The sequence below is a fragment of the Megalobrama amblycephala genome, linkage group LG21 (genome assembly GCF_018812025.1).
Source record: "Megalobrama amblycephala isolate DHTTF-2021 linkage group LG21, ASM1881202v1, whole genome shotgun sequence".
Classification (NCBI taxonomy): domain Eukaryota; kingdom Metazoa; phylum Chordata; class Actinopteri; order Cypriniformes; family Xenocyprididae; genus Megalobrama; species Megalobrama amblycephala.
This window is the reverse complement of record NC_063064.1, coordinates 26,437,283-26,581,461: the sequence shown is the minus strand read 5'-3', so window position 1 is coordinate 26,581,461 and position 144,179 is coordinate 26,437,283. Positions and strand designations below refer to the sequence as shown.

Here is a 144,179-nt window from a genome sequence, read left to right as displayed (position 1 = left end):
GGTCATGCAGAATAAGGCATTAATATGTGCTTAATAAGTACCAATAAATAGCCAATATTCTAGTAATATGCATGCTAATAAGCAACTACTTAAAAGACCCTAAAATGAAGTGTTATCAACGCAACTGACGCGGGTAATTCATGTTACAATAACAACATGGTGGATTGTGGATGTAGTACGTCCGAATTTCATTCATACTACTCACATTCATACTTTATAAAACATACTTTTTAACGGTCATAAAGTAAATTCAAATGTAGTTCCTACTCAGTATGCGATTTTGAACCTTTTGGATCTTGTTTTCTGCTTGACTGAGTGGCTGGTGTCTTGTAGGAAGAGGAGAATTTAAGATGGACTGATTGTCACAGTTTCTCTCTATCACCCCCCATTTTTGTGCAGATTGTTATTTTCATTACCTCTTTTTTTGAATTCTGGTGAGGTGCATTTATTTACGTATCAGTTTGATTGTATATTATACTGTCTGTATTTTTTAATGAATCAACTCTTTGACTATCGGTTTATACAGTTTATCAAGCTGTGGCTACTGTGGAAGGAATACAATGAAATTGGGGAATATTAAATTAACAATCTCAACAGGTTGACTGGTTTTCCATGGGTCAAATGATTCACTTCACCAGACCCACCTGTCTCACCACGTGCTCAACCCATCCCCTTGACCCCCAAACAAATACCTGCTTTCAGATTCCGCATCTTATCTTTTCTCTCAGCGTCCAACAAGAGAACAGGAGACTGGGAACGAGAGCTACAAAAGAGGAAGAAATAGGAGGAGAGAGAGTGAAGGGGGATGTGAGGGTGGAAAAGAGGGTGTCTTTGTACAAAAGTTGACAGAATATCCATCGTCTTCCATGATAAAAATCAATCAAATCAAGCTCTCGTTACGGGAAGTGGAACCCAACTGAAGAGTAGAGTTACTGGACAGGAAAATATGATACGATAATGAAGGCAATACTTGAGGTTCTTGTATTTGATTACACACAAATATTAACTTTTTATTAAAATTTTGGATAACACTTTAGTTTATGGTCCAGTTCTCTCTATTAACTAGTTGCTTATTATCATGCATATTACTAGGATATTGGTTGTTTATTAGTGCTTATAAATCATGTCTTAATACCTTATTCATATTTTACATATACCTAAACTTAATAACTACCTTACCTTACTAACTATTAATAAGCAGTAATTAGGAGTTTGCTGAGGCAAAAGTCATAGTTAATAGTGAGAACTGGACCCTAATCTAAAGTGCGACCAAATTTTGAATTAGTTTTGTTTTCAGTTTTCATTTTTATTTTAGTATTTTTATGTGCTTTTGTACTTTTACTAGATTTAAAAATAAATATTTCTATATCAATTTCACTTTTATTTCAGTTTTAGTTATTAGTACTTCACCTTAAAAATTAAAGATTTGCAACTAACTAAAATTTAGTTTAAGTTGAAAAAAAAAAACTATGACAGAAATAAATGAAAGCAATATAGAAATATTTTTCATCTAGTAAAAATGACAAAAGCACATAACAAAATTACTAAAACTTAAACTAAAATTACACATTTTCTCTTGACAACTAACTGAAATAAGTTTTTTTTTTTAAGTTTAATTTTTACCACACACACACAAACACAAACATACATTTATGTAAAGTATGTTTCCGTCCTTACTCATTCTCTCATCCTGTCAGAAAAGGAAATTTTATTATTTGTGGGTTTTTTTTTTTTCCATCTGTTATATCTCTTTTATTCACCCCTGCATTCAGCATTAGAGATCTGATGACCTTGACAGTCCATCTGTACAAATCTGTGGTTCGGTTGGCTGAAACTCATCTCCTTTCATCTGTAGGTCCCCAAGTCACCATGATGAGAGTGGAAGAGCTATACATCTGAAGAAAGAGACGCAGACAGAAACAGGAAGATATCGAGGGAAAGTGAGGATAGAGAAAGAGTAAAAGGTTGGTGATGGATCAGTGCCATTCTATGTCAACGCTTTAGGTCTCGACCAAACCCTGCTCCCTGTCAGTCTGCATAAGGAGTTAGCATAAGAGGCATGAAAGGCCAAGAGAGATCAGGAGACAGGAAATAAGCAAGGGAAAGGGGCACAACCCTTTCGAAGACCTCCACCCTTCTACCTCTGACATTATTCGGTTTAAAGATCCCTTAACCTGCCAGAAAAAGGCCCGACTATGGACGCTGACAAAGCAAACGTCCTTTGCAATGATGTCGAGTGATGTGGTTTAGCTTAGAGAGCTGGCGTCTGTCATTGAGAAGTTGTCCTGATGCTTGACGCTGAAAATTCCCAGTGCACCACACTATTGACTGATTTCCCACATTCACAGAGTCAACATTGACAGAATCAAGATTGCTGTGGGATATACAGGCCGCAGAATGAGAAATATACATACATAATCAAGCAAATGAACCTTTAGGCGCAAGCAAACAAACCCTGGAAGTAGTCACTGTACAGGCAGGTTAAACAAACATTGCTTTTCGACATCTGGACCTTCTGAAGTGCTCAATGATTCAGATTTGACTAGTTTTACAACAGTCAAATTGTCATTGATATTGTTCACAAAGCAAAACAACCCAGCATAAATTCGTTTAACTCATAATGGGGAATTTGCTGAAACAGTAAGTTGGGTAATTAGAAGTCTATTGAATTGCATTTGTGGTTGAACCCATTTGGCTTGAGTCAGCTTTATCTGAAGTCATTTGTTGTTGTAGTATCACTAATAGTCTTCAATTACATAAAAAAATAGTGTAGTTAGGTTTGTGTGTGTGTGTGTGTGGAACTGGGCAGTTTAAATATATGTAATTGGTTACAGCGTAGAAAGACGACTTTCAATTGGAGGTATGTAACCTGAATCAGTCTTTTAAAAACTTTTGCCATGCATGTGTGGTTTTTATAGAAACAGAGGACAATATAAGTCCCAGCTAGCTATAAAGTGAAAGTTTGTGTTGGCTGACAGTTGAGTATATGCATTTCCTCACAAAGTGCACATACGATACACACCAGTGCATGCTAACAATGACTTTTATACACTGCACGGCTAATAAACAATTATTTGTTATTAGAGTCTTGTCAGTTCAATTTGATAGTGTGATACGTTATATCCGCGTGACTGTACAACAGTAAATTAACTTGGAGGTTGTCAAAGAATTGCTAATTTAGATTTAAATCATTTTTAGATTTTTCATGATTTCACTTTTTTAACTTTAGTTAGTGTGTAATAATGCTATTTGAGCATAACATCTGCAAAGTTATGAAGTTCAAAGTTCAATGCAAAGGGACTACAACAAGCTTCTTTCTGGGTTGGTGATATCACAAACCCCAAAATTTACATTAACCCTGCCCCCGGGAACACGCAACAAAGGGTGTGAGGCCATGTTGGGCTGCTTTACAGAAGAAGAGGAAGAGTTGTTGTAGTAGAATGTTGCCGTCATTTTACGCTGGGTTGCTTCACAAACGAGGGTCAATTCAATGCTGGATTTGCACAAAAGATTAACATGATGGCACATGCTAGTCGATGAGTTGAATCAACTACATAAATTTATCAACTAACCATTCAGAAACGTCCAGTTGCATTCTAAATGTTGTAACTTCTTCCTGAGTCTCTCCATCAATGTCGACTCCGGTTTGAACAATGTAAGGCTGAACGCCGTTACTGACAATCCTCATTTTGGCTGCGTGAGATCCTCCAGTTTTGTTGTTGTTGAGCAACTGTTAAAGCTCCGCCCTCTTCTGGAAAGGGGGCTGGGAGCAGCAGCTCATTTGCATTTAAAGGGAAACATAAAAACGGCATGTTTTTGCTCATACCCAAATAGGGGCAAATTCCTATAAATTTATCATATAATAAATGATTTGTGGGGTAATTTGAGCTGAGACTTCACAGACACATTCTGGGGACACCAGAGACTTATATTACATCTTGTAAAAGGGGCATTATAGGTCCCCTTAATTAATTGTGTTATATAAAAGAAATTTAATTGCCATCCATTAAATTATTCTATTTTTGTATTGGTCAACAAATGCCGACATGGAGTATGTTGCAGTAAAAGTTTTGATTTTACTTGCATGATAGAGCATCACATGTGCAAACTCCTGTGCAAGGCATCCTTAATGAGATCAATGAGATCAATGTTCTCTGACGCAGTGTAAACTATAGGGTGTTGGCGCCCTAATAATCCATCTAAGCCCAGACACAGCTATATTTCACCATTAAGTTTAATAAACCTGCGACTTACGCTCTCCTAATTAAGACAAAATGTTCCCACCCTTACCTGAGCCATTAATTATGACGAGAAATCCTTCATTATGGCTGGAACGAAAGCACGGTGCCTCGACCACAGACCGTAAAGGTATGGCAGGCAGGGCAGCTACAAGAGGGCACACTTCTTATAGTTTGCAATTGTTATGTGTGTGTGTGTTAGAGAGCCTATAATTTATGATGTACACTGCAGCATGGCGCCCCATCTTTCTCCAAAGCTGGCCTCCTCTCAAGCTTGGCTGTTTTATATGCTGTGGAGGGGGGCACGGGGCCAGGCGCTCTTCACCGTGGGAAAGAGGAGTAGTCGTCAGGCCGTGGTGGGGTTTTTAACGGGGCATTGTTGAGGAGAGCATGAGGTGACGAGCACTGGGGCCCGGGAGGCCCCTTCTCATTTGTAACCGGAGTTGATTTGGTCATTAAAGTGGGCCCAGTTCAAACCTGGCTTGGTTATAGTATCTCTTGACCTTGTTCTCAAATATTATACGGCTAAGTATACTTATAGTGTGTTGACCTGGTGTGACCTTGGTGGTAGGGGCAGTCTATAGGTGTGTCTAACGGCCCTTAAGACATCAGATGAGTTGGGGAAGCCCATGCTTATCATGGCGGTTTAAATATATAAAGATTAGATTAGTACTTTACATTTATTAACATGCTACTTCAAGAATACCATGGTGTTACCATAATACATATCCAGAAAGCTATGGTTTAGAAAAGTATTCTCGCGGGTTTTGATGATTTTACAGGAGTTTGGGCAATTGTCAGCTACTTTAGCCAGTTAGCTAAACCAGCTGACCACCATCTTCGCAAGATTGGTTGACCTGATGTGCGTTTCCCGAAGCCAACAATGGTCGCAAGTTCCGTCATTACCAACACAATTCAATGGAACTTGCGACCATAGTTGGCTAACAATGCTTTTGGAAAACGCACCCCAGATAAAACTAGCAAACCATCTTAGGCTGGTTTAAGCTTGTTTTTTTTTAAGTGCAGCATTAGCATTGATGAAAAAGGGAATCAATTGTACTGCAGCTGAGCCTGGCCAGTCTCTAGGAGAACAGAACTAAAGACATACATTATTTTATTCTTTTAATGTCATCTGGGTTTAAGCTCACACAAAAACGAATAATTAGCATGATAGCTTGAACATGATAAATGTTGCCCCACAAGTTCATTGCTATGGAAACCATCAATAATTACAGCTGTCCAGGGAGAAATGAAACCTTAATTAAGCGGATGATTGAAAACAAGAGCCCATCTCTCCATTCTATTACAAAGCTGTTCTCCTCGAGTTAACCAAATATTATGTTAGCAATCATGTGGGTTCTGTGATTTTTCAATGGTGGGGAGAAAGGATTATGTATCCTATGACTAAAACATTTGGGTGAATGCTACTGAAAAACGCTATTTTCTCCAGTCAGAAGAGGATCATTTGAAACCGCAGTTTTCCTATATAATGGTTTGGTTTGGCCAGTATAGACAGCTTGAAGCAGCACATGATGGGAAAATTAATTGTTCCCATATTTCATCAGTTCTTCCTCAGATATTATAGCTGTCACTCTGTGCTTGTATGAAATGCTTCTTTATAACATGTTATCCTTCAGCATGACGGTTTTACTCTGTTTCATTAGCAGAGTCATTGTTACACTATATAAGTTCTCAAAGCGTTTGGGAGTGGATCTGTTAAGAATTCCATGAAATTCCCTCAACAATGATGGATGCATATTTCCAGACTCTGTACTCACCTTTGTTGCATGTTTTTTCCCTTAGTTGTCACTGTACCTTTTCAAGCCATGTTGACTAAGAGTTTGCATGTGCTAATTTTCCAGTGTGTGGCTACATCAATTATACTTCACTCTTGATGAGAAAGTACATATCTTTTTAAAGGCACAATATGTAAGATTTTTTTATTAAAATATCCAAAAACCACTAGAACAATGTTATATATTTTGTTGACTTGTGTACTTACATTATCCCAAATGTTTCCAAGAATGTTTAAATCCAGAGAAATAAGCAATTTTAACCAGGACACGGATCGTGTCCGTGTGTCGCCTATCAATGACATCATACCCGCGTTATCCTCAATTTCCTGTTTTATTTTGTAGAAGCCATGGAAACACCAAATAAGCTTTAATATATTAGGGGTTTTATTAGACAGGTGAGCAACTGTTTGGATACATTAATCGACAGAAAACTAATCATTGTTATATATCTCAACACAGTAAGTCTTATTGTTTAACGCTTGTGCGGTCTTCGTTTAAGGGACTACACTCGTGGTCTTCTGGGTCTCTGGAGACCCCGGCAACAAAATGCAATTTTGTAACAATATAATATATTTTTTTAAAAACAATGTAATTTTATTCTGTTTATTAATGTTTTTACTCAACATTTGTGCAGTTTTTGGAGGATTTGTGATATCTTTTAAATTTATATAAATAATTTAATTTTTTTTTTTTTTTAAATAGGTTTTTATGCAAAAGCAGCTTTTTATGTAAAATTCACTTTATAAAAAGGCCCGGATTTCTAACTTTCATTCATGTGGATAACATGGATAATTTGACATGGTTTATTGTAAAATTTTTGCCCATCTTTTGGAAAATGCAGTTATAAAAGTAAAAAAACTAACATTTTTACCAGTAGATGGCTGCAGAGCTCCACTATTTGCTATGTGCAATTTGAATGACTGAAAGATGTCTTTTCACAAGTTTTTTTTTCAGTTGGATTCATATCTAAATGTTATGAAATCACAATTGTAACAATAAAAATTACTTTTTGTCAAAGTTTAGTATTTTTTGTACTGAAAAAAATCAGTTTTTTGTCTGTCTGTCTGTCTGTCTATCTCCGTGTCTCTAAATATTACGTCAGAAACATGGAAAAGCTGAGCTCAGAGTGAAAGACACAAATGTGTCATGATTAAGGTAGGGATAACACGCAGACAGCAGTAAGTTATGACTGAACATATTCTGGATTTACATGTCTCCTGGTGTCTATGGAGTGATATATGCATGTTAGCTGTTTCCATGTGGACTTTTGAGAGTTGCTCAAGCACAGGAATACACATACACTCATACCAGAGGTGCAGACAGATGCAGGAACAGTTGCAGTCTCAGGATCATCAGCTGTAAGCATAGCTGTGTGGCCCTTGAAGGAAACACACACATACACACCTGCTTACATGCCAATGACAGTGTCTTATGAAAGACCACCTCCTTCCTGAGCTGCTCTGTGTCTAATGCGTGTGTTTATGGAGTGATTTAGAACAAGGCCAAACTTCACACTATAGTAGCAGGTGTTTTTGGTTATTCAGGCCAGAGTAGACATTTCTCATCCTTCCACAAGGCATAATTACAAACATAACATCTAGTAAGACACTGTTTCCACTGTGATATTGGAACAGACTGCAGCATAGTTTATGCATATTTAGGGTCTGTAGAATTGTTTTCCATGTTTTTGAAATAAGATTCTCATTCTCACCAAGGCTGCATTTATTTGATGAAACATACAGTTGTTAAGTAACATGGTAGTGGAAAGCACAAGGACGAAGGAACATATGAATAATGATATTTAATGACAAAATACAGGCAGGTAACCCACTCAGTTAACATTAATGAGAACGGACAAAGACTGATGGAGAACACGGACTATATACATGTATCCAACAAAGGAACTAATGAGGGAGTAAATGAACACAGGTGGAAACTAATTATGATTAACAGACTGACAGACAGAAACTAAGGAATACAACATGGCAGACATGATCCTATCGGACTTATGATAGCAACCTGAGTCGTAACAAAGCACTGTTCGCCAGAGGAGAACTGGCCTCCTGACTAAGCCTGGTTTCTCCCAAGGTTTTTTTTTCTCCATTTTAACACCTATTTGCCACTTGTTTGCCACCTGATGTCACCTGTTGGAGTTTGGGTTCCTTGCCGCTGTCGCCTTTGGCTTGCTTAGTTGGGGACACTTGACATTTGACTTGACATTTGATATTCAACAGTATTCTTGACATTTATTCAACAGTGCTTTTGATCTGCCTGCATTGACACTAGTCTTTAAGAGCTGCTGTTCAGCCAAAATAATGTACCAGTTATCAATGTAAAGCTGCTTTGACACAATCTACATTGTAAAAAGCGCTATATAAATAAAGGTGACTTGACTTGACATGTGACGACAGTAAAAGCATCAATATTAAAATGCTATTTTAAAATAACTGTTGTCCATTTTAATGTTAAAGATTTATGTAATTTTAAAGGTGCCCTAGAACCAGTTTTAACAAGATGTAATATAAGTCTAAGGTGTCCCCTGAACGTGTCTGTGAAGTTTCAGCTCAAAATACCCCATAGATTTTTTTTTATTAATTTTTTTAACTGCCTATTTTGAGCCATAATTATATATGCACCGATTCAGGCTGCGGCCCCTTTAAATCTCGCGCTCCCCCGCCCCCGAGCTCTCGGCTGCCTTAAACAGCATAAACAAAGTTCACACAGCTAATATAACCCTCAAAATGGATCTTTACAAAGTGTTCGTCATTCATGCTGCATGCATCGATTCCTGTGAGTATAGTATTTATTTGGATGTTTACATTTGATTCTAATGGGCAAAAGCTGACATTACACACTGTTGGAGATATTTATAAAGAATGAAGTTGTGTTTATGAATTATACAGTCTGCAAGTGTTTAATAATGAAAATAGCGACGACTCTCTTGTCTCCGTGAATACAGTAAGAAACGATGGTAACTTTAACCACATTTAACAGTACATTAGCAACATGCTAACGAAACATTTAGAAAGACAATTTAAAAATATCACTAAAAATATCATGATATCATGGATCATGTCAGTTATTATTGCTCCATCTGCCATTTTTCGCCATTGTCCTTGCTTGCTTACCTAGTCTGTTGATTCAGCTGTGCACAGATCCAGACATTTTCCCTTGTGTAATGCCTTAACATGGGCTGGCATATGCAAATATTGGGGGCGTACATATTAATGATCCGACTGTTACGTAACAGTCGGTGTTATGTTGAGATTCGCCTGTTTTTCGGAGGTCTTTTAAACAAATGAGATTTACATAAGAAGGAGGAAACAATGGTGTTTGAGACTCACTGTATGTCATTTCCATGTACTGAACTCTTGTTATTCATCTATACTGAGGTAAATTTAATTTTTCATTCGATGGCACCTTTAATTTATTTCTGTGATGACAAAGCTGAATTTTCAGCATCATTACTCCAGTCTTCAGTGTCACATGATCCTTCAGAAATGATTCTAATATGCTGATTTGCTGCTCAAGAAACATTTCTTATTATTATCATTGTTGATAACAGTTCTCTTATGACAACTCTCGGAGTGTTTGGTATGGTAATGGGTATGACAATGTTGATATGTTTGGACTTGGCGGAATAGATCTGCTGCACTGCTGCTACATTTATTGCTCCTGCTGCAGAGCAAGTACGGACTTGCTACTGCCAATACATACATGACACGCTGCTGTGAGCAAGTAAGACATGCTGCTGCTGTACAATATAGCGTACATGAATGACCCATAGCAGATCTATACAGCTGGCACTGGGGAAGGTGGAGGGTTTCTGAAGCGTGCTGCACTGCTAAGGCAAATGCTACCCATGTATTTGAAGATTGAGCACACATGCTTATTGGCTACCAATACAGCAGGAACAAATCATCTGTGTCTTATAGATAATGACCTAATACGAGCAGGTTGAGTTATGGACCTATTAGCCTTTAGAGTTTCATGACAGAACTCTGTATTTGTGCTGCTTATTATTTTTTTGAATGGAAATCAAATTACATACAGTATATTAAAGTATAAAAATAATTGTTTATGCACATGCACCATGAATCACTTTAATGAATGTAGCATTAATTTTGATTTTAAAGATTGTCATCTATTTTTTTTACAATACGTTTTATACTTCTAACATCATAAAATATCATCACAAAAAAAATAGGTTATTTTATTGATGTTTTATTATTATTACTATTATTGTTATTAAATATTTGACAATATATTGACCACAAAACCAGTCATCAGTAGCACAGGTATATTTGTAGCAATAGCCAACAATACATTGTATGAGTCGAAATGATACATTTTTCTTTTATGCCAATAATCATTAGGATATTAAATAAAGATCATGTTCCATGAAGGTATTTTGTAAATTTCCTACCGTAAATATATCAAAAATGTATTTTTGTGAGTGGATATGTGTTGCTAAGCACTTCATTTGGCCAACTTTAAAGGCGATTTTCTCAATATTTTTTATTTTTTTTTGCACCCTCAGATTCCAGATTTTCAAATAGATGTATCTCGGCCAAATATTGTCCCATCCCCACAAACCATACATCAATGGAAAGCTTATTTATTCTTATTGATGTATAAATCTCAATTTCAAAAAATTGACCCTTATGACTGGTTTTGTTTTCCCACATGGTCACATATAGTCTTAAATTACCACTTTAATTTAGCATTTATGTTTCCACCACATATTCATCATGTATAATTAATTGGCGACAATCAATCCAGTCGTAGTGTTTGATCCGTCTTTGATATTCACTCATGTATCATCAGTAGCGATGAGATCTTGTGTAGTAAATGCTAATGAATGTGTCCATCATTATCACAGAGCTTCAGCAGTGTTTCACATCAGTGCTGTGTGCCATTCAGACAGCTTATCGGAATTTCTTGCTAATTAAGTCCGGCGAAGGGTTTGACCCCTCTCTGAAAGCGCTTGTATCCTCCATTAGTTCGACCTGATAGGCAGCGTGAGTCATTGATCATAGTTGTGTTTGTATAATATATTCACTTTGTTCTAGTCAATAACAGAGCCTGCGGAACAGTTCGGGGAATTCGGTACAGAGGCGCTATTGATCACAGACTACACAGAAGTTAATGAACTTGGCCTAATGACATGAGGGAGATCTGGCAACGCTAGAGCAGAAAACACATGGGTGATTTTGTATCTCTGTGACCTTGTGATACTGGGCTAATGGGCTGAAGGTGGGTCAATATATCCATTTGGAATAACAGAGCTGGCCAAGTGGGGCAAGAGAGGATTAGAAGTGGATTTGAGCAGTGTGTATGTATCTGGCACAATAAATTTACTACGATAATGTACACTACATGGCACTAAGGCATCACAGGTACAAATTATTGATCAAAAATAGTTTGTACTGTGTCATTAGCTTAGAAACATGCTAACATCTGGATCAGGTCTTGTGCACTTGAGGAGCAGACTGTATTTTATGTTGCCTTATATACTTATTTCTTTTTATATACTTTTTACATGCATTATTGCTCATCTTTATTTCTCTATTTACATTTTTACTTCTCTTGCCAGGTTTAATTTCAGTTAGGATGCTGCTTTAAGGTTGATGATCATGTAGATAGCATGATAGCTCACTTGGAGCTGGAGTGGAGTGAGAGGGATTTTAAAGACCTGTATTATCTCACTGATGTCCTTGTTAGCAACGCTTTGCCTTGTCACATAATGGTGTTGATGGGACAGTAGAGGAATATAAAGGCTGCATGCGATCCATGTGTTGTCATTAATGCAGAGACTTGTGCATCAGCAGGCACTGTGGACATGAGGTGAGTGACCCTTTTCAGCCAAAGCGTCATGTTTCTGGGCACACATGCCAGCATTTATTTAGCATCACGCAACAAGTTGTAGTGCAACTCTATCCTGTTACAGACAGAACGCCGCTTGTCACAGACAGAACGACACACACACACACACACAGTCCAGCCGTGATATGAACCCAGTTATCCTGCTGACCTCTCACTCTATTTCTGTGGTTCTCTCTTCTTCTTTCGAATTCTGTTTGTCTTTCCGAGTATCCTCTGATTCCTCTATTAGAGTGGCAAAACACTGCGGCTCGTGATTCTGGGGCGATGATGGGCTGGGGGCAGATGCGTGAACCAGAAAGGAGATCCTATACCACGTTCCCAGCGCGGCATTCTGGGAATGCCTAGAATATAAGCAAGCCGACGAGGATCCACCCTTATCCATGTCCTCATGGGCATCCCACCACTTCAGGAACCTTATCCCAGAGACCCATTCAGAATCACTATTCGTCCCACACACACACACACACACACACACACAAACACATACACACGTTTACCTGATGTAGCTATTTAAACAAGTATGTACCAACCCATTCTCAAAGGAAAACATAACTATTTATAGGTCATGTATCATATGAATTCATACAATGTGAATCATATGAAAACGTACAAATTAGCCACCAATTTGCCAAAATGTAGAATAGATGGGAATTGCCATGATATTATGTTGGCATATGTACCGTAGATTTCTGTTGGTTTTGTATAAAGATAATTCTAAAAACACAAGTATTAATACTTTTAAAACTAATTTGTTACAGTATTGTATGGAAGCTCGTTTCCGCCATAAAATAAAAAATAAAAAATTTGAGTTATCATCTCACAATTCTGACTTCTTTTTCTCGCAATTGCGAGTTTATATCTCACAATTTTGACTTTTCTTTTTGCTAGATATAAAGTCAGAATTGCGAGTAATAAAGTCAGAATTGTGTGATATAAACTCAAAATTGCGAGAAAAAAAGGTCAGAATTGCGACTTTATATCTTTATATAATTCTGACTATATCACGCAATTCTGACTTTATAACTCGCAATGGCAAGTTTAAATCCTACACTTCTGAGAAAAAAGTCAGAGATAAAATGTTGTAATTACGTATTTTATTTTTTTATTTAGTGGTGGAAACAAGCTTCCAAAATATTGCTTTAATCATTATCTGACCAAACTAATAAATGACGTTTATGGCAAACCAAATGACACATTGTCTTTTTTTTTTTTTTTTTTTGATATTTTAAAGGTGCTGTAGAACGTCTTTTTAAAAGATTTAATATAAGTCTAAGGTGTCCCCTGAATGTGTCTGTCAAATTTCAGCTCAAAATACCCCCTAGATTTTTTTAAATTAATTTTAAACTGCCTATTTTGGGGCATCATTAAATATGCGCCGATTTATGCTGCGGCCCCTTTAAATCGCGCGCTCACCCCCCACGGAGCTCGCGCTTGCCTTAAACAGTGCATAAAAAAATATAACCCTCAAAATGGATCTTTACAAAGTGTTTGTCATGCAACATGTCTAATCGCGTAAGTGTGGTATTTATTTGGATGTTTACATTTGATTCTGAATGAGTTTGATAGTGCTCTGTGGCTAAAGCTAACATTACACACTGTTGGAGAGATTTCTAAAGAATGAAGTTGTGTTTATGAATTATACAGACTGCAAGTGTTTAAAAATGAAAATAGCGACGGCTCTCTTGTCTCTGTGAATACAAGTAAGAAACGATGGTAACTTTAACCACATTTAACAGTAAATTAGCAACATGCTAACGAAACATTTAGAAAGACAATTTACAAATATCACTAAAAATATCATGATATCATGGACCATGTCAGTTATTATCGCTCCATCTGCCATTTTTCGCTGTTTTCCTTGCTTGCTTACCTAGTCTGATGATTCAGCTGTGCACATCCAGACGTTCTGCTCTTGTCTAATGCTTGAATATGATCTGGCATATGCAAATATTGGGGGCGTACACCCCGACTGTTACGTAACAGTCGGTGTTATGTTGAGATTTGCCTGTTCAGGTCTTTTAAACAAATGAGATTTATATAAGAAGGAGGAAACAACGGTGTTAGAGACTCACTGTATGTCATTTCCATGTACTGAACTCTTGTTATTTAACTATGTCAAGGTAAATTAAATTTTTAATTCTAGGGCACCTTTAACAGTGTCCACATGAATTTTTTTCTTCATGAACTTCATGAAGTTTTTATGGAAAGCACTTTAGCATTTCATTTTCTCACCATCAACTTAGAAGCACTGTACATAGTTTGTTGTATGCTGTGACACAGGCTATGTTATGAAAAGGTGTTTCCTGACTTTATAATATTTTAATGTAGCAAAAGTAGCCTATATTTCCCATACACAAATGTTACATTTCTGACTAAAATGTGTGGGAAAGTTTTTCTAAGAGTTTTAGGCCAGAATTCTCATTGGATAATGATAAACAATATCCGAATAAATGTTACTTTAACATTCTCTGATTCAGTCCATGTCCATTATGGTATGTAACATCTACTTTCTCATAATCCAATCAATTCCCAATGCATAAATCAGGTCTCGTCTAGCGGTTTTACTTGTTGAATATCCAGTTTCCTCTTAAACTGACACATTATTAAAGTAAAACAGCAATTCACATTTGCTTTTAAGAAACAGAAAAGTGCATTGCTTTGAAAAAAAAAAGTTTAGCATTTTATTCATGAATAATTTTTACCTTTGAAGACATTTAGCTAAGTTCTGTGCAGAGTTTTGTCCACAAAATATTGTTAAACAAACCCACACGCACGCTGAACCAAAACAGACTGATTTCATTATGAAGATGAGACTGATAATGCGCTGCTTTCTTTCTTCTTGACTGGATGTTCGTAGAGATTGAAAAGCTGCAGGGGTGACCTCTGATCTTTCTGAATCTCTGTTACATCCTGGTTCAGCCAAATGGCATTGCATGCATCACCGGACGATTAAAATCAAAATCTGATCTAAGCATTCAATTTTTTCCCCAAAGCTGATCGCTGATCTTTTTCTGGCATGTTGCGTTGTTTCTTCATAATGTAATTTAAACTGGAAACGAAATTCTGGGTCATTGCCGGCTTCATTCATCATGACGCTCCGCTTCGGCGGCTCCGACATTGAGTTGGGGATGAGAACATGGCTACATTTACCAGCATGACAGTTCGAATTGGTATGAAAGGGATTTTACTATTGCAAGAGCATTACCTCATAAAACTGCCAGATATCTCCATTGATGTTTCCATCCTGTGGAGGAGTTAAGAGTTGTGTCTCAGTGAAAGACTGGTTGGGCACTGACAAAAGATTATCCCTATGCCATTTGATAAGTAAATTAACCAGACAAATGCATAATGGGGCTGCTTTCTGGACATCCTTAATAATACTGGGAAACTGCACACATATTCCTTTCCTCTCTCTAGCAACAACAGCTAAGGCTTCCCTCTGGATTCAATCACAGCTAGATTTATCAGGTCAGGGTTATCTTTTCCGCCTGCCATTGGACAAAAGAGCAATGGTGGGACCCCGAGTGCTTTCCCCTAAATAGACCAGCGTCCTATAAGCATTGTTGCTTCAAGCAGAGGGCCAAGTGATTAGATAGGGTGAGGTTTGACAGTGCTCTATTGGTGTTGTATGATTTCTTTGTGTTGCTTCAGTGGGATAGGCTCATACATGCAGCGAATCTAAACACAGATGACCTCATATGTGCAGTAATGATGGGCCGTGAGCGGAGGGCAATCCTGTTTATGTTCAAAAATGGGCCATTTAAGCCTTTGTATTAGTCAGGCATGTGTGGCATCTGTAGGAATTGTTTTGGTGTGTATGGCGCCTCACATATCATGTGCTGTTTTGTTATGGAAGTCTTTCTTTTCATATAATGAATACATGTATCAGGGTTCTGTCACTTCGGTTGGGTTTTATTCTTGGGTTGGAGAGAGAGCTCTGACAGTCCTATTGTCTTGTCTTTGTGTGAGCGTACGGTTTCGAGCGAATGCTCACAACGGAAGACAAACACATGGAGCACGAATGTCCGAACCCCGACACTAACCCAAAACCAAACTAGAAATGGGGTCTGAATACCATGCTCCGCACACAAAGCGACTCACTTTCCAACATACTTTGGTTTCATTTTAAGCAAGCAATACAGTAATTTTTAAACAATAGCAGAGTTAAATAAATCAACCCAGCAGGTCGGGCAAACATTTAACCCAACTGCAGGGTCAAAACAACCCAATTCCTGGGTTTTGTCTATTTTCAACCAAACTTGGGTTGTTTTTAACCCAGCATTTTTTAGAGTGTAGTCATAATTTTGAGTAGTTATTCTTATCATTTAGCTTTAAGAAATGTTTTGCTTAAAATGTGCTTGTGCTCTTTCTTCAAAATAAATGCTGTGACATTCAGAGAATTTTAACTGTGTCTTAAAGGAAGATTTACTAGATTCTGTCATCATTTACTCACCCTCATGTTTGTTCAAGCCCGTATGCATTTCTTTATTTCTATGCAACTGTTTTTGTTCATACAATGAAAATCAGTGCTGTCTGAAACAACATTGGATTCTGTGGACTTTTTTAAAAATACACTACCTGTCAGAACTTTGGAATTTTTAAGATTAAAAAAAAATCTAATTTTATTGTTTTTACTGAATGTTTCATCAAATAAATGCAGTCTGGGTGAGCATAAGGGACTTATTTCAAACTTTTTTTTTTTTTTTTTTTTTTAAATGTAATTATTCCAAACATTTACTGGTAGTGTATCATCTTTTGTGTTCCATAGAAGAAAGTAAGTCATGCAACAAAATTTAACAACATTATGGGGAGTAAATGATGACAGAATTATCATTTTTGAGGGAATTTATCCCTTTGAGTGTCTAAATACATTTCTTGCCACTGTATCTGTTCCAAAAATGTCAGTTTGTCTAAAGTGTATTTTTGTGTGTCTGCTTTCATTCAGATAAAGGTCTAGACCATTCAACACAAAACTTGATGAAATCTGTAGGAGGATCCTGTCTGTCTCTCTCCACTTTCCCACACTGCTGATAAGGTGAAGGTCTTTAGTTAGATGACCATTAATCTACTAGTCCTGTACCTGAATCAGGTGGGATGTAATCCACACTAATCAGGGTCTGACACACTCCAGAGTGTCTGAAGCTAATCCACATGGACTAATGACCATAACATACATCACTTAGCTCTGAAATGTCAAACACAGACAAAACATGTAGACAGTGACAGTCACAGAGATAAAAAAAAAAACATGCTTATTTGGCACATAAATTAATCACCTCTGAAATATACACTCCTAAAAATAAAGGTTTCGCAGTGTGAAGAACATTTTAATAATCTAAAGAACCTTTTGTGCTATGGACAGTTTCAATGAATGTTAAAGGTTCTTCATGGAACCATCGATGCCAATAAAGAATCTTTATTGTATGTTTTTGATTCACTAAAAAGAACCGGCTCATATGTTTGTGAATCAGGGCATTTTGGTCATTAAATGTAAATGTAACTCTTGAGATTTTTTTTTTATCGTTTGCTTATGAAAATCATAAGTCTGATATGAGATTCTAATAGTGATTATCATTTCTGAACTTAAGCACTAAAGACGGGTGGAGCAGAGTTGCATGACATCCATAGACACATCTGACAACAAAATCGTCCCATCTTACTCAAATACCCCTATTCACCTCTCAACCACTACAAAGGCTCTTCCCAGAAGGTTTTTGCATTCTCGTGCGAGAATCAAGAGACACTGGAGTGCCGTGTCTAGGAGAAAGCGAAGGAAAGACAAATGGTAACCTGCACTCCTTTTCCAACACATTGTTTCTTTTCGAATTTTCTTTTGGTTTAGAAGACGGCAAGATAAGGTGCACAAAGGAAAAAGCGGGTAGCGCCCAAAGGGAGAAATTAAGGGTGAGATTAAGATAAATTAGGGGAGAGGGATATCGCTGACTAATGCGATTTATCTCGAGGGAGAAGTGAGACAATCAGAGTTTACCTCAGACATGCTGGTAATTAGAAGAACGACCAATCCGTAAACACGCGTGACCCTGGAGAGAACCGCTCACACACACGCACATCAACACACACGCGAGGCAGGGACCTAAACATAAACATAAGGTTAAGTACTCTCACGGGCCCCTATAGACATGTTGAGGAAAACACACACACACACACACACACACACACACACACACACACACACACACACACACACACACAATGTATAGTCCACAGCTTTGCTAATTGTTTATGTGTGGTTTGTTCCAAACATAAAGTCTAATTGCCCACAGTGGATTCAATATGCCTTTAGACGTTCGATGGGTCTCAGAAGAGTCTGAAGGCCTGAATTCATTCCAAAAGTGATCATGCCTGGACTCAAAGTCTGTAATAAGAGTTTGTAGATCACATTTTTAATCCATTAGCATAGTTTAGGGGGGCAGAATCACTCCAGCTCTGACACAAAGCAGCTTATTGCCATATATCTTTAGGCCACGTTCACACAGTCATTTTTTTAGGTTTGACAACCGCATTTACTTACAGGTGTGAGTCTCGAAATGTCTCGTTCACACAGCAACTTTCAGTAGCGTTTGGAACACTGTGGCTGCGTCCGAAATCGCATACTTCCCTACTATATAGTATGCGAAAAACAGTATGCGAGGCGAGTAGTATGTCCGAATTCATAGTATTCGAAAAACAGTAGGCGAGAAATACCCGGATGACCTACTGCTTCCGCCCGAATTCTGTAGTAGGCATTCGATGGACGCTGCGCTATCCCGTGATGCCACAGGAGAGGATTCTTCATATTCAAAAATGGCGGAAAGCGGCGATATGCAGCTCATTCAAGTCATTAAGTACCTCAGGGAAAAACGTTTACTGTGGTTAAATTGCACTTGTTTAATATAATGTACGTAAACGGCTGACTTATTGAAAGTTTAAACAATGTAATCAGAAGATTAAGAGTTGGCTGTAAAAAGATGTTTACTCATTATTACTGACAGCACATCAAGCTAACGAACAGGTCGAGATAACGTTACATCTGCTTGTTAACACTGTTTTATTTAACGGAGACGTTCGTTGTTAAGCAGTTTAATGAGATTAGAAAACTTAACGGACAGCAACATTCAGGTGGCAGTAGTTTATAGGGCTCACAGTTTGTAGTTTTTTTTTTAGAATGTATATTATCATTGTATTTATTTGTATATATTGTATATAATATTTAGTGTTGTGTATTTCTTTCGCCCTCTCTGTCTACACATTATTTATTTATATATAATGTATTCAAGTTTGTTTATTGATTCATGTCTTTTGTTTCTCGTGTATTTTTATATGCATTCATTTTTAACAAAAAATTATTTAATTTCGTTGCTTCAAATCAGCCTCTGTCGTGATATTAACAGATGTATTTTTATTCTGAGGTAAAATTTCCTAGCTAAATACATTAGGTGATTATACTTTGACATATTTAACAAGCTGTTGAAAAGCGTGATCTGCGAGCAGCTGACCGACGCCTCCTTTGAGCTGTTGATTGAATCGACGTTAAAACAACGATGAAAGCGGTAAGCATTAATAAAAAACATTGCTGATGAAAGCGGAGTAGAGCAGGCCCTTTAAATTTTCGTGCTGTTGTGACGACGCATGACACGTGACAACATTAACATGGCGGATGTAGTACGTCCGAATTCCATTCATACTACCCTTATTCATACTATATAGAACGTACTGTTTTAACGGTCGGGAAGTACGTTCAAATTCAAATGTAGTACCTACTCATTTAGTATGCGATTTCGGACGCAGCCTGTCTGTATGAACGTGCTGCGAGTGTCCATCCCGTATTCTCTTACTAGTAACCATGACGACAGTGATCAGCGTAATATTAAAGATGGCGACGTCCATAAAACTGAAAAGCATAATCACTTTTCACATACGAACCGCGAGTTCAAAACTTCATTAACGAACATCAGCATGTAAACACGCGCTAGCCGGAGTCTTTAACCGACGCACACGCATGTCACGTCCTTTGCCACAACGTGGCCTTATGTGACTCTCTGTGAAATATACATAACCAGGGCTTGACATTAACACCCGCCAACCTGCCAAATGCGTGTGGATTTCAGCAGTGCCGTGTGACGCAGTCACTCCAACTGGTCACCGTGATTTTGCCAAGTAAGACATGTTCCTGGGTCAACATATTTTGTTGATCCTGGAACAACATTCCAGTGTGAAAATTTAGTCTTAACCCTATTCCTACCCCTAAACCTAATCCTACCCATAACATATCCTTAAAATCAGAGGTGAAAGATTGGTGAATAACAATGATGTAGAAGCTCAAATCTGATTGGTTGATTGGTATGTTGTTCCAGGATCAACATAGATGTCTTACTTGCAAGCTGGTCTCATGATGAAAATGTACCCATGGGCACGTTTTCCCGAGTCGTGAAATACATACCAGTGAGTACATATCGCTGCAGTTTTGCTGCGAAATGTCCACTGAGCGGCGCTAAAAGTGTGTTCGTTTTATGACGTTGCTTTTTAGACGAATCGCCGCGGTTCTCGATTTGCACTCCGTTTCGTTTTAAAATAACGTCCCACCGACGCTACGCCTAAACCTACCCGATGGTGTTAACAAAAGCAAACGGAACGTAAGAAGCGTCCGTGATCGTGTACTGTTTTTCAGCTCGTTTAGATCTCTTTTTCTTTTTTCTTTTTTTTTTTTCTTTTTTTTTTTTTGCACCAGTCAGTCACCTTTCATGGGATTCGTAGCCAGGCAGGGGGGGTGAAGGAATCGACGACTCGTCGTAAGTCCAACTCCGCGTCGGCTGAGCTACCGAGCAAGCTTGGTTGCGGCCAAAAAAAGCGAAACACGTAGAGGCGGAAAGTCCAAAGAATGTTCGTTTACAAATTGGGCAAGAAGCGTTTTGAAGTTGTGACATGATATTGCGTGAGGAGACGTCAAAACGAGGCTTTACGAATCCATAATCCAACCCCGGTCGTCGTCGAAACCGTGTGTGAAAACGTGCCACAGCGCTCATAGACGTTTTACCGGCCTCTAGCATTCAGTTCTGTCGGAAACTGCAGCCAGACGTACGCACCGGTACGTAATTTTGTGTCTCGCGAAAATGTGCCCACGGGTACGTCTCTCCCATGAGAGGTTGCTTACTTGGCAAGATCACGGTGACCCACTCCTACTAGCCATTTTGGTGGGTTGAATTTTATATATAATATATAAATTTTTCAATTGTAGTTTTTTGATACATATTGATACTGAGATATCTAAAACGCTTTCAATGCTCATTTTCCATAGAATGTAGATACGCTTACTTTCTCATCTCTCCGACAGCGAATTGACACACAAACCCACCTCCCCTCACTCACTTGTTTCATTTGCTCCAGATGAATATCGTTGGTGGTACAGGGCTAGAATTTCGCCGTGGGATTGCGCGTATTGCACATAATTTTACTCATTCCCACAGATTTTGTTCTCACATCCAAAGTATGCGCACATAAAGCCACCTCTCAGTACTAAATTGAGTTATTTTTCACGGCTTATTTCGCTTAAACAGTCAAAAACACACAAAGTAATGTCAAAATGCCGGTCTTGGCGGGTATTCACGTAAACAGTTATGTTAAGTGAACATAAACAGGTCTTAAAGTGACAGCAGCCTAATATACCTGCTGTCAAATTATGATAATAATAATAGATAATAATAAAAATATCTATATGGGAGTTTTTCCCCATGGTATCAGTGTCAAAATTGTGGCCAGTGAAAATGCTGAGTGGCTAGTAACTTTGGAAAACCACTAAACACAGTGGATGGTGAGCAAAAAAAGTTAATGTCAAGCCCTGTACATAACTAATGGACCTAATGGCAGGAACATTCTTAAGAAGGTCCAGATGCCCTGCGGATTTTTTTGGTGCTGAATATCTAATAGTAATAGTTTTAAATGATCTGAAAATACGACACGCATTATCAAATTAGCCAAAAATATTTAATAATCAATGGCAATACATAAATGTGTGCGTGTGTGTGTGAGAAGAAATGAAAAAGGCACCAATCCACAGAGACTTTTGACAAACAGCTGTTCCCATTGTTACAAATCTAATCTTAAAGTGAAAACGACCTCTTGCCAGATGTCTTGGCTTGATGGTTGGATGTCTTGGCTTTGGTTTCGGCCACACAAGATGATGCAAGAAACCGCTCAATCTTAAATTCTAGCCCAATAGAAATTAATTTATATCAAGCAGTGACTGACATGCAATGGCACTGCATCAGAGACCCTTCACATGACTGCAACCTGAGACATACTTTAACAACTGTCATTTTTATCACTGAATGAATAATCCCGTCTTTATCTACAACACAACTAAAATAAGATAAGCCTATAGTAAACGACCACATAATCAGAGGGGTCACTTACTGGTCATTAATTAAAGCTTATCGTATTTGTCATGCTGGAGAGAGTCATGATGTCATGAAATGAAGTCGTTTCCTTAAATGGATCGTATTTATTTTCTCGCTATTGTATTTAGGTTCTAATAAAACCCACCCCAGGGCCTTGTTCTACACCAGTAACCCCATAATACACATACATGCATATGAAAACATAAATACACGCACACCAACAGCAGTTGCACAACCACAAGCCATCTGGGACTCTGCACATCGTATGCAGAGCATTCCAAAATATTCGTGAGTAGGTCCACCGCAGAGGACTGTTGTTTTGGTTGGTGATCAAGAGCGTGGAGGGAAACAGACAGGGAATGAACATCCCCCTCTGATCACAGGAACTTGAATCCATGAGGAGTGAGTGACAGCTAACTATCAATATAGTGGTTGTAAAGCCAAGTGGTACCATATTGGATGTAATTGGTTCTCATAATATGTCTGGACACAAAAACATGAGTGATAAGAGTGAAGTTTGACCAGTTAGCTTCTGTCCAAATTAAGTGGTACAGTTTAGTTCATTCTTGCTGACGTTTAGCCTGACTATGGTCAGACTTTCTCTGCTTTTTTACCATAGATTTTCATCTTTAGCAGCTGCACCACATGTGCACAGGTATGTCTCTTCCTGATTGATAACTATCTATATATTATTTTTTCATGCACTTTATCTGAGACCTGCCTTTTTGAAACACTTGCTTTCAAAAATAGAATAATATGTTTTTGTTATTAATGCTATTATATATATATATATATATATATATATATATATATATATATATATATATATATATATATATATAACTTTTCGAGGCTGCATTTTTTGATCAAAAATACAATAAAAATATTTTTTTTAATAGTTAATTTAAAATAACTGTTTTCTATTTTAAATATTTTAAAATGTAATTTATTCCTGTGATCAAAGCTGAATTTTCAGCATCATTACTCTTCAGTGTCACATGATGCTTCAGAAATTATTCTAATATGCTGATTTGCCGCTCAAGAAACATTTCTTACACTCCAAAAAATAATGTGTTGGCTCAACAAAAAAATTAAAAATAAATAAATGCAACAGTTTGCATCAATTTTTTTGAGTTATGACAACTTTGAGTGAATTTACATTCAACCAACAAGCTATATTGAGTTAGAGGAACTTAATAATTTGTAGCATAAACACACATTTTTAAGTTGATTACTCAAAAAAATGAAGTCACTCCAACTACCAGAAGCCCTGGGACCAATTAATCTTATCTATTTTAGTTCAAATAAACTACTATCATAGCATATGCTAACACAACTTATTTAACATGTATATTTAATGAACAAGATATTACTTGTCACTGGTATTATAGCCATTCATTGTAGACATCCATAGAGTCAATGTAGTGTTTACCTTCATGTACAATGGTACAATGTTAACCACAAAAACTTCAACATTACAGAAACTCTTTCAAATGTAAAACATAACAGCAGCACCCTTCACTAAAAACAAATAGATTAACACTTCATTTCAACATTTATTCTCCTTCAGTCCTATGCAACGTGTGCTGGGAACTAGAAATCCACTCCCTAATTTCCGAACTTGTTAAGACAATTACATTAAGTTACTACAACCTAAATTAAATTAAAAAAAAAACAATTAATGCAGAAATATGAGTTTAAATTACACATATTAAGTTGATGTAATGATCAACATTATTATGTCAACAGAACTCTACAAAATGATGTTTGCAACTTAAAAGGTTTAATCAAAACAATAAATTAGAATTTTGCGACCATGCATTTATTCAAGTTGTGGTAATAGGTCATCTTCATGTTTTTTGTTGAAAACCATTTTTGCTGCTTAATATTTTTGAAGAAAAAAAAATCTTAATTATTCCAAACTTTTGACTGGTAGTGTAAGTGTGTGTGTATGCTCATCTCTACGGCGCACAATATCCTCACCGCATTGATTACAGGATCATTCTGTCTTTGGGGTTTAGCCTCATAATGAAACCCAGTACTCTTCTTCCCTGCATTCACATCCAAACCTTTCATGCCACCATTGTTTAATTTTTCTACTCCACACAAACCTCATCCTGACCTGGCTCCTGTTCAAAACGACTCTTAGAAGAGTTTAGCTGAGTCTTTGTTGGCCGCTGTTTCGGACAGGAGCTCCACTAAATCAAACTATGTGCCTTCCTCCTCTCTCCTCGGATAAAGCGTTAGACTTTCCATAAGGGCTGAGTGTTCATTTATATGCCTCAGGCTTAATTCTGTCATTCGTCCTTGTATCCTAATCAGATTCAAGCTTTGTTGTTGAACTATGAGCCTGTTTCCTTCCAGCTGGTTTTCATTCGCTTGGGACGTAGAAGCACTAATGCTCCTCTATTGGACAGATTAAAAGGGTAAGGTTAATTGCAATGCACTGTTTTACCAGCCATATCAAATTACTCCAGTAAAACAATTAGTTAAACTTGAAATGGGGACCGTACCAACGTTGGTCCTCTAATGGAAGGAACAAATACTGATCCGTTTTCTACAAAGCATCGTTTCTTCTTCTCACTCATTCCTCCTGTGGCATTATTTCACTTTGCCAGCCCCTCTTTCACTCCTTATCTCTCTTTGTAAATTGTTGTTCCACCTCTTCTGCCAGTGCACCACTGAGCGTTTGCACATTAATTCTGATATGGGAGTGTTTGTGTTTAGAGATGTTTGGTTTAATGCATAATAAATATCATATCTTTATATGATACTTTGTTTTGGTGGAAGCCAGGCACAGGTGGAGGGAAGACGCTTTCAAAAGCCCCTTTTAAATGTTTCCGAGAGTTTTGGAAGCCTCTCTGTTTTTAAATAGTGAGGGGAGGGAGATATTTTTGGCTGAATGAAAATATATTCGTAGGAGCAGCAGCAATGAACCGAGACGCTGGGATGGCGTTCCTGTCTTCTGAATAACACACACGCCCAGAGACGGTGAAACTTTCAACAAACTGAAACTAACTTGTTCGCACCGTGTTGTTTAGGAACATTTGGGTAATATGTCACACTCCACATGGAATTGAAGAGAATGAATTAATCCTGTCATCGTTTACTCAACTTCATGACTTTATTTCTTCTGTAGATCACGAAACGAGATGTTTTGAATTATGTTCTTTCACATACAATGAATGTATATGGTCACTAGGGGCTTTTGAGTTCCAAAAAGGATAAATATATCATAAAATGTGTCCATATGACACATGCACTGTATTTCAAGTGCTTGAATAGACTGTAATTTAAGGCATTATTGAATTAAACTTCTGTTTAGCTCTCAACCCTATAACTCTCAAATCACATTAGTACTGCACCAGGTTTGACGTCAATAGCATTAATTAACCCCATTAGTTAATTTAAAGTGCCCTTATTATTCTTTTTCGGATATTACCTTTCATGTAATTAGTAATATAGGCTAGCTGCTTGTGAATGTAAAAGGTCTGCAAAGATTTGAAGATCAAAATGCACAATAAATGGAGTCAATGTCTCCCAAAAGTAAGAACTCATTCTGAACTGCCTGAATTGAGTCTTGACAGATGTACATAATGCCAGCCTATGGACTTATTTGCTGCCTGCGAACAATGTCTACTTGATGATCCGCCCTCAAACAGTTGTACACAGCAAAATCCCCAGAGTTAAATCAACTCTGCTCAGAGAACATATGGTCCCTCTCTACATAGAGTTAAAATAACACTGAAGCAGAGTTAAAGTTAATGAGATAATATGCTGTTTGTGGAGATGTTTATTCAGATCTTAAGAGATTTAATGTCTTTTATCTTCAGTTGATTTCATCTAAAGCTGTGGCTGGAAGTCCTTTGTAGTTATTGTGTTTCTCTTCAGTGATTCTGCTTGTTAACAGCAGGTGTTCATCACTAATGCTCAATCATAACTTAATCACTTAATTATCTCATTAACTTTAATTCTGCTTCAGTGTTACTTTAACACTATATAGAGAGGGACCATATGTAATCTGAGCAGAGTTGATTTAACTCTGGGGATTTTGCTGTGTAGCTGTAGCTGTAGTAGTAGTTGTAGCTGAGGCCTGGAAGAGTTTGGTTCGGGTTGTCGATATGTCGAGAAGATGCTGTTTTCTGCACTGCAGAAGCAAATCTGATACGGTAAAACAGATGCCATCATTACTGTTCATATCACAAGTGCTGTGGAAGCCTCCTGAGCTGAAATTCAGATATAGTAATGGCCAATTGGTTTTTGACATGCGCTGTAAACGGTAAACAGACTGGGCCATCTGACCAATCAGAGCGAAGTAGGTTCTCAGAAAGGAGGGATTTAGAGAGAGCGAATCTTTCATCGAGCCGTTTCAGACACTGTGAGAAAAGAGGTGATGCTGTAATGGATATTATGAGAAAATTAAAGGTTTTTTGACCTAGGATGGATGTAAACCATATTGTAGGAGACCTCCAAAACTAAACTAGGAACCTTTAAAATTGCATAATGGAGCACTTTGAATCAATAGTTTTCATTTTTGGGTAAATGAATCCAAAAGTAACACATTTCCAATGCCTTATGTACATTCTTCTGAGATAGGAAACATTTTAGCTTTCTCAGTGCTGTTTCCACAAGGAAAGTTTCCCTAAATAGTGCCTTTCCCCTTTTGTCTCTCTCTTCAATTTATTGCTGCGATAAACCCTTTTCTGGGGCAAACACTAATATTTTTCAATTCTCAGAATGGTGATATAAAGCAATATACTGTTGCAATACTCTAAAGAAAACAATGTCTCTGAGCAGGATTTAGGTTCTTTAAAACCTCAGAGGAATTTCTCGGATTCTTGTACGGTCAAAACTCATTCTTTCTCTTTGATTCATCTTCTCTAATATCCACTCAGAGCTTTGGCAATAACAGTTCTCCTTTCTCACTTATTTTGCCCTTGTTTTATGAACTGAACTACACATCTTAAGAAGCTCAAGCGGGAGCGGAACGTGAGGATTTTGCTATTTTTATTGCTCATACTGTTTGCTAAGGCAAGCATGATCTGATTTAAAGTTTTTCTTGTACTCTGATCTTCAATCAGTTTCCTTATACAAATCCACTCTTTAACCATTATAAGACAAAAGGCCGGAGGTCAACGTAGAAAGGGCAATTTCAGTGATCACTGTCAAAGCTGTCTTCTCTCATTTCTCTTTTCTTTTCAGACACAAACCAGTCAACTCCAACTTAAACTACTATGCGTAATAAGCTCTCTGAGCAGGCTTAGGCATTCATTTTTAACATTTAGTCATCGTAAACATGTAAAATACCTTTAAAATGAAAGGTTCTTTGTTATCTATGGTTCCATGAAGAACCTTTAACATCCATGGAACCTCATGGTTCTTTTTAGTGGAACTGATCTGTTGTCCAGATGAAATCAAATTTAATTGATTTTTTTTTTTTTCTTCATTTTTTTTTTTTTTTTTTATAGTTGAGCTTTTCATATGCAGTGAAGAGGATCAGAGTCACTTTTAGAATAATCAGATGAATTTGAGAATGGGATAAGCATATTTACATATGGATCAGTGCATTGAACTATAACTGTCTTCTGTTCATTGATTCTTCTGTTGATTGTCAGCGAATAAAGCATTGTTATGATCATTTTTTTTATGGAATAAAGGTACATTTTTCCTTTGGCAGTCGTTTTAGGGTGTGACCTCTCAAGTATTCCTAATTTCTTTCCATCTTGTTATTGCAAGTCAGGTTTTATAGCCGCCAGTATGGTGTTCTGCACAATATGTGTGTCTATTTGTGATTTGTGTATGTGTAAATGTGTATGCTGCACATTTCCAAATAACGGAAGTACAAGCCAGTCTCACTGTTTAGGGTAATGTCAGTGTAACTTTAATAAATGAAAATTTATTAGGACTGGGAGTTTGCTGGAGACCCAGGGGTCCTGACACACCACGCACACAGTCAAATAAACACACGGTACTGGAGGAAACTGAGCCAGAACACATCTGTTACCTGTTAAAAACCCTCACCAGAGCCTGTACTCCAATGCATCACTTAGAGATCTCAGCTTGCACAGTCTATAAGGATATGCAATATTTCACAAACCTTTTATTACTGTAGTTTTCAACAGAATGTAGCGATGCCTTTTAAATTCCATTCCAGAGTGTCTTTGTGATTACAGAAACTAAAGGAAAGGAGAACATCAGCTGATTGGATTACAGTGTGTGTCAATCACATGAATAGCCAACAACAGTGACCGCCCTTTTTTTTTTTTCAGTGGCTTTGGTTCTGTAAATATTTTTACGATTCATTTTCTTCAAAGGGATTTTTTTTAAAAATTAAACAAAGAGTTAACTTTAAGACGAGTCACGAAATTTTATTTGAAGCCAAAGAGTATTTGAACACCAGGAAATGGAGATATAGATACACACACTGCACTACCATTCAAACTTTGGGGTCAGGAAGATTTTATTTATTTATTTATTTATTTTGTGAAAGAAATGAATACTTTTATTCAGCAATGGCAAATTAAATTGATTAAAAAAATAAATAAAGACATTATAATACTATAGAATTTTATATAAATTATGTCATTTTGAACTTTCTATAAGAAGAATTCTATAGACCAATTTGGTGTTTGCAAACAGCGATGACGTTTTTTGTGGGCGGAGCCTAGCTGGTTGCAGAAAATGACAGTTGAGCAGTAGCAGTCTATGGAAGCCACGAAATAAAAGAATAAAAAAAGTTAATTTTGAGTTTATATCTCACAATTCTGACTTTTATTTCTCGCAAATCTGAGTTTACATCTCACATTTCTTACAAAGAAAAACAGAATTGTGAGATATACTCGTTATTCTGTCTTTTCTGAATTGCAATTTATCCCGCAATTCTGACTTTTTCCCCCTCAGAATTGTGAAATAAACTCACAATTGCGAGTTATAAAGTCCGAACTGGGAGTAATAAACACGCAAATGCAAGAAAAAAAAAGTCAGAATTGTGAAATAAAAATTATTATGTTTAAAAGTTATCTATGTAAAATATTGTAGGTTTAAATTATTTTAATTATAATTATTTCATGCTGTAACTGCTATGTATGTATGTCCTCTGAACTACATACGTGAATATTATGTAGACTTACTGTTTACATCAAATTCCTGCTTTAATAGTAGACTAATCCTTGCAGGTGTCATCAGTCCAGTCTGTGAAACGTCTCTGTTTATCTTCAAAGGACGTTTTCAAGGATGGTTTTCTTTAAAAATGAAGACTATATTTTTTGCATTCCGATTCCAACATCCAGAGGCACAACAAAACATTTTTCTCTTATTCTGTGGATTTTGCACATTTTCCTTCAATTGCTACCGCTATTTTTCTGCAACCAGTATGCGCGCGCAGCTGCAAGTGACATCATTGTGACGTCTGCTCCAAAGTGGTCTATTAAATAAATCTCATAATTTCCACAAATATTAAGCAGCACAACTGTTTTCAACATTGATAATAATAAGAAATGTTTCTTGAGCTCCAAATCAACATATTAGAATGATTTCTGAAGGATCATGTGACACTGAAAATACACAGAAATAAATTACATCATAAAATGTATTCAAATAGAAATATAACAAATAAATATATACAAATAAATGCAACCTTGAAGATAATAAGAGACTTCTTTCAAAAATATTAAAATCTTACTGACGCCAAGCTTTTGAACTGTAGTGTATATGTTGACTTCTTATATAAGTATATAAAGTTTGAGCTTGTTATTTGATGGCTCAGTGAAATCATATGCAATGTTTAGTGGTATACTGTAAAAAATAAATCTGTAAAATAACAGAAAGCTTTATCCAGTAATTTTATGGACATTTTCGTTAACACAACGCAATGAAGTGCAAAATTCAAAATACAGGTAAAACTGTTTCATGGTCCTTTCTTATCAGGTATTCATAGTGTACTTTTACACCTGGAATTTAGTCATTTCAAATATGATTTGAAATTAAAATTATGCTGATTAATGGCTCAACAGAAGATTAATAACATTGGAGCTGAAAAAATCTAGGACGGGCCTTGGTTTTGTCCATCAGTAATTGATTGGATGGCTGTGGTTTGCTATTGGTGGATGTCATGTGAGTGACAGGTTGCTCCGCCTTTGTGCCAGTAAACACATCATCAGAGAAGAGATGTCACTGCAAGAGTCTGAGGAAGTTATTTTGGTTATAGATTATGAGTGCACATGAATTAAAAAAAATAATGATGTGCATATACTGCAATATTCCATAAAAAAAAAAAAAAGGAATTGTCCATTTTGGTTTCATGGTGATGCAAAAGTTAAAAGCTCTGATCAAATTCTTTGACATCTATAGGATAAAACAAATGAGGCACTTCAACCCTTTTTTGCAGGATTTACATTCTTTGACTGGAAGCCGCCGTGTGGATGTGTGAAGGGTCCGGTACTTTGAAGTGTGAGGGGCCGAACTGTCATTCAGTGGAAGTTGTGTAATTACAGGGAGCTGGTCTGAAAGAGGCCAGAGGGAAGTGTGTATGTGTCTCAGAAATATTTGCCCTCTCTGTTATAAATCGGTTTCAGTGAGACCCGTAGAGGGCATTACGTTGAAAATGAATGCTTTTACACACGTGACCCCTCAGTCATTACTCGCAGACTGTCAACACCCTCTTCTTTTTTTGGGGTCATTGCATGTGTAAATTACTTAACTAAATACATTTAGACATGAGAATAGTGTATTAGAGGCTATATGTTACTACAATATGGTAATAGATCTATGCGTCGGACACTGGTCCTTAATATTTTACAACCAGGTGGGAGGGTGATGGATTGGACTTGTGAGAGTAAAATACAGCCACTGGGTGTGTAGACAGCTCAAGGCCATTGTTAAGTGCTATTCATTAATTAAAAGCACAAGCTGGGGTCAGAGGTCATATCCTCTCTGGTGGTTTGACGCCACGGCCATAGCCAGTCTGACGCTCGGCTAATAAGGTCTGCTTGACTTGTTTGGTCTGAGGGGGTTTGGAGATCAGGGTTTGACAGAGCTTCAAAGACTAAACATATAAACACCATCCCAGCGGTACCCTTTTCACCAAAACAAGTTGAGCTTGAGTAATAGAATGAACCCCAGTTTAGGGCTTTAGATTAAGGTAGCTCAGAAAGATTATGTAAGATGTTAGGGAGGAGGGGATCGCTGTAACATGACACAGCGATGAACAAACTCAGCTGGCAAATGGAAGCATTAAGTGCTGTTTGATAATACAAAAAAAAAAAAAATCCAAATATTTTGTTTATGGCTATTCTTATAGAATATCGCCATGTTTATTACAAAAATATTTATCAACATATTTTTTAACCCATGTGCCCTCGTAATCTTTAATTAAATTAACCTCCCCTCCCTCTTGCAATGACATTCTCTGATGACACAATTATTGGAACCTATAGATCAACCAATAGCAAACCACAATCATCCAATCAATTCCCAATGGACATTCCCAATACATTTTTTTCTTGTTTAAGAAGCCATTTTTCAATATAGGAAGAAAAGACTATGGCGGCTACCGTTTCATGCCAATTTTAATGCAGTTGTATTCATAAGTAATATTTATTGTGCTGCTGGTGTGAAGCAAAATGTGCAAGTTGATAACAATTAAAAATATTGTAATATGCATGTGGTTATTTGCAATTTATTTGATTTATTTAATGCAGCGTTGCTATTGTTTTTTAAAACTATTACTTTTTTGCTAATTAAAAAAACCCTAAAATAAAATAGAAATATTTGATGAAAAACCAAAAAAAAAAAAAAAAAAAAAGGAAAATTGAAAATAAATAAAGAAAGAAAGAAAGAAAGAAAATTAGGAAAGTCGTTTTGGCAGCTAACTGAAATAAAACATTTATTTATTTATATATTTCTTTTGTGGAAGATTGATAGAAGTTGAAGTACTAAAATTACTAAAGCTAAAAGTGAAATAAAAATTAAAAACAAATTAAAATTAAAATGAAACTGAAAATATTAAAATAAAGTCATATATATATTATGAAGACTTCAGATGTGAAGTGCCATCTGAAATTTCCTTCTAAAATGAGCATTTTTATCAAGCTTGTATGTTTATGTTCAGTTATTTCACTTTAATGGCAATGAAAAGGACCTATTAATTGCCATTAAAGTGAAATTGCTGAACCTAAACATACAAGCTTGATACTCATTTTCGAAAAAAATTTCAGATGTCACTTAGAGGCTTTTGCATCTGAAGTATATATATATATATATATATATATATATATATATATATATATATACTAAAATAACAATGATTTAATAAAAATTTACTGTATTTAATATTAATAAAATATTATTTTACTTATTAATTTTATTTTACATTTTTTAAACAAAATAAAAAAATAAATCATGATTCTGTTGACATTAACTCCCGTCATTCTGACATCTAACAGCGTTTGGTATATGTCACTATGGCATGATATGCAAATACAAATGAACTATTCATCACAAAACTATTTCAGTAACATCTCCAGTCAGTAGTCTTGATTGACTGATTAACAGGTGAATGTGATTGTTAAACAGGTGAAAGTGTAAATCTGTTTCCACGGCACTGATGCTTTGTTTCCAGTTGTTAGCTGTGGAGCTGATGCTCTCAATGTAACATCATGTGTGACTGTCCACAGCTGTCCTCAGTATGAAATAAGCCACTCATCGTGCCATGTGTCATGTTTAGGGGCCGGGGCGTGGGAAAGCACAAGGGTGCATGTCCTGAAAGTGCCCCATGCTATAGCTTGCTAGCAGCAATAGAGGTCAATACGCATTTAACACCAAACATGACAAGTGAGAAAATCAAACATTTAAGAAAAGGAACTACCAAACCATTTTGTTGTGTTACTGTGTAAAAATTGGCAAAGGAACATGCTAGGACGACTGAGGGGCTATTTATATGACACTGAATTAAACTAAAAAACGGAAAACGTTTTATGCGTTATGGCCATTCATTTACACAACAACAGTGTTTTGGGGGACTGAAAATGCAAACTTTTGAAATCCGGTTTCAAAGTGCAAGTTTTTGAAAATGATACCATTGTCATCTCCATGTAAACAGCAAAAACCTGAATTTGTGAAAGCGGTGACATCAAGCACAAGCATATTACGTGTTTAGTGTATAGGTGCATAGTGTTTCTTTACAAAGTGACATCGCCAACTACTGGCCTGGCAGAAGAATACAGCATTTTTAATTATTTTGTTGTCTGTACGTGAAAAAAGAAAAGGAAAATCTTTTCCATTTTTAGTACATCAGTATCACATACCCTTAAAGGGTTAGTTCACCCAAAAATGAAAATTATGTCATTAATGACTCACCCTCATGTCGTTCCAAACCTGTAAAACCTCCGTTCATCTTTGGAACACAGTTTAAGATATTTTAGATTTAGTCCAAGAGCTTTCTGTCCCTCCATTGAAAATGTATGTACGGTGCACTGTCCATGTCCAGAAAGGTAATAAAAACATCATCAAAGTAGTCCATGTGACATCAGAGGGTTAGTTAGAATTTTTTGAAGCATTGAAAATACATTTTGGTCCAAAAATAACAAAAACTACGACTTTATTCAGCATTGTCTTCTCTTCCGGAACCCTTTCCATTGAATTGATTCCATTGAATTGAGTCCATTGAATTGATTCCATTGAATCCTTTCATCTGTCGGCGTTGGTAATGCACTTTTACGTCGCCGTGGTTATTTTTGGCGATTAGGACATCCGCGACATGCACACTTACGCACCATTTTAAAAAATATAGCAATACCAAAATACAAACAATGTAGAATAGCTTGAATACAGCGTGCATCTCCCTCAGACTGTAAACGAAGCTCGGGCACACCAGATAACACGTCAGCAGCGTCTTATATCAGCAGCGTCACTGCGGAGTTGTGAACCACACTCCTGAGCAGAAGGGGGCGGTAATGCACCAATAAGCTGGATGCCAACCGCCGTAAAACAGGAATGAAGAAGAAGCAGCGTTACTGTGGAGTGAAAGCGGATATACAACAGACCCGGAAGAGAAGACAATGCTGAATAAAGTCGTAGTTTTTGTTATTTTTGGACCAAAATGTATTTTCGATGCTTCAAAAACTTCTAACTAACCCTCTGATGTCACATGGACTACTTTGATGATGTTTTTATGACCTTTCTGGACATGGACAGTATACCGTACAAACATTTTCAATGGAGGGACAGAAAGCTCTCGGACTAAATCTGAAATATCTTAAACTGTGTTCCGAAGATGAACGAAGGTCTTACGGGTTTGGAACGACATGAGGGTGAGTCATTAATGACAGAATTTTCATTTTTGGGTGAACTAACCCTTTAAACAAGATGTCAGATGCTATTTAGATTTAATTTGTTTTGTCTGGTTGTTTTCTTCTATAGCGGATTCAACTTTGCTTCATAATTAACTAATTTTTGCAACATCGACACAGTTATTAAAGTGAATTGAATCAACATTGACCTGAATTGAGCTGAATAATGACACTGTTGCCTTCAGTAGAGCTGCTTAGCTAAATTGAACTTGTTTCATTATTAATGAATTTTACACAACTGAACTGAATCAACACTGAACTGACCTGAGCTGAATAATGACACTATTGCCTTAGACCTGCTTTACAGTAAAATCTATCTCATATTTAATGAAGTTTGCACCATTGATTGTTATTTTCCTGTTTATTTTACTGTAAAGCTGCTTTGAAATGAGCTGTATTATATAAAGCGCTTTATATAAAGGTGACTTGACTAATATTTGCTACACAAACAAAATTGGCATAGAAACAATTTTCACTCAGAAATTGCTGGTAAAGTTCACAATTAACAGTGACTTCACCTCTTTAAACGTGTCTTTGTATGTTTGTGTTGTTGGAGTCCACATCAGCGGTTGATACACACACACAAGTACACACACACACACACTCAGCAGTAGTGTTAAGACGTGTCAACAGAGCATGTGAGGAGCGTGAGATGACAAGGTTGTGAATAATGATGGTTTACGACAGAAAAATGGCACGCTCTTTAGCTGAAGAGGCCGTAAATTAAGAGCCATTTAGAGCCTTTGAAGTGTGGAAAGTCAACGCTGTGCTCGTTCAGTCCCGAACGCTGAGGTGTCAAGGGCTTTTTACCTAAAGTTGTTTGGACGCCTTAGACGTGAACTTGTTCTCTCTTGTTTAGAGTTGAGACGAGAGATGAAGAACACGTCTGTATTTATCTAATTCTGTGCAATCATTCTTATAGTCACCTTACGTTAAAGTAAAGCCTCTATCCAGACAGTGGGTATGTTTGGAGTGGCATATTGCTCTGCCATTGCAATTATGCAATATGTATAATGTATGCAAATTAGTGCTGGTGTGTGTGTGTGTATTCAACACAGCACAACTGCGTAGAATATTGATAATAATAATAAGAAGAAATGTTTCTTGAGCACCAAATCGGCATATTAGAATGATTTTTGAAGGATCATGTGACACTGACGACTACTGATGCTGAAAATTCAGCTTTGCATCACAGCAGACCTGCCAACATGTACGCATTTTGCGTACCAGGTACGCATTTTGACCTCAAAGTACGCTGGTACGATTTGTCACTCTATACTACGCAAAAACCGGGTGACTCCTCTGTGCACGCCTAGTACTCAAATCCAGCAAAAGAGTTCGACCAATCAGCGCTGGGTTCATTTCCCCAAATAGCAAGCGGGGATGATTGACAAATGCGTACGGCCTATCAATAAAAAGAGACTGCAAATCGACAGCAACACAAAATCCCGCTCAGTCCCTCCTTCCACTCCCGCCGTCTCAGTGACTGTAGCTATTCTCAAGCGAGGACAGTACAGTAGTCACTCACGGCTGACTCCTTAAGGTAAACGGATATAAAATGCTCACGTAATGTTGAATAACAAATCTAAATAAAATTGAAATCGCTGATTATGAAAATGCTGTGATGTGTGACTGACTGACAAGCGCGAGTCTGGAGAAACAGGCGTTTATTTATTTATTCTCAGTGTTGAGAAACGTATAGCCTACATGTGTTGCGTTATTGTGTTAATACTAACTAAAGTACCTTTATGTTACATAGCCTACTTATTTTGTATGAAAACTAGCACATTAGTTACTTATGCATTTAACATGACCGTTGTCTCAATGCTGCGCGAGCTCTCGTAAACACAAACGCGCGCGCGTACACAGAGAGGTAAAATGAAAGTTGCCGTGTTTGGTTTAAAATTTGTTCTTGCTTGTGTTGATTTTTTGTCAGAAAAGATTTTTAATTATCCACCCGTGTTTTTAAGATTCGGTAAATGACGGACGCTTTAGTTAACACAACCCCTCGTTATATGACTAACTTCTTGATATTCTTGAATACTCGATTACTTTGCTCTTATTGGTCCTTTCTATTCATTGTCAACTGTTTTATATAAATATGTTTGTATTGGCTAACCTTTATTCAGCGAATGTTGGTCTTGTTTATAATTCAAAGACAGCACGTTACAAATAGAAACCCTTTTTTCTGTGGGATTTAGTATCATATTTGGATATTGGAATAATAAATTAAGTATTTTAAATGAATCACATGTAAACTCAATGTTTACTATTTTCTAAGGGTTTCTTAATTGTAGACTAGTTTTCCTTACAAAACCTGTATAAACGACTTAACTGTCAGGTTAGTTGTATGTAAATATAGCCTTCTTGAAATTGCAAACAAAAATTTTTAGTCCATATTAAATATATGAATGCGATTCACTTGTGGTTGTCAGTTTGTATAAGAACACATTATGCAATGCAAGATTAATCATTAATTTAAAAAATGCTTTTGAGCAGGTGTAGTAAAATTTTTAATTGTGTCAAATTAACCCCCCCCCCCCCCAAAAAAAAAAAAAAAACCTGTGCCCCGTCCCGTCACACTGGTACTCGAAAAAATTTTCCAAGGTTGGCAGGTCTGTCACAGGAATAAATTACATTTTAAAATATATTGAAATAGAAAACAGGTATTTTAAATTTTATTTTAAATTACTGTTTTGAATGTTTTCACATTTTTAAATAAATGCAAAAACATGAAAAAAGAAAAAAAATCCTACCAACCCCAAACTTTAGCATATACACTATACCTGCACGACTTTATATATTTGTCTATATTTTTGTAATATACATCCAGAGTACACTGTGTGGTAAACTATATCCCACAATGCATTGCTCTCAATATCAACCATGATCTTAATTTAATTATTTAATCAAACAACTCTTATTTATTAACTATTTATTTATGAAGCATTTAACATAGATATATAATTTGACTACATTATAGCATATTATTGTTTGAAATGTTTTACTGCTGCATATTGTTTCACACACTATTTATAAAATATAATTGGCACTATATATACTAGTATGAAGTATGCAGCTGCAAATATTTAATTCTAATAATATAGCCAATGCATTATACTTAAAATGTGTTTAGCTTGATTTATTATGGTCTGGGTTTAATATGGACTCAAGTTATCAATAAGCTCATAATACTACTGTATATGTATATATATAGTATTAGAGTGAGAGAGAACATTTATATATTATGTCACTGTATTAAATATATTGGGTTGTCTGCATTGATTGAGCTTGAATCTGTTGCTCGTACCCCTCAGTTAAGAATGATACCTATGCTAATGTGCATTTAGCAGGTCATTAGCCATCACCTGATGCTCTTCTGGGTTCTAGATGAAGAGAGGGCATTTAAAGTTGTGATCTACAATACAGTTTGGGCTTCGAGTTACCAGCCTGGCCTGAATGCAGACAACCCAAGGTCCTTCGGGACGCTACGCGACCCATTTTGATACGCGATGAATCATGTCTATGCATGACTATGCCATCACATTGCCATTTGAATGCTCAGGCCCTCTTTTAGCTAGTCATTGGCACTGACAATACTGAGTGTCAGCAGATATCTGTGAACTTAAGTTATTTTGTTCATGGTCATTTCAATCTTGATTTGGCAGATGAGTGCTGCGTACAGCTGTCTGCTATGAGTGACTGCTACAAACTAAGCAAGGGGTGTATGTAAATACTGCTGCTTGAAACCCTATCAGGCCACTAATACAGCTCTCAAATGGGACAAATGTGTCTTCCTTGGCCCAAGTCCATTTACACAGACAGACAGTGCTTCTGCTGTCTGACTGGGGCTTGATTCTTGTGTCCAAAGCAGTTTGGGGTTCTTCACTGAATTTTCCTTCAGGTGTTAAATATTGAATGTAGAAGGAGATATTTGGCAACATATTCCATAATAAATTTGGCTGTCAGTAGAGAAGCACCTGAGAGAAATTCACATACCTGCACACACAAACACACTCAAAGCAAACCAACAAGACTTCTCCATTACTAATTCACTACTCGGCAGGATTTCCAGACAGCCAGCGGTCCCCTTCTCTCTTTTTTTCCTGTCCTGTTTTTATCAACTATTCCTTTTGCAGGAATCCTCTAGAGAGAAAGACAGAGAGACGGCAGAGACAGAATGCGAAAGTCGGAGAGGAAGGAGAGTCTTGCTTTTTTCAATTTATGCATTATGTCTTGGCTCTGGAAATCTCCAATCTCCAAATGTATTCTTTCTGATTTTAATGGAAAAGGCCCATTCACACCAAGGATGATAACTATAACGATAATGGTATAGTTCTAAAAACTGTTCTAAATGTAAAAGAATAGCAGAGTCCACACCCCTACTATAACGATAAAGGCACAGAGAAACTATATCATTGGAATCGCTTTCAGAATGTTTTTTGAATGATTAAAACATTGACAGCCAATCAGAATCCATCCTGCTTTAAAGAGGTTGAACATTTAAAGGGTTAGTTCACCCAAAAATGAAAATTCCGTCATTAATTACTCACCCTCGTGTTGTTCCACACCCGTAAGACCTACATTCATCTTTGGAACACAAATGAAGATATTTTTGATCAAGTCTGATGGCTCAATGAGGCCTCCATTGACACCAAGATAATTAACAAAGCTTCTAAAGACATATTTAAAATAGTTCACGTGACTACAGTGACGTACAGTAACGACGACAATACTTTCTGTGTGCCAAAAAAACAAAACAAAATAACGACTTTATTCAACAATATCTAGTGATGGGTGATTTCAAAACACTGCTTCATGAAGCTTCAAAGCTTTACAAATCTTTTGTTTCGAATCAGTGGTTTGGAGCGTGTATCAAACTGCCAAAGTCATGTGATTTCAGTAAACAAGGCTTTGTTACGTCAAAATGTTTCGACAAATTAAGACTTAAGATAGTTACAAATTAACTATCTTAAGTCTTAATATGTGTTCCAAAGATGAACAAAGGTCTTACTGGTGTGGAACGACATGAATGTGAGTAATTAATGACAGAATTTTCATTTTTGGTGAAACTAACCCTTTAAAGCAACAGATTATATAACTGCAGCTTATAATAAACACAATGCATTAACTAATGTTAACAAATGAGATCTTATTATAAAGTGTTACCATTTCAACTGATGTCAAACAGGTGTTAAGTGGCATTTTAATGAATTGTGCAATTTTGCATCATTTTAATGAATTGTGCAATTTTGCATCAAGTAAACTAAATGATATCAGCAAATTTACAGAGATTTTATTTTGAACAAATTGAAATAAATTTGAAACTTTAAGTTTGAATACATTTGTATGAAGTTACACTTTTACTAAGTCACTTAGTAATCACAGTATCTAATGTTTCATAAAAGATTGAGGCCCTTGATTTTAGATTTTACTTCTTAAATATTAAAAAAGATGCATTTTTACATGCATTTCAGTAAAAATAAAATCCTTGTTACAAAGGGGCTAAACAAAAGGATTATGCCAAACTGAACATATTTAATAGATGATGCAGTGTTCCAAATTTTAATGGTGCATGAAGTCAGATTACAAAAACAAAAAACATTATTTTGCGTAAATGAAAGGCAAAGTTTTATTTTGAGATGGGACAGTTATAAAACTATGTTGTTCCCTGTGTCATCAGGGCAGTGGGTCAGACTTTAGTTTGGAGGTCGCCTCGGGCAATAACACATTACACATTCAGAGCGACAAAGCTCCTATAAGTGTGTCACAGGGAGAGAAACATTAACAGGTCTTCATGTGAGCGGGACAAATGCCAATTAAAGGCTTTGATTAGCGAGGACTGACCACAGGACATCTGCCTCAAATGATTCTCTGTGAATGCTTCGGGCTCCTGTGGATGTTTCTCATGTAAATAACAACAGCATGTAGCAGCAGGGAACACACACACACACAAACACACTGCCTTTAAATCTTAAATCTTAAACTCAGTCAGTGTATTTCTGTATATGTGTATATTCTTTCTTTCTTTCTTTCGCTCTTTTGCTCTTTCTTTCGCTCTTTCTTTATTTCTGATTTTAAGCAGTAAAGCAGACAATATGAAACACAATCAAACAGCAAAAATAGATTAATAATTAACAGTAACACTTTACAATTAGGTTCCATTTGTTAACATTAGTTTAATTTTTTTTTACAGGAACAAAATAACTGATGTTAATAAAGAATAATAACTACTTTAATGTATTGCTCATTGTTAGTTAATGTTAGTTAATGCGTTAACAAATGGGACCTTAACATACACAATTATTAAAGCATTGGCTGCAAGAAACTGTAATTAATAAATTGTATAACATTAACAAATGTGACAACCTGTCCTGACCATGACATGTTAAAACATATTTTAAGCTTAAGTATTCAAACTAATTAGAATTTAATATGCTCCACATGCAATTAAGTGTTTAATCATCACAATTATGTTATTAGTTCCTTGTAATCTGAATTTTTTATTTTTATTTTTTTTTTTATTGAGTGGGGAAAATACTGTACTAACTTCTTAGACATAATTACAGCATTCAACAGCAATGGCTCACAATCAGTCCTACTAATTAAATTGTAAAACAAAAAAAACTAAATATATTTCAGTAAACAGTTTACTTTTGCTAAAGGGTTTGAGGTAAAAGTTTATCAATTTTTTTTTTTAAAGTGCATGGGTAAGTAAGAGTTTAAAGGAATAGTTCACCTAAAAATGAAAAAAATTGTCATTTACTCACTCTCAAGTTGTTCCAAACGTGTATGGGTTTCTTTCTTCTGTTGAACAAAAAAGAAGATATTTTAAAGAATGTTAATAACCAGTCAGTTGATGGGCCTCATTGACTTCCATAGTAGGAAAAAAAATACTATGGAAGTCAATGGCTACCATCAACTGACTGGTTATTAACATTCTTTAAAATATCTTCTTTTTTGTTCAACAGAAGAAAGAATCTCACACAGGTTTGAAACAACTTGAATAAATGAATTTCATTTTTAGGTAAACTATCACTTTAAAGGGTTAGTTCACCCAAAAATGAAAATAATGTCATTTATTACTCACCCTCATGTCGTTCTACACCCGTAAGACCTTCGTTCATCTTCGGAACACAAATTAGGATATTTTTGATTAAATCCGATGGCTCAGCTAGGCCTGCATAGACAGCAATGGTACTTCCTCTCTCACGATCCATAAAGGTACTAAAAACATATTTAAATCAGTTCATGTGAGTTCAGTGGTTCTATCTTAATATTATTACTAAAAAAAGAGACTTTTTAACAATATCTACTGATGGCCGATTTCAAAACACTGCTTCAGAGCGTTATGAATCTTTTGAGTCGAATCAGTGATTCGGATCACGTATCAAACTGCTGGAATCACTTGACTTTGGCACTCCGATCCACTGATTTGATTCGTAAAGCTCCGGAGCTTCATGAAGCAGTGTTATGAAATCAGCCATCGCTAGATATTGTTAAAAAGTCGTTATTTTGTTTTTTTGGCGCACAAAAAATATTCTCATCACTTTATAATATTCAAGTAGAACTAATGTACTCACATGAACTGATTTAAATATGTTTTTTAGTACCTTTATGGATCTTGAGAGAAGAAGTACCATTGCTGTCTATGCAGGCCTAGCTGAGCCATCGGATTTAATCAAAAATATCTTAATTTGTGTTCCGAAGATGAACGAAGGTCTTACGGGTGTAGAACGACATGAGGGTGAGTAATAAATGACATAATTTTCATTTTTGGGTGAACTAATCCTTTAAGTAGAAGAAACTGTCCCAAGGTAATTTAAGAAAGTTAATCTCTGTCTATCTATGATTCTATCTGGATCCTGGCTCTCTCTGTGTTTACATGTTCAGATTATGTGTCATCTTATGGTGGGAAACTTGAACACATTGATAGACAGAGAGCGCCAGCAGGTTGAGGACCTCATAATGAACCCAAACAAACATGTTTTCAAGAAAGCTTCCCTCTTGCCTTTAGGGCACCATGCCATCTCAACCCACATGCCACCTCAACTACTGGCAGCTTGGCACTGATCGCTATAACTGCCACATGGGTTGATTAGACATGCCGCCCTGACCTTGACATGGGGAGTTCTGTGCATTGCACAAACACAAACGTAATGATGTTGACAGGATTTCTCCACAGGCAGGGACAAGCTGCGCCTTCCAAACCTCAAGCTATGCGTTTTTAGAGTTCACATCATTTCTTTGATGTCTTCCTACATTAATAAGGCAATCAAAATGTGTTAAAGTGATTTGAAAATACCTCCTCGCAAATATTTCATGATTCACAGTGGTGTAGGGTCACCGCAGAGCGTTGTGATTTTTCTGATGGAATAATTAGGTTTTCAACATGTGGCAACAATGAAACATATTATATGCAGAATAATGTGTATCAACATGCCTTGCCAGAAATAGAAAAAGTCACCATCCGGGAATATGAGCTGATTGTTTAAATGAAAACAGAGAAGTCAAAAAGTCCTGGTTTTGGAATATGGCTAAAGCTTATATACAGGGTAATCTCGTGAAATTAATTGTAGATATGCATACACTCAATTCTCTGGTCCCTAGAGTCCCTCATTCAATGCAAATCTATTAAAACTTAATAGAAAATGCAATGGTAGTTTTCTACAAGTTTCTTTTTATATAGTGTGGAAAACAAACACAATTTGAGGTAGTGTTGTCAAAAGTACCAACCGTGATACCAAGTCGATACTGAAATGTTAAAAATGTGACGCTTTGAGCGCTGTTGAGCGGATTCGTAAATACCTCTGATTGGCCTTTGTTCATCAGATGTGTCTGTGATTGGCTACAATGATCAACGCACGGGAGTGTTTGAATTTGAAAATGTTTTGAAAGCGGGAGCGGGAGGATTTGAAAGCAGGCGTCTATCAGCAGACTGGTCAAACAGCTTTCAAACGCTCCCGTATGTATCTGTGTAAACGCTCTGTGAAGAGCGTCATTGATTTACAACATGCTTTTGAAGCATTGATCATTGTAGCCAATCAAAGACATATCTGATGAACATGTGAACACAATGGAAATCAGAGGTGTTTAGGAATCCACTTAACAGTGCTCAAAGTCTTACATTTTTTAAATTTATGTACCGACTTGGTATTGCAGTCAGTATTTTGACAACATTAATTTGAAGCATTGTTCATGTCTGTGTAAACTGTGGAGAGAAGTAACTTGCAAAGTTCAGTACTTCAGAAATCTGAAGTTTCTCACCTCAGAGAAACCCAGTCTTACGTGTTGTAGATGGTCCTCAGTTGCAGGTGTATTAAACGCATGTGTTTATTGAGTCGTTATTGAAGGTGAAGCTACAGGAAATCACTTCCCACGTGTACGTGTCAGTAAACAATCTTAGGTGGGGCAGCCGTCCTTCCAACAAGTCGAGATGAAAGACGTTCTTTGTTGTTTCCCTTCAGGGCAATGAAAATTCTGCAAACACCAATAGTATAAATCTCTCCTGTAATACAGCCCTGGGTCGTACTGTCCTCCCAGCAAGCCCTTAATGACAAACACTGACAATGGGGGGATAAAATCAGTGTTCTTCTAACAATACAATGAGATAAGCACAAGTAGAAAGGAAGTGGCCAATTATTATAAATGGGAGAGAGTGAGATTGTAAGCCAAGGGTGGAGACCAGGTGAATTGTGTTTCCCAAAAGCTCCTTGCAGTCAAATTTCGGATCTGATAAGCTGCCGGATCTTTGCACTGAGGTATTAGCGTGACAGGATCAAGGTTTGTGACATGTTAAGGAGGAGATACCGTGAGACAGGCATGTGAATTGTATCATGATCTTTTGGGGACAGGAGCGTGGAATGCACGACATGAGCATTAGTGACGGAAAGACTCTCAGCGCTCACACGAACATATACGCTCTCACGCAAATATTCCCAAATACCACCCAGACCACGACAGGGAATCGCCCTCATCCTCTATGCATGTCATCTTGTCTGCTGAGATATTATCTGCTGGCTCTTTGTTTAACACCAGCAAAACAGATCTGTTTGTCTTCACTCATAGTTAGGGCCGCTTACCACTCCACAACACTTTGATGTCGCAGCAGGGAATTTTATCCATCAGTTTTTTGATTAAAGCAAGTTTTGTGCCTTAAGAAGAACAACACATGAGACATGCAATTCTCAAGAAATAACAGCAAGAAACAGATTTAAAATCTAATTTGATGATTTTTAAAATCCAGTCCAAAAATCATCTTGCATATACAGGTGATATATATATATATATATATATATATATATATATATATAATGTCTTAAAATATGCTTTATCGATAAAATGCAAAATAACAGATATAGTGGTGCAAGTTATCATGAACCAGAGAAACTCAGGGAAGAAATACTCTCTCTATCAGAATTCACTCTTGTTTTTTTATGTGGCTTCAAATTAGCGTCTTACTGGCTACCAATTGTGCCCAAAAAGATGCCTGTTTTGTAGATCCATGTGAGGAAGTCTTGACCTGGTTCGTAACATCCTGAATGCTGCACACTGGGGTTTGTGTGTCTTGGGGTTTGGGAAGAATCATGCTGGCTAATTTCCTGGCAGCGGCACTGTGGATAGTATGTCTGTGAGGGAAAAGTGAAAATTAAAAACATCCACTGTGCTTTCTAATACTGTATCTGCTGCTTTCACCGTGTATATGTCTCTCTCATGCTCTCTCCCTTTGCAAATATGTGCGCTTTTAGCCAAACGCCACTCCCATGACATCATTAATACTGTGTTTAGACCACTTTTTATTGAAACAGATTTAACAATGCACATATTTATATACTCAGATACTAAAAACACTGAAAGGCCCAGACTTGCATGTTTCCACTCCCTACAGCACTATGGCAGAACTTGCAATTGTTCTCTTAACATATTCCGACTAAATCTCTGTTGCTTTGACAACTTTGCTGTGTTTTCAGATATCCTTCTTGCCCCGGGCTGGTTTAGGGGTAATTATATTTCGGCAGTTTTCACCTTGATGTTTGAAAACTTGTGCTAAAAGAAAAACACTTTTTTGAAGACTTTTGAAGAGGCTGAAGAGTTTCTGATGTCCCCCTGGGAGATTTGGAGACCTCGAGTCTCATTTATAAAGACGTACGTATAATATTCCTTAAAGAAAATGTACTTCTGATAACTTCCAATAACTTCCTGAATATTCCTGCTAGCAAGTTTTAAAAAGATGCTTAATGTATTTATTTAAAGGGGACCTATAATGCCCCTTTTACAAGATGTAGCTAATATAAGTCTCTGGCATCCCCAGAATGTGTCTGTGAAGTTTCAGCTCAAAATCCCCCACAGATCATTTATTATAGCTTGTCAAATTTGCTCCTATTTGGTAGTGAGCAAAAACACACCATTCACACTGCGTCCTTTAAATGCAAATGAGCAGCTGCTTCCGGCCCCCTTTCGAGAAGAGGGCGGAGCTTTAACAGGTCACGCTTCGGTTGCTCAACAACAACAAAGATGGAGAATCTCACGCAGCCAAAATGATGATTGTCAGTAACAGTGTTCAGCCTTACATTGTTCAAACCGGAGTCGGATACCGATGGAGAGACTCAGGAAGAAGTTACAACTTTTAGAATGCATCTAAATTTATGTAGCTGCTGTGGAGTTGATTCAACTAGCATGTGCCGTCATGTTAATCTTTTGTGCAAATCCAGCGAAATTGACCCTCGTTTGTGAAGCTTTCTTCTCTTCACTCAAAAATCTTCTTGACATTTTATTCTTTTCTTTATAAATACTGATTTGTTTGTTCCTTTTACTGCAGGATCAGACGTATGCATTTAGGATCAAATCGTACATTTGTTTTAAAAATAAAATCACAGCTTGCAAAATGGGTGTGAAACTATATTATGTCATCACCAGCATCACAGGAAGTGACAAAGCAGGGAAGTTGCGTGAATGTGGATCTGACAAAGCAGTTTTAAGGGAAGCGGGTGGTTTCAGGAAGCCATTGTATAACAGTTAATGTTTCCTGCTGTGATGTTATACGTGTTTCCAGGCTTCTCCTTGTGTATTGGAGTCGTGAGGTAAATGCAAGTGTGAAAGCACACTGTGACATCATTACATCCCACCTGGCACCTTGTTCTCATCCTGCGGGCGGAGAGGGAGGGGAAGTAAATGGGAGACAAAAAAGTACCGTACTCTACCATTAACATGCTGCTGTGCGTCAACATGTATTCATCATCTATTAGTGCCATCGACAACAATAAAAGGGCTCTTGCTGACATTTACTGATCTGATGCAACCAACCCGAGACAACCAGGCAGAAGTGCCTAAGTCAACAGCCGCAGTGCCTGGGTAACAAAAGCATTTCCAACACGCCTAATCCTTCTGGCTCCTGACTGCCAGAGCCTTGAGCTTTCCTTTCACACTAGACCAAAGCATTGCCGCCATGGTGCACCATCATTCAGGGGCTGTTTACACGACACCATTTTTAACTAAAAACAGCGTTTGGCTGTTCATTTACACAACAGCAGAGTTTTGGGGGCCTGAAAACGCAAACTTTTGAAAACATGTTTCAAAGTGCACGTTTTTGAAAACGATACTGTTATTGTCTCCATGTAAACTACAAAAATGTGAATTCGTGAAAATGGTGACATACACATGCATATTACGTGTTCAGTCTATAGGCGTGTAGTTTTTTTTTTACAAAGTGGCATTTCCATCTACTGGCCTGGCAGGAGAATACAGCATTTTTATTTGTTTTCACAGATCTGTGTGAACGGGAACGTTTTGACAACGTTGTAGTCTGTACACGAAAAACGCAAAGGAAAAACGTATCCGTTTTTAGTACATTGTTGTCATTTAAACATGCCCTTAGCTTTTGAAATGTGAAATTGTGAAATTAACTTTTATGAATTTTGAGGCGTATATACAGTACAGTCCAAAAGTTTGGAACCACTAAGATTTTTATTGTTTTTAAAAGAAGTTTCGTCTGCTCACCAAGGCTACATTTATTTAATTAAAAATACAGTAAAAAACAGTAATATTGTGAAATATTATTACAATTTAAAATAACTGTGTACTATTTAAATATATTTGACAAAGTAATTTATTCCTGTGATGCAAAGCTGAATTTTCAGCATCGTTACTCCAGTCTTCAGTGTCACATGATCCTTCAGAAATCATTCTAATATGCTGATTTGCTGCTCAATAAACATTTATGATTATTTTCAATGTTGAAAACAGTTGTGTACTTTTTTTTTTCAGGATTCCTTGATGAATAGAAAGTTCAAAAGAACAGCATTTATCTGAAATACAAAGCTTCTGTAGCATTATACACTACCGTTCAAAAGTTTGGGGTCAGTAAGAATTTTTAATTTTTATTTTTTTGAAAAGAAATTAAAGAAATGAATACTTTTATTCAGCAAGGATGCATTAAATCAATCAAAAGTGGCAGTAAAGACATTTATAATGTTACAAAAGATTAGATTTCAGATAAACACTGTTCTTTTGAACTTTCTATTCATCAAATAATCCTGAAAAAAAATATTGTACACAAATATTTTGTACAATTGTACACATTAAATGTTTCTTGAGCAGCAGATCAGCATATTAGAATGATTTCTGAAGGATCATGTGACACTGAAGACTGGAGTAATGATGCTGAAAATTCAGCTTTGCATCACAGGAATAAATTACTTTGTGAAATATATTCAAATAGAAAACAGTTATTTTAAATTGTAATAATATTTCACAATATTACTGTTTTTTACTGTATTTTTAATTAAATAAATGTAGCCTTGGTGAGCAGACGAAACTTCTTTTAAAAACATTAAAAATCTTAGTGGTTCCAAACTTTTGGACTGTACTGTATATAATCGTTAGAAGTCAAAAGCTAGACGTAGGCTATAAACGAACTACACCACAGTCGCATGATTTCAACTCTTTCAGTCTTTGTTTAAAAACATTTTCCCTGAAAGTTTGAGTTTTAATAGCTGCAACTGCCTTTTACAAGACAAGTAAAAGCTTTTAAAAATATGATAAGATGGTATTACTAATTTATTTTATATAAAACGTGAAAATAATTTGAGCTTGTGTTCACCACCGGCCTTATTTCAAAAACCCATTTTAAAAAACACACTGACTTCAGGATTATGAAACTGGGAGTGCTAAAATGCTAACTTGTTTCAGGTTTTTGGCCTACACAAATATGTCATATCCAACAGTCCAGCTTATCCAACAGTCTTGGATAGTTCAGTCTTTCTTTATTGAAGTAGATAGGAGCTGTACTTACATGACTAGAAAATAGCTGCCTGGGGACGTTGCCAAGATGGCCGCTGAGTGAACTGACTTGCCTTTAAGGGACACTGGCATCTGATTAAAGTGGAGGAATAATGTTGGCTGCTTTCTCTCTTTCTCTCTTTCTTTGGCTAAAGCATCAGTTAAGTATTACCCCCAGTATTACTAACAACACCATTAAATATCATTAGAAGTAACAATGATATTTATGACTAGCATTTATAGCTGAGCAAGGAAATTCTGGCACATTTACTCCAAAGGTAATTATCTTGCAGAGATATATATATAGCTTTTGTACTGTTGGTCTGAAATTGATGACCTTATGTTCCACATGTATGTCCTTCATCCACATATATGATCTCAATAATGTCTTTAAATAAAGATATCCAATTGCACAATGAGTTGGGCCAAAGTTTTATATAAGTTGAACACATGAGTGTCATTTTGGTTGTCATATCTCAACTGGTAGAGCATGATACATGCAACGTCATGTAGATTTGACTCAGAGAATGCATGGCCTGATAGGTTGAATACACTGTAAGTTGTTCAGGATAAAACAAACCAGGCTTTTTTTCTGCAAAATTGTATTATTACATGGCTTTTTGCCTGATTTGCAACACTTTCAATGTAACATGTCCAGTGAGTTGTGCTAAAAACACATTCAGGTTTATCGAAAAAAAAGGAACGTGAATCTGGCAATGTTTTATTACATTGGTTGTTATAATATTGTGGCATTTCAGAGGTAAAATGCCTGGTGAGTGACACTAAAAAGGTTAATCCTCTATCATTTTTGAAAATATTGTACCACCTACACTAAACTCCACCCTAAACCTAATTGATAGTGCTAACAAAAGCAAATGTGAAAAGCAATTTTAGCTGGCTACTAAAAACCTTTGAGCTCTTTGATTGTGACTCGTGTTTCACGGGACTCGTACCACAAGTGAATTGCTGTACCAGGTGAGCTACCAAGCAAGTTTACTACATCAGAAAAGCCATACATATGGAGCTGGGTATGTGATGCAAATGTGAAAATGTAAAAAAGTGGTAAAACTGTTTTGAAGTCATAACATTGTGTTGTACAAGTAACTGATCTACCCCCGTAATCATCATTTGTGTGAAAAGGAATAAAAGTTGTAGGAGTTTAATTGCCGCTAGTGTTTAAACTGCAGTGAATTATATGTAAGGGTATGTTTTTAGAGTTTTGCAAAAATGTAGGTAGAGGCACGTATTTTCAATGAGGTTGGTATAAAAATGCTTGCCAAATGCATAAATGACTTTTAAGGAGGCTTTTGAGGTTTTAAGATACATGCAATGCTTTTGAGCACTGCAACCCCAGACAGTAATGATGGCATTTAACATTATGCATGATGCTGTGTTTCTCTGTTTCATGTTTTTTTTTCTCCTCTGTGGCTTGTCTTAATGCTTTAGTAGTGTTTCATGTGAAACAGCTTGGTTATGGAGGTTTTATTGCTTGCAGGAGTTTGGGTTTTCTCCCCAACATAGTCCAAGTCTTTGTATTCTGGGGTGTTCCGCCATTGTTCTGGGTGTGGGTGGTGTCATTAGAGGAAAGAGAAAAAACAGAGATAGAGAGATCCACTTAGTCCTATTCTCTCACAACAGTCTAAAATCCAGGTTTAAGACAACAATCCTTGCTTGTTTAGTTTCCAATTTGTCCATTTTCTAATGAACTTAATTTTGCATTGACACAAACATGATGTCATAACATTTAGATGACCATAAATTCACAAAAGGGCTCCTTTTTGTACTCTATCTGGCGTAGATAAGACAATTTCAAGACCTCAAACACTGAGATCATTGTTTTCATTACTTCATTCATTACAGACTCTTCTAATTGTGCATGCTTAATTATGCAATTTAACAAGCCGTTTACGCTGTCTACCAGTCAGAGGTTTCTATAGAAATATCTTTTTGTATTCTGCAAACACATTCGATGTTGTCTGCCTGCTTCATTGTTTGTGGTTCTTTATGAAGGAGTATTTATATGATTTTTACAATGAGAGTTATGCTGGGAGGTTTGGCCCATGGCAAAAGTGCCAGACATTATTCTTAATTGAGTTTGGCAAGGTTTTGATACTTGCATTAGCATTAGCATTGGCACATACACAAGAACATGTAGCTTTGCCTTTGATGTTGGTTTCTGGTAGCAGGAAGGGAGGCCACCAGCTGAAATGCCACTGAGATGAACTACAAAAAAAGCGCAAACTCTGTAATAGCATGAGCCTTTCCTCCCTACCGGGTCTTGCCACACACACTGTATCCTTAGGAAGTATAGGCACACACTGTGCCTGCCAAGGTTGCAGCACAATAGACAGTATTCCACTTCCTCTTTGAGTATGATATGAGCAAGGATCACAAACAGATTTATTTTATTTTTCATTTTTTCCAGCTAATACACATTCTTTTTCTCGCAAATGTACAACCCGAATTCTGGAAATGTTGGAACATTTTTTACATTTGAATAAAATGAAAACTAAAAGACTTTCAAATCACATGAGCCAATATTTTATTCACAATAGAACATGGATAACAAATGTTTAAACTGAGAAATTTTACAATTTTATGCACAAAATGAGCTCATTTCAAATTTGATGCCTGCTACAGCTCTCAAAATAGTTGGGACGGGGGCATGTTTACCATGGTGTAGCATCTCCTCTTCTTTTCAAAATAGTTTGAAGACATCTGGGCATCGAGGTTATGAGTTTCTGGAGTTTTGGTGTTGGAATTTGTTCCCATTCTTGCCTGATGAAGGTTTCCAGCTGCTGAAGAGTTTGTGGTCGCCTTTGACGTATTTTTCATTTAATGATGCACCAAATGTTCTCTGTAGGTGAAAGATCTGGACTGCAGGCAGGCCAATTCAGGACCCGGACTCTTCTACGACAAAGCCGTGTTGTTGTAATAGCTGCAGTATGTGGTTTTCCATTGTCCTGCTGAAATACACAAGGCCTTTCCTGAAATAGACATCATCTAGAGGGGAGCATATGTTGCTCTAAAACCTTTATATACCTTTCATAGGACACGACAGCGCTTCTGGACCATGTTCACATATGGCTTACTTTTTGCATGACAGATCTTTAGTTGGCATCTGCAGATGGCACGGCGGATTGTGTTTACTGACAGTGGTTTCTGAAAGTATTCCTGGGCCCATTTAGTAATATCATTGACACAATCATGCTGATGAGTGATGTACTGTCGTCTGAGGGCCCGAAAACCATGGGCATCCTATAAAGGTCTTCGGCCTTGTCCCTTACGCACAGAGATTTCTCCAGTTTCTCTGAATCTTTTGATGATGTTATGCACTGTAGATGATGAGATTTGCAAAGCCTTTGCAATTTGACGTTGAGGAACATTGTTTTTAAAGTATTCCACAATCTTTTTACACACTCTTTCACAGCTCTGCCCATCTTTACTTCTGAGAGACTCTGCCTCTCTAAGACATCCCTTTTATAGCTAATCATGTTACAGACCTGATATATAATAACTTAATTAGTTGCTAGATGTTCTCCCAGCTGAATCTTTTTAAAATTTCTTGCTTTTTCAGCCATTTGTTGCCCCCGTGCCAATTTTTTTGAGACCTGTAGCAGGCATCAAATTTGAAATGAGGTCATTTAGTGGATAAAAGTGTAAAATTTCTTAGTTTAAACATTTGTTATGTTATATATGTTCTCTTGTGAATAAAATATTGGCTCATGTAATTGGAAAGTCTTTTAGTTTTCATTTTAAATAAATTTTAAAAACGTCCCAACATTTCCGGAATTCGGGTTGTATATATAATGAGACCACACACATTTCACCACATCCTCTTAATCTGGCTAAGAATGTCCAAGTGTTTTATCTTTCAATGTGCTTTCATTTTTCTTGTTTATGATGATTGCTGACACTATAATTGCAAGATTTATCAGGATCAAGTATGATTTGATTTGACCCTCATGACATGACATTTCTGTAGTGGTTGATCTCTGTTTACTCTTTAGATGATGGAGATACTACAGATTAAACAAGGATAAAGATGACCAAGTACGTTGTTTAGCATGTCACCACACGATACAGCATACTCCACCCATTTTAAGATCTCTCTGATGAGATTGTCGCAACTTAAAAGTGATTAAAAGTGGGGATGGATCGTTCTCCTCATGAATTTAGGAGGAGCGCGTAATGATGCTTATAATGGCAGCGGTCATAAAGAAAATAGTATGTACTGTACATGGCTACGTACCTCACTTCTTCCATGAATTCATCCAGCATCCCTTCTCCACCTTAAATCTACATTTTCTTTGTGTCATGTAGCCTTCTCATTGTTTTAGGTTCAAATCCCTCAAGGGTTGATCCATCAGTCAGCATTGAGCTCTTGAGCATGACCTTCGGTTACTCCAGAAGGACTGATCTATAGTGTATATACATATATATTCTGAATCGGAGACATTTTGGTCTTTCCATTGTGGATAAACAAGCAAAACCTGGTTACCCTTTTCCGCATGGCTTAATTGATATAAACACTTGAACTGAAGCCTGAAAGTGTTTTGATAGGAATTACTCTGTGTATTTTTAGGCCTAATTTACAAAAATGCTTAGTTTGTTTTACATTTGATTTGCATTTATGGTTACTTTGCAAAGTTGTATAAACTTTATACATTCAAACTTATGCATTCAATCTTGAAATTTGACATTTTATAATAATGATAGCCAAAATACTTTGAAAGAAGTTGCTTTTGCTTTAAAATGTGTTTTTACTGACATATCACTTTTGGTTTTCATTCAGACCTTCAAATCAGCATCTCCATTCACCCCTATCAGTCAAAATTACTGGCATATCATCACACTTCTAACCTTTACTCAATTCATCATTCCTCTGCACTTTAAACTCCTTTAAACAGTCATGGTCAATGGTGAGATGTCAGAACATTTTTTTTAGCTCAGTGGTCATGTGCCCACAAACCAGACCTGAGCCTCCCTTGGACCAAACCCAAACCCTGACGCATAAATGAATCATAACATAACCCTCCTATGATTTACACATGCATTTGCCTCTGTTTGTCAAGGTTGTTCCAGTTGCACTGAATTAAATCAGTGTTTGAACTTTTCGTACCCCCCAACCCACCCCATCCAGAGTGTGTGTTCCCACAGAATGAGCCAGGATGAAGTCTGGACTGGTTTGAAATACATTACAGAGAACTGTTGAATTAGTGGTGCACCAGAGAGCTCTGGTTTGTGGTTTTATTCAATTAAGGTGTATTTATTGAAGGCATTTTTAAACATTGGTGCTGTGTGGTGGAGGATGAAAGTGTAGTTTTACATTTGAATCTGTGAGTGAGTGAACTGGCACACACATGCTTGGAGGTGGCTCTGTTCCAGCGCTCTCTAGACTAGAGCTTGGTCTGTTTGTGCTGCTCTGTGGACAGCGGATTCAACTTTTTAGGTAAAAAGTGTGAGGAAAGTTAAAGAGAATGGAGAGAGACCATCTAAGACTATTAGATCCTTTACAGTTTCCAATTATTTGGCACAATTGTCAATCAAAATACAAGCTCTTAAACTCTATTCAATTAAGATGGTGTGACATATAGTGTTTAAAGGCCAATTCACACCACACCAATAAACACAGACCAACAGATTCTCAGACATTCTAATTCTGATTCAGCATGTTCAAAAGAGTGAAAATAAGCTCCGACAGATGCTAACAGATTCCGACAAGGGTAACACACTGATCTGACAAAACCCGAAGACATGTCTATCTGTCCGTGTGGTGTGAATTTTCCTTAGGTTAACTAAAACCTTAACTTTTTTGGTTTGATCCCCATATTGTTCATTGTGTCCTTGATCAGATTATTAGCATAAACATGAGTGCAAATTTGAACAGTTGGTGGCGCTAGAGGGATTGAGTTAGAGACTCCAAAATTGCTGTGGTTAATATTCAGACCGTCCTATATCTGTGTGCCAAATTTCATAATTTTCCTGCAAGCGGTTCTATGGGCTGCCATACACTCTAAAAAATGTTTGGTTAAAAACAACCCAAGTTGGGTTGAAAATGGACAAACCCAGCAATTGGGTTGTTTTAACCCAGTGGTTGGGTTAAATGTTTGCCCAACCTGCTGGGTAGTTTTATTTAACCCAACTACTGATTAAAAATGACTATATGGCTGGCTTAAAATGGATCCAAAATAGGTGAGAAATTAAAAATCAGACACATAATTACTAGAGGCAACAATAATAATCAAAAGGTGTACATTTATTAATAAGCAATTTAATAAATGTTTATTGTTTATTATTCATTATCTTATTAATAAATGCTCATTTATTAAACATAATAATAAATGTTAATTTCCAGCATATTTTGGGTTCATTTTAAGCAAGCAATACATTAATTTTTATACAACAGTTGAGTTAAATAAAACTACCCGGCACGTTAGGCAAACATTTAACCCAACCGCTGGGTTAAAACAACCCAATTGCTGGGTTTGTCCATTTTCAACCCAACTTGGGTTGTTTTTAACCCAGCATTTTTTAGAGAAAATGAATACAACAGACGCCTTCGCACCTTCAGTGCTTGACCCCTAATAATAGTAATAATATTTAAATAATTGTTATTATTATTACAATGACTAAAATGCTTCAGAGAATTTGATATGAATACCAAAAATTGACAACCCAATCTATAGCTCAAACAAATCCACTGAGCTCAGACTCGTACCTGCTATAGACGCCGCGATTTCAGCAATCCTTTTGGATTTATTGGACATGGATTTAATAAACTTTGGTATGACATGTATGTAGACTGTATGATAATGACACCTATTGAATCGTAGGCTATGACATAAGATAGTGTAGAAGAATAAAACAACATCAGCATGCGCTAGAGGTAAACAAACAGATTAAGATCAATCGCACTTTGGAAATTGTGTTTTTTATGTGTGCTGAAAAGAGGAGGAAGCGAAAGAGGAGAATATGGACACGGTCATGGGGAAAAGAGGCCAACTTGGCATAACAATCTTGCAAATTAGAGCTTGAGGTAAGAAGTTTTGAAGGGTTGGTTGACCCAAAAATGAAAATTCTGTCATTAATTACTCACCCTCATGTCGTTCCACACCTGTAAGACCTTCGTTCATCTTCAGAACACAAATTAAGATATTTTTTATGAAATACGATGGCTCAGTGAGGCCTCTATTGCCAGCTAGATAATTAACACTTTCAGATGCCCAGAAAGACTTAATGTTATGAAGCAACGAGAATACTTTTTGTGCGCCACAAAAACAAAATAATGACTTTTCAACAATCTCTAGTGATGGCCAATTTCAAAACACTGCTTCATGAAGCTTTACAAATATTTTGTTTCAAATCAGTGGTTCGGAGCGGCAAAGTCACGTGATTTCAGTAAACGAGGCTTTGTTATGGTATAAGTGTTTCGAAATTTCAATAGTTCACGTGACTTTGGCAGTTTGATACATAATCCGAACCACTGATTCGAAACAAAAGATTTGTAAAGCTTCGAAGCTTCATGAAGCAGTGTTTTGAAATCGCCCTTCACTAGATATTGTTGAATTAATTATCTTGCTGTCAATGCAGGCCTCATTGAGCCATCTGATTTTAAAGGGTTAGTTCACCCAAAAATGAAAATTCTGTCATTTATTACTTACCCTTATGTCGTTCCAAACCCGTAAGACCTTCGTTAATCTTCGGAACACAAATTAAGATATTTTAGTTGAAATCCGATGGCTCCGTGAGGCCTATAGGGAGCAATGGACATTTCCTCTCTCAAGATCCATAAAGGTACTAAAACATATTTAAATCAGTTTATGTGAGTACAGTGGTTCAATATTAATATTATAAAGCAACGAGAATATTTTTGGTGTGCAAAAAAAATAACAAAATAACGACTTATTTAGTGATGGCCGATTTCAAAACACTGCTTAAGGAAGCATCGGAGCATAAATTAATCAGTGTATCGGATCGCTTGTCAAACTGCCAACGGATGAAATCACATGACCTTGGCACTCCGAACAGCAGATGCTCCGAACAGCAGATGCTCCGATGCTTCCTGAAGCAGTGTTTTGAAATCGGAAATCGGAATATAAGTCGTTATTTTGTTTTTTTTTGGCTCACAAAAAATATTCTCGTCGCTTTATAATATTAATATTGAACCACTGTACTCACATGAACCGATTTAAATATGTTTTTAGTACCTTTATGGATCTTGAGAGAGGAAATGTCATTGCTTCCTATGAACGCCTCACGGAGCCATCGGATTTCAACAAAAATATCTTAATTTGGGTTCCGAAGATTAACAAAGTTTCTTACGGGTGTAGAACGACATGAGGGTGAGTAATAAATGACATAATTTTCATTTTTGGGTGTACTAACCCTTTAAGTCATTGATCAATACATTTAATCTGGGACAGCCCATAATTGTACAATGTGTACTGAGCATTAAGAACAGCAAGTGCATGAGAGATGAATTTTTCTTGATTCAAATAAGCTTTAGCCAAGTACATTATATACAAATGACAAACAGCTGAAACATAAATGTTTCCTCTCTTGCAGATCCAACACATTCTATGTCCTCGCCCTGTATACAGGACCTCAGTGATGGTGACTCATAATATTTCATTCTGCCAAAGTAGAACAGCCTCAATAAAACTTCATTTCTTATTTTGAAAGTTGACAAAGAGTTTGACCGTCCACGATTCTCATATAAAACATGTTTTCACAGCTGCAGAAAGAAAATGAGACAAAAAAAAAATCAGAACTTTGGGAAAGATGTATAAACTCTGCTTTGAGTTATTTGGAGCAGAGTGTTTGAGCGGAGATGAAGACCTGTGAATGCTCAAGGTGAGGCAGAGAACTTTTCTCATATATATGCTAATGAGAGAGACGGGACATCAGCTCTACCGCTGGGTTGTCAGGAGGCTTTTTTATGTCATATCTTGTCACAGCTTAAGGTTCCTATTGAGGCTGTGAGATTACTACATGTTCTCTCATTAATTCAAACACTTAATCTGTCGTACTGTTTGAGAGTGTGTGTGTGTGTGTGTGTGTGTGTGTGTGTGTGTGTGTGTGTGTGTGTGTGTGTGTGCTGTACGTATGGGAAAGTTCTAGAGTGTGTGTCCATCACTGAAGAATACTTAGACTGTAGTTACATTCATTCTGGTCCATACTGAATTTTCGGAGCTCGGCACCCCCAGTTCTCATCAGGGCGATGCACCATTCAGACCTGATTTGAGAATGACTTGGTGATTTGAGAAATTCCTGGATTTGAATTGAATTTGAATCAGGGTAGCAAACAGGTTGCAGAATTGCAATTTGAATTGGAATATAAGACAGAAGTAGAATGATTTGACTAATTTTTAACAAATTTTGAATGTTCACTTGAAGGTTGCAAAGCTTGTGGATGGATGGATGGATGGATGGATGGATGGATGGATGGATGGATAGATAGATAGATAGATAGATAGATAGATAGATAGATAGATAGATAGATAGATAGATAGATAGATAGATAGATAGATAGATAGATAGATAGATAGATAGATAGATAGATAGATAGAACATTCAATTTTGCATGAACTGTTAATGCTAATGCTAACCATTAATGCTAAAGGCAGTGGCTCTGATGAAGTACAGTATATTATATTTGTTCGTCAGCACTTTATTTTTTGTCTCTGAGATTATAAATTGTTTCAACATCAGTTTCTCAGCAGCTTTACTGACTTTCAGAAACAAAGGCTGTTCATATCCAGCCATATTCATTGTTATTATGACTATATAGCGTGTTAGCATTGACCCAAAAACTTTGCGTTGAGAAGCCAAGAGAGCTTTCGTGATCTTGGCACTGTTTTTTCTTCCTCGTAGAAGTAAGGGAACTGCTGCGGGTGACCGAGTTTGATTTTGAGTCTCCAGAAAACAGGTATTCCCCATAGAAAAAACCCTGAGACCGGTGTTTATTTACAAGAGCTAACAGCGCTAATGCCTCCTGAGTGATTCAAATGGCTGATGTGATACGTCTTCTTTGATTGGGTACAAATAGAGCCCTATTCAACAGAACCTCTTAAGCACTGAGACAAGAGTGACTTTTAGACCTCCGTGAATTGAGAAAGAGTAAAGGATGGCTTCCAAATCTCCTAGCACCTGAGGGAAACCAGTACAGGAGACTAATCGGGACCATTAGCGTTGAGACGGACCCCAAGGAACAATCATAGCTTTTTACAGTACTTTAGTGAGGGGAGCACAAGGTTGTATCAGGTTGGACAGGAATAGAGATCTTTTGTCTGTTTGTCAAGATCACAGGAGGACGTCTTCAGAGAAAATGAGGCTGTTTGCTCCAGTTTCTTGAAAGATGTCAGTATAAGTGTTTCCATGATTGCAGCGAACTGGGGATCTTAGACAGCAGAAAAACAAGTATAACAAAAAATCACAGTGAAAGTGGTCTGTATTTATGTGCTATCTTCTGAAGCGATATGGTAAGTAAACAAATATTAGAGATAAAGGAGATTTTCATCAAATAACAATTTAAATTTTAGTCCGTTTTGCATGCAAACCTTGGAATATACTAGTGGTCAGTAAGATTTGTTTTTTGTTTTCTTGGTCAAAAGTGACAGTAAAGGCATTGTTACACAAAATATGTATTACAACTTTTGCACATGTAGCTGCAGCACAACTGTTTTCAATATTCATCATAATAAGAAATGTTTCTTGAGGACCAAATAAGCATATTAGAATGATTTCTGAAGGATCATGTGACACTGAAACTGGAGTAATGATGCTGAAAATTCAGCTTTGATCACAGGAATAAATTAAACTCATTTTCATTTGACTCATTTTCATAGTTATAAATTTCTTAAATCTAGAAAAACATTTAAAAACATTTTAAAAACATAAATATATATTAAAATATTCTTTGAACAAATGGGAATGCAAAAATTATTACATTTGCTGTAGGATCCATATTTCACAATATTACTGTTTTTCCTGTATTTTTGAGCAAATAAATGCAGATTTGGTGAGCATAAGAATCTTTCAAAAACATAAAAAAGATCTTACCAACCCCAAACCCACAAGAATCAAATGTACCATTTCCTTTAATAATGCATTTGTAATATTTCTGCAAAACATCTCTTTATATGTTCCAGAGAAGACAGAAAATCATGCAGGTTTGGAGCGGTGTGAGGGTAAGTGAATGATGACATAATTATTCCTTTAAATAAAAATAATTTATTTATAATTTATAGGAATTTTTAAATTAAAAAAAAAAAAATCTGATTTTTTTTTTTTTTTTTTTTTTAGAATAATACATACATCATTTAAAATATTTATGAACATCCACAAAAAAAAAAAAAAAAAAAAATTATCAGATATCTTATGGGGACATTTTTTTTTAGCCACACTCACATGCACATACTATCTTCACAAAAGCACAGAACTAAAGGGCGCAGTTTTCTACACACACCTCCGCTGTGGGAAAAGGTGTCAGGTTATTGACCCCTGAGGTAATCACAGTGTGAGCACTTGTGACTAAAGTGTCTGCACCCTTCATTATCACCCCCAGTTCACAGATACGCGCAGGTACAATAACACCTGAAGCCTCAGGGCTTTGCTGCACCACAGGAACGCAGGTCTATTATTTCTGTTGCACGAGGTGCCTCAGCATGAGCTAGCCATGTCATCCCACTGAAACTTTCAACCAATATTTCTGCAGCCGTATTAGAGGACCAGCCCTCAAGGGAAGATTCGATGTCAATACAGCAAACCGGATAAAAGACAATGGCATGGTGGAAACAAGTTCACAGGCTCACTCAGACTCCACATCCAGTCTTGACATCTGAAATGCCTTTTATTTCCACATAAAGGATGGGGTGAAGGGTTCTGAGACAGTTGTGTAGACCTGCCTCCTCTAGAAGCCCCTCTCTGCCCCGCGCTGAAAAGATAAGTTGTCGAAGTTGTCAGAGTTCGCCTGGAGGGAGACAAAGTCAGTCTGCTTTCATTTACAGACATCTTCCATTTGACCTCTGCCAAGTCGTCTTTGAAAACAGTTTTATTGCAGGTCGGCGCGAGAGAGGAGGGAGGGGTGAATGGTTCGACGGTGCTGAAAAGGACAGATTCCCCTTCATTCTCCGGTTCTGTCCATTCAACCTCTTCAGCCCGAGCCCAATCTCGACGGCAGGCTGCATTGTGACTGTAATGTGAATTTTGCGGGGAACGTAGATGAATATAGGAGGCTAATAAAGAATGTGGCCCATGGAAGTGCAGCAATGCGAAGCCTGGATTTAGCTTTTTCAATCTTTTTTTGACAATAGCGGAATGACTTTTCATTAGTCGCCTCAAGTCGAAGGTTTTCAAATAACTTCATGACGTGAGAGACAAAGATGTAGGGCTCTGTAAACTGACAGCTGCAGAACACGTCATCCATGTTGATGTCCCACTTTTTTGCCTTTCTTGGCCATCCTATAGATTCTGCTGACCAAGAAGGAATTTATTCTATTCAAAAAGTTTTGCTGAACGATGAGAAATTTGCTTCAAAAAATGAACAGTTGAGTTTTCAGCCATCTGATATGTTCAACATATACTATATATATATATATATATATATATATATATATATATATATATATATATAATGTATGTATGTATGTTCATACATACATACATACATACATATTCTGATCTTTAAAAAAAATGTGTTCCTTATATATATATATATATATATATATATATATATATATATATATATATATATATATATATATATACATATACAGTACAGTCCAAAAGTTTGGAACCACTATGATTTTTAATGTTTTTAAAAGAAGTTTCGTCTGCTCACCAAGGCTACATTTATTTAATTAAAAATACAGTAAAAAACAGTAATATTGTGAAATATTATTACAATTTAAAATAACTGTGTACTATTTGAATATATTTCACAAAGTAATTTATTCCTGTGATGGCAAAGCTGAATTTTCAGCATCATTACTCCAGTCTTCAGTCACATGATCCTTCAGAAATCATTCTAATATGCTGATCTGCTGCTCAAGAAACATTTAATGTGTACAATTGTACAAAATATTTGTGTACAATATTTTTTTTCAGGATTATTTGATGAATAGAAAGTTCAAAAGAACAGTGTTTATCTGAAATCTAATCTTTTGTAACATTATAAATGTCTTTACTGCCACTTTTGATTGATTTAATGCATCCTTGCTGAATAAAAGTATTCATTTCTTTAATTTCTTTTCAAAAAAATAAAAATAAAAATTCTTACTGTCCCCAAACTTTTGAACGGTAGTGTATAATGCTACAGAAGCTTTGTATTTCAGATAAATGCTGTTCTTTTGAACTTTCTATTCATCAAGGAATCCTGAAAAAAAAAGTACACAACTGTTTTCAACATTGAAAATAATCATAAATGTTTACTGAGCAGCAAATCAGCATATTAGAATGATTTCTGAAGGATCATGTGACACTGAAGACTGGAGTAACGATGCTGAAAATTCAGCTTTGCATCACAGGAATAAATTACTTTGTCAAATATATTTAAATAGTACATAGTTATTTTAAATTGTAATAATATTTCACAATATTACTGTTTTTTACTGTATTTTTAATTAAATAAATGTAGCCTTGGTGAGCAGACGAAACTTCTTTTAAAAACATTAAAAATCTTAGTGGTTCCAAACTTTTGGACTGTACTATATATATATATATATATATATATATATATACATATATATATACACACACACATATACACATTTTTTTAAAGATCAGAATATATATACAACCCGAATTCCAGATGGCTTCCTTTTTGCATGATAGAGATTTAGTTGGCATCTGCAGATGGCACGGCGGATTGTGTTTACTGACAGTGGTTTCTGGAAGTATTCCTGGGCCCATTTAGTAATATCATTGACACAATCATGCTGATGAGTGATGCAGTGTCGTCTGAGGGCCCGAAGACCACAGGCATCCAATAAAGGTCTTCGGCCTTGTCCCTTACGCACAGAGATTTCTCCAGTTTCTCTGAATCTTTTGATGATGTTATGCACTGTAGATGATGAGATTTGCAAAGCCTTTGCAATTTGACATTGAGGAACATTGTTTTAAAGTATTCCACAATCTTTTTATGCACTCTTTCACAGCTCTGCCCATCTTTACTTCTGAGAGACTCTGCCTCAGACATCCCTTTTATACTGTATCTAATCATGTTACAGACCTGATATCAATTAACGTAATTAGTTGCTAGATGTTCTCCCAGCTGAATCTTTTCAAAATTTCTTGCTTTTTCAGCCCTTTGTTGCCCCCCTGCCAGCGTTTTTGAGACCTGTAGCAGGCATCAAATTTGAAATGAGCTCATTTAGTGGATAAAAGTGTAAAATGTCTCAGTTTAAACATTTATATTATCTATGTTCTATTGTGAAAAAAATATATATATATATATTTTATTCACATTTAAAAAACGTTCCAACTTTTCCTGAATTCGGGTTGTATTTATTCTGCAAGGATGCATTCAATTGATCAAAAGTCACAGTCATCATGTTATAGGAAATTTACATACTACAATATCTGACCTGATTTCTCCAAAAGGTTTTCCCAAGCATTCCATATGGGGACAACACTCTCTTTATCAAGCAGTCTGGATGTTGTAGTGTCACCATGTTCATATCACCTTAATTGAAGCAGACGCACATGATCATTTTCCAAAAGTTGAATGTCGTTAAATTGTCACTGCATGTTTTGCATCAAAGAGAGTAGAACCTCATTCCTGTCTCTCTACGAGCTGCTCTTAGAAAGAAGACGAGTTGCACGCTAATATTGTCTGTAAATCTTGCGCAGGTAGTTTTTCAACCTTTAAGCACTGGTATGCCTTTTATCTGAAACCCCGTGTCATGTATTAACATGCAAAAGCATTTGCTTCCTAATACAAGAATGTTTCTGCTTACAGGTTGAGCTGAAGGGACTTGAATACTGTATGTGTGTGTGTGTGTGTGTGTGATGTGCAAATGGTCATAGATAAATTAAACTTGAGGCTAACTTTAATTGCATTTCATTGCTTATTATGAGTTTCAGAGTGAAGACCTGATTGAAAGAAGCAGTAGAATTAGAATTGATCACACACTCAAGCCACAAATCTGATTTTCAAAGCTCTTAGAGTTTTCACTGCTGCAGCTTCTCAAGGGAAATCGCTGAAGTTAAAACTTATCTTCATCTTGCACAATTTTCTGACCTTTAATATGTAAACAAATAACATATTTTGGCCATGGGAAACTTCTACTGCTCTCACTTACATACTTTAATATGTCTTTTGCAATAATAGAGAGAGAATGGTAAGTAGTTGTCACACTCTTTATAATGACTGTTTTTCTACATTATTTTTTAATTATTTTTTAGGTCAATTTTTTGTACATGTACAAAACTTAATATTGTGGAAACAAAAAAAAAAGCTATTGAATATTTGAAAAAATACAGTACACACATTGACAAGTCATAGGGTAAGTTGGGTTAATAAGACTATTAAAAGGTTTTCACAAAACTGTAACAATTGCTACAACACACTGTATATTCATATATTCAACATTTTTCTTTTGTCAAATCAACTTAGGTAATTAATGTGGTTCATATAACATAATATTTTGAGTTTCTGCTGCCTTCATTGTATTAACTCAAATTTTTTATTTCAATGAACACAAAATTTTAAGGTAACCAGGTAACTTCTTTTTTACAGTGCACAAAATAATTAATGGAAGAAAACGTCTAAATGTAAAATCACTATTTTGGCCAGAAAATATTGTGATAAAATATAAATAATGAGTAAAAAAATAAATTATTTCATAATAATATTAGTACTACTAATAATATGTACATTATTATTATTATTATATTATTAAAAATATATTGTCTTTCAGAATATAATTAAGCCTTTACTCTTCTTGACTCTTGTCTGAATGTAAGCTAGTGTAGTTTTATTGTGTTATTCAACAGCAAACAAAGTATATCAAAGTTTAGAGATTTTGTAATTTAAGAGGGTTATTATGAACTACAGAATGCCTACACAATGTATTGTGAAAAAAAATCACAAATATAGCGTTCCACACAGTAATTGCAGTTCTTGTCAATACTTACTGAGTTTACTCCACCTAATGAAACATGAATGTAATCGCATTCACACTGTTCACCAGTGGACCGCTTGACTACAGTGAGTTGAAGATAATCACAGCGGCTCGCGCTGAAGGGGGCGGCGCTCCAAGGTAAACCCCCACCCCTTGGGCGTGTCGTATGCAAATGAACGACATTGCATCCACCTGCCAAGCTGTTTGGGCAGCATTTGAGGCGAGCGAATGAGTGCGGTCAGAAGTGCGCTTGTGTTTGGAGCTATTCAGACTGGCAGTCACAGCGCTGAAGCTGTTCTCGGAGTTGTCAGGTGGCTTGTACGCTTCTTTAACGCTTCTTAGCGCGATATCAAACGGGATTTTATAACAACTGTGCCAGATGAACACTATAATAGAGAAGAAGCACACCGCGCTCAGGTGTACAGAGAGATAAGGACTGTACCTCACTATACCTGCAGGACCTGGGACATAAACACACGAACATACACAAGAACTCAGGCATTTACTGGATTCACTCTTTGAGTTGAGCTCAAAGTTCCTTTTGGACAGTTTGGAGCAAGCAGGTAAACATTACATTGCACGAATTTTCATTTTCTCAACACTATCATGGTACTGTTTTAACACTATTTTATTTTGAGTCACATTTAAACGTTTAGATGTGATTTCTAAATGCATCTTTTGATCTCATTTGGCTTTGCAATGAATGCAGACTCCTATAAAATATTATCTTATAGTAATTATTTCCCAGTATAACAGTCAGTGTTGGCAGAAATATTTACTTTTTTTTCCTGCATAATGCAAAATGATGACAACTTCTCCATTGGTGACATATTTATTTTTAAAAGTACAAATATTCCACACTATACCTAATGTAGTATGGTCCTTAACACATTATATATAGAAGTAAAGTAGTTTCAGATGAATTACAGAATGTCATGCCACAGGACTCTGCAGAAACTGCTTGACGTTTCATGTCAATGCTGGTTAGATTACGAATAACACATGCTCTAAAGTTGCATTACCCACACACACTCATGGCTGTATTCACACTAAATAACCTTTAAATAATTCTTTGCATTGTCACTTATTTTACTCTCCACTGCGAGACAAAATTGCTTTGCTTTGCATATCTCTTTTCTTGCTTTTTCCAGTGTTTTTCTAAAATAAGTTAACCATACACTGAGAGCTCCTGTGTATATAACAGCACAATAGGCATTTAAGACTGAGTCAAAGTAGTTTATTTTCATTTCTCTGCTGTGTGGCAGGAAAAAGAAACAAAATACAATGTCTCCAGGGGCCAGAGTGCATGTCTTTACAAAACAAACACTGTAACAATTTCACAAACTAGCATTAAACAAACACAGTAAATACAGATATAGATACTGTAGTGCTAACGTGCAGAAAGCAAGAGCGGCATAAAAATAAGCAAGACCATTCATCTTGTTGATCAGTCCTTACAAATGTTGACAACTTTCAATGTGTACCAGGAAGGCTGAATTTACAAGCCAAATCTGACTTTGTTGAGTTATGAGTATTCATTCATTGTATTTTATTCATATATTTAATTAAACCTAGATGAAATTTGTCATATTAGGGTTTATTAAATCAGTTAATATATATAAATGTGGTAGATAATTTTTTTTATTATTATTATTATTATAGTTCATAAATAAGTGTTATCCTTTAAAAAACAAATTGATAGAGTCCTCCCTAAGTGGGATTTAAGATTAAAACAAATAAATAAAAAAGAATGAGACTTGAATGTTTCTTGCTATCCCATGATTTTTCACATAATATTTTCTGATCTTAAAAATGCAGTTAAAGCCATATATTTTGATGCCTATGTATTGATTCATTCTTTCGGTGCATTTGCGAGATTGTATCCATAATTGTTTACCTCCAACTGTGTCTGTGTGCACTTGTGTTCATATAATTGTTGTTTAATTTCACTGGCTTGTGTGAGGTAAAGAGGCAGAGAATTTAGATAAACAGCCGGACAGTTAACAAATTGCCTGCAAATAGCTGAGGTTTAAACAGCTGCTTCCACTCATAAACGCTCTGCGGCCAGGCAGCGCTTTTTTGGACGGGTCGTCTTCCGCCAGTACTACTTTTCTGTTCTGAGATGTTGGCTCCTTCTTAAAAAAAGAGAAATATTTTGCGCATATACAGTACTGTTGTGATCAATGTCAATGCTATGCGGGTTTGGGAATGGTATCGTTGATTCAGATATCCTCGCACGGATTTAAGTTTTTAAGGTTATGTGTCACGCCACCACTGAGCAACATGAGTGCAGCTCCTCTATGGGTGGCAGCCTTGTTCCTGCCCATGTGAAAGAGATGGACTATGTGGCAGCAGTGGGGTTTGTCAACATACTCCCTTGGGGAATATCCCTTTGCTGTACGTTTCAAACAAATGTAACCAAACCCTTATTTTTTTTGGTGAAATGTTTACTGTGGAGGGCCTCTTAACTTCTCTTAATAAAGCAGGGAGCCCAGAGGTAAAAGGCATGGAACTTTAAAGTATAGTATTGCTTTGACGTTAAGAGAATGCATAGAGAAAATCATTGCATATTTTTCTTCTCCATCTATTCATTTGATATGTTATTGCTGCTATGATCAATAGAAAATGTACACAAATTATTTGTGTGCAGCTATAGCTAAAGGAAAGCAGCGGTGAGATTTGTGATTGAGGCGCAAACTATAATCAACCTAATTTACATTGAAAGGAGGCGTGTTTGTGCTTTGAAGAATGAAAGTGACTTAATTTGAAAACAGAGCAGTTCTATAACAACACTTTTTTGTGAGTGTTCAGTGAATAAATCACATAATTTTGCACTGAAATACGGCATGCAAAAATGTCAAATTCACCCTAGTCAGTAACCTAAAGAAATGTACTTTTATTTATCTGTTTGTGTCATCCTTTACCTTTGGAAAGCAATATATGAAGTAATATAATTTACAATCATATGTGTTTTCTTTCCTCAGTGGCCTCTGCAATTGTGTCTTTCTGACTTCAACGGATGCACCATGCTGTTGGGCAGTCCTTGGTCAGTCCAGGTTCTCCTGGCCCTATCTGTCCTGACGTTGGGTTCGGACAGCGAACCTCAGAACGCCCCTCGGGTCTTCTTGTCCTTCAAAGGTAAGGGAGCATTTCTGTTTGGCTTTCTCTTGATTTGCTTCTGGTTTTCTTTTAGGGGTTGCAGCTCCATTTGTGTGGCCTGTGGTTTGGTGGAACCGTGTGAACCTTCTGGAGTATACTTTTCTCACATGCTACCTTCTGGTTTTCATGACTGAATTTGATGAGTTGATAAATGTTTTAGGTTCGGTGGGAAATTCACAGCGTAGACAGATTCTCCAGTTTAACCACACGCTGAATGAGTGCGTTCCTAATGGCTTTCCCGTCAAACGTCTTCGGTTTTTCTCAGCCAGCGGCGTCCACTTTCATTCGGTGTCAGAGTAATTAAAGACACAAACAAGAGTTGAAGAAACAATCATTCTGAAACTTCAACACAGGTCAGAGAAATGTACAGAAAGCTGAACATGCTGTCTCGGTTATTTCGGTAGTATGTTTTTAAGCACATTTCTGAAATGATCAATAGCAGATGCAAACAGGAGATGTGAGATGTTAGTGATGAAATGATGGCAGATGAGCCTACTGTTTCAGCACGGGGCTCTCAGATTCATGCTTATTCCTACAAATAAAGCTTCTTGAATGGTTTCCACAGCCTGATCCCATAAGAGAACCTTTATGTTTCAAATTCAGTTCCATTCTGATATGAAAAACAGGTACACTCTTAAAAATAAAGGTTCTTTATTGGCATCGATGCTTCCATGAATAACCTCATTTTCTGTTACACAGAAGGTTATTTATAGTGGGAAAAGGTTTTTTAGATTACATAAAAAATAATGGTTCTTTTAAGAACTGTTCACTGAATGGTTCTTTAAGGAACCAAAAAGGATTAATCTATGGCAATGCTGCAAAAACCCCCTTTTGTAATGTTAATTTTTAAGAGTGTACATCAAGAACTAACCAAAAGATCCATATCGCGAATTCAGCAACCTTATACAGTGAAAAATGTTTCTCGCTAAACCTAATGTGCTGCAAAAACCATTAAATAAGCTTTTTTTTTTTTTCAATTGGCCAGGCCACGTCTGGGGTTTTAAAAGCATCTTGTAGAGTTAAATTGTCTAGATCAGCCATGCACATCAATATGCCCCAGGTCTGCACTCCCGGAGATCCGTCCTGCGATTAGCCGTTTGAGAGAAGGGACCACGCAATTCTTCTATTTGCCAAACTCTGTTTCCCAGACCAGAATGTGCTGGTGGACTTAATTACGAAAGCCGCCCAGCACAGTTCGTTATTCAAGGCTTTTTTTCCGCTTTAATCAAGACGGATTTAACACTCCACTGAGCATGTTTGTAGATCCAGTCATTTTTGAAGGATTTCAAACATTGGTCCCTCAAGAATCGCTTTACCTCATGAAGCTGTATATGCTAGAACCCTGCCCCTACCTCTTTTAGCTCCATGGTGTGTAAATTGTAAATATAAAATATTGCTACCAACAGGATCTAATGTGGTTATGGTCGAAAGGGTCATGGATTTGCCATTTTGTGGGTTCTCTTAGGAAAAAGCTGATTTGTTGCTTACTTGCATACCCCATCAAGTTGGGAGCAGCAATATTTGGATTCTGCAGTCGCAGAGCTCTCGAGCCAAACTCGCGTTTAGCGCTTTTAATTGGTTTTGGAGAGCGACTGCAAACCTCATCATAAGACAGCACCTGCCGTCCACCCCAAAGTGCAGGCCTACTGTTTTCGCCCCATAACGCCTCACAGCACGCACAGGAATGTGCTAATTATTGTCAAACCCATGCTCATTTTTAGACTTATAAACCTCCCTTCTTATTTGAGTTCAATCGGTGTGCATTAGATGATCATTGAAGCGTTTCTCTAAAACTTTCCTTGAGTAGTTCTCAAAGCTTTGAAGATCTAAAACCCAACCCATCTGTGTTTAAGTTAGCTGTGTAAATACGTCGACCGCTCTTAGATACGTTATCAGGTTTTCCACTTTACGGTGCTATTATTCTCAGGAACTCCGTGACAGAAGTATACCATGCCAAACTGAGCGAGTTTAAGGCTCATGAAGTTCATTTTTGTTGCTTTGCGAGTAGAATGTCCAACTGTCTATGATGCCTTAAATTGAACTCACTTTAGGGGTCAAGAGTTGCGACCCCTCACACGAGAGCAGCTCGCTTTTCTAGTAAAGCGGTTCTACCCCACTTGGAGAGTAAATCAAAAACATCTTAATTGTTCTTTGAGCTTTGCAACTTCCTTCCCCCTTGTGTTGAACTTCATCAAGGTTGTTTCCCTCGGGAAAATCTCCCATGATGCCAACAGTGAGGGCTTTTAAACCAATGGCAGATGTGGTACCTTTTTTCCATATCAGTTTTAGGAGAAACCCAATCTTGTTTGGTCTGTGTAGAAATGGATTGTCATGGTAAATGGGATGACACTGATTCAGTGATGATCAATCAAACCGTTGGCTGCATCCAGATGCCCGTTTTCAGTCATGAGTTAATTTTTGAGCCAACGGAGGGTTATCAACCACAGTCACAGCTCATTTAATGTAAACTGACGCTGTTTGAATGTGTGATTTAATTCCACGTCTTGTCCCCAACATTGAAAGGTGACCCAGCATGAACAATTGATTTAGAGCCGTAGGAGTCTGTGTCGCCAGCCTCGCTCCAGGGGGTTCTGACCCCCTTCAACTATACGGACACACGCCCCACTGGGTGCTTTGGCTAGTGTTGGCTTAACTTGCTAATCTGATGTCAGTATTGCTGTTTTTCTAAAAGTATCTGGGACTGATTAGAGTAAGTTAACGTGGCTCTGGATAAGTGTAAAAGAGTGATGTCCCTAAAAAATTCATAGGTGGCACCTTTGAGCTCACACTGTTGTGATGCAATACCAGAGCTCAAAGTTGACTTCAAAGCTTTTAATGACGTGCATGTGAAATATGCTGCCTGCTTCAGTTTGGCTCAGGTAAATGGTATTGTACAGGCAACAATCCATTGGCACAGAATCATAGTAGATTCATAGTAGATATCATAGTAGATTTTCTGCTGAGATATATATATATATATATATATATATATATATATTTTTTTTTTTTTTTTTTTTTTTTTCCTTCTGCAAAACAGGCCAGTTTGAGAAGACTAACATTTTAGCCAGGTGGATTATGGGTAGATTGGGTCAGTTAACAGTCCTGTGGTGATTTCTGCATTCTTTTTTTTTTATTCAATTGATGCAACATGTACAGATCCTACTTTTATGCCATAGACCAGCAGATTTATTACATTTAAAGCGAGGGTAAAGACAATGAGGAAAAAGCCAACTAGAAAATTTGTGTCAGGAAAATCGGTGGTGGCTCTTGTCCAGTGGTGTTACCTATGGTGTTATGGAGCTACCCATTTATAGATAAGGAGTAGTAATTTGGTCATTTGTGGTAAGTGGTAATGCATGCCATTTTTACACTGATCTTAGAGCAGTTTACCTATAATCCAGTTGCTTGATATTGTGACAAAAGCATCAACACTTTTGTCAGATCAGCAAAAAAGGTCTACTTTAGATTGCTTTGAAAACCCCCACACAAATGTTCTGAAATATTCTGTAGAATTTCAAAGTTAAGCAGCATGGATCATTGTCATGTCTTTGAGTGGTGCAGTTTACTATATTCATAATGTACATATAGTTTATACATTTAAAAATACAAGTGGACACATTTAGTTAGTCATTTTATATTTTTGTTCTTCAAATAACATCTCTTGTTTACAAGTGACCTACATGTTCATCAGAATCAAACCTTGGAAACTGGACAAAACCAGGGAGCCCCATGCCAGTCTCAGCTTGTTTTTACTTATGTGGTTAACCTCTATATGCCAAACGTGTGGGATTCATAGTTGTCCACAAATATAATTTTTAATTCCGTAAAATAACTACTTTGAGGCGTCGGTTTTGGCCAAAGTGGTGGTGAACATTACACGTCTCATTGACTATTACACCCAATGCAACAATAACAAATATGGCCGTAATACGCTATAATTAGTGTGCTAAGGCCATTAAGCTTGCGTCTGCCAGCAAGGGAAACAGCACTTATATGATGAAAACAGAACTTCATATGCACAGGTTATGGGCAAGTTGGTTATTTTTACGAGCGGAGCCATATATCTTGGTACAACACTACTTTCTAGACTAAATCTTTTTTTTTTTTTTTTTTTTAAATGTATATCAGAAACTCATTGGCTCTTTTAAATATATGATGAGACTTAATTTCTGTAGCTGCGCTATTGAGCGTTCGTTTTTATTTCAGCGGTCCGTGATCTCCCTCTGATGTCATCCAATCTCTATAAACAGTTCTGTGCTGTCATGTAAAATCAGGTCATTTGAAATGAAGTCAGTCGAGAGTGATTTGTTCTCCAGGCCTTTAAGTATCCGCTTTTATAGGAGGAACACTGGACGCATTGTATTTGAGAGGGGTAATGATCATTCAAACCTGGCATTGCGACCACATGAGGATCTCAAGAGGAGATCTGATAAGGATGAATAGACAGATGGATGATAAGAGGCAAAGAGCCATTTGGAAGAGTCCCTCTTTCTTATATTCTAGCTCTCTTTCTTTTTCTTTCCATCTAAGCCATTTCCTCAGAGGCTGTTCAGATTTCAGGAAAACACTGTCTTGCGACACTGGAGGCTCCAATTCTCTTTGAGGGCCTTTGGCATTCGAGACTGTGAGACCGTTAACCCTTGTCGAGGGTGTTCCTGCCCTCCGTGCACAAAATGGGCCAGGTCATAGACCTGTATTAAAATAGCTGCTCTGGGTAAAGATAAGTAGTGCAGACTTACTGGCCCCTAAGAGTTTTCTAAAGAGTTTGTTAGTTCTTGCTTGTCTTGCAATTTGTGCATATGAACATGTTAAGATGATTTAATAGGATTTTGAAATAACACCAGTTGCAAAAATGGCTTGAGTGTGTATTTTTGAGTAATTTCCAAACTAATTCAAACTAATTCAAAACTGATTAACTGTCATAAAAAGTCATTGGGTGCCATTTATCATATATTACAATTTATAAATATATTGATTCTGTTGCATATTAAACCGAACAATTGCTTTGAGCTGATTCATGCACTGATCAGATTCTGCTGACCTGCACAGAACCGCTCTAAAACGGGGGGATATGACCAGCAATTTTGGTTGCTCAACACCATTGACCCACATTCAGTGTATCTGAGTGCACAGGCTGGCTTGGTTCATTAATCTGGAGTGATATGATGATGTCTTGACTCTTTCCCACAAACCTCTGCTCTAATCCGTGCATCTGCATCGTAATGCAGCCCGTTTGCATCTCATCAGGACACGGGCAGCAGCTGGACCTAAAAAAAAAACCGGAGCATGCACTGCAAGCGCTCAGAGTGAGGTCAGCGGATTATCACGCCCTTTCACACGAGTTTCAGGTCAGCCGGTTCAGTGTGAGTGTTGATAGAGGGAGAGGCTTCTGAGTGCTGCAGTATGATGAATCTCTCAGCCAAAAGCATGAAATCTCTAATAATATTATTTTTAGAATGACAATTAAGTACCTTACCCCTATTCTAAGTAATGTAATGCAAAGAAAATAATATTATTTAATCATTTATTTATTTATTTAAATTGTAAAGTATCAGTTAGTATACTTTACAATCAGTTAGTAAAGTTAATATTTTATTGCCATTTTAATTACTGCAATAATTAGAAAGCAATGAGAATCATCATTGCTGCAATGCAAAATTCTTGAATTTTTATGCTTAAAGTATTTTCTTGTTCTATTTGTTGTCCTTTTTGGTATTTGGATGAAATATGGGGTGAGTAAATGATGATAGAGCTTTTATATTTGGGAAGATTTTCTCTTTATTGGCACTGGATGCTTCTAGTCATTCATACAGTCGGATGTGTCCAACACTGGAGATTTAAATGTGCATCTGCAAATCAGAAGTCACATGGGTGGTCCTAATTTCTCATTTTGGGACATGGATTGTGTGTGTGTGTGTGTGTGTGTGTGTGTGTCTGTCTGTTTGTGTGTTCCATGGGATTTACTGCAGCTATGTCCGCAGATGCTGGAGATTGATGTTTATGTGGACACCTGGTGAGGATGAAGTGTCGTACTTGCACACATACACAGACGACTCCGTATGGATTCTCACTTAATGAAGTGTTTTGTCATTTGATGGGACAGGAACTATAGGTGAATGTATGTTCACTTCAGAATTGGCCTACCTGATTTTGATCGGTCACTGCGTTCTGCAGTAAAATATTTTTGTATATTGTCCCAGGCAACCCATTTTCTTCACAGCTGTACTAGTTTAAAATTCCTTCTCGCATTATAAAATAATTTCAACTGAAATAAATATTACATGTTGGTCAGTATTTCATATTTCAATCGGTTTTGTTTATTTGGTTAGTAGCCACGAAATAAGCTGTGTAGAGTCAACTGGTCATTATCACGAAATAAACCCTTTCAGCTTGTTTATTTTGCGATAATGACTGTACATTATCCCTTATGTATTTCTCCTGCATTCTCTCCTCATGTCTATCACTCTCTTTTTCTCTTTCCCCATAATTCCCTTCTCCTTTCTCTTCTCTCATCTGAACCGTTGACACGGTGGAATCTCAGGGAGGCCGAATACTCTAAATTCTTTGGGTGGCAGCAGTGCACACTTTTAGCTCTCACAGGAAGAGTGATGTTGGGTTTACCGTGGCCTCCCTTCTGGACTCTCACCTGTGCGCTTCTGGGGGTTTTGGGTTTCGCCGTCTGTCAGAGCTCAGCTGTGATTAAAACTGGGATCTTTCCACAGCAGGAACACTCAGAGATGCCGCTCCACACTTCTTTATTCCATTCCATCTGTTCTATGTGCCACACTGGAGAGTGACACAGGAAATCACATTCATGTTTTACTTGTCCTTGTAGCGGAGTGAATTATTTTTCTCATTGTAGTCCCAATATCACCCAAGGAATATCGGTGGGTTTCACAAAATCTGTCAAAAAGAAAAACTACACTCTAAAAAATGCTGGGTTAAAAACAACCCAAGTTGGGTTGAAAATTGACAAACCCAGCAATTGGGTTGTTTTAACCCAGCGGTAGGGTTAAATGTTTGCCCAACCTGCTGGGTAGTTTTATTTAACTCAACTATTGTTTAAAAATTACTGTATTGCTTAATTAAAATTAACCCAAAGTATGTTGGAAATGAACATTTATTAATGTTCAATGAATAATTATTAAACAAACATTTATTAAATTGCTTATTAATAAATTTATATTAATAAAATATTAAAGCTTATTAATAAACATTCACCTTTTGTCTATTATTGTTGCCTCTAATTGCATCTGGTTTTTAATTTCCCAAGTATTTTGGGTTCATTTTAAGCTAGCCATATAGCAATTTTTAAACAATAGTTGGTTTAAATAAAACTACCCAGCAGGTTGGGCAAACATTTAACCCAACCGCTGGGTTTGTCCATTTTCAACTTGGGTTGTTTTTAACCCAGCATTTTTTAGAGTGTACATCTTTAAAATTAAGATTTTGCAATTAAAATTAAGCACTCCCTGTCAATTCTTCATACTGTAATGTGAAAAATAATATTTATTAAAATTATTTATACATAATTGTAGTATTTATTATCTTGCCTTTTATGTTGATATATTAACAAAAATAATGGCCTTTTTTAGCTTACTAAAAGAATATTTAAAATGCATTTTCTTAATTTTTATTACTTAAATATTTAAACTTTTTTTTTAGTTTAGTTTATTGTACTGATATTTTAATACATAAGAATCTAATGAAAATTATCATTGCTGAAATACAAGATTCTTAGTGGTCCTAAAAATATAATTTTCTTAATGGTATATATAATATTTATTTATTTTTATTTTTATTTTTTGTGGTGACAAAAGACCTGGGCATGTTTTGTGAAATTTATCTATATATTATTTCTAATAGGAACAAATTATGCAACCACCAACAACAGCAAATGACCAAATGTTGAAAATCCGAAATCACTTATCTAGAAAACTGACTCTCTATGGGTGCCTGTGGCTCTGAATTCAACCGTAGATTTAAATGTATATTTAGATCTAATGCTACCATTCTCAGATTAAAGTGTCGGATAGAATAATGTTCTAGTGGGATTAAGAGTGTGTGATTATTACTGACACGTGTTTGTTTGTGCCGTGAGTGGAATGGCGGTGGAAAATAAGCTGAGACTGCTCAGTGGGGGTGAGAGGTGATTTTAGCATGTCTTAATTAGGTCTTGACCAGAGGATTGTCTCTCATATCGAGTGTGAGCTGTAATTTAGACCATGTCTGAGTTTTATATAGTGTATAATTTGTTTAATAAACCTTTGATCTTCATAGTAGGATAAAGAAATCCTGAATGAGTTGCTGTGATGTCAAGTGACCAATGAGAACATCACTGTTTTTATTGTAATGATCTGAATATAAAGAACTGAATGGATTTTCTCATTTGAAAGTGAGAAATTTATACAGAACTAGATTTTTTTTTTTTTTTTTTAAATGTAGAATTCACAGAGTTCACAAGACATTTTATTGCGCAGATTGTTTGATTCATTTGAATGCAAAATATGAGGGAGAATGTGCCATTCTACAGTTCAGTATCATTCAGAGTTTGCATATTTTCCCAGAACGTCCTCCTGTGAAGTTTTGGAGAAGCTCTGACCTCTCTGTGGGATGGGGTCAAGAGCGTGCTCTATTTAATGAGCTGGGCATCATTAATCAGTACGCTGTCGGTCGTTCACTCACTCGATCTGCTCATCTCAAACATTTTCAGATTAAGATTTAGATTCTAGAGATGATCTGGATTTGCTTCAGTTTGCTGATTTACAGTGTGAATGCCTAAAAATAATGCTCATTTCTCAGTTGATTAAACCTGAACATGAGGAAACTTGTTATAAGTCTGGAACCCATAATTGGTTCAAACTACTGGTATAATGAGTTCTAAAGAAGGAAGCTAAACCATTAAATGTTGCTTTGCTCACATTTTCAAAAAAATGGCGTCAGATGTTTTCTAACCCTCCTGCTTTCTTTAATCTTGCTCTCAATCAGTCCCCCAGCATTTCAACCAATGGTGGTGTGGAGAGGATACAAAATTCGTGAAGTGTGGAACTTGGCGTCCGCCCCTGCATCAGGAGCCTTTGATGCCTTCATTGAGATGCTGATTCGCGTTCTTCAGTCACCCGACATTGCGTGCTTTTCGAGTGGGTGGCAATTGTCATGGAAGGAGATGAGCTCTCATCTGCTCTCATTGAAGTTGTGCCAGGCCCTCCCTCTCCACCATTGACCCTCCACCCACAATCCACCCCTGTTCCTGGTGGGAAATGGGTGGAGGTATGGCTTTGTGAGAAGATCAACTTTTTAAGTTCCCTGTGGACTGAGGAATTGGCCAGGAGTCGGGGGCGTATTGCAGACCTAGGGCTGGAATGAAAATGGGGCGGGGCTTCACGCATCCCTTGTTGTTGTTGTTGTTTTTGTTGTTTCGTCTCACCCCTGCGTTCATCCACCATAAGAAGGGCGGGCGAGCGGGCGTGAGTGGTGAGAGGGCATTTGTGTGGGTTCATCGTTCCATTCACAGCAGTTCATTCACATTCTGGGAGATCTGGGGGTGGGCTTGTGACTGGCACTGGGCCTTTATTTTCCATCAATGAGTGCCTTGCACTGTGTGCCACAGAGCAACACACACACTTTACTCATACACATTAACCTCTAACTTATGAACGTATAGAGAGATATGAGGACAGCAGAATTTGTGTAGAAAGAAAACTTTGAAATGAATGCCATCGATCACAAAAAAAAAAAAAAAAAAAAAAAAAACCTGAAGAGTGTGTAGCACTTGTAATGTCTGAATTTGTGTTGTGTAGCTTGAAGACATAAATTCAAAGTTAACCCTACAAATTTTTTTTTAATAATTGTCCCTGGTTATTGTGTGTGATTCATTTGTTATTTAAAAAATATAATTTGGTAGCTTTAAAATGGTAAAATAACCAAATAATTGTATTAATTTCAATTTAGTTGTGTCCACCCTATATTATTTTGCCCTAAATATTCTGTTTGACGCAGAAATATGTCACATAATGGAAGTCAAATGCATTGCTCATGCTGATTCATATTTTATTTTTTATTTATTTATTTATTTATTTTTTTTATGGCATTCTGAATCAAGACAACATATGCCATTAAACTAGCATCAAGATCTTTGAGAACTAATGGGGGATAAATGGGGGATAAATGTCTTATCAAAATTCAAGCCAGTTTAGAACTTGGTTTTTAATATTATTTGACCAATGTGTATTTTTGAGTGGCCATCTAGAGAGCAGGGTGTATTTTATTTTATTTTATTTTGTATTTTTTTTAACAATTTTATTTATTTATATATTTTTAAATGTTGTTATTTTTTATTATTATTTTTGATTTTATTATAATAAAATAAAATATAATTTAATATATTTTTACTTTTTTTTTAAATATTTGTAATATTTTATTTTTTAGGTTTTGTATATTTTATTTTATTATTTTTTTTATAATATTGTATAGTTATATAATTAACAACAAATGTTGTTAATGACTGATGTAGATAATTTCCAAATGGCCACACGTTGTCTAATTAATCTGTCCAATTAACTTTATATCAGTCTATTGCTAATTTGGTTCCACTCCAGATGTACCATATAACCAAAGTATCTTTTTTTTTAAGTTTTCAATTTGTTTTCTTAATGAAGGGTTTGGCATGCAAGTCATTTCACCTTCAAACTCCTTCAGAACATAGAGCGTGCATCTATTGGCCAAGACCAGAGTCCTCAAAATGCAACATGATGGGCCTTTTCTCGGATGGTGTTTGTTTTTACCCACTCCTCTCTCATCAAAGCAAAGCCACTCAGCAGGTAAACGCACTTTATTCCGAGTCCCATTCACACAAGCCCGTTTTCCCCCAAGCAAGGTGCATTGCTCCGCGACACCCGTCAAAGGAGCTCTTTTGTTTTGTAAATATATAAGCCCAGGGGAGGTTTTACCGCATAAAGTCCCTGTTTAACTTCTTAACTTGACCACTTGTTGCCCCGCTTAGCGTCTGAATAGTTGTTAATGAATACTTTATTGCCACTTTGCTGCATGCATCACGGCGACTTAGTTTAATTTCTCTATCCAGGCGCCCTGTGGCGTTTCCCAGAGAAGTGGGGAAACGGCACATTTGCATTTCCTTTCTGTGGAAAACACAAACGTGGGATGAGTACAAGTGAGGGGAAGACGGCAGTAGACTTGCACACACAAAGACGAGAGCAGAGAGAGATTGCAAAGGAGGGTGGCGTGCATGGAAGGAGGCAGGAGTTGTATTTACTATGGTGTGTGTGTGTGTGTGTGTGTTTGTGTGGTTGTCCAGGATGGGGATACAGTAGGAATCAGATTTCCCTCCAGACCCTAAGGTTGATGCCTCAGCAATCTTCCTGCTACGTCGGTCCTGTTTGGACATGTTTAGAATTTATCTTCCGTGCACACACGTGTTAATGTGAGCGTTGAGTAACAGTCTATACTCTGGCTGTTGAGTAAATGTGTGCTGGTGACTCTTGGGTGTCGTGAAGCAAGTGTATAATCAGGCTGTGCTCCAGATGTGTGTGGAAGCCATCATTTTTATTCTCAATGCCATTAAGAACATATCCTGACTCACAGGGATTGCGTTTGTGTGAACGTGTAAGTGTGTGACCGCTGCCTCGGGATTATGATTGTCATCACCCACTTCTCCTGGTTTATTTTCTGTAAGAAATGACTAATAACTCCATCAATTAGTCAGTAGAACAGCTGTGGTGATGATGATGGACTATTTAAATATACCAGCACTTTCAGAAATAATTTTTTGGAAAGTTATTTTCATATTGCATCATATTCATGACTCACTGACATGTTTTTACAATGTGTGGAAATCACAAACCAACCCACCCAACGGAAATAATAATGTCACTTTGCTCTAACTTGGTCTAATGTGATGGATTTCGAGGGTCGAGTTTTCTTTCTAGGCTTCTGATGGCTGGTTAAGACAAAAAAAATTTTTAATTAAACAAATAAAAATAAAAATTCATAGAAATGTGATTTGATGCTTTGTGTTGCACCTTGTTATAATACAGTGTTAGTGATAGTCCAGTACTAAACTGTTCATAATGTTCATCATGCATATAGAAGCAAAAAGAGCAACGCTTGTCCCAGTGACGCAGAATTGAGCAACTTTAATTGATTGGAACTAATTAGCAGTGTAGAGATAAACAATGATGAGTAGAGACTCAGCAGCTTCTAATGACACTCCTGGGGAAAATGAATGTCAGAGGAACTCCTTTAAAAGGCCAGGCAAGGTTTGTTCTCATGTATGTGTGTTTACATCCCTTTAAGGCCAAGTTCATAAGTTCCTCATCGCCCTTTAATTGATTCCTGAGACATAATCAATAATCAGACCACTTTAGAATGGTTTCATTTTGGTCCAGAATATTGTTATAACTGAAAGTAGTAATTTTGGCTAGGCGGGCCTATATAAGTAACAATAAATGAGACGAGTGTAGATATGTTTGATGTTTGATATTATCTGTGTTTGTTTTTAAATTTTTAAAATCTAAAACATTTTAATAAAAAAATAATAATAATAATAATAAAAATAAAAATAAAAAATAATAATAAATATTAAAATAAAATGTTTGTTTTTGCTTGTTTAATAATAATAATAATAATAATAATAATAATAATAATTAATATTAAAAATATAAATTTAAAAAATAGTAAAATAAAAAACATTTATTAATGAGATTATTTATATAATAATTATAAAACATTATTAAAATATTTTTGTATTATTTAATTGTATAATAATGTTTGTTTTTCTTGTTTAAATAATAATAATAATAATAATAATAATAATAATAACAATAACAATAACAATAATAATAATAATAATAATAATAATAATAATAATAATAATACATATTAAAATAAATTAAATGGTAAAATAAAATTGTTTATATTAATATATTTTTATATAATTTTATTTAATATTATTAATATATATAATATAATATAATAATAATAATAATAATAATAATAATAATAATAATACATATTAAAATAAATTAAATATTAATATAAACAATTTTATTTTACTGATATTAATATATTTTTATATACTTTTATTTAATATTATTATTATTATTATTATTATTATTAATATAATAATAATACATTAAAATAAAATTGTTTGTATTTAATAGTATTAAAATTATTAAAATATTAAACTGTTTATAATTAGCATTTATTACTACTGATGATGATGATGATAAAGCAACAATAAACTTATAAAATAAAATTGTATTAATGATATTCAATAATAATAGTAATAGTTGTTATTATTAATAATAATAATAATAATAATAATAATAATAATAATAATAATAATAATACATATTAAAATAAATGAAATAGTAAAATAAAATTGTTAATATTAATATATTTTTATATAATTTTATTTAATATTATTAATATATAATATAATATAATAATAATAATACATATTAAAATAAATTAAATATTAATATAAACACATTTTACTGATTAATGTTTTTATATACTTTTATTTAATATTAATATTAATATTAATAATAATAATAATATTATTATTATTATTATTATTATTATTATTATTATTTTCAAATAAAATTGTTTGTATTTAATAGTATTAAAATTATTAAAATATTAAACTGTTTATAATTAGCATTTATTACTACTGATGATGATGATGATGATGATAAAGCAACAATAAACTTATAAAAACAAAATTGTATTAATGATATTCAATAATAATAGTAATAGTTAATATTAATATTAATATTATTATTATTATTATTATTATTATTATTATTATTATGCTATTACTGCAATTTCATATTTTCTTTCACTCTTATCTAACTTTTGATCTTAAAATTCTATGTATTTTAGCAAACTACACCTTAAATTACTTGACCTATGAACAGTGTTTCTTTTCCATTTGGTGGGTGTCTGAAGAATGCCATTAGTTAGGATTTAGTTAAAAAGTGTGAATATTTTAGATTATTGTTGTTGTTATTATTATTATTATTATTATTATTATTATTATTATTATTATTATTATTATTATTATTATTATTATTATTATTACTGTTATTACTATTATTATTATTATTATTATTATTATTATTATTATTATTATTATTATTATTATGGTGATGGTGAGGTATGTTTTGCTTGAGCAAGTTTCTAAGTCATGGTGCCATTACTGATTATGTTAATCAAATTACAACATGCATTCGTGCCAAAAATCTCTTACCTGATGCCCAAACCTGCTCTAGATCAAGACGTATTTGTCCAGCCATGACAGATCTGCGTCACAGCCCTCTCACGGTTATGTGCCAGCATGCTTTGCCAAAGCGGTCCCTGTTCTGCCCTGGAAAAAACTAACAATTTGCTTGGAGTTACAAAGCTGGCATCAGCCAACGGCGTCTAACAACTGAGAGGTGACTTTAACAGCCTTCATCTGTTCTGATTTATGGCATTTCATTAGAATGCAGGAAAAAGCACTACAAGATCTTGTGGCCGGTCCGCTGCAGCCAAGGTCTTCACCGCTCTTTACTCTATGTGACAGAATTAATTGCTGGAAACTTCAAGTGAAGCTAGATGGACGACCTCTTCTATGATCCGGTTCTTAATTTTGACAAGCTACGGTTAAGAGGGCACGCAAGTCCAGTACTGTTTAACGGTCATCACATCACGCGTGACTGTCGAACCGGTGGACACGGAAACTGCTGGAAAATATGATGTGTTTAAAACTTGTCATCTCAGGCCCATGCACTTCTCAACATAGACTTCGATTTGTTTCTCTTGCTACGTCTCTGTAGGTGATTGTATTATTTCCAGTTGTGCTTATAATGGCTCGGCTGTATGCAGAAACGGAGGGTTGGTTTTGGACTCGAGTTCAGTTCTGTGAGAGATCTGTTCCCAGATGGAGTCCAACTTGATTTAGAGTTCACACGTTTATTATTTTGATTTGAACAAGACCGTTTTCTCCCATAGCTAGTCAAAAGTCTCTCAGTAGAACAGTACTTTCACAGCCAATTAAACGGACAAAAATTAGTTCTTTTATGAAGTTGATAGAAGAGGCCATTACAACTCAAAATGATTAAGGATTTACATACTCAGCGACATTTCACATATTCAGAATGTGTTATGCCTAACTTAATTTTCAAATCCAAAATAGCTGCTTTGATGAATTTCTTATTGAAACCTGGTCATATTGTCTTCATACTATCAATAATATATATATATATTTTTTTTTTAGATGAAATGCTGGTATAAAATTTGTAAAAATGTGACGATACCAGCATTTCCACCCTAGCAATATAAGCGTTTTTTAACGGATTCTGACTAACTTAAACGCCTCTGATTGGCCATTGTGTTCATGCACTCAACAGATGATTGGCTACAATGATCAACACTTCAAAAACTTGTAAAATTGAAATCTTTGACGCTCTTCACCAAGCACTTACACAGATACACATGGGAGAGTTTGAAAGCAGGTGTCTATCCGCGGACCATGTTTCATTTCAACAATATTGAACAGAAGAAATTAACTGGAAGACATCAAAGAAGGCGGAGCTTCAGAGAACACCTACCTATTTTGTAATCGGCACGGACCAATGGTAGTACGAAGGCGGTTTCCAGCCGGAGTGAACTTTTCTGGAAAGTTCGCTTTAGAAAGCTGTTTTAAACTCCAAACGAACTTCGTTTTGGCCTAATTTTGCTCAAAATGACGTCACTCTTTGTTATTCGATTTAGCTTGAAGTATATTGGGCCCTTAACTTAGCACATTAAGACGTGGACATTTATTAAGTAAATGGTCAATTTAAATTTTTTTTTCATGTCTCTAAGGAAAGCTGGTAGAGGAATACATCTAAATTGTCTTAAATATGTTTCATATTGTATGCAGGCTACAGGAAAGCACTCTTTAGAGATGTTCAGCCAAAAGACTGGGATTTACGATCCATAAGCCGGAGTTAGCAGTGAATCCATGGTGGATTGAATTACGACTTAATCCCTTTAATGAAATGCTTTGTGCTGTAATCTGTCGAACAAGATGTTGGAGACTGATACCGTTCCCCTCTCTCTAATGTACCACCCAGATTGTGCTCATTTGTGTGTGTGTGTGTGTGTGTGTTGTGTGTGTTCGCTCTGATTCAGTGCACATGCAAAGAGCACCAGTGCATGACAGTAACTGGGATATCTTCATTAGATGTTTGGTAGACATCTCCTTTTTAGGTCATTCCTTTCTAGTTTATACTGTACATTTACATACAGAAGCATCAGATTTTAAATATTTGAGCCAGCATTTAGAAACTCAAGAAGAAACTGTAATGCCGTCTTGATGCTATTGGCTGAATAGGTCCAACAAAACTTTGCAGACTGGAATTCATATGTTTGAATCTAAGCGCAGAGGGATATACTATTTGACGAAGATTAACACAGAACTTGTCTCTTTTAATTTCTCTATTTTGCGCAGCTCTCCTCTCTTAGAAAACCAAACACCTCCTTTCTCTCACTGACTTGTTCCATTGAGGAACAGTTTTGCCCGAGGAGGTAGATTAACGTCTTGCTGTGGGAATTTTCAGGCATGCTCGGTTTTTGACTCATCTTGCTTAATTGCTAAAGCAATTAAAATGTTTTCTGCTGAACATCATGGGGTGGCACCTCGGCGGTCTCTCTCTTTTACTCCGTTTTAGCGCACTGTTATCTCTGGAAGAGCTGCAGAAGAAAAGTCAAGCGAAACACAACAAACAAGAGGAAAAAAAATCATTGGCTCTTTCCCAAATATGATTAGCATATCACCCAGAGAAAGAGAGGCTAAACTCTGCTATCTTGACTGAAGGATGTAGCCGAGATTTTAACATGAAAAGAGTAAGACGGATTACACGCCGATGCTGCAGGTAGCTTTGCTGATATTGCGATAGAAAATTACTTGGGAGATTTGGGGTTTTGCACACAAGTTACTTCACAACCTGCTAATTTAAAGTCAAATTTGGTTAGTTTTCAGTTGAAATACATGGCCATTATTAAAAACATATTCAGATTTCATCTAACCGTGATCAGTTTGACAGTAATCAGAGAAATTACCTTGACGTGGCCTCTCAATATTGCCGTTGTGATCGAAATTTATGAGCTTTTATGAGGGTTTCGCCGTTTTGTTGTAAAAACGAAGCCAACAATAACAAGCCGTATTAATGGCTAACTCAGTGACGCTAGGTATTTGTTCGCTTTGGCACTGTGTGGGAATTTCATTAATCTCGTTCGCTGGACAAGGGGGCATTCTCAATGGAGACGGTTACGCTCATTTTATGCTTAATTCTCAAAAACTTGGAGCCCACAAAGGAGTGTGAGAAAAAGGGAGGTTCTTCTTCACTTGATCTTGCTGAACCGTGACCAGAGACCCAGATAGAGAGATCTTTGCCTCCAAGATTTAGGAACAACTCTCATTTTCCCCTCCACTGGAACTCAATGGGCTTTGGAGATTCTTAGCCATAGGTACTTCATTATATAGCATAGTTCGCTTTTAATTACGAAGGCTCTGATTCGTTGTTGTTTTACCACATACTGACTTGTTGACGATGGTTTCCTTTGGGTTTTTATTAAGACGATGGCTTAAGTTTTTGCAACTTAAAGTATGAAGCCATGGAAAAAATCGAATATTTTCCGGTTAACCGAGACGCTAACTCAGAATATGTGGGGGGGGAATACAGCAGTATCTCATGTCTTCATCTTACGGCAGTCTAGCAACCTGACTGCTGGAGGTGAGATGTCAACCGTTAGGTCATGGTTTAGGATGTCCTGCCTGCCAGTCAAGCCTGATTGGGTGTTTCATCTGTCAATCATGTGTTACTGGAATGAGCTCTGACAGGTTCAAGACTTTGAGGGTTGAGATTGCTGGTAGGGGAGAGATGGTAAAGATAAACGAGCTCCTTAGATGGGAGTTAATTTATTGGACTGTCACTCTTTCCTCTCGCTGTTTATCTTTCACCCCAAACGTGTGAGACCTGAGCCTCAGGGGCTGGAGGTTTATGAGTTGGGGGAGATATTTTGGGATATCTGACAGGCCTGACTGTGGTTAGCTGCTTCCTGGAGGAAGAAGGTTGAATGCAATGGGTTTGTTAGATGATGCTCCTTTAACATTATGCGCTACCGTTCATAATCAATATTTCGTAGAGATGTCTCAATATTGTCAAGAAATTGCCCCCTCATACAATCTATGCCTATTCCTAGATTATTTACCATCTTAGAAAAAGATGTTCATTTGAGCTTGAACTGTAGGCTTCCATTTCCTGTTTCTTGCAGTGAGTCTAGGTAGTAGTAGTAGTAGTAGTAGTAGTAGTAGTAGTAGATGTTTCTTTCTGTCCTCTTTTTCATACCATTCTACTCCCATTGCACCTTGGGTAATAGATTACATCTGCATGAAACCCCTGTCTGTGCATGCACTTTAAGAAGGTGGTGGTGGCTTATTCTTTTGTTATTAATTGGAAGTGTGAGGTCAACCCAAGGATACTCCTAATGGCTGATATAGAGAATGGATGGTTGGGATTCGGATGATAAAAGGCAGGGAGGGAAAGTTTACACCACTGTTCGGCACTGGGAAGTTATGAGGCCTGGTTAATCCGGGTAGACCTCTGATGATGGATGAGAGCTTTCTTTTCTCAGCTTCCCTCTCCTGAGAACAGACCTATAAGTGCACTTCTGTGGGAGGAATTGGGCTTGTTGGGTATCCAAATCTCATTGGAGTGTAAAAAAGTATATGGGGTAAGATAAAGGAATTTAGGAGTGCAAAACAAAATTTTGTCTTGTATGGAATGTGCATGAGTGAACCGGTCAAGAACATGTCTGGGTAATACTTCACATCTGAATCTAAAGGCGTATACATTATATTTTGCTTAAAGTTTCTCCACATTTTCACTACATTTCTCCCAATTCCAAAAACTTTAAAGTTTAATGAGAATTACACCAAAAAAAATCAAAAATTGGAAAAAAATGTCCTTATTGTGAAAATGTTTGCACTGTGACCTTCTGTAAAAGTGCAAAAGACCAGGTCATTTTCTTTATGCAAAATATAACGTTTCCATTTTGTGGTTAAATATGACCTGGACATGATTTGTAGAGTTCATCCAAATGGCCCACCATAATCAAGTCAAGTCATCTTCATTTATATAGCGCTTTTCACAATACATATTGTTTCAAAGAAGCTTCACAGTGACAATAGGAAAATTATTATCGAGCTAAAGTTGGTTTTTGATTGAGTCACTTCTGTTGTAAAATTTCATTACTTTGGGGGCCGCTTAAATGACACCTTTCCTACTGAAAACCGAATACCTTTAATGCATTCTTGCATTCCGTTCATTTACGTGTTTAGTCTATAGGTTTGCGTGTTTGAGTGTGTATGTGCGCAGAAGCTTGGTCTTCTTTAAAAAAATCATGGTTAAACTTAATGAAAAGATCTGAAATCCTCATAAAAACATGTTATGGTCTTGGCCTTGCTGTTCAAATGCATTGTAGGATTTTTAGTGGATTTGGAACATCCAAAATTTCCAGGAAAAACACAAGTATTGAAAGGAAAAAAAAAAAATAGTGAGAGGAGTGCATGCAGAGATCAGGTTTTATGCTGGAATGATCCAAGCAACAGGTATTTGGGTTTTAGTTTAAGGATAAAGAGGATTATATTGCTCTCATATGATTACAGAAACACTACCTCAGAAATGAAATTGTGTGTTTTATGCATTTCTGTTTCCATATTTCTGATTCTAAGCTCATTTTTCAAAGTCTTAATATACTGAAAGGTATATTTGTGTTGCTATTAAAATACAATCCTCAATGGTCAACAGCAATTCACTCATGTTTAATGGAGTGAGAAAATCAAGAGTACTACTTATTGTTTTGCATTTCTCTTAAGAAAATCAATAGCAACTGCCAAATCTTGCCAAATCTCTTTCGCATCAGTCAGCTTGTACAACAGTCCATTACGCTGACTGCAAACTGCGTCAGAGATGAATTTGGTCAGGATGAGGGGGCCACCAAGGGCATCATAATACAATTTTAACATCATAGTCTCAGAGAAATCCTCTCATTTATCTCTGGTTTTGTTTGGCACTTGCAGCATTCTGGTTGATGTGGTGTTATCTAGAGCTGAAGTTAAAGATGGAGACTGTTTATCTGCAGCAGACAAGAGGATGAGGTTGAAGTGTTGGGTGTACTATCATTGGATGCGGTTGAGCAGCCTGTGACCCTCCATGTCTACTGGACGTCTGAATGCGGTGCTATGATAACCCTACGACCCTGCTCCTGCTGGAAGCTAATCGGGATGCTTTGTATATCTAAAACGCAACGAGAGACTCGCACGGAGTGTCATTGAAGGGATTTATTCGAAGACACTGTCTGTTTTAGACAAACATTTGTTCCCACAGTATCAACCTTGGTCAACCAGATTAACCAGAAAAAACTATGGTGGTTAACTAGCATTTTTGGCAATGGTCCACCAACTAGACCAGCATAAACCAGCATGGAAATTCATGCTGTTTTATGCTGGTATTTTTTTTAGCTGAGAAAATTTGCTGCATTGCCAATGTTTCCTAATGGACTGGCTGACTTATAAGCGAGCTAAAGGTCTGATATTGATCATTATAAAATAAAACATAGTCTCCTTAATTGATGGTGTAGCAACATGGTAAATCAATATCAATTCAAAGTTTCTGATTGAGAACGTAAAGCGAGTTCAACAAGTCGAGCTCTGGGGAATTGCATCGATAAATCAAAAAATGTCATGAACTTGTTTCTTGCACATCATTGATCAAACCAGCTTTTAGGAACCTTCAGCCACCCAGCTGGAAATAAAAAGGAAAGTGAATTGTAGCACTCTTTAATGACTTTCTGCAAATGCAATTAGGCTATTATTTGAAGACAAATTAGTCTTTATGTTCTTGTGAATGAACACTTTGCAGTACAGCTGCTGATGTTCACTCAATGCCTTTTTTGAAATATTGTTTTATTTAAGTTTATAAATGTTAAATTGCTCATTACTCATTACACCCTATAGTGTACATTTTGAACTGATGGTTACCAGAAGAACGTTTCAAGATGTCATGAACTCTCTTTCCTACTAATCTTCAAACTCTAGCAAAAATGAGCCAGCAAGCTCATTTCGCAGGTCTTCGTGAGGGTGGACCCTACAGCAACACATCATTCCTTATACGCAGAAGTATTTGTTCAACATTGTGTCTTGAAGTTGGCAAGGTTTGGGTTGTAAATCATCTGACAGTTACCTTCCATGCCAGGTCTGATTGCACGGTTACCTCATTCGCCTCCAGTACTGTAAACTATTCATAGGGCTGAATTTTTCCATACCTGTAATTTAAATGGTCGTTTTTTCGTCGTTTCTTTCAGGCTCTGCTCTGCTTCAAAAAAAGTGTTTAATACCGAGTCGCTGATTATAATTTGGTTTTGGAGTTGTAAGGGGTTCAGCCGTCTTCTCCCCATGAGTGAGAGTGACAACCACTTGAACCACTGTATTTGTTGAAACCTTGGAAATTTTCATGCACCTTTCTGTTTTCACTCAGTTCTGGAATATTTAAAAAGAAATTTTTTGCCACTGTCACGGTCAAGTTGTTGGTAATCTCTCCCTCAGCCGATTAACGGCTAACAGGGAGTCACTAAATCGCCTCAGTGAAACCTTTTAACCCTTTAATCTTAGCCGCCTCTTCTTACTATCTGCTCTATCTTGCCCTGCTTCCTTCCTTTCAGTCTATCCGGTCCTTCCTCTTTCCAATCTGGACAGAATACTGGCATGTATCCTGATGTCAGAATCAATGAATGTTGGATAGTATATAAGGGAATTAGCTATAAGTGCATTAGACTGTGTAATAATGACTGCTAAAGACACTTGAAACTGAAGGAACTAAATTTACAAGGTATTAAAAAGGAATCTGGGTGATACTATGCAAATGCCGCACATTCAGGATAACAGATCTTTCCTAAGCAGTCCTAACCCATTGCATGTTACCAAGTAACGCACGTACAATCACTCCTATCCATTTGGGAAATCAGCATAACCATTGCCTTGTTTGCTTATAGCTCATGCTAAAGTCTCTTTGAATATTAACTGAATTCATAGTTGTGAAACTCATTATCATTTACTCGCCCTTATGTCATTATTTATTTATTTATTTATTTATTTATTTATTCATTCAAATTTGATTTATTTTAATTAATATTTATTTAAAGGTGCCCTAAAACTTCTTTTTAAAAGATGTAATATAAGTCTAAGGTGTCCCCTGAATGTGTCTGTGAAGTTTCAGCTCAAAATACCCAATAGATTTTTTTTTTTTAACCCTCTGGAGTCTGAGGCTGATTTGGGGCCTGGAGAAGTTTTGACATGCCCTGACATTTGTGCTTTTTTCAGTTGTTCATAAACATATTAATGACACAAGTGTCATTACACTGTATTCAGCACAAACTAGGCTACCATAATATGTGAGGAACATGTATGTACATGTTTGTGTTTTTGAAGGAATAACGTTTATGCGTGGTTACTGAAAAAACTAAAAACTTAAGTCACTGATATAAGGCCAATAAAAGTATATTAAATCTGTGTTCACAAGACTTTTGGGTATTGAAGGTTGTAGACTAGAGTTTTTGCTTCAAAATTATGTAAAAATTATGCTGACTACTCTTTCATTTATAACAATATACTGATTTAATTTTTGTAAGACACTTTTTGCCAAGAAACACGGTATGCGTGGAGGGGTGAATCTCCATGAATAATGGCTCATTCTCACCTGTGAAGACAAAAGAATTGAATAGTAATGACCTGAAAAGACTTGCATATTAATGAGGCATTTCAGTCAGGTAGGCTGTGAAAAAAAACTTCTGTGATGTCTCAAGCCCATCATGGTATATGAAACATACAGAAAAATGTTATTACAATATAAAATAATGGTTTTATATTATACTTTAAAATATAATGTATTTCTGTGATGCAAAGAGTCTGAATATAGGCTTTTAGTTTAAAAGCATGCACATTTGGAGAAATATAGGATTCTCATATGTTTATGTCAATTTTCTATACAGAGGAGTTATTTTTTTATTTAATATTCATTGTTATCTCTATGAGCGCTGGTGTTTGCAATTCATACTGCAGCCGGAGGGCGCTCTGTGCATTTTAGTCCACAAATTCACCTAAGAAGAAGACGATATTCCATGAATGGTGTTTACCAATTCATACTACAGCCGGAGGGCGCTAAAGAAACAAAAACTCACTTAAAACTTATCAATAGAAGAAAACAAACAGGAATTTACTGCATGTCTTCCAGAGATCGCTAACCATGGCTTTTTCATCCAGATAAACAATTTTCAAGGCAATAAATACACGATTGAGATGATGAATGCATGTGTTGTCTCTGAATTTGCGTCTGAATAGCGCTGGCTCCGTGGGCGTGGCCGCATTAGTGGGTAATGAGCTGAATCACGGACTTCTGACATGGCTCTCTTTTCATACAGATTACATAAACACAGAATGTTTGTTTTCGATTTTACTTGCACGATTTAAAACCTGACATTTCAACGTTTTGTTAGACATAAGTATGAATTTTTTGTGATTAGTATTCACTAAGTTACACTTCATTTTCTGAGAACTATCAGATTGGACTTCGTTCAGAGGGAGATGAGAGATCACGCATCATGTTAGTTTTCTTTATTTTACAAAAAGCACAACATTTTGTTTTTACTCTGAGTATATACAAATAAAAGGAGATATTCTATAGTTTCAATTGATGTATTACTTATGTCTCTATGACAACAAATGACAGAGTATTTTAAGTCTGTTTTGCTGCAATGTGAAAAAAAACCTGCAAAACGCGCCGGCGCGTTTTTAGACCTCAGAGTGTTAAATCATTTTTTTAACTGCCTATTTTGGGGCATCATTAACTATGCACCGATATATAGGTTGCGGCCCCTTTAATTCTCGTGCTCCCCTCCCCCGGAGCTCGCGCTTGCCTTAAACAGCATAAACACAGTTAACACAGCTAATATAACCCTCAAAATGGATCTTTACAAGATGTTCGTCATGCATGCTGCTTGCATACGTCGGATCATGTAAGTATAGTATTTATTTGGATGTTTACATTTGATTCTGAATGAGTTTGAGGCTGTGCTGTGTGGCTAAAGTTAACATTACACACTGTTGGAGAGATTTATAAAGAATGAAGTTGTGTTTATGAATTATACAGACTGCAAGTGTTTAAAAATGAAAATAGCGACGGCTCTCTTGTCTCCGTGAATACAGTAAGAAACGATGGTAACTTTAACCACATTTAACAGTACATTAGCAACATGCTAACGAAACATTTAGAAAGACAATTTACAAATATCACTAAAAATATCATGTTATCATGGATCATATCAGTTATTATTGCTCCATCTGCCATTTTTCGCTATTGTTCTTGCTTGCTTACCTAGTCTGATGATTCAGCTGTGCACATCCAGACGTTAATACTGATACTAATACTCGATCATGGGCTGGCATATGCAAATATTGGGGGCGTACACCCCGACTGTTACATAACAGTCGGTGTTATGTTGAGATTCGCCTGTTCTTCGGAGGTCTTTTAAACAAATGAGATTTATATAAGAACGAGGAAACAATGGAGTTTGAAACTCACTGTATGTCTTTTCCATGTACTGAACTCTTGTTATTCAACTATGCCAATATAAATTCAATATTTAATTCTAGGGCACCTTTAACATGAATTATAGTTTCATTGTATTTACTAAAATCTACTTTATTTCATAGAACAGTCAAGTGTAGTCAGGCAAGAAGTTCTGGTCAAATGGCTTTTTAAGGTTGAGAACATTGAATTATTATAATTATTATTATTTTTTTTATTATTATTACATTACATTTTTTCCCTTCCTCATTTGACAGATCTTGCATCAGTCAAAGGAAGAAAAGAAGTTAACGTGGGCAGTTATTCAGTTATTAAAGTATTTGAGCCTGTCATTTTACAAGGCTTATCAGCTGGGACCCCGTAGGCTCGGTGACAGCTGTCCATCCAGCTATCCCTCAGAATGAGTTCCTTCCCGTGGTGACAGAACCTGTCCTGAAAGGGTTAACCATCTGGCATTTTATTCCCATGGGAGGGCGTATGTGTGTGGTGCCAGGTGAAAGTGTGGTGCACCAAACCACAATGCGGCTTGTCTGCAGCTAATCGCCTCATTCTCAGATGAGCGCTTGCGTAAATGGAGAGGAAGAGCGACTGGGCAAAATAGATGAACATGTTGACTCAATCCTAATCCTGCTTCCTTCCTGTCTGGCCTGGGAAACGGAACATATGAAGCCCTGATCGCACCCAAAGAATATGCCAAATCTAACACTAATGTTGGTTTTCTCTCATGCATTGGCTCTTATTGGTCTTATAGGATGAATGGTGTGAAAAGAGTCATTCTATATATAAACTTTTCCATTTTACAAAAGCAACAGTCATGCAGGCTCTTCAGGTCCCATAGGTTGGAGTGACAAGCACTGAGGCAGCGCTATAGAGACCCAGCAGCGGGCGGTAAACATATGCATCAGCGGGAGAGTAGCCGAGGGATAGAACTTCCTCACAATGGCTTCTGTCACTTTTAGCATTCCTTTCCGTCTGCCTCAGAGGAAATAGGGGAACAATTCCACGAGCACCTCTGCCGTGCCGTGACCCCTTAGCCTCTGTTGTGATAGCCCAGCAGTCAGAGGCTTTCACCAGGACATTTCCCATCACCTCCAGGGGCCATAAGAGATCACCTTCCTGGATGTCCATGACTGTAAATTAGCCGTCAACATGTCACAGGATACAGGGGGGAACTTTTGCCGAAAAGCTGCTAGTTTCAGACATTTAGCGCTTTGAAGATTTTTCTGTGATGCTGTGGTCACAAGGTTTTTTTTTTTTCCTTTATTTCTTATTTTTATTTTTTTCGTTTTTTATTTGGATTTCCCCTTATTTATTTATTTATTTATTTATTTATTTATTTATTTATTTATTTATTTACTTACTTACTTACTTACTTACTTACTTACTTACTTATTTATTTATTTATTTATTTATTTATTTATTTATTTATTTATTTATTTATTTATTTATTTATTTATTTATTTATTTATTTATTTACTTACTTACTTACTTACTTACTTACTTACTTACTTTTTTTTATTATTATTATTTCATTTAATAATTTTTATTTATTTATTTATTCATTTATTTCCTATCACCTCCAGGGGCCACTAGAGATCACCTTCCTGGATGTCAGTGACCATAAATTAGCCGTTATTTATTTATTTAGTCATTTTATTTATTTATTTATTTATTTATTTATTTATTATTATTATTATTATTATTATTATTATTGTTGTTGTTGTTGTTACTATTATTATTATTATTATTATTGTTGTTGTTGTTGTTGTTGTTGTTACTATTATTATTATTATTATTATTATTATTATTATTATTTTTCTTTTCTTTTTTTTTTGATCAGCCATTTATTTACTTTAATTCTTTTTTTTATTTAATTTAATAATTTTTATTTATTTATTTATTTATTTAGTCATTTATTTATTTAGTCATTTATTTCCCATCACCAGGGGCCACCAGAGATCACCTTCCTGGATGTCTGTGGCCATAAATTAGCTGTCGACATGTTACAGGATACAGACAGGAACTCTCGTGGAAAACCCGCTAGTCTCAGGCTTCAGCACTTTGAAAATCTATGTGTCGCTGACAAAGCGCTTCTCCTCCGTTCCCATTTCCGGAGGCCTTTTTTATGTGCTTGTGTTTATTTAAGGATGGCATTGTTTTTTGATTGTAGGGATGATGTAGCAATTCTGCCTGTGGCGTCCTTTTTAGTAAGGGACTATGATGCAGACATCTGTTCTTCTCATAAGTGCAAATCTTCCCTTGACTCTCAGGTCACAATCAATACTATAATAGTATGTCACATTGGACACCTGAATGGAAAAAGTACATGAAATGAAATCAAACCCTTTCCTCACGTTTTTGTTTTGAGAGCTTATTGAGGCTCAACCCTTCCAGCGCGGCCTTCAAAACCCTGTTCTTTAATAATAACAAGCGTCAGTGAAGTGGAACATTTTTGCTGAATTTAAACTTCCTTCTGGTCCAGGCCAAGTCAAACATCTTCATTCTTATACTACGAAAGTGTGTATGACTTTTGGCAGTGTGGAAACAAAGTAAGGGTGGCCTGTAGTCTCAGAAGACCAAAAAAAGTCAATCAAACTAATATGAGTCGTTTCAAAGTAAGTCCATTTACAGCCTGAACCTCAAATTGTCATCAGTTAGGAATATTATTTACTTAACTATTAGACACCAATTCAAAACAGCTGCCGAGTTTGAAATAATGTATATTCCATAAAAACAAAAAAACTTGTGAGTATGTCTTTGCTTTTTTTAAACCTTACTGACCCCAAACTTTTGGACAATAGTGTACTTTCCCTTTTTCTATTCCGTTTTTCCTTGGAAACCTCATTGGGATTCTTTGCAGTAATGCCACTTTGTTTGTGCAATCCCTGCTTCCTGATTCCGCTCAGGTCGGGGCCAGTGACCCTGACCCCGGGGCTAATCCTGGATTAATCTGCAGCTCAAGCAATCTTTGCTGCTGCCTCACGACTTCTGAGCTCCCGCGCTCCGGGCCTGATGTATTTACATTGACGGGAATGAGTGTTTCTCTGAGATTGAGAAAGGAAGGAGAGCATGTAAAGAAACAACTGTTCAGTTTCTTTCCGATTCACCCTTCTCAGGCAATATATTTAAAATATCAGCTGATCCGATCAGTCGGTTTTGGGCAATATTGCTTCAATCATAAAGGTGTCCCTTTCCAACATGCACCTGATCCCTGAACAGCCGAGGCCGCCCACCCTCCTGGGGTCAGGGCACAAGAGGGCAACGCGTGTGAAAGGCAGACGTCCGAGATTGATCGCTGTTGAGAGAGTGCTTGTTAATAAAACATGTCTATGGTGATAGAGAGCTGTATTTTCACAGATGTGTCTAATTCAAAGCAAGCCGTCTCTCATCTTCACAATTCTAGCCTTCTTAACAGATACTTTGTGCTGAGAGAGAAAACTATCTGTGGTTTGTTAACATTCAAGCTGTTCCTGTAGGAAATGGATTTTCCATCAGATTTAAACACCATTGATTTCACCTGTCATTCATTCACACTTCGAAGTCTGCGAAGGACCAAGCTTTGTTTTGTTTTATTTTTTTTTCTCTGTAAGACGAATGTGTGCCATTATATTGTCTTGTACACACACAGATGCCCACAATCACAGGGTGCTAATTATATCTTTGAGAATGGAGCGTTTGAGAGTTTGGGTCGGAGGTGGTGATGCGTGATGATGTGCACAAACATTTTTAAATGGTCCTGAAACAGAACTGATGTGACACGTACAACGGTGCATAGTTTAGTCTGTGGATAGAAAGACATCAGCAGATGTAGTTTATAAGACTCGCTCATAACAGATGAGATCACCAGCGAAGAAACGGAGTGTACCTGAAAACACCTCAAAACATATGTGCATTTTAAAGTGCAAAAGAATTGTACACCTTCTAAATTCTGCAGATTTATAAGGTCACACATGATAGAGGTTATATGGCCGAACAGCATGCGTAGACCCCAATTTTATTGACTGAATGAGAGGTAGTGACCCTCCATTTATGCAAAACAAATGTCCCTGTAGGGCAGACAGTAAAATGCGTTTTATTTGCTACCCCAGCAACCAAATGGGGTTTTAAAAAGGACATCATGATAATAGTTTGATGCACTGTGTAGACATGCGCTAACGTTTATAACAGAAAGATCTATTCACAGTCTGCTTTACATTTGCTGAATTAAATTTAGTCTTTAATCCAAAGCAGCAAATGAGGTATTTATCCTAAGAAAAACGTGCTCGTTCATTTCGTCCTTCATTTGTTCATTCTGTCTGTCCTTAGTTCTTTATTCCATCCATCCATTGCTTGTTTGTTCATTCCGTTCATTCTTTGTTCGTTAATTCTGTCTGTTCTTTGTTTGTTCGTTCATTTGTTCTTTCTGTCTATCCTTTGTTTTTGTTTGTTTGGTCGTTCATTCTGTCAGTTTCATTTGGTCCATCCTTCTGTCAGTTTCATTTGGTCCATCCTTCTTTCATTCTGTCTGTTCTTTGTTTGTTCGTTTTTTCCGTCCTTCGTTCGTTCATTTGTTCTTTCTGTCCGTCCTTTGTTTTTGTTTGTTTGTTCATTCTGTCCATGTTTCATTCGGCCCGTCTGTTCATTGTTTGTTCGTTCATTCTGTCCATCGTTCGTTCAGTCTGTTCGCCCTGTTTTTTCATTTCATACATCCATTGTTTGTTTTTGTTCATTCCGTCTGTTCTTTGTTCATTCCATCCTTCATTTGTTCTTTTTGTCCATCCTTTGTTTTTGTTTGTTCGTTCATTCTGTCCATGTTTCGTTCGGCCCGTCTGTTCATTGTTTGTTTGTTTGTTTGTTTGTTCATTCTGTCCATCATTCGTTCATTCTGTCCGCCCTTTCTTTCATTTCATCCATCCATTGTTTGTTTTTGTTCATTCCATCCTTCATTTGTTCTTTTCGTCCATCCTTTGTTGTTTGTTTGTTTGTTAGTTCATTCTGTCCATGTTTCGTTCAGCCCGTCTGTTCATTGTTTGTTTGTTTGTTTGTTTGTTTGTTTGTTCATTCTGTCCATCATTCATTCATTCTGTCCGCCCTTTCTTTCATTTCATCCATCGTTTGTTTTTGTTAATTCCGTCTGTTCTTTGTTTGTTCATTCCGTCCTTCATTTGTTCTTTCGGCCCGTCATTTGTTCTTTGTTTGTTTGTTTGTTTGTGTTTGTTCGTTCATCCCGTCCTTTGTTCATTCATTCTGTCTGCCCTTTGTTCTTTCATTCCGTCCTTTGTTTTTGTTTGTTTGTTCATTCCATCCTTCGTTTGTTCTGTTCATTTGTTCGTTCATTCCATCAGTTCTTTGTTTGTTTATAGTGTATTATCATTCATTCTGTCCTTCGTTCGTTCCGTCCTTTGTTCATTCCAAAGCAACAAATGAGGAATTTTACAAGTGATTTATCCTATCCTTATCTAATGCTTATCCCTTTTTTTTAAATGTTTATTTTTGTGTTAGATAAATTTGCATTTTAAAACAATATGAGCATAGTGTGTGTGTGTGTGTGTGTGTGTGTGTGTGTGTGTGTGTCACATCAGGGACATACGTGTTCAAATTAGAACTTTTAGCAACTAGGCTCTTAAATTCTTGCTGTGAAATATTTCATATTCTGGTCTATTCCTCTCCACACTTACTGTGTTCTATAATGGTCTTTCTGTGGTTCTTAGCTGTGATTTAAACAGGTCCAAACTAAACAGCAAGAGTACACCAGACCTGCTTTCCAGTAGTTATAGAAGCATTCCTTCACCGTTGTATCATCTTTTGATCCTGGAGGCCAACAAAAACTGTGTAAGTGTGTGTGTGTAAGAGAGAGAGGCTGTGGAACAAGTATGTATTAATTTATGACACAAAAAGATGTTGCTCTTAAGGCAAGACATTTAACAGCATGAGTCATAGTTTCAGGATAAATGTAACCGTACTGTGAGCAGATAAGGACACCGCTTACCTCATATACAACCAGGCTTCCAGAACTTCAGATATGAATCAGGTGCAACATCCGGCTGGAACATATTAGGGATAAAGACAGCTTTCCCTCTCTCTGCTTTCTCTCTCTGAGCTCTTATCGGAGTCTTACAGGAAATCAGCATGTGTGAGTTGTCAGAACAATAACACAAGTGCACTGCGGCATGCAGTGGGTTGGACTGCTTCCATCTCTCTCTCTCTCTGTGTGTGTGTGTGTGTGTGTGTGTGTGTGTGTGTGTGTGTGTGTGTGTGTGTGTGTGTGTGTGTGTGTGTGTGTGTGTGTGTGTGTGTGTGTGTGTGTGTGTGTGCGCCCACTTTACCACACGCAGACACAAGGCAAGCTGTTCTACATGGATGGGCATTGATGAGGGTCACATGACAATACCAGTATACACACTTTAAAGGACTTACAAACGTTTGCAGCATTTGTTGTTGCTAATACTCAGGCTTGCTAATTATGGCATTGTAATATTATTAAATTATCTTATTAAATTATTATATAATTAAAGATTAGAGTTTTCTGCATTTGGGATATGTGGGGTTGGCAGCTAAAGCAAGTAAAATTCATAAAAAAAAATCTTTGTAAAAAAATCTTTTGTAAGTCGCTTTAGATAAAATGTCTGCTAAATGCATAAATTAAAGAATTAAACAGTACTGTTATGATCCAAAAATAGTTTAAATACATATATTTTCTTTTTGGTGGGAACTGCTCACCCTCACTTTTTTTTTTTTTTTTTTTTTTTTTTTCCTCCCCCATCAAATGCCCCCCTTATTAGGCCCCAATTTCCATTCTTTTATAGTTACAATTTACCAATCATACTCATGTTACAGAATTGTAGACATACAGTATATACATATAGCAGGTGTTTGGCTGTTGTCAAGCTTTAGCAAAGAAAGCACAGCTTCACATCATAAATTTCAGCACAAAGTGACATTTTGGACAAAGCAAAGACATTATTTTAAAAAAAAAATGAATGTGTTAAAACTTGCAAATTTTAATGGCTGCTAAGCAAGACTCTTAAACACAGCTGTCTGCTCAATGTACGAGCCAGTCTCATTAAAAACTGACATTATTGCTATTCGTTTTTTACTAATGTAACTGTTAGTTTTGGCTACTTTTCTGCTATTTTTTACACTTGTGTTGAACAAGCTCACCCAAACACCACACAATTACATAGACTTAAAGGCTGGTTATAGTTCAGTTAACGTATATCTTGTCTTGGAAGATGCTGTTGTCATTCTTTTGATGATTGTGTGTGTGTGTGTGTATATAACTATAGGTGGAACCTGTTATTTATATGCGAGTGCTTTGTGTGTCACCTGCTCCTCTTAAACTGTAATTATCACTCTGAGTATAGAGTATGTCACTTCTGTGTGTATGTGTGCGAGCGAGTGAGCCAGCCAGCTCACAGTCATACGGCATACGCTGCGAAGAGTGATGATGTGGGTTCTGGCTTTGTCCGCGGACCGCCTGCATACATGGTGTCACGCTAATCCCAAACCACCCTCATCTCTCTCTTCCTCTTCCTAGCAGCTCTCCTCTCTTCTGGGCCAGACTGAGTTTCGTGCAGGAACTCACTCTGCAGCCCTTGGCAGAGGCTCTTTAATTTAACAAAATTTGAAACTGGAGAAATCTGCCACAGGATGGACTGTCAGTTCATGGTGTATAAAGACAATAGCAGTGTTGGACTCACAAGTAGTGATGTTGTTGAATGATTGTTATTGTTAGAACAAATGTTTCCGCTCCCATTTTTTTAACATGAATAAAATGAAGGAAAGTCCAAATCAGATCAAAATTTAACCTATTTGCAGACGTCTTGACGGACGTTTTCCCCCTTGTTGTTTTACTCGAGCATATGTCACAATGCTGAAGTAAAATGAATTGCAGATGTCATTTAATTACTTATTTATTTTTTGCTTTTCAGATATATTTTTTGCTTTGAGCTTTTGTTTACTATTTTTCTTTCTTTATTATTATTATTATTATTATTATTATTATTATTATTATTATATAAAGTTATTTTGATATTCCATATTTGTTTATTTTTCTGATCTTTTGTATATTATTTTTTATTATTATAGTTATTCCATAATATTGTCACCTTTTTGTTTTTTACATTTTTGACGTTGTTGTTGTTGTTGTTGTTGTTGTTGTTGTTGTTATTATTATTATTATTATTATTATTATTATTATTATTGTTGTTGTTATTTTGATATTCCATAATGTTTCTTTTTCTGACCTTTTGCTTATTATTATTATTATTATTATTATTATTAATATTATTATTATTAATATTATTATTATTATTTATTTTATTTTTCTGACCTTTTGCATTATTATTATTATTATTATTATTATTATTATTATTATTATTATTATTATTATTATTATTATTATTTAGTTAGTTTGATATTCCATAATGTTTATTTTTCTAACCTTTTGCTTTATTATTATTATTATTATTATTATTATTATTATTATTATTATTTAGTTATTTTGATATTCCATAATGTTTATTTTTCTGACCTTTTTCTTTATTATTATTATTATTATTATTATTATTATTATTATTATTATTTAGTTATTTTGATATTCCATAATGTTTATTTTTCTGTTTTTTAATAACAGAAAATTTCTGTTTTTTCATCATCATCATCATCATCATCATCATCATCATCATCTTATTATTATTATTATTATTATTATTATTATATTATTATTATTATTTATTATTAATAATAATAATAATAATAATAATAATAATATGTTATTTAGATAATCCATATTTTTGTCACATTTAAAAAAATATATTTTTCTGAACTTTTTTTCGTAGTGGTAGTGGTGCCTCTAAAGCTATGAACATTTGTGCTTCCAAATACAATCCCAAATTTTTTTTTTTTTTTTTCCCTGGAGTTAATGATGCTTGAGTATGTGTATATAGGCGTATATAAAAAAACATTTAAACCGCACAATATTGGTTTATGTAGGACGAAAGAATTCACAAATACTCTTACAAAAAAAGTGTTAGGAATAATACATGAAGACATTTTGTGTATAGTTTGTATTCAGAGATAAGTGTTTCCCAAGCTAGAAATGTCCTACAGTGGCGTCAGCAAAAGGGATGAGACCTTTCGTAATATCTGCTCCCTCAGCCAGAATCAAGCATACTTGGCGGCACAATATGAACAGCTGACCAATAGATAAAGAAATGAGTAACTTATGTGCTAATGTTATTCACCAGCTGTTTTGTCTTTCTAATACAGCAAAAAAAAAAATCTCTGAATATGTGAACTTTGGATGTCTTTTAGAAGTGGAACACATATTGGAAAAGCAGTTTTCTTGATGGAGAATGAAGTTTTGCCATTGTTAGAATAATATTGTATATAGTTTTTCACTTCTTGAGTTTACAGCCAATGTCAAGCACACTTTCTGAAAGCAACTAAGCCAAATATACTGTAATTAGGCAGTCTTCTTGGCAGCCATGCATTCGACAGAGTGACCGTTGTGGGCTTGCGAGGGTCCGCACTCCACAGACTGAACCATACCAGCGTTAAAGGATTAGTTAATTTCCCGATAATTTACTCACACCCATGTCATCCAAGATGTTTGTCTTCCTTTCTTCAGTCAAAAAGAAATTGTTTTTGAGGAAAACATTCCAGGATTTTTCTCCATATAGTGGACTTCAACAGGGTACAAAAGGTTGAAGGTCCAAATTCCAGTTTCAATGCAGCTTCAAAGGGCTCCACATGATCCCAGCCGAGGAATAAGGGTCTTCTCTAGCAAAACGATCGGTCATTTTCTAAAAAAAAAAAATACAAATTTATATAATTTTTAACCACAAATGCTCGTCTTGCACTAGCTCTGTGATGCGCCACGCATTACATAATCACGTTGGAAAGGTCATGCGTGACATAAGTGGAAGTACCGTGGTATGGGCGAAAAACTCCATCTCATTTTCTCCTCCAACCTCGAAATCATCCAACATTGCGTTTTAAAATTTTTTTGAAAAGAGCGTTTGACTTAGTCTTTGCACGTTCGCTTTGTAGACACTGGATTGGTACTTTCGCCTATGTCACGCGTGACCTTTCCAATGTGATTACGTAATGTGTGGCGCATCGCAGAGCAGTACAAGACAATCATTTGTGGTTAAAAAGTATATAATTTTTATTTTTTTAGAAAATGACTAATCGTTTTGCTAGATAAGACTCTTAATCCTCGGCTGGGATCATGTGGAGCCCTTTGAAGCTGCATTGAAACTGCAATTTGGACCTTCAACCCGTTGAACCTGAGTGAGGTCCACTATTTGGAGAAAAATCCTGGAATGTTTTCCTCAAAAACCTTAATTTCTTTTCGACTGAAGAAAGATGAACATCTTGGATGACATGGGGGCGTGTAAATTATCAGGAGATTCGAATTCTGAATTCTTTAAATGCAACTAAGTAACAATGTCTTATGAGAGGTGACTGTATCTGGCAGCTTATGATCGTAATGCTGTGGGAACCTGTAACTTTGTGGGTTTTGGAGCGGAGTTGACCTATTGTTTGGTCGTGGATGTGGCCATGCATGACTAGCAAATGGAAAAGTCAGTCAGGAACAAAGAGGTCAGTGCTGGAGATCTTGGTACCATCGTGTATAGCAAGCATGGATTAGAGCTGATCTCACATTCCCACACCAGGTTGAATAACCTACCTTAAGGTTTAACAGTGCACATGGCGTGAAGGAAGCAAGAAGGTTTTCAGTTGATTGGAGAAACTCCTGCGAACAAGACCATGTGAGAAGGTAGAAGAAGAGAGGGAGCATAATGTATATCCCTCGGTCTCTTCCTGCTACACTGCTCATGCAAAGAAACAGGGTGGGCATGTATCCGTGAGAGTGGGAATTATACAAAAAAGCTAAAAAGTGCAAGTACGGGTCCGGTTACTTGCTCGTTAGCAGCACCAAGTTCTAGTTCCTCTCCAATAGGCCATTTCATGCTATGGAGGCGAAGCATAGAGAGGGGCCATTCTCCAGACAAAGTCTCCAGTGTGTGTGAAAAACAGACCCCCCAGTAGTTAAGGTCTAAGACTACACCGGGTAATGGTGCTCCTCCAGGCTTTATCTGGCTCCACTTGACTGGATTTTCACAGGTCTTGCACCTAAAGGTTGAAATAGGATCTATCAAAAAATGTTGTGGTTGTGGTCGATGTTGGCCTTGTAGATCTAAATGAGACCAGTTTTGTGGTTATTCTTGCAATATTTCAGTACCTCTACTGTTTTATTAGTCTGTCTGACCTGTCTTCAGCTCATTCCAAATCAGACTCCATAGTAGCTTTAATTGCCTTCTAGGTAGACTCTAGCCTGATACTGTCTAAAGAAAGCTGTTGGCTCATGTGTCCGGATAGATCCCAGATAGACGTGGAGCTGTTGGTATTGGAGTACAAGGATCTTTAGCCAGTTGGTCTTGTTTCCACAGGTGGCCCTCTGTCTTGCAAGAAAGGGAAAGAGACCGAACGAGAAAGAGGAGGGGGTTGAAAGTCAAGGGAGAGAATGAAAGAAGGAGGAGATAAGCATTTAGCATTTAGTTTTTGGCATGCGGAGCCTCCGCTCCGTATTTGCTCTGGTTTCGTCAGGCCCGACCATATGCCAAGCCTTCGAGCTGAAGCGAGCTTTGTGTATTCTGAGACACAGTGCATACTTGAATTCCAACAATAGTAAACTTACATTTCCCCTCCCAGTAAAACATTCCAGACACTAGTGTTTTCTTTGAGGGCTTCAGGAACTGGATTTGCTGCACGGCTCGGCAAAAATCATTGAATACATGTGGAGAATATCCTGTCGAAGTGTTATATTTAGGTTATGTGGTGGACAGAATGGTTGTACTGTCTTACTCCCTGATTTATTGGAGCTGCTTGCTAAGGCAAAGATTTGAACAGACCCCTGACCTTCACTAGGTATTAAACGTTAATGACGCTCTGTTTGGGCGATGAACATGAATGATGACTCAGATTGTGTGGTTTATTGAGAAGGGCGCTATTACTTTACTAAGCAACCACCTAGCAACACCCTGACAACCACTCAGAATATCCCAGCATCACGGTGCCAACTTTAGCAACTTTTAGCATGTAGTGTGGAGTGATGGAGCTCATGGTCTCGTGTGTCTTCAGTGAAACACTCAGATGTGAGTGAGGTCTGAGACTGCAGATGGTCAGTCAGAAGGGCTCCTAAAACAAACAGATGTTTAGGAGATGCTGACAGACATGCTGAGAGGAGCTGGAACTACTATGTTGGATCTACTTTTTTGTCTTTTGCTCTTTATTTTGCTAATCTTTTATTGGCAGGTGGTCAGGCCTACCTTCCCTTTTTGCACTTGATTTTCGCTCTTTCTTTTGCTTTCGCTCGCACTTTCTTTCTTTCACTCTTTCTTTTTCTTTCGCTCTTGCTCTTTCTTTTTCTTTCGCTCTTGCTCTTTCTTTTGCTCTTTCGCTCTTTCTTTCGCTCTCTTTCGCTCTTTCTTTCGCTCTTTCTTTTTTCTTTCTTTCGCCCTTTCTTTCTTTTGCTCTTTCGCTCTTTCTTTCTTTTGCTCTTTCTTTCACGCTCTTTTTCTTTCGCTCTTTCTTTCGCGCTCTTTCTTTCGCGCTCTTTCTTTCTTTTGCTCTTTCTTTCTTTCTTTCTTTCTTTTGCTCTTTCTTTCTCTCTTTCTTTCTTTCCTTCGCTCTTTCTTTCCTTCGCTTTCTTTCTTTCTTTTTCTTTCCTTCGCCCTTTCTTTCTTTTCTTTTCTTTTTCTTTCATTTGTTCTTTTTTTTTGCTCTTTCTTTCTTTTGCTCTTTCTTTCTTTCTTTCTTTCTTTCTTTCGCTCTCTTTCGTGCTCTTTCTTTCTTTCTTTTGCTCTTTCTTTTGCTCTTTCTTTCTTTTGCTCTTTCTTTCTTTCTCTCTTTCTTTCCTTCGCTCTCTTTCTTTCTTTTGCTCTTTCTTTCTTTCGTTCTTTCTTTCTTTTTCTTTCCTTCTTTCTTTCTTTCTTTTCTTTTTCTTTCATTTGCTCTTTTCTTTCTTTCTTTCTTTCTTTCTTTCACTCTTCCGCTCGCTCTTTCTTTTGCTCTTTCTTTTTTCTTTCTTTTGCTCTTTCTTTTTTCTTTCTTTTGCTCTTTCTTTCGCTCTCTCTTTCTTTCTTTTGCTCTTTCTTTCTCTCTTTCTTTCTTTCTTTCTTTCCTTCGCTCTCTTTCTTTCTTTTGCTCTTTCTTTCGTTCTTTCTTTTTCTTTCCTTCGTTCTTTCTTTCTTTTTCTTTCCTTCGCTCTTTCTTTCTTTTCCTTTCCTTTGCTCTTTCTTTCTTTTGCTCTTTCTTTCTTTCTTTCACTCTTTCTTCCGCTTGCTCTTTCTTTCGCTCTTTCGCTCTTTCTTTTTTCTTTCTTTTGCTCTTTCTTTTGCTCTTTCGCTCCTTTTTCACTCTTTCTTTCGCTCTTTCTTTCTTTCCTTCGCTCTTTCTTTCTTTCCTTTGCTCTTTCTTTCGCTCTTTCTTTCTTTCTTTTCTTCGCTCTTTCTTTCTTCTTTTTCTTTCCTTCACTCTTTCTTTCTTTTGCTCTTTCTTTCTTTTGCTCTTTCTTTCTTTCTTTCACTCTCTTTCGCTCGCTCGCTCTTTCTTTCTTTCACTCTTTCTTTCGCTCGCTCTTTCGCTCGCTCTTTCTTTCTTTCTTTCGCTCTTGCTCTTTCTTTTGCTCTTCGCTCTTTCTTTTTTTTCTTTTCTTTTTCTTTCCTTCACTCTTTCTTTCTTTTGCTCTTTCTTTCGCTCCTTTCTTTCTTTCATTCCTTTCTTTCTTTCGCTCTTCTTTCTTTCTTTCTCTCTTTCTTTCTTTCCTTCGCTCTTTCTTTCTTTTGCTCTTTCTTTCGTTCTTTCTTTTTCTTTCCTTCGCTCTTTCTTTCTTTTCTTTTTCTTTCATTTGCTCTTTCTTTCTTTCTTTCTTTCTTTCTTTTGCTCTTTCTTTCTTTCACTCTTTCTTCCGCTCGCTCTTTCTTTCGCTCTTTCTTTTTCTTTCTTTCGCTCTCTCTTTCTTTCTTTCGCTCTTTCTTTCTTTTGCTCTTTCTTTCTCTTTCTTTTGCTCTTTCTTTCTTTCTTTCTTTCTTTCTTTCTTTCCTTCGCTCTTTCTTTCCTTCGCTCTTTCTTTCTTTTGCTCTTTCTTTCGTTCTTTTTCTTTTTCTTTCCTTCGCTCTTTCTTTCTTTTCTTTCTTTCCTTTGCTCTTTCTTTCTTTTGCTCTTTCTTTCTTTCGCTCTTTCTTCCGCTTGCTCTTTCTTTCGCTCTTTCTTTCGCTCTTTCTTTTTTTTCTTTCGCTCTTTCTTTCGCTCTTTCTTTTGCTCTTTCACTCCTCTTTCTTTCGCTCTTTCTTTCTTTCACTCTTTCTTCCGCTTGCTCTTTCTTTCGCTCTTTCTTTTGCTCTTTCGCTCTTTCTTTCTTTCGCTTTCTTTCTTTCTTTCTTTCTTTCTTTCTTTCTTTCTTTCTCTTTCTTTCTTTCCTTCGCTCTTTCTTTCTTTCCTTCGCTCTTTCTTTCTTTTCTTTTTCTTTCCTTCACTCTTTCTTTCTTTTGCTCTTTCTTTCTTTTTCACTCTTTCTTTCGCTCGCTCTTTCACTCTTGCTCTTTCTTTTGCTCTTTTGCTCTTGCTCACTCTTTTGTTCTTTCTTTCACTCTTTCTTTTGCTCTTCGCTCTTTCTTTCTTTTCTTTTTCTTTCCTTCACTCTTTCTTTCTTTTGCTCTTTCTTTCTTTTGCTCTCTTTTGCTCTTTCTTTCTTTCTTTCGCTCGCTCTTTCGCTCTTGCTCTTTCTTTTGCTCTTTCTTTTGCTCTTTTGCTCTTGCTCACTCTTTTGCTCTTTCTTTCACTCTTTCTTTTGCTCTTCGCTCTTTCTTTTGCTCTTTCTTTTTGTTTTCTTTCTTTCGTTGTTTCTTTCATTCGCTTTTTAGCCCTTAAGCTCTCTTTCGCTCTTTCTTTCACTCTTTGGTCCTTTCTTCCGCTCTTTCATTCTTTAGCTCTTTCTTTCCATCTTTTAGCTCTTTCGCTCTTTCCTTCTCTTTTGTTCTTTCGTTCATTCTTTCACTCTTATCTTTCCTTATTTCTTTCTCTTGCATTCTTTTCCTTTTCTATATTTATTTCTTTTACACCTTTTATATCTTTTGCACTTGTCTCTTTTCTTGCTTTTTCTCTCTTCCTCTTTCTGTCTGTCTGTCTATTCATGTCTATCTACACTCAGTCTACATGGTGGATTGATTGTTCCAGCTTGAGCTCAAACACAAATAATCTCACAGACGGAGGCTCACACACACCGTTCTGGCAGCTGTCAATCAAAGCCCTGACCTCAAAACACAACCTTCACTCAAGCATTTATTAAATCAAACTATACAAATAGAGCAATGGTAATGTGATTAATCAGTGTATTATGCTAGTGAATTCAGGGCCTGTGTCAGGCAGATAAAGCGGTAATTTTATGTTGCATTTGTTTTCAGAATTTTTTTTTAATCATTATCTCTGCTGGGTGATTCCTGGGTGGGACTTGTTGAGTGGCAGACACACTGAAGAGGTGTATGTGTGTGTATATGGGTGTGTTCCTTGTCCTCTGTGACCTGCGTGTACAGAGATGGTAATAACTGCTGTCTGTTAACTAATCTGTTGACTAATGTTTTCCGCTCTCAGTAGAGTTTAATATTCTAAAATTGTAATATTTGTAGTATCCCATTCTTTAACTCCATACCTGAAAGTCAGGGCTTAGCACAAACATTTGAAAACAAGCTGAAGTGTTTTTTTTTTTTTTTTTTTTTTGTTTGTTTTTTTGTTTTTTGTTTTTGGGAATGTCCCAGACCTCAAATGCTTGTATGTATCTCTTTAAGATTAGATTGGAAAAATGTGGAGACATAATTACAGATTCGGTTGCCATGTTTTGTGTCTGCAATAACAAACCCTGTATTATCTCATAAGATGAAATAGATGGAGTATTATTCGTTGTGAATTGTGGCCAAAACTATTATGTTATTGTCAAGTTGCCATGGTTTTATGATATGTATTCAAGCAATTATGGAAATGGAATGAAACTGGGAGTGGAAGCACTTTCTTTACTTCTGTGTAAATCTTTCTAAAACAATATTGCAGCAATAAATATCTTGTCTGTTTTTGTCTGATTTTGACTGAATTCTCTCTCTCTCTCACTGCAGATATGAGGTCTACAGGTACAGCCCATTACTTCTCTTTCCTATTGAACACATCAGACTATCGCATCTTGCGCATGGATGAGGATCATGACCGCATGTATGTGGGCAGCAAAGACTACATCCTTTCTCTGGACCTCCACGACATAAACCGAGAGCCACTCATAGTAAGAACCAACACAAAACACTTCATTATATTTATTAAAAATTAATGTAATACATATATTTTTTTACTATTACTTTTTTTTATTTAATTTCCTTTTTTGTTTGTTTTTTGTTGTATTTATTTATTCTAAATATAAAATTATTTTTTTTTGTATTTTGTTTTTTTTACTGGTGTATTTTTATTTTTTATTCTTTTTCATTTTAATAACAATAAAAATCATCATCATAATCATAATCAATAATAATGACGGATGGATGGATGGATGGAGTTATTTTGATTGATTTGATTGATTGATTATAAATGTATTTATTTATTTATTATACATTTATTATAAATATATATACTATTTTTATTTTATTATAAATGCATTTTCCTTTTCTATTGTTTTTACAGTTTTTTTAAATTCTTTTTATTTGATTCATTATTCATTATTCATTTGTTTACATAATAATAATAATAATAATAATAATAATTATAATAATTATAATAATAATAATAATAATAAAATTTAATAGTTATTTAAATGTATTTATTTAATGTTTATTTATTATAAATGTGTTATAATATTTACATTATATATTTATATTATATATTATATTATATTTATATATATTTATTACATATTTATATTTATAAATGTATACATTTTTATTATACATTTATGTATTTTTTAGTTTTAATTTTATTTCATTCTTTTTATTTATTATACGTTTATGTATTTTTACTTTTGTATTTTGTTTTTACGGTTGTATTGTATTCATTTTTTTATTATTCAATTAATTTAGATGATGATTATGAATAATAATTATTATTATTATTATTATTATTATTATTATTATTATTATTTATAGATGTATTGGTTTATTTATTCATTATGTTATACATATGTATTTTTTACAGTTTGAATTGAATTAAATTATTTTTGCATTTATTTATTATAAATATATTTATGTATTTCCTTTTTGTATTTTGCTTTTTAATGTTGTTTTTAGTTTTGTATTCTTTTTTATTATTATTCATTTATTTACAAAGTAATAATAATAATCAATCATAATAATAATATTAAATTAAATTTTATTTCTCAATGTAAAAAATGAATTATTATTATTATTATTATTATTATTAATATTAATAATAATAATAATAATAATAATAATAATAATTACATTTTTATTTCTCAATGTTAATAAATAAATAAATAATAATTATAATTATAATTATAATAATACATTATTAATTCAATTTCTTTCTTTTCTTTTCTTTTTTTTTTTTTTTTTTTTTTTTTTTTTGGCTTTAGTTTCCGGACAAGCACAAGCCATAACCTAAATCACAACAGGCTCCAAGGGTCATTCCAGTATCACTGTTACTTTTACTGATTAGCTCACCGCAATGCAGGAAACTGACTATTAAATTCTATAAAACTAAAGCCTGGATATGGGGGGAACCCTGGGGCCTTATAAAAATGCAGGGTGAACATTCCCTGGCTAGTTCGGCTCATTATGGTGAAAGGTTGTTGAGTTAAATGGGATTGTTTCTGAGATAGTGTGTCATTGTTGTGACAAATGGGATTGACCTTTCTCCCTTTCTTTTTCATACTCTCTCTTTCAGATACACTGGCCTGTTTCCCCACAGAGGAAGACGGAGTGTGTTTTAAGTGGCAAAGACACAAACGTGAGTGCCCTCTTTTCAATTGCTTTGCTTCCACACCGCTCACATACTCTGATCTGGAACGGCATGAAAACGATAAAATAGCAGTCTTGGAACCCATCAAACTGCAGGACTGGAACTAAATGTTGTCTAATTTGTTTTTAAGACCTCCAAGAATTGTTTCAGAAAGTGTTATGACAATATACACAACCAGTTTCTTTGTTTAGACATCTTAACTCATTTCAATAACTCCAGCCAGCTCTCACTTATGAAACTCTACAGCTTTGTATGTGACATCTGCTTGTAGTTTGGATTTTAGTTGTAAATGTCATTACAAATACACAACATGTATAAAACCATTTGGTCAGGGTCTACAACCCTCAAGCTCAACAAAAAAATCTATATATATATGCTGATATAAAGGAAGTGAAAGTGAGAGATTCAGGTTTAGGAGTAGTGCTGAGGTCAAATATGTTACAAACCTCAACCTTCCTGGTCAGACACCACACACAAAAACATACTCGCAGATATTCAGAGAAGGAAAACAGATGCTAGATCCAGCATGAAACGATCTCGAACCAGTCAAATTCCTGGATTTGCGGACATGTGTGTGGTTTAGTGGTCTGGTAAAGGAACTGTGTGCATCACCTGATCATCTGCACATCTGTAGGGAAGGGGGTGTTTGGTTGTGCACTGCTATGGTACTTAGTGTCTGGTATGGGAGTGGGACATTAGGGGTTTTAACCACAGCTCATGAATTATTAATAATGTTGAATGCACTTGCTGTGAAATGAATCCACATGTAGCTCTGTAGGGGTACTTTTCTGAGATCTGATTTGACTCTTTTGAACTTAAGATAAGGTTGCTGAAATCAATTCCAGTACAGAGTTTAAAGACCAAGAAGTAAATGGGCGATTCTTTATTGTGATTTCCTATTGAAACAGGAAGTTTTACATTTTTAAAAAGGTAAATAGTTTACATCAGTAAATAAAGTAAAACTTTTATTCATCAAGGATGCATTAAATTGATCAAAAGTGACAAAGTCATTTATAATGTTACAAAACATTTCTGTTTCAAATACATGTTGTTCTTTTGAATTATATTTATCAAAGAAATCCTGGAAAAAAAAATAAAAAAAATTAAGCAGATTTCAATATTGATGATAATGTGAAATGTTTCTTGAGCAGCAAATCAGCATATTAGAATGATTTCTGAAGGATCATGTGACACTGAAGACTGGAGTAATGATGCTGAAAATTCAGCTTTGCATCACAGGAATAAACTAAATATTAAAATGGAAAACGACTGTTTTTAATTGTAATAACAGTCACAATATTACTGTTTTTACTCTATTTTTGATCAAATAAATCTTACCGATGACAGAGTTTTGAAAGGCATTGTACGTCAGAACAAAATTAAAGGTGCATCACAGTAATTGTTATGATAAACTATCATTTAAGTATTCTACAGCCATTTTCACTTAGGTCAACTACAGTGAAAGTGGAGCAACAGTTTGAGAAGTTTGAAAATGCTGCGTGTTTATAGCTAGCTACCCGAATACCTGAATGCGTTGAAACATTAACATCTGTGTTTGCATACTTGCATTCTATGTTTTTGGCATTGATATAGTTCTCATTTTTGGACCAAGCACCTCTGCATACTGCAATCAAAATTCTTGATCTGTTTTCCCAGAAGTGTTGGACTAAATTTCAAACGTTTATATCTTCTTAAACTTTATCTTAAAGTTTATTTTCTTAGCATTTAGCGGTAGCATGTAGCACATAGCACTAACATAACCTAAAAGCCATGAGCTAAAAGCCACATTTAAAATTCTAATGGGTGTTTTGTTCAGTCTGTCATAGACATGTGTGAAAATAGTTAACGTGATTGTTTCCTCTCTCAGGGCGAGTGCGGTAATTTCATCCGTCTGATCGAGCCATGGAACAGGACGCACTTGTACGTGTGCGGGACGGGCGCTTACAACCCTGTATGCACTTATGTCAACAGAGGACGCAAACCAATGGTAAATAGCCTTTCTGAGAGCGGGGTAACAGGGCACGAGAGGTGTTCCTTAAACATTGCGGCTACACCTGGATACCTGTGAGGCACAGGTGTTCTTACTGTATTTATAGATATGCCTTTTCCAGATTTCTCCACAAATCTATCCATTACCGTCTTTTACAGTCCATCAACTGTGATTTTTCACTCACCGTCCCCCTGTGTCCCTGCTCCCCCCGTAAAAACCCTCCAGGTGTTGGCTGGCGTTCACCCTCACAGCTGCCTTCCCCAGCGCGCTATAACTCTCTCTCCTGTTTAGTCTTACTCTTTAATTGAGGAGCTTGAGTTTCTTCGCTCGAGCCAGGCATCACTCTGTGGACCCTCTTTGCCTTTTTAGGACCCTTGCTTGTACGGCTAGCACTTTGTCTCTCTAAACACAACACTTGTTCTCTAATGACAGTTCAGGGACGTTTAAAGTGGAATTAATAGAAGCCAGAAGATTCTGAATCCATTTATATCACTACTTTTTATATTTCAACACACACACTTATAAAATCACACCTATACTAATACTATATGTGACCCGTGTCGGAATGCGCAAACAATTAATCAAACAATTGTGGAATCATGGGGGAAAAAAAAGTTGTTTGTGTGTGTGTTTTCCCTATAGATATGGGTTTTGACCACATTTGGTTGGTATTAACGGGGATTTTAAGGTATTGTTGCTAGGTGATTTTGTTTTGGAACATTCAGAAAACTTTAACCCTTAAATGCATACCTCGGGTCTTTAGTGACCCGGGACATCATTCACTTTTTTCATCGTTCATTTTTTAAAGTTAGACATCAACCTTCTTGGTATTCCTCAATCAATTCGTTATAAAGAATATAACAAGAAAAAAAATCATAAAATTTATAAAAGAATGTATTTTTTTATTCATTTTTTGTAAAAAATTATATAGGGTCACTAACGACCCGAGGTGTGTATGAGTGTACGTATATTTTTTCTGCACAACAATAATTGAATCTTAGATGATGGAATAAGTGCAATTCACCTTTATTCCACAAGGTGGCAATGTCTGATACACAATGCTGAAGTGACGACTCATTCAGACAGAAAACGAAATAATAAGAAAAACATGAAATGGCTCAGCGATTTACTGCAGAGCAAGCACTGAACGCAATAAAATATGACTGTAACTGTTACTGGATGGATCTGGTGAAGCTGTTAGCGATCGGAATATTGATTTTGAATATGTTGAAAATTATATAGTTTTGAGAATACGTTTGACATCGCGAATGGGCTCATTTGTGACCTCAAACATAAAACTAGCCTATTATTTGCTGAATTTACTGGGAAATGAGCTCTGACGAGGACAGTGGTGATGGCACCACTGAGCCTTTTCAAGCTCCAAAAGGTAACAAAATATGATTTATTTTATTCTTCTGTAATTGTTACTCTAATATCAGAGGAGTTTTATATTATCGTGACAGGTAGAGATCCTTCCGTGTTAGATATAGATCCAGGTCGATAAAGACCCGAATATGTAAGAATGATTGGCGAAACAGTCATGCATTTAAGGGTTAACTCAATTTTTCTCAAAATTGACATTGCTGACTTTTCGACTTCATCTCAATCGACTTCAAACAGGTCTAGCTCAGTCATTTTTTTTTGTTGGTTTCCAACAAATCGTATAGAGAACTTGAATCTCATTTTTGAAAATTTGCTTATTGTGGCTCATTTTGCCAGTATGGGTCTTATAGTTATGCATTTCTTATAGGGATAATTCACCCAAAAAGGAAAATTCAGTCATTATTTTTGCAACTTTGTCATCTCAAACCAGTTTGCTGAACATTAACAAACATTTAACAAAATCTTCAGTTTTTTTTCTGACAGAATTTAAAGTCCGTGTTTACTGCTAATCAATGATGAACCATTTAATGAATCAACAACATTTAATTGCCTTTGTACTGCTGTTCAAAAATGTTTAACTTTTAGATGGATCTTGTCAGTGAAATAGATTCAATTCACAAACAAAAGTGAACAGAAATGTTCATAAGTTGGAATTCAACCAATGTCCCTTTCAAGGAAAGTCTGTTCACTCAGCGGCCATATTTGCAATGCCTCCAGGCAGCTATTCTGGGCATCCAAGACCAAGTCCTATCTATTTGAATGGGGAAATCAAGGAATCTCAGAAACTGTTTGGTGAACTCACAATTAAATAACACATTTCAAATCGGCAACAAAAAATACATTTTGTATCTTGTGCTCAAATAGCATTAAAAAGCAGTAATATAAGTGCACCATCTTTGTATATCTAAAGTCTTTGATTCAACTCACTGACTCAATTATTCAGTCAGAATTTTTTTGTAATGTTTTGAGATTAAAAGCTGTAGTCACTAGTTGTATGGAAAGTGCCCCCATTAGATGTTCTTCAGAAAGCCACATGGGTTTGGAATTGATGGCGAGTAAAAAATGACACAATTATTCCTGTAATTTCCCAGTTTTAATTCTGAGAGCTGTATTATGTAGGGTGTTATGCTATGGGAGCTCCCATTATAGCATCTCAGTATGGTGCTAGAGGTCTATTGCACACCATAATGAATTGCCTCAACATTTCCCTGGAATTTTTAACTGGCACACATCCTTTTAATGCCCTCCGCGTGTGAATGTTGGTACAAGAGCTGAGAGGTGATGTGATATACCCCTTAACACCCTGCTCTTTCTAGACAGGAAACCTGGGTCACAGACTGCGTCCACAAAGTCCTCCAGCCAGGCAAACATCTCCATGTCTGTGCCAATGAGCATGACACACATCACGTCTAACACATACAGACGCACATTAACCCAAAGACATCCAGATGTGGCCAATGCAGCAGGTCTTTGGCGTGCTAGCCCAGTCTTTTGCATTCAGACTGTACCCAAGACAGTATGTTGAAAGAAACACATGTGGCCGCAGCAGACGTGCTGACTCAAAATGTTGAATTTTGGGGTTTTTCAAAAGCCAGCTGTGCAACCCATAATGGTCAAACCATTCACGCTACGATAACACCCTTGACTCTAACACATGACGCCACAATCCCAGAATGGTTTTGATTTACACTTCAAGATATCTAGTGCCTAATATCTTTCGCACACTAACTGTCTTCTGTAATCTAGTGAGCAATGTGGACATGCTGAAAAACAGTGTACAGTAAACCAGTCTAAGGTGCTTAGTTATGGTGTGAACACAGCGCGTTCACACCAAACGCGAATAGAGCGTCAAATTCGCGTCTAGTTTGCCGCTTGAACATTTTGAATGCATTCGCGCGTCTAGAGCGAAATAGACGCGCGTAAAAAAACAGGCGTTTGAAGCGAAATTGACGCGCGTCCGAGGCGAAATCCGCTTCTTGTGGGAGGGGCAAGTGCTAGGCGGTTGTCTGTTTGCAAGATGGCTGATGTTGATCGTGCGTTCATCGAGAGAGCTACCGCTTTGTATTCGCGGGTCGATAAACGTGTACGTGACTCAAAAGTGAAATGTGTATTTACAACTTACCAGATTGCCCAATCTCCTCACCGACACTCTTCCAAGCGAGGTCCTTTTTATTCCTGTCTCTATAGAAGTATGAACTTGTGTCATAAATCTCTGGGTGACTGCTCACTGATAATATCAGTCGTTCCTCCATTTTGAATGAGTGACTCCGGGCGGGCCTGCCGCCACAGCAGCAAACAGGCTCCTGATTGGTTAACGCGGCGCGAATTTACGGTTCGTTTAAAGTTTAAAGAATTTAAAGTTCAAATTTTTCAACTCGGGCGTCAGACGCGAATTCGCGTCAAACGCGTAAATGCACAAAAAGCACCATTCGCGCGAAACGCTCAATTCGCGTCATTCGCGCGTAAACGCGTCTTTACATTGACTTAACATTGAAATCATTCGCGCCAGACGCTTTATTCGTGTTTGGTGTGAACACAGCATTAGAATGTTTTGATGGTTTAGACACTTTTTTCCAGACTGGGGGACCAACTTAAACCACCTTAGGCTGGTTTATACTGTTTACAGGAGTTAACTTCCCCTACTACCAATACAACATCCTAACAGAAATGACATTGCTATAAGCAAAGCATAAAAATACACAAGATTGTCCATTATTATTATTATTATTATTATTATTATTATTTATAATCTTTTTTTTTTTTTTCAATAAAACTAGACTATTCTACACAATTTATATATATTTATATATATATATAAAGGTCATGTCAGTGCCTAGCTGAGCTTATGTTCTCTTTTGGGGGGGCTGAAAGGGGGGACCATACTTGGTAAGTGGGTAACATCATAGATCACATGACTATGTTGTGTTTTAGACGGCCATGCATCTCCAGATGCCCCAGACCAGAGGAAGAACTAGTCGTGCAGCTGAACCTGAAACAGTGTTTGATGAGACAGGACTACAGGTGGGACACGGATCTGGACGCCTGCCGTGAGCCCGCTGGCTCCCCTGCTGTCTGAAGATGCATTAATCTGCATGCTCTTTGTTCCTCTGTGTTTTTCTTGTTCCGTCTCATCTGTGTCTGATGTCTGGAGTTATTTTTGTTGTTGTTGTTGTTGTTAACTCTTTGTCTTGTCTTTCTAACATGTTTTTTTAAAGCTTTGTTCTGTGACTCGCGTCTTGTTTTTTTTGTGCATTTAAATCACTTTCTTTTAGTTTTAGTATGTCTTAATACTGTTGGCTAATCTTTGTTTAATTTCTGTTCTTCTGTAGTGTCTTAGCTTTTTGAATGTTTCTCTCTTTGTAGTTCTACCCGGAAAACTAACTTCTGAAGTTAATTTGTAAGATATTTCGCAACTCAGGGTTTTTTTTCTCATACTATTGCAATTTCTTTATGAATAACTAACTTGCAATACATAACCTTCTTCACCTCAATGTTCCTGCCCTCAAAGGAGTGTATGCTAAATGCACAACACACACACACACACAAACACACACTTTCAGGCAGTTGATCCAGAGCAAACACAAAGAAGCAGAGGAAATAATAGACCTACACAGCTAAACATTACTCAAATACTTCAGCTGTCCTACAGTTCACATCACAGGAAGAAGCGCTTGACCCTCTTATGACCCTGTACATATAATACATAATAATAATAATAATAATAATAATAATAATAATAACAACAACAAAATAGTGAGGGTGGAGAGAAGACATTGGAGAAACAAGTACAACAAAAATTGGCATGAACTGATGGCAAGCTCATGTATGCATTTTTTCAGGTAATTCTCAAAAATGTTTTGTTGCAAAATATTTTATAGCTCACTAATTTGCATTCAATGCCCCATATCATCTCCGTCAAACAAAAGAATATGGTGCGTTTATAGCGAATTTTACATACCATCATTTCTAATTTAAGTCATATCAACCCCTGAATGCTTCTCGCAGGTGCTGCCAGCGCTGGGTTGTTTCTACATTGTTGATTTAAATAACGGGTGAAAGAGAATCTGTTAATGCTGGACAGCGCTGAATATTTTGACAGCCTTTCCGCTCTCCTTTAAATGAATGTTGATGGATAAGATTAGAAATGTCTTCCACTCCTCCATCTCCTTCTGTGACTGTAGAGGAAAAATCTCGGGTTAGAAAGCTAAGGATCTGGCTCATGGCGAGTCTTTGGGGCATGTCAGCACACGCTCGTGGCAATTCCTAAATCGCACATCCAAATACCTGTCAGTCAGTGTTTCTATATCATGCCCGAGGGATGCTGGGATGGGCCGGTGTCAGTAAGCCATTCCGCCATGCTCACGGTGCAGGATTGGACAGGTGTTTGAGGCTACGGAGAAGTTTGGATAGAGAAACTTTATATCCGCACATTATATTCAGAGATCCGATCTTGAGATTAGTTCATTTTGCATCATTGCTTTTTGCTAGTCTTTTTTGTCACATGCCTAACCCTGTTGCTTTGACTCCATGCCATGTCAAATCCATGTCATGTTTTATAGGGATTTGAGGACATATGCAAAGACTACAGAGTGTTTTTCAGAATTATTGACTGTAAGACAGAAAGATCTAATCTTTGCTTTCGATTTTCCTTTCAGGAATACGTGTTCCATTTGGAGCCCGGCAAAGAGGATTCTGGGAAGGGAAAGTGTCCATATGATCCTAAACTGAACAGCGTCTCCGCTTTGATTAGTAAGTCCCTTCAAAATGGTGGAAAATATATTTCCACTTCAGTGAGTTGGTTGTTAAACATGCAGTGTTCTGCTCCAAAAAACGGCATCTTGTATTCTTGCGAACACTCATTTTAATGACCAATCAGAACGAAACGCTTTTTTCAAAGAGTTATTGCTCTAACTGTTGCCCTAAAAAGCGACTGGCTCCTAAGCATTGATCCCTTTTCCTGCATTCCATGAAGCGTCACCGCATTTCCCATAAAATGTTTTTTTTTTTTTTTAACTGAATGAAAATTCAATTGAATTGAATGGAGAAACCATGGCATTATCGGTTATGCGTCCAAACCCTGATTTCTGAGTAACTCTTAATGGAGAACTCCGATGGCAGTGAGACTGTTTATATTGAAACATGCGAATCAATGAAGTGCACGGAGTGTTTTAACAAGCCCTCTAACGATGCTTCTCACTGCGACTCTTCATGCACTACCAAACTCAACGCTTTACAGATCATTGGTAATGGGTCATTTCAGAATAGTGCTTGAGGGGAAAAAAGGTTTTCACATTTAGAGAGGTTAACGATGTTCCATATTCACAGAGAAACCGTGTAATCTTGAGGGAAAGACGGCTGTGTTTTATTCTGGTCCTTGTAGTTATATTAGGTATGAAACACAGAAATAGAGCTGCACTATTAAGCGAAATGAAGCCGAAATCTCAATATGGCTTAGTGTGATTATCAAATTGCAAATGTTGTGATTTAATTCAATAAATGTATGCTAAATGTTTTCAGTGTCTGATAATAATAATTTTATAGTCATATTGAAAGTCACACAATTTTTGACCACATTATGCAGCCCATCAAATAAACACCAAAAACCTGAAACCTATTTGTATAAAGGATGTTAAAGAATGTTTTCCTTAAGCGATTTTAGTTTGTTAGGGTGTGGAAATCTATAGTATTTTCTGACAAAATAGTGTTGTATATTAGGGTTTTTTTTCCCCTCACTAAACAATCCCCAAACTAGCACGTCATCAGCCAAGACCGAACAACAGCACAAAATCCCAATTTAGCAGGACTTACACAGCAGGTAATTCAGCAAAACCCTTGACTAGGAAAACAACTGGCTAACCCATCTAATCAGCACAGCTTAGCAAAGCCCACAACTAGCAAAACCACTTAGCTAAGCCAGTAAAACAATTTATCACAGATACGACCTTAAAAACCACAAACAAACGTGACAAGGAAGCTTTTTCAAACAATTTGGCATGCCAGTCCTTGAAAGAACGCTTTAGTGCTTGCCTGTCTCGTTGTTTTTAACCACCACCTCATATATTAGTGTTGTTTGGTTGGATTTACAAGACGTTCTGACAGGTTGGCACCTAGACTTCCCCTAAGAATCAACAGTTTTGATCTGCTATTGGAAAAAACGCCGGCGGGCGGAGCAAATAGACTGTCAACAAACGTTTCCTCAACAAACTGAACTCGTATATCCCGCTGTACACAGAAGCAAGTGTGGGCAAAAACGGGCAGGCTCTGTGTTCTGGATTCCTCAGAGAAGGAATTAATCATGAGAGCCACGACAGCGCTCCGCCTGGCCGTGGTTCTGTCGCCCCTCCTTAACAGACATGGCCTCTGCCAACTACACGCTGAGACACCTGCTCAAGTGGCCTGCAACTGGGTTCTGCACACGCTCTCTCTCTCTCTCTCACACACACACACACTTGACCTCCACACTACTTAACAAGGAACAAATTCCTCCAGAGGCAATAATAACCCCTCACATGCACATGCATAATGACCAGCGCATGTGAGACCCAGTGGGCATCAATCTTGTGCAGTGTATAATGTAAGTTGGCATTTGCCATCAAGTCAAACTTTATATCATTGTACGGTGTTAGTGTCATATTATTAAGAAGTACATTATTATTATTATTGTTTTTAATGTATTTTTTAATAAAAAAGCATATATAATTATGAAAAAAAAATCATTCTCATGGATGATTTTCCCTGTAAGTTCACTCTAAGTTGAACAGTTGATCAGTTTAATGCTCTTTAATCTGCCCTGATGGATCTCTTGGCAGTGATGTTGAAAGAACGGTGTCAGATTTTGGGTGTGGCTGACGTTTCATCATTATAGACCATATAAAAGCTCGTAAATCAAATGCATCATTCTTTCACGTTTGCAGATTCTTACATTTGGACTTTCTCTTTTTACCTTTCTGTTTCTGTATCTCTTAGATGGAGAACTGTATGCAGGGGTGTATATTGATTTCATGGGAACAGATTCTGCTATTTTCCGAACTTTGGGGAAAAATGCAGTCATGCGTACCGACCAATACAACTCAAGATGGCTGAATGGTAAATAAGTGGATATAAGTAGTTCTTTATCTGTCTACCATCCATCTGTCTATTTATCTGTTTGTCTGTCTGTTATTGAATTATTGTATATACTATAACCTAAAATTCTAGAATCCATGCATAAGAGAAAGTGTTTGTTGGTTGGTTTTCAGTTTGTTTTTCTACATTTTTAATTACCTTTTGCTTTTTTGCAAGGTCACATAAAGGATTAGTTCACTTCAGAATTAAAATTTCCTGATAACTTATTCACCCCCATGTCATCCAAGATGTTCATGTCTTTCTCTCTTCAGTCGAAAAGAAATTACGGTTTTTGAGGAAAACATTCCAGGATTTTTCTCCATATAGTGGACTTCAATGGCTGCCAATGGGTTGAAGGTCCAAATTGCAGTTTCAATGCAGCTTCAAAGGGCTCCACATGATCCCAGCTGATGAATAAGGGTCTTGTTTAGCGTTATTTTGTAAAAAAAAAAAAAAAAAAAAAAAAAAAAAAAAAAATTATATACTTTTTAACCACAAATGCTCATCTTGCGCTGCTCTGCAATATGCCACGCATTACATAATCATGTTGGAAAGGTCACGTGTGACGTAGGCGGAAGTACCGTGTTACTCCATCTCATTTTCTCCTCCAACTTCAAAATCATCCAACATTGTTGTTTTACCTTTTTTCTTCCGCCTACGTGACCTCTCCAACGTGATTGCGTAATGGACACTAGTGCAAGATGAGCATTTGTGGTTAAAAAGTATATAAATTTTTATTATTTTTTAGAATATGACAGATCGTTTCTCTAGATAAGACCCTTATTCCTCGTCTGGGATCGTGTAGAGCCCTATGAAGCTGCAGTGAAACTGTAATTTGGACCTTCAACCCGTTGTATCCCAGTGAAGTCCACTATATGGAGAAAAATCCTGGTATGTTTTCCTCAAAAACGTTAATTTATTTTCAACTGAAGAAAGACAGACATCTTGGATGACATGGGGGTGAGTAAATTATCAGAATTTTTATTCTAAAGTGAACTAATCCTTTAGATAGTCCTCTCAGTTAATATGAAAAGGCTGATAAATGTTTAGTTGCGCAAAATGTAAAATTACATCGCATGTTACATTTTCTCTCCCTCTCTCTTTTTCTTAGACCCCTCATTTGTCCATGTGCACCTTATCCCTGACAGCAATGAGAAAAACGATGACAAACTCTACTTTTTCTTCCGTGAGAAGTCCTCCGAGATGGGCCAGAGCCCCAAATCGCAGTCACGCATCGGCCGAATCTGCCTGGTGAGCTGAAATCTCTGACCTAAAATATGACTTGATGAATATGACCCAAAGTTTGAGACATTCCGTACCATTCAGCATTTCTGGAAGAGATTCCAGCTACAGCCGAGAGCTTGCGAGCTGTGGTTTGTGGATACTTGACTGTGGCATCTCTGTTTGCTTGCCGCTGACGTGCCGAAATCCACACATATTTGACCTCCCTGCTTACAATACGTCTCTCTATCCATGTGACCCCTGAACCTGTGACCTTTTGACCTGTCAGGTCAGCCGTTCCGAGTATGACAGAGTTTCTTTACCAGAGCATGCTATGGAAAAGATCGCTAATTCACTAGCACCACAGCGATTTGTCCCGAGCGTGGAGCTTAACCACAAGTTCTTAATGAAAATAGTGCCAGACCACAACTGCAAATTGAGCAGGGCAATGAAAACAAACATGGAGCAGCAGGCTTGAGCCACAGGGGTAAACCCAGGGGTTTGTGGTGCATCGTCTTGGGCTTATTGTAAGCTTGTGGGTGTGTTCTTGTTTAGCTGTACTTGGGAGGGATAAATTATGAAACGTTCCTCACAAACATAGCTAAACTGTACAAAACCCACATAAATGGGCCACATAATTTATAAAGTTTAAGCTTACAAAAAATCTCTAAAGGGTTTGGATAACTTTTTTTTTCCTTTTGTGGAGCCCAAAAGATGTTTTGCAGAATGTCCAGCCTGCTGTTCCATACAATACAAGTTCCAAAATGACTGTAAACGTAAAAGTCTTTTGAAGCTAGTGTTTCTAGTGTCAAGATTTTTTACAATGTTTTTGAAAGAAATCTCTCACCAAGGCTGCATTTATTTGTAATAACAGTAATATTGTGTTATTACAGTTTAAAATAACTCTTTTCATCATGAAACATTTCTTTTTATTTTCAATGTTGAAAACGGTGGTGCTGACGTACTGAAATTTAGTCTATATACAATAGTTTTTTTGGATTTGTGCGTGTGTATTTTAATATGCATCTGTTCATAGAGCTGTTTCATATGTGAAACCACATGGTGGTATATGACATTACATGTGTGTTTGTGTGGGTGAGTTTTTGTGTTTATCCGCTTTCTGTTTTGTGTTTACGGGTGTGTTTATATGAGTGCGTGGTCTCTGTCGTGCGGCCCCCCAGGTCTTTGTTTATGAGTCGAGGTCATGCGGTGACCTAGCATGCAAACACACCCCTGCACTCAGGGCTTTATGGATCACACTCTGGAGAACCAGCCATTCTGCATTTCACATCTGAACCCATCTGGTCACCATCCACCCTCTCACAAAGATCTTTAGCTTTTATTAATAACAATGTGATCAAAGGTGAAACATGCAGAAAGAGCCTGAGGTGTGATCGTTCATATCACGTATACGGTTTGTCTCATTTTGCCACGTCTTTTTAAGAGATAGTTCACCCAAAAAATTCATTTCTTTTATTATTTACTCATGTCATTCCAAACCTATATGACTTTCTTTCTTCTGGGGAACACAAAAGTTCAATTTGAATGAGGACTGGGATTTTCAAGCTACAAAATTACAGTAAAGATCCATCAAAGTTGCCCATATTCTTTGTGCATTATATTCCAAATCTACTGAGGTCATATAAGAGATTGTGTGAGGAACAGATTAAAATTTCTCACTGAAAATCTAGCTGCCTTAGTTTTGCTGTGATGTCCAGATCATTAATGAATTGTTCTGAGCCAAACCTTTTCAGTGAATCATTGATCCAGTTCACAAAACCAGTCTGAATGATTCGTTCACAAACGGGACTGATTCATGAAACATTCTTGAAAGAATATTTATTATTCCCAGAAACATTTCTAAAGACAAAACTTAAGAATTTGATTTTGAATTCCTAAAAAGAATGTTCTTAAAATCATTGTAAATCGAATAACCTCCAACTTGTCTTAAATCCCCAAAAGAAAGAAATTTAATGAATTTATTGACTCCCGTCAAGCCCATTGCAACGAATTTTTTTTCTTTTTTGAAAAATAAATATGTGCACATTTTATGGATAATGTGGTAATCCACTGGCAATGGAAGCTTGTTTCTGCCAGTAAATAAAAAAAGGTCATTGCAACTTTTTATCTTGCACTTCTGAGAAAAAAAACTGAGAAAATGTCTCAAAATTGCGTGATAAAAAGTCAGAATTGCATGATATAAAGTCGGAATTGCGAGACAAAGTCGCATTTCTGACTTTTTTCTCGCAATTGCGAGTTTTGATCACACAGTTCTGACTTTATCTCACAATTATGACTTTTTCTCAGAATTGCAAGTTATAAAGTCAGAGTTGCATGATATAAACTCGCAATTGCATGTTATAACACGCAATTCTGACTTTATAACTCACAATTGTGAATTTATTACGGAAGAGGATTAGGGCCAAGCAATAATAAAAAAATAAAACCATCTCAAGATTAAAGTTGTTAAATTTCGAGAAAAAATTCGTTAAATTATGAGAAAAATGTCGTTAAATTTCGAGAAAAAAGTCTAGATAAAATGTTGAGAATAAAGTCATTAAATTATGAGAAAAAAGTCGTTAAATTACGAGAACAAATTCGTTAAATTACAAATTTGTTCTCATAATTTAACGACTTTTTTCTCGTAATTTAATGACTTTATTCTCATCATTTAATGAGTTTATTCTCAACATTTTATTTCGACTTTTTTCTCGAAATTTAACAACTTTAATCTCGAGATGGTTTTATTTTTTTATTATTGCTTGGCCCTAATCCTCTTCCGTAGTTTATATCTCGCAATTCTGAGAAAAAAAAAAAAAGTCAGAATTGTGAGATATAAACTTGAAATTGTGAGATGAAAAAGTCACAATTACCTTTTATTTCATGGTGGAAACAAGCTTCCATAGCTGGCAGCTCAATTGAAATTTTGAAATATTTTAGTCACAGTGGTTAACACCTAGTTAACAGATGACTTTAATGATGCTTTTATAGTGTTTTTATGTCCTTTTTTTGAAGCTTGAAAGCACCAATCATCATTTACTGTATTACAATTGTATGGAAAATTGTGTTGTAGTCCATGGAAGAAAGTAAGTGAAGCCGGTTTGGTACGATACAATAAATAAAAAATAAGAGCATTTTTATTTTTTGGGAGAACTATCCCTTTATATGTATATACCTCCCAAGGCAGTAGGTTGTGATTTGAAGTCAGATGATAAATCAGGATTCCTCAACCACCTCTTCCCAAAATTTGGCCGGCCATCAGACCAGATGGGTGTGTTTTGTGAATCAGACGAGACACTATTTGCAATCTTGTCTTCTCACAGCTAACTTTTCCTGGCTGTTTGTTCCTCTCTCTCCCTCTGCGGAGGGGCTTGCCATGTATTAAATGCAGCTATTGCTTCTCTTTGATTTCGGTTCAAACCGCGTGTGTGTGTGTGTTTACAGAACGACGACGGCGGTCACTGCTGCTTGGTCAACAAGTGGAGCACCTTCCTGAAAGCCCGTCTCATCTGCTCAGTCCCAGGAGCTGATGGGATTGAAACTCATTTCGACGAGCTCAGTAAGTCTCCATTTCCGTCTCATCTCCAACAGATAAAGTCGTCAGTGGAAAGGCCCCATCTCGGCTCTTAAAGTAGTTTGTGTTGGCTGCAGGCCAGTCAGGGATCACTTTAGCAGTGTGTGAATGAGAAAGATCCTCTCCTGGTTAGTCAGGTTTCAGTGGCCCTGTCCAATGTCGCCCACACCCTACTACAAAACCACATGCAAACCCTCCGTCCACCCACAACATCCTGGATCCCCTAATGTGGGCCTCCAGGTCTGCGTTTACGCCGCGCCAGGTGACGTACCTCACCCTCCCTGCCATATGGCACCAGACTCCACCTTAGTCCATATGCCGAGATGGATAATGGCTTATTCGGAGCCGTGTTACAGAAATCCACTCTTTCTCCAAACAAAAGGCTCTTTTGAGAAGGCTGAAGGTGTGGGAGATGTGCCATGAGCTGCAGAGAGACTTGAAGAGAGTTCGGATGACGGGCATGCCCTGTGGACGGATCAGGTGGACCGACAGAAATGCCGGGTCTAATAAGGGTCTCTCTTTCTCATACTTAGTCATTTCCAGACTAATTGGCCCCAGTGATGTTGGGAAACGGTGGGTTATGATCATGCTGGAATTTATTGCTGTTGCTCGTATTAAAAGAGCAGATCTGGGCTCCCGAACACAGCCGCTCAACACTTATAAACATGTTTGGCTCATTATTAGCGGGGAGGATGTTTACACTGGCTCATGGAGAGGTGAGGATTTAGATGTGTGTGTTGAAGGAGGGATGTCCAGGCATTTTTAATAAGGCAGTAAAGCTGTAGTTCATTGTGAGTTGTGGCGGACTACTAATGAACAGGATTAAGCTTTTATTAGAGTAGAGAGAGCACTGTGTGCTTAAGTACTCTGCCGTGTTTATAATCACATTTATATATAATATGGAAAGCAGAAGATAGCTAATATATTCACTACAGTCCAAAAGTTTCTGTTCGTTTCATGTCTTTAAATGAAAATTCCTGCCTTTTCTGTTAATGAGAATCATTGTGTAGATTCTAGACAGCTGCTCATGTGACTCTGGCTTTACATTTAGGAGTTTGAACAGTTGGAAGACGTTAAGGATTTGGCAAATTCATCCCAGATGTCCAATTGTTTGTTAAAAAATGCTGTAAAGATGTAATTTTAAAAGTATGTGTGTCGTCTTTTGTTGAGGATCCTTAGACGTATGCCATTAACTGCATCTCTCCTGTTGTGAAAGAGGAAGGGGGAGGAAATTTGCCTCGAGTCGCCAAATGCATTTGCACGAGCAAGAGAGATATTTAAAGGTGTTATTAGTTGAAAGCATTTTGCAGGCTTAATTTAAACCTGCATTTATGACATAAGCACCTCAAAGTGTGTGGAACATGTGCATTAACCACTATACCACAACTTTATAGCTCTGAATGAGTCTTATAAGCCTATACGTTTGATCCATATACACAAGATGCTTCACCTGCACTATACATACAGCTACACTGTATAAAGGTTGGCAGGATGTGTGTGTGAGGCAATAGGAACCATATGCTTTGCTATCCTCTATCACTCACATATTCCCCTACACACACACAAACACAACACACATATGCTCTCATAAGTGTTTATGCAAGCCGACTCAGCAAGTTTCATCATAGTGATGACATGAAATGTATTTTCTTTGAATGTGAACTGTCTTTCACCTTATTTACTGTCCAGTTTACTAGAACAAAATTACTCAAATTAAAATGAAAACGGAAAACGAATTCAAAATATTAATACATTCTGCAGTGTATATATAACTAATAGTGGTATGGCTAATAATGTTAGAGCTTTCTACACACATTTTAACTGTAAGGTTTATGCCAACTTCTGCTTTGTTAGGTTACACACAAATAACACAAGGTCTAAGAATGAGAATATATTTATAATGGATATAACGCAATCTAGACGGATTTAAAGAGATGCTGGAAACACATCTGAGGAGTGAACTGCAGTGAGAAACTCTGAGTCACAGGAAGTTTGTCCCAAGATTCAGTAAATGCGTTTGATTTATGCACTGCAAATATTAGCAAAGTGTTCCTCCAGCTTTTTCACTGCATTGCTGTTCTATGTTTGTGTCTTTTAGGGGATGTGTACATACAGCCCACGCAGGACACTAAAAATCCAGTCATCTATGGGGTCTTTTCTGTGTCAGGGTGAGTTTGAATGTGTCAGACAACGTTTTTTGTTTTTTTCCATCTGGGAACTGTATTAAACACTGGAAGGGGTTGTTTAGCATGGGCATTTGCATTTATTTTTTTTTTTTCCACATTCACTTCTAAACATCACTTTATATAATCACTTTATATATTATGAACTTTATAACAAAAACATTGTCATATTTTCCCCCCAGCTCTGTATTCAAAGGCTCAGCGGTCTGCGTCTACTCCATGGCGGACATTCGGATGGTGTTCAATGGACCTTTTGCCCACAAAGAAGGTCCCAATTATCAGTGGGTGGCCTACACTGGAAAAATCCCCTACCCTCGTCCAGGAACAGTGAGTTTCACACTCTTATGAATCAGAATACCAATAATAATAAGATGGATTATTGGCACATCGGTGTAGTAAAATTAATCTAGACCTGCTGTTGAAGGTTTAAACAACAAGCTCAAAGTTCAACGAGCTTCAAATCAAGCCGAAAGCACAGATTATAAGGTGGTTTAGGTTTTAGATTTAACCATTTGGTATAGAGCATAATGTTAGCCTTTAGTGGTGGTGCATTAGGAGAGTACAAAGATCTGATTGGCTAAAATTGGTCCTCATCATCCATTTTTGTCAGTGTCCTGGAGGGACTTTTACCCCCAACATGAAGTCCACGAAAGACTACCCCGACGAGGTCATCAACTTCATGCGGAACCATCCCACTATGTACAACGCTGTGTATCCGGTGCACAAGCGCCCCCTGGTGGTCAGGACCAACGTGGACTATGAGTTCACCACCATCACTGTGGATCAGGTGACTGCTGCCGACGGCAACTATGAGGTGCTCTTCCTTGGTACAGGTGAGTTTGGAAACTACCCCAATTTTTATACATTTAAAAAAAAAATGTTATTATTTTATTTTTACATGTAAATTTACCACGTTATATGCAATATAATATGCATACCTGAATGTAAATAACTTTAAATTAGATCTATTGTATAGCAGAGCATTATTAAGTAGTATTTAATTTTAAATATTTTTTAAAATATTATTTTCAGTTTGTCTTTTCAATTTAGTTTAGTTTTCATTTTATTAAAAAACGTAATGCCCTTAAATGTAATGCCCTAACTGGTATCATTTAAGAGTGTCTAACAGCATTATATTTCTTCGGGTTATTGTTATTTTTAATTTTTAATTTTTTTAAATTAATATTATTTTCAATATGTCTTTAAAAAACTTTTTATATTTAAAAATAAAGGTAATGGTATAATTTAAAATGTTTAGCTGCATTATATTTCTTTTTCTATTTTATTATTATATTTTATTTTATTTGAGTCATCCAAATGTATTTTAGTTCAGTTTTCCGTTATCCCATTTTATTTTAATTTAGTTTTTTTTTTTTATGTTTTCAATTTAGTTTTTGTTTTATTTTTGTTATTGTTTGTTAGCAATATAACACTGAAATAGTAGTGTATAGGAGTTTTTTAGGTACAGTAACTGTCACCTTCTCGCTAAACCTTTATCGAGACACTTTTCTGAGACTGCTGCAAGATAAACTGAAAAAAAAAGTCACTGTGTACTGTAACTCTACGTTTATCAGATGAGGTGAAACGTATCTGACTCTGCTTAGATTGATGTCAAATACAAAAAAAGGGTTTTGTGTTTCCATCTTCCTGCTCTTGATATAAAAAGTGTGCATGCAGCACCTTAAGGCTGGAGGATCACTTGAAGAAAATCCATCAACCTACACTGATCTGCTAAACTTTTTCTCCCGTCTCCTTTTCAAGCTCTCTTTTAACGTTAAAGAGTCAGAATGGCATCATTCTTTGTGCAGCGTCTCGTCATGCTGTAGGTTATCCCTCTATGTCTGCTTTCCTTGCTTTGTGCGTCTGAGAGGCTAATGGGTTTTTAAATCAACTCTGCGTGCCCCATTGCACCTACAAGCACTCACAAGAACATCCTTAGCTTTCAGCTGCCGTCGCTCGCCTACATTCAAAGCTCAGGTTAGATGTATTGCTCCAGTTGCAATAAATCTCCAGCGATGTGCACAGAGGAATGCAACGGGCACGCTTAAATCAAACAAGCGTTTTGGTAGGGCGCAGCCGCTGGAAAACCTCAGCGTTCCAGTAGAGATGGAGCCTGACAGGGTACAGCCGAGCTGAAAGACGAGTGTTCCGTGAAAAGCAGTGAAAACAAAAGACAAAAGAGGGATTTTAAAAGGAATAGATGGTAGGTGGAATACGTGAAGTGTCTGCATGTTAGATGGGACGGAAAGAAAGAGAAACTCGAGTGTCTCTGGAGTCAGTGAAAGATAATGATCGTGATTTTATCAGGACATAAGATGCAAAGACAAAAGACTTGGAAAATGGAATAGGCAAAGTTGTCAGAGGGATATCGTGGCGCTTTGAATGTTTTTGGGTCAAAGACGGCAATGCTTTGTTGTAACATGGAACTGCAATTGGAAAAAAACTATAAACCTAGTGGTTGGCTCAGTAGATAATCTGACATTCTTTCTATTGGCCTACAGACAGAGGTACAGTGCAGAAGGTTATCGTCCTGCCCAGAGATGACCTGCAGACAGAGGAACTAGTGCTGGAGGAAGTGGAGGTCTTTAGGGTGAGCTCTGCACACTGGGACTTTCCTGTTGCTTGTCAATTGTGATATATATATTTATTTAGTTACTTACTTACTTACTTAATTGTTGTGATAATGTCTGACTGACTCTACATTACTCCTAATAAACAAACTACCAAAAAGTAAAGGTTAATGTACAATAAAGTTTTCATATTTATCACTTTCAGGTCCCTACTCCCATCACAACTATGAAGATTTCTTCAAAACGGGTAAGAATTAGCTATAAACTAAACCTGATAAAATGGTTCACAAACACTTGGAATACTAATACTAGAGGAATAACCAAACCCATAAAGAAGATAACAATAAACCGATTTAATTTATACGTGCAGATGCTCTCGGTCTAAAAATGATCCGTTGTAATTCATAAGCAGCTTTCGTATGTGGATAATAGTTTTTTCAGATGTATGGAGATAAAATGTTAAATTTCATTTGTGTTTTATTCTTTCATTGCGATTGGGATTGTTGGCAGATGTGGTATGACAAAATTACATTACTAGGCCATAATTTAAAGCCTAGTTCTTCCAGCATAACTGATTCAAAACAGCTGATCCTAAAAACAGAAATGCCAAGTGTCCAAATGCTGGCGAAAAAAGCTCCATTATCCGAACAGGCTTGAATTTGCAGTTCCAACCCTGCACAGACCTGCCTGCATCTTTAATTCGTGACATTAGAGGCGAGACAGTAAAGTTGACATCTTTCCAAAAGGGTTTTACAGAAGATAATTTATCACCCTGAGCTTTCACGATCAAATTATGGGTGTGTTCACACTTGTAGTTCGGTACCAAAAAAGAAAATGATACATTTAGTCCTGGTCCACTGTCATTTTTAACACCAAACGGAACTTGGCGAATATCTAAAAAGTGGACAGAGACTGATCTTTTCGCACCAGGGTTCGGATGGCAGCGTTCACACTTATTCAAATGAACTGCACTAACGGATCAATCGCACCAGAGATCGTTTTAATCTAACCAAACCTGCTAAGTGTGAACACACCCTATGTTTCATCCAAAGGGAGAATACAAAGGGAAACAACCACTAAATAACGTATTACTTTGTTGCAGCAACAACTGTATGTGGCGTCTGCGGTGGGCGTGACTCATCTGGCCTTGCACAGGTGTGACGTCTACGGCGAGGCCTGCGCAGACTGCTGTTTGGCCCGCGACCCTTATTGCGCCTGGGACGGCAAGTCCTGCTCTAGATACTCGGCCTCGCAGAAGAGGTAAATGTGCCAAAAACTCTTAAAAATAAGACAAAACACTCAAATGAAGTTCACATCAAAAATCACATTCCAGTCATGAGCAATATGTCCTCATTTACAGTCACGTCCTCCTAATTTCTGGGAAAATTGTGCATTGAATGTTGCAACTGCAGATATTTTGCTTTCATGCAGTCAGATTAGTCATTTTGGGCAGTTTCAGGGGAAATCACAGTTTTAATTTATCCCAAAGTGTTTTATGTGTTTGAGACAAACAGGTGTCCGTATGGACCTCATTTAGGGATGCGTGAGTATTATCATTATGAAACTGGAAAGGATTTTCCCCAAAAGTTGCTGAAAGATGAATTCCAACAGAGACACATTGAACTTTTCTTCTTGTCCTGAACTTTAAACATAAGGATTTAACCTGTCATATCTTTAGTTTGACGGTACACACAGCGTGATTTATTCAAATAGTACATGGTGCAACATTGTTTGGGTTGAAAAAAAAAACCTACATTCTACACTCACAAGCCCAACCACTTGGTTTAAAAATGTAATTAAAACATTTAAACCAACAGTTGGGTTTGTCCATATTTGACCCAAACATGGGTTGAAACAACCCAACATTGAGTGTAAAAGTACAGTGTTAAAACTGAGAATCGGAATAACTGAATCTATTAATGGGATGAGCTGTCCACTTAAAATTTTGTCCCGTAATATATTTTCATCCATAATCAGATACTATGGAGCCCCGCACATGACATGCAAGAAAAAAAATAAATTGTGCGCACGATTTACCCTACTTTTTTTTATTATTTTTTTTTATTTTTTTCCCTGCATGTCCGGGTCTCCGTAAGATACAGATACAGATGGAAATAAATTTCTTATCTTGTCATATTGGCTTCCTTTCAGACGTAGCCGGCGACAGGATGTCAAATACGGGAATCCCATACGGCAGTGCAGAGGATACAATTCCAACCGTAAGCTACTGGACTAACTTAACTATTCATATTTGTAAATACAGAAATCTATTATGTATAATATCAATAAATAGATTTAGCCCATCTGTTTTATGCACAACTAATTTATTGATAAATCATTCACAGCTAATACTGGTTTTCATGTCAAGACACATTTATCAACATCATAAGTTCATGAATTTAGTTTTACTCACTTTCATCAATTTGTAAGTTTGTTTATATAAATTAAGTGTATACTGTATGTAAAATTCAGTCATGCTTTCTTTATACAACCCTGATGAGCTGTTAACAGAAAGCATCAATCTGCTCTGATCTGAATTAGTTGTAGCGTCGAGTTTATTTACATGACCTCAGTTTGACTGACACGGCTCTCGCTTTCTACTGGCTCTGCCGTATTAATTCATGGCCAGCTCTTATTCTCGCTTGAGTGCTGTGATGATATCTATGAGAAATGACGTGTTGTTCTTGTCGTACAGCCAATAAGAACACTCTAGAGACGGGGCAGTACGGGGTGGAGGGAAGCAGCACGTTTTTGGAATGCCAGGCCAGATCGCCTCACGCCGCCATCAAATGGCATCTCCACCGAGACAACAGCGATAGGAGGAGAGAGGTGAGGATATACAAGTACATTATACATGCACGATTAAATAGTATAGCTGCACAATATGTTAGAATAGTGGATCCCAATGTAATTTTTTTTACAATATTGAAATTATAGATGTGTGTATATCATGTCTTCTCACAAGCTTCTTTATAAGCTCTAATCTGTTAACATGGGCACCAAAAATAAAATGCGCTGCTTGCGTAAACTAAAGTGTTGCCATATATAATGGAGGCCAACTAGTGAGGGGCTGCAGTCTTTAGCCTCCTTGTTAGCGCACCCGCCTCCCACGCCGGAGACCTGGGTTCGAGGCCCACATAGAGTGGGGTGAGTAGGGGTTACATTGGTGCTGTGACCCGAATGGGAGTGAGGTTTAGGGGGGTAAGTGTAACTGAGGCCAGCTAGTAAGAGCTGTGTAGGTAAAACCTCACTCCCCTGATCTCAATAGGGGCTGCAGTATTTAGCCTCTTTGTTAGCCTCCTACGCCAGAGACCCGGGTTCGAGGCCTACACAGAGCGGGGCGAGTAGGACCTGAGGGGTTGCATTGGTGCCGTGACCCAAATGAGAAATATATATGTCAGCTATCAATTAAGACATCTCAATAGGGCTTTTCACCCTGTGCTTAACCCCGGGTTATTTTTTAACCCTGGGTAAAGGAACGTTTCACACTTGTAATTTAGAAGCGGGGATAGCACTGCTTTTTACCTGGGGTATGAAACCCTGCTCCGGAGCAGGTTAGCACAGCTTTTGCAAAATAAGATATTACAATAAAATAAATAAAATATTCAAATAAGAACATTAACCCAGGGTTTAGGAATGTACAGTGTGAAATGTCAGCTTATGAATACCCAGGATTAATTTTTAACCCCGGGTAAATTATGAGCATTGTGAAACGTGAAGCAGGATAACCCAGGATTCAGTTTACCCGGGGTTTAGAATGTCCCAGGGTTAACACTTTAAGTGTGAAAAAGCCCTAATGCCACCTATGAAGTTCATTGCTTTATTAATCATAACACTTTATAAAAAATTTTGCCATCCGTTTCTCCAGGTCCGCACCGATGGGCGCATATTGAAGACAGATCAAGGCTTACTTCTACGTTCCCTCCAGTCCTCAGACTCTGGCACCTACGTCTGCACAGCCACTGAGAAGAACTTCAAGCACACCTTGGTCAAACTTCATCTGGTGGTCCTGACCAACCAGGCCGTCAACAACATCCTGGTTGAAACGGGCCGCCCGGCGGTCTCTCCGCTCCAGTCCAGTGCCTGGACCCCCAGCGCCGGACAATACAAAGACCTTCTGACCATCCTGAGTCAGCCCGAGATGGGCCTCATAAACCAGTACTGCCAGGACTATTGGCAGTATGGAGACCCGCTGTCGGGGGTCATCAAGGGCAAAGACCTCAAAGAGCTGAAGGAACAGAAGAAACCACGGAATCGCAGACATCACGGGGACGAAGAGGAGACATGAGGGGGTTTTCCAACCCCTGTTCCTATAGGAAAGACTTCTAAAAGAGGAAAACCTGGAAAAAAAGAAAAAACTTCCATCAAACGAAACCGAACTTTGCAAGAAACAAATGGAATTCCCTTTTAACACGTAAAGATGATATCATACACAGTATTTATTGTAGGTTGTATATAGTACCATTCTGTGGATTTCTTTGTACTTAAATAGAAAAATGAATGCTCTTTGTGTATAAGTACCTAACGGGCAAATATTATTGTAATATTATTTTTATTGTCACGACTTCAAATGAAACAAAAGAAAGTTTCCATCTTCCGGGCATTGACGACTCGTATATATTGACATAAACTCATAGACTATGAACTATGTTGAACTGATGGGTAAGGAACGAGCGACTGGGGACAGATCCATCCCTTGGACTCTTCAACGGAAAGACAGGAAAAGGCGGGGCAGAAGGCGGTGACATCATGCTCTTCACCACTAGTCCCACCCCTAAGTGCATTCTGGTCCCTCATTGGTTACAATGATACACCAGCTCATATTGTCTTCCTAATGTCACTCTATATGCACAAAACATCTGTTTTCATTGCACAAATGTTTAAGGTAATCAAGTTTCATGGCACAATTTTTTTTTTTTTTTTTTTTTGTGAATGGACTCTATCATGTTTTGACTAATGTAAAACAGCTGCTGAGGGCTCTTAGTAAGCTTTTATTGTTTTTTATGCCACTTTTGAAAAGACTAAAAGCACAAACCAACTTGCACCACAATGATGTCATGGGAAAGTATGTCCAGGTCATATTTCACCCTTTAATTGTTTCATAAAATAAATTAAGCCATTAATTTAAAGCATTATTTTCACATAAGCATATTTTCCCCCATATTTTACTTTATTTAATTTTGCTGTACTACACTAAAATTCAGTACAGTTAATTTTTATTTAAATTGGCCCAAAGATGAAATAATGCAAATTCTTTTTTATAAATACTTAAAAAATTGAAAATAAAATATAAAAAAATATATATACTGAAAATAATGTCACAATGCAAAACTCTTAATGGTACTAAAAACTAAAAAGCAAAAATAATTTCATACATTTTTAATTTTGGGGTGAAATATGATCTGGACTGTTTTTGTGAGATTAAGCCAATTATGGCACATAAATACTGATGAAGACTACGATATTATAAAAGACACTTTTGTCATCCTGATTTATGACAAAAGCTACATTCATTTTCAAAACGTGTTCACACTGTATAGAGCATTTTATCACAGTTTTAAACTACTCGAGGTCTTGGGAAGCTGGCTTTTCATTGTGTGCATGATTTATGTAGTGGTATCGTAATTACGAAACTAAAGCTAGCTGCGTTACAGTTCTTTCTGTTGATATATTTTTATGGTAAGGTCAGTGTTGGGCAGAAGACTGGTTTTTCTCTGAGCGGAGGGCAACTATTCACCTTAAAACGATGACAAACTGTTTCCTCAACAGTTGATGGTATTGTTACTTTCCCTGCAAAAAAACCAAAACCAGTAAGAAGCAGTGTCTTACAGTACATCGAGAGAAAATGGTTGTACAATTTCTTGGTATTTTTAAGATGTGTCTTTAGAAATGTTTGTGTGTTTATTTTGTCATCAGTTTGAGACTAAATGCACAGGTGATGTTACTGTGATAATTGTGTAAATGATTTTCTTTCCCCTTTTGCTGTTGCTAACTAATAAATTAAAGCTCTATATTTTATAGTAATTCAACTGTTCATTTTTTTTTCTTTACCGGCTTTTTTTTTTTTTTTTTTTTGAACACAGACTTAGTGTTTTTTTTTTTTTTTTTTTTTTTTTTTTTTTTCCTGACCGAACCGACGCTCATTAACCGACAAGACTGTTAAATTGGAATAAAATTAAATTACAATGTATAAGCATCTGTGACCCTTTAAAAATGCCAAAATTTGTTTCACACATTGTCACATTGCACCTGAAGCGCTAATGGAGAAAAAATATATGTTCACTTAAATAATTAACAGGTTAACAAAACAAAAGAAAAAACTGTGAAAAGTAGCCTGTGCTTAGTTTTGGTTAATTTTTGTGACACGCTCTATTCACAGAAAGGAAACCGAGACCGCTGTTATAAGGAGGAAAAAATCCAATTTGGTTCCCAGAAAGCTCTTTTATGGTTTGTTTTTGGTTAGCCAGGAAAGTTTTCTTATTGGAAACAGAACGTTATTCTAATGTTCTTCTAACATTATTTTAACATACTTCTAACATTATTCTAACGTTATTCTAATGTTCCCCTAATGTTATTTATTTATTTTTTTTAAAAAACTGCAACGTTCAGAGAATGTTATTTTATGGTTGCAAAATAACCTAAAAATAACCATTAGGGAACGTTCTTTATAAGTTCTTTGTAGGTTATTTAAAAATAACCTCCCTGCAACATTCTTGGAATGTAATTTTATGGTTGGAAAAACTAAAAAGAATGTTCCAGAAATGTATTATTTGGTTCTCAAAAAATTAACCAAACGGGAACCAAATACTAACAGTTTTCAGTTTTGCTATGAATTTGTTTTGGATTGACTTTTAGCCTATAGCCTACTAAAATAGTTAATTAATAGTCAACCAGTTAATTATGAGGATCCCTAATTCTGAGTTTATAACTCGCAATAATGAGTTTATACTGTAACTGGCAAGTCGGACTTTACAATTCAGAAGTCAGACTTTACAACTCGGAAGTCGGACTTTACAACTTGGAAGTCGGACTTTACAACTCGGAATTCTGAGTTTATAATTTGCAGTTTGGACTTTATAACTTGCAATTCTGCAGTTTTAGCCTGTGCTTAGTTTTGGTTAATTTTTGTGACACGCTCTATTCACAGAAAGGAAACCGAGACAGCTGTTATAAGGAGGAAAAAATCCAATTTGGTTCCCAGAAAGCTCTTTTATGGTTTGTTTTTGGTTAGCCAGGAAAGTTTTCTTATTGGAAACAGAACGTTATTCTAATGTTCTTCTAACATTATTTTAACATTCTTCTAACGTTATTCTAACGTTCCCCTAATGTTATTTATTTATTTTTTTTAAAAACTGCAACGTTCTGAGAATGTTATTTTATGGTTGAAAAATAACCTAAAAATAACCATTAGGGAACGTTCTTTATAAGTTCTTTGTAGGTTATTTAAAAATAACCTCCCTGCAACATTCTTGGAATGTAATTTTATGGTTGGAAAAACTAAAAAGATTGTTCCAGAAATGTATTATTTGGTTCTCAAAAATTTAACCAAACGGGAACCAAATACTAACATTAGGGGAACATTCTGTGTTTGCGTCAATATTGGAACGCAAGCGAAGTACAAAGCCTAGTTTAATAGGGGCCTATTAGTTTAGCACCTAAATCGCGAATATGAAAACATTGGTTCGTGCCGAATGAGAGAGGTAGGCAATGTGAGCCCGACACCGGTTCTGTTTCAGTTTTGCTATGAATTTGTTTTGGATTGACTTTTAGCCTATAGCCTACTAAAATAGTTAATTAATAGTTAACCAGTTAATTATGAGGATCCCTAATTCTGAGTTTATAACTCGCAATAACAACTTGGAAGTCGGACTTTACAACTCGGAATTCGGACTTTACAACTCGGAATTCGGACTTTACAACTCGGAAGTCGGACTTTACAACTTGGAAGTCGGACTTTACAACTCGGAATTCGGACTTTACAACTCGGAAGTCGGACTTTACAACTTGGAAGTCGGACTTTACAACTCGGAATTCGGACTTTACAACTCGCAATTCTGAGTTTATAATTCGCAGTTTGGACTTTATAACTTGCAATTCCGCAGTTTTATTTCTAAACTCGGAATTGCGAGAAACAACGTTTCACAACGGTGTATTTTTGGTGCCATTTCTTGCATGCCACACAGTGAATATCGTTCCCAGTGAAGACATATAGGCTACAGCACGCCTGTTACTGCATTGTTGTTCTCCGGGCACCGCGGGCATCTCATTCAGGCGGAAAATAGATTTCATCATCACTAGCCTCTTTTGTCCCATTTTTGTCCCCCCAACAGACAAACCTCTGTCCCCATCTTATCTGATAGCTCCCATCATTCCCAGTGCCAGTGGTGGGCACAGGCGCATCAGTCAGCACAGCAGTGAGCTGTTCTCACCCACCGGGGTGATGGATGATTATCGGAGTGAATAGCTGAACACACTGAGGATAGAAGGCCTCAGAAACCCACATGCTTATCTTCCCAACCCATCTCAGAGGGGGAAGCGGTGCCATCCTTTCAACATGCCATCATAGGCTGTCATTATTGTGGAAAGGCCTCTATTCATGCTTAGAAAGTCTTTTGTTCACAGTTTCAAAACCTCTTCATTGGTCCGACATAAAAGCTTCAGGATATCTTTTATCGATTATGTTTTGTCCACACAGATGTTTTGAGAATTGTAGCACCCTGGTAAGAAATGAAAGCTCAGAATTACACATTTTAAGTAACCTGATGAGTCTTGAAGGACATCAGGAGAGACGTTTGCTGGTCGTATCAGGGTGTGAGATCAGAGACGCAGAGGAAGCGAATTACCGCCAATGCCATTTTAACTGAATGAGTGTCTCTGACTGTTTGAGAAGAGGCACCAGATAAAAGGGCGAGATTCTGAATGGAGGGTGAATAGTGCACAGGATGTCATGTTTGTAATGTTTTGTGGTCTGGACAGGACATTAGTAGGCCAGCATAGACTCTGATGTCATTACAAACACCCTCTAAAGTGGTTTAGATGCAGACTGTAAATGTGGATTCATCCTTAAACTGTCATATGTCATTTGCGGTTTAGTGATGCATTTGGACAGACAATAAAATAAGAATGCATGCTCATTGTTTGGTTGATTTTCTTTGTCATTAACTTGGTGTTCTTTACAGATGAAATGTGTAGTAAATGATGTGAACCAGCAGAGGGCAAGCTTTGCTAAGCCTCTAGGTTACTTTCTTTCTGATGCACTGCATAGGAGCAGGCCACTGCTTTTATGGGCTTCTGCCATTTATGTAAACGTTTATAAAAGTCTGTATATGCATATGGATTTTAAAATTATTTTGCCCATATCAGTGGAGATCTCCCAGAACCTGCAAAGCCTATGCTGGAGTAACAGGTATAAAAATAAAATATATATGTAACCTATATATAACATTTTCCCCTTTACTCTTTTATTTTTTATATATTCTATTTATGTGCTTATGTTTTTTTCAGTGGCTAAACAAGTAAACAATTGGGGGTAAATATTACACAAAGACATGAAATGAGATTTAAACAAAAATGTTTTGGTTAAACCAATGAACGTGGCCTATTCCTGACGTTTACAAGCAAAGTGAACTCCACTCCTTTAAAGTGTGTTACTTAAAGGGTTAGTTCACCCAAAAATGAAAATTCTGTCATTTATTACTTACCCTCATGTTGTTCCACACCCGTAAGACCTTCGTTAATCTTCGGAACACAAATTAAGACATTTTAGTTGAAATCCGATGGCTCCGTGAGGCCTTCAATAGGGAGCAATGACACTTCCTCTCTCAAGATCCATAAAGGTACTAAAACATATTTAAATCGGTTCATGTGAGTACAGTGGTTCAATATTAATATTATAAAGCAACGAGAATATTTTTGGAGCGCCAAATAAACAAAATAACGACTTATTTAGTGATGGCCGATTTCAAAACAATGCTTCAGGAAGATTCGGAGCACAAATGAATCAGTGTATCGAATCTGCTGTTCGGAGCGCCAAAGTCACGTGATTTCAGCCGTTGGCAGTTTGACACGCGATCCGAATCATGATTCGACACACTGATTCATTTGTGCTCCGAATCTTCCTGAAGCAGTGTTTTGAAATCGGCCATCACTAAATAAGTCCTTATTTTGTTTTTTTGGCGCACCAAAAATATTCTCGTCGCTTTATAATATTAAATTTGGACCACTGTACTCACATGAACTGATTTAAATATGTTTTTAGTACCTTTATGGATCTTGAGAGAGGAAGTGTCATTGCTCCCTGTGGAGGCCTCACGGAGCCATCGGATTTCAACTAAAATATCTTAATTTGGTTTGGATAAATTTGGATAAAAAGGTTTTACGGGTGTGGAGCGGCATGAGGGTAAGTAATAAATGACAGAATTTTCATTTTTGGGTGAACTAACCCTTTAAGCTGCCTTCATGTGCCATCGGAAATTTCCTGCTTCCCACGTCTGAAGTCGTGATTACCAGCTCGTCCTGTTCAAGTGCTTTTGTCGGAAATAACAGGAATCATGGAGGACACCAGCTTTATGCTTGCTTATTTATTACTAGGAAAATCTTATTTATTAAAGCCAAAATAATATCATTGGCATGCAAAACATTCACCTCACTATCAAGATAGTCTGCTTGATGCAGATTAATGCACTCAAAAAAACAAAAAAAAAACAAACAAAAAAAAAAAGATTTTTTGATGCTGTTCACTTTATTTAAACAACTTATTTTGATTCAACACTATTAGGTTTCTGGTTCAAATGTAATTGCTTCATGTTAAATTGACTTGAAACGATTACTTTTTTATTTAACTTGATGTTTTCATATTAAAATAACATGTTTCAATCAAGTAAACTCAACCAGGGCTCAATCAAACAGGACTTTCACTTCCCATCATGCTTTGCAAAGGAGCTGATCTGGGAGAGTAAATGTTGAAATAAAGTGTTATTTTAAGCAGTTTTTAGCAACATGAGAAAATGGAGAGACTTTTTAATGTTTACTGTTCTATTATGTTGGTATTCAAAATGTTTCTGTTATGTTAATGGTTTTGGGGTTTCCATTGTGGTGAAGTGTAGAACATATGCTTGGGTTGAAGACCTGCTAGCAACAGTTGAAGTTGTTATAATAATAAAAACTACTACATTAACTATGCTATAGATGAAATAAAACCATCTTCTGGGTAACACCTCATAATACAAGTCATTGCAGAGCCAAAATTTGATAGAAGTTGTGAAAATGATTCTTGAATTCGTACATTATATAAACTGATCAATTAAACTGAAATTTTAGGATAACTAAATATAATGGTTTTGGACAAAACTTAAAGGGATAGTTCACCCAAAAATGAAAATTTGATGTTTATCTGCTTACCCCCAGGGCATCCAAGATGTAGGTGACTTTTTTTCTTCAGTCGAACGCAAATTATGATTTTTAACTGCAACCGCTGCCCTCTGTCAGTCAAATAATAGCAGTGGATAGGAACTTCAACTATAACAGTAAATAAAACTTGCTTAGACAAATCCAAATTAAACCCTGCGGCTCGTGACGACACATTAATGTCTTAAGACACGAAACGATCGGTTTGTGTGAGAAACCGAACAGTATTTATATCATTTTTTACCTCTAATACACCACTATGTCCAACTCCGTTCAGCTTCCGGTGTGTGAGGTCTGATCGCGCTCTGACAACGGAAGTGTTGTCTCGCGCTCATTGAAGTATATGGGCGAGACATCACTTCCGTCGTCAGAACGCGTTTTTTGACCTCACTAACAGGAAGCTGAACGGAGTTGGACATAGTGGTGTTTTAGAGGTAAAAAATGATATAAATACTGTTCGGTTTCTCACACAAACCGATCGTTTCGTGTCTTAAGACATCAATGTGTCGTCACGAGCCGCAGGGTTTAATTTTGATTTGTCTAAGCAAGTTTTATTTACTGTTATAGTTGAAGTTCCTATCCACTGCTATTATTTGACTGACAGACGGCAGCGGTTGCAGTTAAAAATCATAATTTGCGTTCGACTGAAGAAACAAATTCACCTACATCTTGGATGCACTGGGGGTAAGCAGCTAAACATCAAATTTTCATTTTTGGGTGAACTATCCCTTTAAGAATGTTTACCTGATTCAACTAAATGGCACTGAGTTAACCTTATGTAATAAATTTAAGTTAACTGAAATAATGTTAATTAAATGCAACATAACCAAGTTACGTGGAACATGTTGACATGAAAAAAAATTAAGTAAATCCAACTTATCATTTTTTTGAGTGCAGTAATCCCACACAGAGCCCGCATTATTAATCTACAACAATACATTTGGCTGCACAGAACACCAAACATTTACCAAAATAACAGTTAAAAATCATTAAAAAAAAAAAAGAAATAGTCAATGGTCAGCTTCACAGTTATTGCCTTTAAATAAACTAACATGCAATGTAATATCAATGTTTCTAGACTCATCACTGACTGAAGCACAGGCTCTCTCTCTACTCTCCAGCACAATGATAACCTCACAAAACTCAGATAACAGAAACAGAACATTAAACACTAACAGATCTCTCTAGATCTCTGCATCTTCACTTATTACAAACCAGTATGACTGTATTTCTTTCATCCAAAGCTTCTTATTAAGAGTTAAATGAGGTTTAGATGTTTTTGTTTTATTGAAAATAAGTTATGGAGGTGTTTGCTTTAGTTGGGCTCTTGACCCTTGACTTTTTAACTTTAATTTTTCTTTGGCTGTTTTAATTGTTTTTGGAGCACATTTGTTATAGCAAAGCTTGTGAGAAGAAAAACTGATCAGATGGTGTTGATTACTTTTGATGATTCAATCATTACGTGGCATTTCTGATGGTATTATTTAGATTTAACAATTCCACTGCATGAAATGTTGTCTTACTTTAATATTTTGATCATCTTTAAATCATTATGCAGAAATTATTTGAAGAGGAGCATGTAGACTCACACAGGCATCAAGGTTCAGCGTATGAACCTCAACAATGGTGACAACGTTTTCATGTCAACAGATCAGCTCTGAGAATCACAAAACAAGCTACTAATAAGTAATAAAATAAAAAAATAAAAAGCTTTTTGTTGATTGTCACCATTGTTGAGGTTCATACGCTGATTCTTGATGTTTGTGTGAGTCTAAAAAACAAAGTTATATTCTATGTAATGAATAAAAAACTATTTATTTTTTTCATCTGAAAATTTT

General features: G+C 36.5%; 1 protein-coding gene and 2 long non-coding RNA genes across 5 annotated transcripts in view; 2 read left to right on the top strand and 1 right to left on the bottom strand.

Moving 5' to 3' along the window:
• The window catches only part of LOC125256327, a 63,812-nt gene extending 46,720 nt beyond the window's left edge, over positions 1-17,092 (top strand). Inside the window, exons 3-4 of the long non-coding RNA XR_007182092.1 lie at positions 1,856-1,964; positions 16,866-17,092. This is a non-coding gene — a long non-coding RNA (uncharacterized LOC125256327). The remainder of the gene's footprint in view (positions 1-1,855; positions 1,965-16,865) is intronic.
• Positions 14,700-19,695, bottom strand: LOC125256328. Of its 2 annotated transcripts, XR_007182093.1 has the most exons (4): positions 18,453-19,695; positions 17,910-18,014; positions 17,001-17,105; positions 14,700-15,164 (listed from the first exon to the last, which is right to left on the bottom strand). It is a non-coding gene; the product is annotated as an uncharacterized LOC125256328 (long non-coding RNA). The 2 variants fall into 2 exon arrangements; XR_007182094.1 differs by lacking the exon at positions 17,001-17,105.
• Positions 19,696-65,258: 45,563 nt separating this feature from the next.
• Positions 65,259-136,959, top strand: sema3fb (sema domain, immunoglobulin domain (Ig), short basic domain, secreted, (semaphorin) 3Fb). Of its 2 annotated transcripts, XM_048171957.1 has the most exons (19): positions 65,260-65,628; positions 68,050-68,203; positions 109,068-109,228; positions 110,836-110,898; positions 112,778-112,897; positions 117,215-117,304; positions 118,939-119,032; positions 121,250-121,369; positions 122,499-122,638; positions 126,053-126,167; positions 128,281-128,350; positions 128,548-128,692; positions 128,976-129,198; positions 130,867-130,955; positions 131,141-131,182; positions 132,038-132,195; positions 133,087-133,154; positions 133,631-133,764; positions 134,804-136,959. In XM_048171957.1, the coding sequence occupies exons 2-19, from the start codon at positions 68,092-68,094 to the stop codon at positions 135,221-135,223; spliced, it is 2,364 nt and encodes a 787-aa protein (XP_048027914.1). In that variant the 5' UTR covers positions 65,260-65,628; positions 68,050-68,091; the 3' UTR covers positions 135,224-136,959. The 2 variants fall into 2 exon arrangements, with proteins under 2 accessions (XP_048027915.1, XP_048027914.1); XM_048171958.1 differs by lacking the exon at positions 117,215-117,304 and having other exon boundaries at positions 65,259-65,628.
• Positions 136,960-144,179: the final 7,220 nt, after the last annotated feature.

Bases quoted from the DNA above. Each gene is read 5' to 3' on its own strand.
- sema3fb (XM_048171957.1), top strand. From the start codon at position 68,092: ATGCTGTTGGGCAGTCCTTGGTCAGTCCAGGTTCTCCTGGCCCTATCT. The intron at 112,898-117,214 runs GTAAATAGCCTT...GTTGTGTTTTAG, and splicing joins ACAGAGGACGCAAACCAATG to ACGGCCATGCATCTCCAGAT. The intron at 122,639-126,052 runs GTGAGCTGAAAT...GTGTGTTTACAG, and splicing joins GCATCGGCCGAATCTGCCTG to AACGACGACGGCGGTCACTG.